The sequence below is a fragment of the Chiloscyllium plagiosum genome, unplaced genomic scaffold (assembly GCF_037043375.1).
Source record: "Chiloscyllium plagiosum isolate Xiang-an unplaced genomic scaffold, Cpla_swu_hap1 HiC_scaffold_1, whole genome shotgun sequence".
Taxonomy (NCBI): domain Eukaryota; kingdom Metazoa; phylum Chordata; class Chondrichthyes; order Orectolobiformes; family Hemiscylliidae; genus Chiloscyllium; species Chiloscyllium plagiosum.
This window is the reverse complement of record NW_028270139.1, coordinates 98,116,088-98,260,266: the sequence shown is the minus strand read 5'-3', so window position 1 is coordinate 98,260,266 and position 144,179 is coordinate 98,116,088. Positions and strand designations below refer to the sequence as shown.

Genomic DNA, 144,179 nt, shown 5'->3' with positions numbered 1-144,179 from the left:
TGGTAAAAATGTACAGAACCTAATTGACACTCATGGAGCAGATATAACAATTAAAGCGAGCACATGAAGCAGTAGATGCAGTGTAACAATGACTTCAATGATGGTACTCTTATTCCAACACAAATGCATGCTAAAGATATTCATCAGCACTTGAATTGAAGCTTTATGCCCCGTCTTTGACTTACTATTGAAGCTGATTCCCAAAATGCAACTATTGTATTCAATAGCCATTATCCAAACACAGTCCAATACAATCACTGATATTCTTTCCACTCTGCAGGTTTTCAATGGACAGGTCACAGACTCCTCCAAATTGCTGAGTTATTATGATGCAGTAATATTCACTTCTAAATCAACCCACTGGAACCCCTCCAAAAAAATGTCCACAATACTTCTGTAAAGTTTGCAAGGACAACAGCAATCCCAACCATCTTCAGCTGCTTCATCAATGGTCTTCCATCCAGTATAAGATCATAACTATATATGTATGGGGTAACTCCCTCCAACAATACAGAATCTAACCTTCGCTGCTTGATATTCAATGGTAATATAATCACTGAATTCCACACTTTCAACATTTTGGGGGTTACCTTTGACCAAAAACTGAACTGGACTAGTCATATTGATTCTGTGGATAAAAGAGTAATTGAGGCTAGGAATTCTGTAGTAACTAACTCACCTCCTGACTTCCCAAAACCTGTTCACCATCTACAAGGCACAAGTCAGGAATGATTTGGAATATTCCTCACTTGTCTGGATGAGTCCAAGTCCAACAGCACTCAAAAAGGTCCACACCATTCAGGACTAAGCAAAATGTTTGATTGGCACTACAGTTACAAACATTTACCCCACATACCCACCAACTGGTCAGCACTGGTGCACAGTGGCAGCAGTGCACACGTAGACAACGCCTTCCAAACCCATGGCATCTGCCATCTAGAAGGACAAGGGCAGCATATACTTGGAAGCATCACTGCCTGCAAGTTTCACTCCAAGTCATTTGCCATCCTAACTTAGAAATGTATCATCATTCTTTCAGTGTCACTGGAGAATAATCCTGGAGCTACTTCCCTAACAGTATTGTGGGTGTCAAATGGAGTGCAGCATTTTGAGTAGGTAGCTCACCAGCACCTCCTTAAGGGCAACCAGAGATTGGCAATAAGTGCTGGCCCAGTCAGTGATACCCACATGACAGGAATGAATCAGAAAGAAAAAATAAGTCTATCACTTCACCTGCAAGTTGAAAAGGTGACCAAGTGACTGGAATTTGTTTGGAGAGTGACAGCTGAATGTGTGTTAAGCTGGGAGTAGCTCCTTGACTTGTGTGGTTCAATTTTTCAGAAAGTGCAGCAACTCAACTTGCTAGGTGGACAGGCAATGGCAAGCCACCAGCAATGCAGCAGAGATGTGAGGACAAATGTCAATATGAGAGAGGACAGTAAGTTCAAGCTGTTTGTAAGTAATACTACTCACCAGGGTTGGTGCCTGAACAATCTGGTCATATTGCAGAACAGATTGCTGCACTGCTGCAACGCCCTCCAAACCCCTTTCAACAATGATGACAGCAGTCTTTACATGGATGACAGAAATGTTGAGTCTCCAGTGCAGTGTCCAAACTCTGGTGCAACAGAAGCTGGCACATTGGTATCAGAGTCTGCACCATAGATGTATTCAAAAGTGAAATAATAGAAATTACCTTGGAAAAGATAGACTCCAGGCTTTGTGCAAACCCTGTTGTAAATTTGCTGTGCTTCTCCTTCATATTCTTTTACACTGATCAGAGGTATTTTGACAGGGCTGCTAATTTTCCAAGCATGTCTATGTTGATACCTACCAGCTCTCTTCAGTAGGCACACCAAGGAAGTAGTCATCTCAATCAATGGTAGCAAAATTCCCATGTGTCCTTGGCATCCAGAAAGTTGATACCTATTCTAGTCTTGATCCCCTGCCCTTTGTGCAGGACATTCATTCCAAAGTCCCATCAAACCTAGATCCAACCTTAACGTTACCTTCTAAATTAGACAGTATCAATAATAGTGTTGGAGTTTACAAATGACTTTGACTTGACTCTGTTATTTTGCTAATCCTCTGCTTCATCGTTGGTTGCATTAACATCACAGACATAATATCCATATTCTGCCAACATTTATCTTAGCCTGAATACAGACCTTCAACATCTGAAAGACAGGCGCAGACACTGCCTTTATTCCCAGATGGAGTATGCAGAGGTGAAGAAATGCTAGCATCCCAAACTCAACCTTTAAAAATGGCCACCCACATTCCCGGTTTTCAGTCTAGGGCAGGGTGCAGCCTAGATTGGGAGGTGGGCAGCACCAAACAACACAGAGACTACCAGTTTGTGAGGCTGACTAGGAGGAAAGCCTACGTGGGGACTCCAAAAACTGTGCTCAAAGGTTACAAATAAATGTTAAAACATAAAATGTCTCTCCAGCTCACTCCTCCTCATACCAACACACAGTGTATTGTCCATCCATGCTGCTGTATGCTTGTCTACCCAACCCCATTGCCTATCATATACTTATGCCACCTTATGTCCATTTACACATGCCCCATGGCTCTTTATAGTTCCTGTACTACCCAGGCCCTTCTATCTCCCACAGTCCTTTGTAGTATATGTGGCACTCTATATCAACAGTCATCCCCATCTTACTTAGGATCCGTCATGGACAAATCACAGCTGGCATGCTAGCAGTGTTTCTTAATGGTGCCATCATTGCAAATCAACACTCTAATTGATAACAAAAATAACAACACATTAAAATTTCTTCAATTAATCCCTTATGAATACAAACGTTCCAATTAATTGCTTAAGATATTTTCTAATCAACCTATTCAGAGATATTATTGCACAGCATTGGAGCAGGAGGGACTTCGAACCTAGGCCTCCTGGCTTAGAGGGAGGGATACTATCACTGCACCCCAAGGGTCCCCACTTAATTGGTTAATGCCCGAAACGTCGATTCTCCTGTTTCCTGGATGCTGTCTGACCTGCTGCGCTTTTCCAGCAACACATTTTCAGCTCTGATCTCCAGCATCTGCAGACCTCACTTTCTCCTTAATTGGTTAATCCCTTATATCAATAGATACTTCCATTAGCAATTCAAACTATCCATCAAAATATTCACTTGTGGGCAACATATCATGAAAATGATTCTGAAATGAATCATGCAGTGCAGATCTTACAATAGTTTCATCTGAAACAGGCAGTCAGGAAAAAAAAGCATTCTTTTTTAAACTCCATGCATTTTTGAACAGTTCCTTGGCATCTTTGCCAATCCCACTGTTTTTACATATTTTTACTCACATTCATGACTTTCTATAATCCAAAATGGCAATTTAGCTCTACCTAAAAGTGTCTTACTTCCATCAAGGGTGACCCAAGGATAAATCCAAATATGTTTGACTATATCTACAAGGATTCCTTAACTTTCCAAAGCACTACCCTAACAACCCAAATGAAATCCAGGGACGGATCTGCTTTCACTTGGTCTAATCGCCACACTCTAGTTTCTACACAACAGGAACTCAAAATTCCCACTTCAACAAATGGAGCTGACCAGCAATGCCATCATTTGCTGCCAACCCTAACTGCCCTTGACCTGATTGGCTCAATCGGCCATTTTAGAGGGTAGTTAAGAGGCAAACATGTTTCTGTGGATCTGGAATCTCCAGTAGGGCAGAATGGGAGAGTTCCTTCCCTAAAAGGTATTATTACACCCAATGATTTCTTTCAATAATCAATTGTAATTATGTTGAGATTGGCTTTATGTTCCAGACGTATTAATTGAATTTAAATTCCACCAGTTGTTATAGTAGGATTTGAACCCACGTCCTCCATAAAATTTTGGATCAAAAATCCAATGATACAATGACTATGCCATCATTTCCCTCCTAGTAACATTGCAGTTGATGAGATTTTAAGCTGCATTAATTGATCTTGATCATGCATTTAAGGGTGTACATCTCTCCACCCCCTGGCTCCTGTAGAGTTATACAGATAAATATCAGAAAACCTTAAAATCTGTCAAGTTCTGCCAGTATTGAATGTGTTTAGTATTTTAAAAAAATCACTTAAAAACTCCTACTCGCCTTTGCTGAACCCTTATTAGCCCTCCCGTTTAAGATGATGCAATACATAGGGTAGTGTTGGGTGTCTTTAACTCATTCTATCCTCGACTGATATAGTCCACTGTAAGCAAGCACCTTGCTTAGTTGCTTCACTTGAGCTTTCAAAACAAAAAATGGGATTGAGGTAACTGCAGGAATAGGACGTCAGACAAACAAAAGCTTGGTCAAACTGAAGAGAGACTCAAAGGTGAAAAGTGAGAGAGTGAGGCAGGAAGGTGCATGGAAGGAATTCCAGAGCCTGAGGTCCATGAAAGTGAAGGCACAGCCACCAATGGTGGGGCAATTACAGTCAGGAATATTCAAAATGTCAGAAGAGCAATAAGTGCACACATACAGGAGAGATATAGGAGTGTGCTGCCTATATAAACATTAGGCGAATCCCAGATTGTGACCCTCATGCCCGTCCTGGTCTAATTTTGCCCTAATTTATTCTGAGGTGTCAGCTCCATAAATAGTGTTAAAGCTACAGATCTAGTGTGTCGAGAGAAATGGAGAAAAACATTGAGCTAAGCCTCCTGGAATCACTCTGGGAGAGCAAGTGTCAACATGATCACAGGTTTTTGTTACTAAATTAAACCTACGTCATTTGAAAGCTTATCTGTTCTGCATTCTTTTAAATACGCATGATTGCAGAAAGAGTGATTTCTTTTGTTTAGTTGTATGTTAAAGTTAACTTTACTATCTATATCCTCAGTCAAGTTTGATAACATTATCAGAATAAAAGGTCCCTCCTGCCTGCTGCATGATTATGTTTTCCTTGTTTTCATTCAGTGTTTCCTGAAACCCTTTTGTCAACTAAAGAAATAACATTACATGCTATCCCGGATTTTGAAACTCTTATCGCGTTTGTCAACAGATCATTAGCGATGTTAATAAACTAATTAGCTGGGTTTTGCCACACACTGATTAAAGTCACATTTTCATTATATCCTACAAAACAAAAAACTGGAGAAGTGAAGACTTCCAATCATTATTCCCAGCCAAAGCACTGATTTCCTATTCCTGCATTTGCACCAGAAGCTACTCTTTGAAGTAAAACACCAGATATGCATGGCCATTCTGAAAGCTGCAGGATTATTTCTTTTAGTTTCTATATGTGCAGCGCACTCTTGCTCAATATGGCTCATAACGGCAACTCATACATATACCGGATTTGACAATCAGCATAATCATACGTGCGTGTTGGCTAACAAAATCAGCAGCACTTTTCCCTGAACACTATTGAGACAAACTGAACTGGGCAGTGTGGTTTTAGTTTAGAAAACAAATGTTTGCAAAGGTAAAGTACTAAAACCCTTGATAAAAATTGAAGCTAACATTAAAATTTGAGAGCTAACTAGAACAAAATGAAAACAACAGCACCAAATGAACGGAATTAAAATCCACAGTAGCTTTGTGTGTGGAGTGGAGTGTATGCTGTAATATGCTATCATCAGTCTTAAGGCGGGGTTCCCCAATTTGTTACTGTTCCAAACAGGTTAACCCAAATTGTTAAACTACCAACTGAGGAGGAATGAACTGGTCCTTCCTCTTCATTCCCCCACCCCCTTGGTTGGTCACAAATAGGTTAATTCAAACAGGATTGCTTCCCTTGTGGATACCTTCCTCCCATATCAAATGAATTTACCTTTCTCCCAGATCAACAAAAAAGGGGCAAATTTTACCAGTCTTTTTGTTAGCAAAGGACTGAGTTTATTTGTCATTAAGTGCAAGAAAAAATAATGCAGTACAAACACACACAGATTAGGAGCAAGAAATGAAACAAAAGTGAATTAACATTTAAAAACAGATCAGCCTCTGCAACAATCATGAAGAGGAAACAAGAAACTGTTACAGCCGTTATGTTGGATAGCCCCTCATGGTATTAACATGGCAGACAATTTTCAGATTCAAGGTTTAGCAGATTGAATGAGATTCCTTAGTCCTGGCACCTTTTGTTGGTAGTTGGCTGGCAGCACTGTCACTGACAGGGTTCGTTTTCTATTTTCTTACCTTTGGTGTCAGGCTGTTTAATAGCTGCTCTTCAACTGTGATCTTAATAGCACACTCATTCACACATCAAGCCACTAGCACACCCAGACCAGTGGATTGCAATTTGTTATTCATCGCATTCTTTTGTACATCTCTAGATGGATAAGCCCATTTTCTTGCTAAAAGGGGGTGGTGGGGTAGGGTAGGGTGGGGAGTTGACCATTCACCATTTCTTCCTTATTAGTCATTCTGTTTAATGTTTTGTTGACTTTGCATGTATGCCATTGCATGGGTCCTCACAGGACTCTGCCAGTTAGCTACTGAACTTGTATCTGCAGTCATTTTTTGATTGTAGCAGCCCTCTGAAAAAAATCACGTAGTGGAATTACATGTTTGATATGTTCCATAAGTACTTTAGGGTTCTGATCTATCGTCATGATAAATACCAATAGAAACTATGTTAACATGGAAATAGCAAATTTGTGGGAGTTTGACTGAAGGCACATAGGCCCAAAACACATCATGCTAGGATTATGTTGCACACACTGTCTAGACAGAACTGCAAATCCCTCAGACTGGATCCAGCAGTGGACCCTAATCTTCAGTAGACATATCGCCGCTCCACAATGGGCTTTATCAAAGAATGGCCTGGACTTCATCTTGGCACCACCTCAGTCAGGGGGTTGTGTAATAGAGTCACCAGCCATTGTCACAGAGTCTTGCACTTGTCTTCCAGTAACCATCCTTAACTGCACCTGGTGTTTGATGTTTCTCAAGGATGTAGGCATCATGGCAGCTCACAGGACATCTGGAGCAGACTTCTTAGAAATGGTAGCAATGATTGCAAGTGACTTTTATATTGATGGAGTCCCTTTCTATTGAAGAACCCAGTTACATTAAGATATGGCGTGTACAGTTTGTCACATTATACACTTACGTTGGTGAAGCCTACTGCTCTACAGGCTGAAGCACTGACCTCGTCACAGAGAAACGAGAAAAAAACCTTGATTTTGGAACAAATGAAATAAAAAACAGCCTTTGTACGTTTGTGGGTGGAGATTGACAATCCCATACAGGCTACATAAATGTTCAATTCACTGTCAGCTTGATGCCACAGTGTTAGGATGGCCATCCACTCCTTCAGATCACAGGTCCCACTCCAGCAGTTGGCCTAGTTCTGTGCCAGCGTCCCAGGACATCCACTGCCTGGGCTAAACACTGTGTCTCGCTCATCTGGAGGAAATGTTGTTGAGGATGAAGCAGTTTGGTCTGCCTGTATTTGCATCTCCTCCTACAAATCTCTAAATGCAAGCTGTTAGGCATCCCCTAAGCAATGTTGCTTTGTCTGTGATGACTTTGTCTTAGTTCATTTTCCAGTTCTTTGTGCCTTTGTTGCATTGCAGCAAGAATGATAATAACCCTTCCTGTTACTGGATCCATCAGTCATCTTTGCAATGATGAGTCAAGATTAGAGTGGTGCTGGAAAAGCACAGCAGGTCAGGCAGCATCCAAAGAGCAGAAAAATCAATGTTTCGGGCAAAAGCCCTTCATCAGGAATGAGGCAGGGGCCCTCTGGGGTGGAGAGATAAATGAGAGGGGTGGGAGGGGAGCAGGTGGGGATGAAGGTGATAGGTCAGAGAGGCAATGAATACAACTAAAGCCATGATGCAAAGAGACACTGGGAGATTGTAAGTACTGCATGGTTATTGAAACCTTGCCCTCCCAACCCCACAACACCCACAAGAAGCATCATCGCTGTTCAAGTTGAGAGGGACTCAGTTCTATGTCTCTATGCAGGTTATGATGTCTTGCAATAGTCTTGTGTTTTGTGGCCCAATGTGTCTTTTTTAACATCACATTTAATTACTTCAACTTGACTGAAATATCTGCTTGCAATCTGTAAGGCCAAATATTATTATCTTGTTACCGATCAGAATTTGCATCTTACATAATTTGACATAATATACAATTCAGGTACATAATAATGTGTTTGCATTTGACATAAACCTGTACCCAGCAAGTGCATGAATGATCATGAGTGATGCTGTGGCTCCTTGAAGGGCCTCCCATTGCTCAGAATGGAGCCCATATTTTTACTGAGCCAAGAGATGTTGAATTTAGCTACTCTGGTTGTGGTCGCCGTGATTTTCCATTCCTGAGTTGCATTTTATATTCGAGAGATCAGGGAAGACAACATAGGTTGCATTGGACACCATGAGTCCCAGGCTGGTCATCGGATCCTCTCCCAACCTAAAACTCGTTATTCCTTTCTTAATAGCATTTCCTGGACAGCCCATCTCTACTGAACCCCAACAAACCCAAGCTGTTTGGTATGCTTGTTTTTATTGGTCAGTGCATTGAGTGTCGGAGTTGGGATGTCATCTTGCGGCTGTACAGGACATTGGTAAGGCCACTTTTGAAATGTTATGTTAACTTCTGGTCTCCCTGCTATCAGAAGGATGTTGTGAAACTTGAAAGAGTTCAGAAAAGACTTACAAAGATTTACAAGCCAAGGTTGGAGGATTTGAGCTATAGGGAGAGGCAGAAAATGCTGGACTATTTTCCCTGTTGCATAGGAAGCTAAGGGGTGACCTTATAGAAGTTTACAAAATCACAAGGGGCATGGATAGGGTGAATAACCAAGGTATTTTCCCCATGGTAGGGAAATCCAAAACTGGAGGGCATAGGTTTAAAGTGAGAGGGGAAAGATTTAAAAGGGACCTAAGAGACAACTTTTTCACACGGAGGGTGGTACTTATATGGAATGAGCCACCAGAGGAAGTGGTGGAGGCTGGTACAATTACAACATTTAAAAAGCATCTGGATGGGTATATAAATAGGAAGGGTTCAGAAGGATATGAGCCAAATACTGCAAATAGGATTATTTTAATGTAGAATCTGGTAGGCATGGACAGGTTAGACCAGAGAGTCTGTTTCATGCTGTACATCTCTATAACTCTATGACCCCCAGAGTCAATTCAACCACATTGCCTCATACTCTGCTTCCTGCAAATATTCCATTCAAATTTCTGTGTTTCTCCATCTCTATCACCTTCAGTTATACCACCTTCCCTGGGGTGTCTCTGACATGTCCTTTTATCCTCAACCAAGGATTCTCTTTCACTGTGCTTGAGAGGCCTTCAGCCAAGTCTGATGCTGCTCCTCCACTTTTGCCCTCACATATTCCCCTCCTTCCCAGAGCATTAATAGCATTACCTATGTCTTCACCTTCTACCATGTCACCTCTGCATTCAGCGGATCATGCTTGACCATTTGGGCGGCACTGTGGCACAGTGGTTAGCACTGCTGCCTCACAGCTCCAGAGACCCGGGTTCAATTCCCGCCTCAGGCGACTCTCTGTATGGAGTTTGCACGTTCTCCCCGTGTCTGCGTGGGTTTCCTCCGGGTGCTCCGGTTTCCTCCCACAGTCCAAAAATGTGCAGGTTAGGTGAATTGGCCAAGGTGTTAGGTGAAGGGATAAGTGTAGGGGAATGGGTCTGGGTGGGTTGCGCTTCGGCGGGTTGGTGTGGACTTGTTGGGCCAAAGGGCCTGTTTTCAGGCTGTAAGTAATCTAAAGTAATCTAATTTCCATCACCTCCAGAGGATGCTACCACCAAATACAGCTTCTCCTCTCCTCCACCATCAGCATGGGGCTGTTCCCTCCATGACACTCTGGTCAGTCTGTCTCGGCACTCTCCCATACATTTGCAGAAGATGCATACTCTCTCCAATTCACCTTTTCCCTCCTCACTCCCTCCAAGGCCTCAAACACACCTTCCAATGAAGCACCATTTTACTTGTAAATCTTTAAATCTATTCTGCTGCTTTTACTGCTCAAATTGCGGTGTCCTTTATACTATAAAATATAGGAGCAGAATTAAGCCATTTGGTCCATTGAGTCTTCTCCGCCAGTCGATCATGTAACCTTTGATTCTCTTACTGATCAAGGACTATCCATCCTTGCCTTAAGTACAGTCAAAGTATTGGCCTCCATATCCTTCTGTGGCAATGAGTTCCATTGATTCACCACCCTATGGCTAAAAGAACATCCACCACATCTCTGTTCTAAATGCCACCCCTTCACTTTGAGGCTGTGCCCCAGTATCTCCTATCCCAGGCCTCTCATTATTCTGTAAATTTCAATGTGATCCCCCCACATCCTTTGAAATTCCATTAAGTACAGACCAGAAACATGAACCGTCCTCATATGACAAGCCCTTCATCGCCAGGATCATTCTTGTAAAACTCCTTCGAACCGCCTCCAAGGCCAGCAAGGCATTCCTTGGATAAGGGCACAAAATTGCTCACAATATTCCATATGCAGTCTCACTAGAGCCTTATACTGTCTCAGCAGTACGTCCCCGTTCTTGTATTCTATCCTTCTCAAAATGAATGTTAACATTGCATTTGCCTTCCTAACCACCAACTGAACCTGAATGTTAACATTAAGAGGATCCTGAACTAAGACTCCCTTTTGTATTTCAGATATCTCAAGCCTTTCTCATTTAGAAATCTAAATGGCATCTCCATGGCCTGATCTGTGTCTCCATTCCTACTACATAAGTGTATAACCTCATACTTTGCCACATTGTATTCCCCTCCATATTTACTTGGTGAGATTATGAATGGACTGTGTGATCGCTATGGGGTATACCTTCACTCTGTCCGCAAGAGTAACCCCAATCTTGCAGTTGCTTGTCATTTCAAAGCACCACTTTATTCCCATGCTAACATTTCCAGACTCAGACTGCTATGCAAGCCACAGTAACAACACCACATTTTCCACTTTGGCACTTTGCAGCCACATGGACACAGTATTGAGTTCTACTACTTCAGAGTAGGCTATCTCTACTCCATGTTCTTACATACCCTATCATCCTCCAGCTGTGTCTTCTTTGTGTCTTGGTGGCTTTGTTCACTGCAGAGTGGACTCTTTCTCTCGTTTTCAGAGCTAACATTTACATCTACTTAATATCTCTATCACTCCTTCACTACCATTATCACTGCCTTTGTCTTTTGCACTGGGCACTCTCACAATCCTTTCTACATGTTCCTCTTTACCTTCTGTTTGCAGCAATAAAAACACCATTTTCCAAATCCTTTATATTCCAAGCAAGAACCATTCTGGACTCAAATGTTAACTCTGCTTCTCCCCAATACTGCCAGATTGGCTGAGTTTCTCCAGCACATTTTGTTTATAAAAAAGTAAATGAGAGACCATCAGGGTCTACACATGCAAATAAACATGTACAGAATGAAAAGCAGGGAAATCCAATGGTAAGGGTTCTGAAAAAGTTAAGAAATCCTTGACTTGATTCAAGAAATGTTTGAACCTTGTTGACTGGTTTTCTGCCTGATGTCCCAGTTCTGGTGTAAAAATTGCCAGAGGGCAAGATTCCTACATAATCACAAAATTGCTTGCAAATTTCTAGCTTTGCTTGTTTCTTTAATATCTGATAATCTTTTATTGTATACAGAATGCATCTCTTCTTTCATTACTATGTATTAGATGATGTCATTAGCACCAGAGAGAGTTCCAACCTATCACAAAAAAAAATCATGGCACCAACAGTAATTGCAGAGGGCAAGCATAAGAAACATTCATCATTGCTGTCAAGACATTTCCACTTTCAACTTAGCTGAAGACTCTAATGACTAACTGTGGATGCATCTGACTGCTTTATGGTAACGCTTCACTGGGGCAGCACAGTGGCTCCTTGGTTAGCACTACTGCCTCACTGTGTCAGAGGCCTGGGTTTGATTCTAGCCTTTGGTGGCTGTCTGTGTAGAGTTTGCATATTCTCCCTGTGTTTGTGTGTGTTTCCACTGGGTGCTCTGGTTTCCTCCTATAGTCTAAAGATGTACAAGTTAGGTGGATTGGCTATGCTAAATTACCCATAGTATTCAGGGATGTGTAGGTTAGTTGTGTTAGCCATGGGAAATGAAAGATATGGGGTAGAGGGTTGGGTTTGGGGGGGGGACACTCTTTGGAGGATTGGTGTGGATTTGTTAGGCTGACTGGCCTGTTTCCAGACCATGGGGTTCTCTACAAATAGATGTCAGACCCTATGTTATCCTATTAATCCCATGCAGGTATATCCTACATGCTGATATTTATTATAGCTACAATATTACAGAACAAGTACCACATATTCACTATTTGCACACCTCTATATGTTGTAAGGTGGTCATCACAAATGTTATGGACAACAGTAATTATTTCAAGACGTAAAGGACTGCATAATGACTTCCTTAGTTTTGGCATTGGCATATTTGAATACTTCTGTGTCTTGCTGGTTGTCATGACAAGCTGCTTCATAACCAAGGTTGAAGAGAACATTAAATATCCGCAGGATTCAGCTTGTCTCCACTGTGGTCTGCCAAATCTATAACAACTGGACAATTATTGTAATGTTGATTGTTTCAGTTTGGTATCTTGAGAGATATGGCATTTATTTGTTGCTTCATAATGCAGTTTGAAATCTCAGAACAACACTTAAATTCCACATTGATTAAACTAATTGCTGTATATACATCAATGACTGCCAACTGGACGTCAATGGAAATTTAATTGGGAAAATTGTAAAACGGACTGCCAATTTGCTGTTACCAATTTTATACTATTGCACAAAATCAAAATCAAACCTGCCTGGATGGTAGATCAACAAGATAGGTTGCCTACTATTAAGAGAACCCATCAGATTTTAATTCTGTTGAATCCAATGGGATCATTCTTTTATCATTTACACATATCTGTCTTGATTGCAAGGACTAAAATTTCATTATTCTTCAGGACTGACTGTTCTGGAAGAATTACTAGAACAACACAAAGTAAATGTATTCAAACATAAAGGTGGAACCATGTGCTAGGATCTGTTAGGTAATACATTCCACTTTATAATGAGCACACCATCATCCAACCTCTCAATAATATTTCTATCACTTTTGGACATTGTCTCAAGAATTGGATTAATAGAAGCACATGACTATCAGGAGTCATACCCACTCTTCATAAAACACCACTCGTTAGACCACACGTGTAGTATAAATACCCATCAACTGTAGGGTTTGATCTTTTCTGGAAGCTATATAACTCATTTTTAGTATCTTTGATCTTTGTAAAAGGATGCCCTCTCTGGCTGTAACTTAACTTTTATTGATTTGTTCTCATGCAAAGCAAATGAAGTTTTACTTTTATGGCCAGATTGTCAAACAGATACTACAATTGCCTCTGAGGCAGTCTTTTAGGTCTGTACCAGCAGAGTGAAAGCAGAAGATAAGGTTTGTTTATATCTTTCAAATCCTGTACCTTAATTTCCATAAATTCAATCATATGTTTCAAAATGCTTCTATTTGTACTCTTCATAAATGTCTTTAAATATTTGAATTTATATAAAAGCTGTTTTTGAAAGTAAACGTATACATTTGTCAGTTTTAAATGTAGATTAATAATTTGGCAGAATAACTGCAAATGAAGGAGTGCTTTATGCTTTAGAAATACATTTATTGTATATGCTCATTTGGTACAGAGGCATTTTAAATCAGGTAATTTAAAATATTTTTGCAAAGAGAATACTAAGTTTTGTCTGTGCTTTAAGAATCTGGAAATGTGGACAAGTCACCAAACAGCTATGCTCAGCAAGCAAACTTAACCACAATGTCATTCTTTTATTGCAGCCATGTTTGTATTGGCTATGCTCCTGCTCAAGGTTGTAAGATCATGGAAAGGTCACAAAATAAGTCATAAAACTATGAGTGACTCCTTTCAGAGGAAGACTCCTTGTAAAAGCCAATACTAAAATTACAGAGGCTAAAGATACTGGCATTCTCATGAAAATACAATCCTTTTTGTTGCATTTTAATTGCTACACATATTTGTTGGAGTAACCAATGATGTTTCACACAGCATAGTAAAAACATATTGTTCCAATCTATTTGTCCAAGAAAATGAATCATCCCATTTCAGGTATTCTGGCAGTTTATAAGACTACATTAGTAACTACCACACATATATATTGAAGAATAACAATTTTGTCTTAACTACATGTGTGACATCTCTATAAAGCATTGCACACTCTGATCTTTTGTTGTATTGAGGTCTACTAGAGTTTTATTGGCTATAGAGTCATAAAGAAGTCTCAGCTTATAATTGCCAGATGAAGATCTATGCCAGTATTTGAAGCTAAAATTCCTTTAGTAGTTTTGCTTGTGAAATTTAGCCTTTCGTGTATTAGACTTGTTAAGAAATGTTCAAATGCAACAATTGATACATTTATGTTTATTTGGTGGTGAGTTAAGCATGTATGGAACGAAAGCAATTCCACGTTTCATGATACTAAATTGATCCATCCAAGTTACTTGTGTAATATTTAAAAAAAGCAAATAAAAGACACACATTACCAAAAGAACAAAAGAAAAAAATTAAAATTAAATTTAGTTTTGAATATTCTTTTACCAACTTAATAGCAGCCTTTTTGCTCTCACACACATATACATATAAAGCATAAATAAATTACCAGCCAGAAGTTATTCCTGCCAATATTTTCACTGGGCAAAAACATAATCTGTTCTGTCATTTTTCTATCTGTTCTTTTAACACAAATGTAAACCTGATTTTTAAGGGAATTAGAGGATCTGCAGAAATAGTGGACAGAAGAATTATGCTATCAGCTTTAGCATGCTGATACTGACAAAAATTATCCCAGACAAAAACTTCTAAATTCTGATATAAGGCTGAAATTGTTATCCTGAAATTCTTTTATAGTTATTCCTTTTTTCTGGAGTATTGTGACATTTCAGATGTAGGAGTAGTTACAGAATAATAACAATGTTTTATGTTCTGGACAACATTCTTGCTGTCTCCTGTTAAATCTTACTGGTAGTCTTTGTTAGCAAATAATGCTGGCTCTGTTACAAAATACTGTATAGAAATTAAGTCATCATTTTGTCACTGGTTAACCACATCAAACCGTGCAGGAAGTAATTTGCCTCCTTCAAGATAAAGCTGTTTTTGTTTAGTCCCAATATCTGATTTACTCTGGAACGTTAAAAATATAATGAACCCAGAAACTGGAACTTATATAAGGCAAAACATTTTATGGCAAACATTTTATATAACACGGAGTGCAGTTTCCTTTCCAGTAAGTTAGATGTATTATCACAACTGCAATAGCAGCTCACTTATAGAGTTTAGAGTCAGTAGCTATAGCTTGCAATTTATACTCACTATATCTTAAAAGGAACTGTTTCATTTCTGATAATAGGGCAAGTTATTCGGTAGACCAATGTCTGTTTGAAGAATCAGAGATGCAAATAAAGAGATGTTAGTTCAAACATGGTCTATTTATACTGCTAGAACAATGGTACTGAAAGTTGAGAAATGCTAGATTGGTCCTTCTTTTGTCTGCTTTGTTGTCTAATCAGATGTTGGCCTTCAATTAAACAAGCAGGCATTTGTGGTGAAGAGCAAGTTGAGCATTCAAACTAAATTCAAAGATTTGTCTTGCTTATTGAAGTGGATTGTAGTCCTGGCTGTTATCCTTTCCAATCTTATCAAGTGCTGCTCCTCCCCAGTGGCACAACTCACTCTTTCACTGCAAGCCTGTCAAGCAACTTGTTCTGGGACTGTTAGCTGTGCAAATTGAAACCTATAAAAGAATATACTATAGATCTTAGTGCAACCTTATCTGGCTATTGAATAAACATTCAAAAGAATATAATGCTGAAAGACTATCATGTACAAAGGAGAGACTCAGAGTAACAGAACTTAATTTGAGGAAAACGTTGCCCACAATCATTACTACTGATCTTGCTAGGGTTGTTGCTTTTAGTCATTTATATGTGGTTATACTAAATTGGCAGTGTTTCCAAATATTTATATTATTGATAACCAACATGGTTGATTGATGGTTAATGAAAATGCTTCTTTGCTAATAATGCAATTTCTTTGGATTATATTTCTAAAACATAAATATTATAATCAGGGTGTCAAAATACTCTTGCAATATGACTTCTGGCTAGAATCATACTATTGTGAGATGACACCAATCAGAGCACAGTCAACTCTCCAGAGTAAAGGGGAATTCTGAATGCTTCTGACTCTAGACACTTTCACATAATTCCCAGTAGCCACCTATTGAACAGTGACAGAATAAAACTTTACTTATTGCCAGCCAAGTTCTTGGCTAATCAAGGCAGCTGACAGGGGATATTTTCAGAAGCACAGAAATCAAGCAAATGTTTACAACATGAATAATATAATACACATCATAAATATTAATTAAAACTCCTGAGATTGATTATCATATATACAATCCAAGAAGCTTTCTTTTTTCAGTTGTATTGGCATATTAATCAGAATATTAAAGAGCAAAGGTTCTGAGAATGTTGTACACAAACATTAATCTATAAACTTTTAATGTGCTTTTATGTAACTCCTGTTATGACTATTTTACCTGTTAAACCTCAATTAATGCTTTGGCTAAAGTAAGAGGAAAATGCATTGTTCAAGAAAATTTAAGCAGAAAGGTGCTTATTAGTTCATTTGGCAAGATGATGAGTTCTTGGTTTAGATCAACACCAGTACTGTGTGTTTTATTCCTGTTGTGACCGAGGAAGACTTGTGCTGACCTTGAGAGGAGAAGACAAGACAAACAATCACTGACAAAAACTTTGCCAAGATAAACAACTCCGGATGAAACCTCAGCACATAGTAAGCCAAGGACTTAAATTTGGGCAGAGCTCAGAATAAAAAAGAAAATCAAGCATCCATGTCTCAGCATTAAAATTGCCGTTTATAGTTATCTTTTACTTTGCATATGTTCATATATAAATTTGTGCATAATACGTATAGATAATAACATGTTAATTTATGCTGTACTTTTCTTCGTTGTTAAATTGATAAGACACTTGTAATGTGGAATGGAGAAACATCACAGAGATACATACAATGTCTGAGCTTCCTTTAAAAAGTACTTGTTGTCTGATTTGAATTTTTTAACTTAAACACTTGTGAGCACTGTCTATGTAAATACCAATGGCATTGGGGAATATGGAGATACTGAGGGAAAAAGTGGATGATCTTCCATGATCAAATTGAATGGTGGAACAGCCTCAGTGGGCTAGCTGGTCAACTCCAGCTCCTAGGTTTGTAAGCATTGTTTCAATATGGGGGCTTATATGTTGTGTCAGCACTGAAGTGCTATCAGCTATATATCAAAATGCCCCTCAGAAGGTAAGAATAGTAGGAGATAATGCCCGTTCTGAGGAAAGGGTGCAGGTCTTCAGTATGCCAGATTAGACAGCAACATAATCAAAGCTGGGAACTAAAGGTTCAGGGATATGAAACTTTTCAAAAGACATGGCAGGAAGGAAATGGTGTGGCGTAGTATTGTTGGTACATGATGGAATAAGTACAATATCAAGAAATGATCCTGAATTGGAAGATTTAGAATTCCTGTTAGTGGAGGTAAAACAATAGAAAAAAGATATGGATAGGAATAACCTACAGCCTCCTTAATGGTTACTACATGATGGGACAGAAAAAAAATCAGGAGCTTTGAGGGCATCTTTAACAATAATGCAATTTCTTTGGATTATATTTCTAAAACATAAATATTATAATCAGGGTGTCACAATACTCTCACAACTATGACTTCTGGTCACAATCATACTATTGTGAGCTGACACCAGTCAGAGCACAGCCAACTGACCAGAGTGTGTGAGAATTCTGAGTGCTACTGACTCTGGACAGTCTCACATAACAAAGACAGTGCATTAATCATGGGTGACTTTAATCTTCATCTAGGGTGAGCTAATAAGATAGGCAGAGACAGCCATGATGAAGAATTCAGGCCAGTTTCCTATAAAATTATAGTGTGGATCGGAACAAGAATCATGCTCTTTTGGATTTAGTCTGTATAATGGTACAATTTTAATATATGTTGTAAGAGTAAAAGGTCCCCTAAGAGATAATAATGATAAAATGAAAGAATTTAGCATTCAATTTGAGAGGGAGGAACTTGGGTTGGAATCAATTGTGTTAAGCTTAAATAAAGGTAATTACAAATGAATGAAGGTAGAACTAGCTGAAGTCAAAGGGTTTAGCAGCAAAGACAGTTGAGGAACAATGGCAGCTGTCAAAGAAAATAGTTCATGGCTCACAGCAAAAATATATTGAAGCAAGGAAGATGGTTTCTCAGAAGGGGAAAAGCCAACCATGGTTAACCAGTGTGCTTAAGTACTATGGTATCAGTTGCATGACACTGTGATCTTTTGCTATAAATTCTGTGTCTTATGATCCTGCTCCACTGCTACCTGATGAAGGAGCAGTGCTCCAAAAGATAGTACTTCCAAATAAACCTGTTGGACTATAACCTGGGGTTGCGTGATTTTTAATAGTGTGGTTAAGGATAGCATCAATTTGAAAGAAATTAAAAAAGTGGTGAAGTTAAGTGGCAAGTCAGAGATTAGGAAAAGTTTTAAAAAACAACAAAAGTTTACCAAAATTGTAAAGATGGACAAAATATGCAAATTGTATCAAGATAGAGAGGAAGACCCTCTTAGATGTTTAAAAAGGAAGAGAGAAAATTTTGAAAAAAGACCCTTAGGGAAAGACGCTAGAGAAAAAAAAATGGGAAATCAGAAAATGATGGAAGATTTAAATAAACACTCGGTATTAGTTTTCATTACAGAAGGCAATAATATATTCCAAAAATATTAAATAATCAAGCATCAAAAGGAGGAGAGGAAATAAATATAATAACTATCACTAAAGAAAAGATGCTAGGGAAGCAAATAAAGACAATAAGTCCCCTTGACCTGTTGGGATGTATCCTAGGATATTAAAGGAAGTAACAGCAGAGATAGTGGATGCAGTGGGAGTAATTTTCTCTTTAAGATTCTGGAAAAGTCCTAAAGGATTGGAAAACTGCCAATGTAAGAATTTTATTTGCAACGGAAGAAGACCAAAAACATGTAATTATAGGCCAGTTAATTTAACATCTGTATTTGGGAAAACATTTGAGCCCATTGTAAAGAAAGTTATAGCAGAACATTTAGAAATATGAAATATGATGAAGCTGAGTCAGTTTAGCTACATGAAAGGGAAATCATACCTGACAATTTTACTAGAATTCTTTGAGAAGGTACAAAGCAGGATTGATAAAGGGAAAATAATGCTTGTAGCATATTTAGAGTTTCATAATATGGCCATTTAATGAGATAAGATGCAGTGGTGTTGGAGACAGTACATTAGCATGGATAAGAAGAATGTGGGTATTGGATCATTTCCTAAGAGCTTAAGAATACAAGAAATAAGAGCTGGTATGAGCTATTCAGCCCTTTGAGCATCTCCATCATTCAACAAGATCTTAGATTTAGAAAAACGTAAGGCTCTCTTTTTTTTTTAACTCTTTTAAGGATTGTGGATATTTATTGCCTTCTTGCAAAAATCACAATTTTAAACATTGTAAACAAAGAGATTGAGTGCTTGGTGGCATGCTGTACGCATCAACAAAATGAAGGAGCTGGTCATAGACTTCATGAGGTGGAGTGGAGAGCATGTACCGTCTATATCAATGGTGCTGAGGTGGAGATAGTCGATAAAATCAAGTTCCTTGGACTGATGATCACCAACAATCTGTCTTGGTCCAGCCGTGATGACGTGATGGTCAAGAAAGCACAACATCTCTACATCCTCACGCAGCTAAGGAAATTTGGCGTGTCCACAAGGATTCTTACCAATTTCTTTTGATGCATCATAGAAAACAACATATCAGGATGCATCACAGTGTGGTATGGAAAGTGCTCTTCCTAAAATCACAAGAAATTAGAGTTGTGAATACAGCCCAGTCCAGTTTTCCATCTATAGACCCCCATCTATACTTCCTGCTGCCGAGGGAAAGTAACCAACATAATAAAAGACCCCTACCACCCTGGTCATACACTCTTCAACACTATTCTGATTATACATACAAAACTTGATTACACATACAAACAGATGCAAGATCAGCTTCTTCCCTGCTGAAGGGGCCTCTCAAATGTTAATTCTGATCTCTCTCACAGCACCTTCTCTGCAGCTTCAACACTGTATTCTGCACTCTGTTCTGTTACCCTGATGCACTTTGTATTATATGATCTGTCTGTACAGCACGTAAAACAAGTGCATCTCAGTACATGTGACAACAATACATCAATCAATAAATCCTGAAGATTATCATTTTGTATTAATTTCTCAATTGAACTGTACTGCTCAAATCAGCATGTACACAGGCCAAATGATCAAAACAATAGTAAAGAATATCATTCATTATTTACGAACCCACATATCTCATACACCTCCACATCACAACAAACTCCCATCTCAGATGATGTATTTTTCAAATCATTGTTCATTATCTTTGTATGGAAGACTGTACAACTCCAAATCAAAATCAATTTGCTGCACACAATCAGAGATTTAAAAAAGTCCATTTTACTTATCTCAATCACGCCTAAACACAGGGCTATAGCTGGAAGAAACCCACATGAGGAACAGGACCCCAACTACCGTTCCATCCATTACATTTTTTTAAGTGAACTTTAATTCTTGTCATGATTTGGAGATGCCGGTGTTGAACTGGGGTGTACAAAGTTAAAAATCACACAACACCAGGTTATAGTCCAACAGGTTTAATTGGAAGCACACTAGCTTTCGGAGCGACGCTCCTTCATCAGGTGATTGTGGAGGGCTCGATCGTAACACAGAATTTATAGCAAAAATTTGCAGTGTGATGTAACTGAAATTATACATTGAAAAATTGATTGTCTGTTAAGCTTTTCATCTGTTAGAATACAGTGATAGTTTCACTTCTTTCATGTGTAGACAGTTTGGAAGAGTGGTCCAAGAAATGGCCGATGGAATTCAATGTGAGCAAATGCAAGGTCTTGCACTTTGGAAAAAAGAATACGAGCATGGACTACTTTCTAAACGGTGAGAAAATTCGTAAAGCCGAAGTGCAAAGGGATCTGGGAGTGCTAGTTGAGGATTCTCTAAAGGTAAACATGCAGGTTGAGTCCGTGATTAAGAAAGCGAATGCAATGTTGTCATTTATCTCAAGAGGGTTGGAATATAAAAGCACCGTTGTGCTACTGAGTCTTTAGAAAGCTCTGGTTAGGCCCCATTTGGAGTACTGTGTCCAGTTTTGGTCCCCACACCTCAGGAAGGACATACTGGCACTGGAGCGTGTCCAGCGGATAATGACAACATTGCATTCGCTTTCTTAATCACAGACTCAACCTGCATGTTTACCTTTAGAGAATCCTCAACTAGCACTCCCAGATCCCTTTGTACTTCGGTTTTACGAATTTTCTCACCGTTTAGAAAGTATTCCATGCTTGTATTCTTTTTTCCAAAGTGCAAGACCTCGCATTTGCTCACATTGAATTCCATCAGCCATTTCCTGGACCACTCTTCCAAACTGTCTACACATGAAAGAAGTGAAACTAACAGATGAAAGGCTTAACAGACAATCAATTTTTCAATGTATAATTTCAGTTTCATCACACTGTAAATGTTTGCTATAAATTCTGTGTTACGATCAAGCCCTCCACAATCACCTGATGAAGGAGCGTCGCTCCGAAAGCTAGTGTGCTTCCAATTAAACCTGTTGGACTATAACCTGGTGTTGTGTGATTTTTAAATTTAATTCTTGTGACTTTTATCTATGTCCAAAGAGAGTTTACCGGCCCTGAATGACATAACTGCATTTTTCTGGAACAGTACATAAGAAGGTTTGATTATCGAGTGATAAATTTTTGTTGCCTCCTGCTCAAGGTCTACTAACCAGTACTGTTGGCCTGTTGCACCCCTGAACATCTTTGTTGCAGGCACATTTCAGGCTACAAAAGCAGATATTAGTAACATCAGTTCATGGTTGCATTGAATACTGACTGATGTAATGTTTGATAAAGAAAACAAAAGTTCTTGAAATACTGATGATATGAGGGATTCAGGCTAAGACCCTATAAATTCAAGTTTTGGTGCCATCCTATTCCGACATCATCATGGCCTAATTCCTCATCCTCACATCCAGTAACTGTTCTTAGAGTAAAAGTATAGAGTAAAGGTAAAGGTATAGGTTAATCCTGCTTGTGGATTTTTTAGTGCCATTTTATTTTCCATTTCTATAAATTCCTCTAATCTGAAGTTAACTAGCACTTATTGTTCATCTGAGTGATTCTGCAACTTGCAGCATTCCCTGCTTAGGGCTTTGATTTGTTCTCTTTCCTGCCCTGAATAGTCTGTGGATTGATCGGGAACTTATTACACTGTTACAGAGCTTTACAAAATCCTTCATTGTCTGGTCAATTGGACCTTATATTCTGTTATAGTGTGAGACATTTTCATGCACTCAATATAGACTAACTGAGTTTGGAGTCAGTCAGTTTAGGCTTTTCTTGCAAAGGTTCTTGACTACTGACTGATGGCTGTGATGCTTTCCCACCTTCCAGGTCAAGAGTCCAACCGGAAGGTTTATTTTTCCAGGCAGGGAGTCCGACTGAAAATTTTGGAACCCGTTGCCATCATGTTCTAAGATCAGGTCTGTGTTCAGTTCAGTGAATGTTAACAAGCTTTATTAAGTTAAAACAAATCACACAACACCAGGTTATAGTTCAACAGGTTTATTTGGAAGCACTAGCTTTCGGAGCGCTGCTCCTTCATCAGGTGGTTGACAACTACATGATGAAGGAGCAGCGCTCCGAATGCTAGTGCTTCCAAATAAACCTGTTGGACTATAACCTGGTGTTGTGTGATTTTTAACTTTGTACACCCCAGTCCAACACCAGCGTCTCCAAATCAAACTTTATTAAACAGCTCTATAGTAACATGTAAAAAAGAAGGGTAGAAAGACCTTGTCTTGCACCCTACACACTCAGCTTCAGGTTCTTAAAGGTTACTGCATAATACAGGAGTTCACAGCATTAGTATGCATTGAGGATTGGTTAACACACAGAAGACAGTTAGGATTAATGGTCTTTCCCATTGCAGACGTAATTAATGGAGTGCTATAAGGATCAATCTTAGAGCTTCAATTAGTTACTAGCTAAATCAAAGGTTTGGAAGACTGGTAGATCCACTCTTATATCCAAATTAATCCAAATTTGCGAATGGTATAAAAATAGGCAGGAATACATTTTTCAATGAGGAAAACTAATATGCAAAGGAATTTCCTTTCCCTGAGGGCAGTGAATTCTCTACCCAGAGAGATCTGGAGGCTAGATCACTGAAAGTATTCAAAGACGAGGTAGATGGATGTTTTGAAATATCAGGGAATTGAGTGCTATAATGAGCTGGTACAAAAAAGTCATAATCTTGTTGGTTAATGGGGCCAACTTGAAGGGCTGAATGGTCATGCTTCTATTTCTTTTGTTTTATGCTAATTGTATTCTGTAAAAGTCAGTTTCATTTCAGATCCCATGAATGTAGTTAAATGGCTTTGCTTCGAAGTCAAGGGCATTACGATGGTATGGTGGTCAACACTGCCACCTCGCAGCACCAGGGACCTGGGTTCGATTCCACACTTGGGTGACAGTCTATGTGGAATTTGCACATTCTCCCCATGTCTGTGTGGGGTTCCTCCAGGTGCTTTGGTTTCCTCTCACAAAGATGCGCAGGTTAGGTGGATTGGCTGCGCTAAATTGCTCATGGTGTCAAGGGATGTGCAAGCGAGATGGATTAACCATGGAAAATGTCAGATAACAGGGATGGGATGGGGCTGAGTGGGATGCTCTTTGGAGGGTTGTGTGGATTTGATTGGCTGAATGGCCTGCTTCAACACTGTAGGGATTCTATGATAAAGCTATTCTAGCGAGGGAAATAGTTTCAGTCCAACTGAACTATAAATTACATTGCCTCAATTATCCGTTACTTTTAATTTTAGACAGTTAATGACTTGCTTTTGAAATAATTTTCATTTGTGGGAACAAAACTTACATTTCAATTATCATACAACCAGGATTTTGAATACTGCATAAACAAGGTCTTGATTTGCAATTCAATCAGATAAATGTGACCTAAATTCTATTTGATTTACAAAGTGTGTCAAAAGTATAAACAAGCATTGTTTAGCAGACAGTATTTAAGAGACTTTTGCAAATATGACCTTGAATATATTTTCTGTTTTGATGGTAGTTAAATAATCATAAAAACATACTTTATAATATGACCTGTTTCAGTATGCACAGAATAGGATCACATATGTTAACTGAAACCACTCATTAACAGTACTTTGGAAAATTTCAACAGCATTTGTTACCTAATCCTACTAATGGCAAACAACTAATGAATGTGTGGGTGTGGTTTTTTTTACATGAATGAAACCATAATGAATAAAAATCTAATAAACTGATATACACACACATACATATAAGGGCCACGTAACATTGTTTTATTTTCTAATCATGCCACTGTTGTGAAACAAACCTCATTGGCTATTTGCTTAGCAACCAGTAGATATCTTGACAATGATGAGCTTCCAGTGCAAGAGCTAACTATGCTTAAGGTATCGGTATGTGTAGATAAAATGAAGAGATTTCACTTTTATTATCAACAATTACGGTGTGTTGAAATTTATAACTAACTTTGATATATTTTTCTTTGCATGATTCAACCTAGAACTACTGAATTTGCAATTAATTTTAGTAGTAAATTTCTCATTAAATTGTCCATCAAACTGCATTTTCTGTTTCTTTGGGCTGCATGCAGAAACACATAGGTTTGAGACTGGAATAGAAGCCAGTCCAAAGAGCCCCCTGTATGTAATCCCTACAGAGAGATGTGTTGTCACTTAGCATAGATTGATCACTCAATTAGTGCAGATTTCTTTAGGTTCATGGGCTTCCTGAGTTTCTTCAAAGTAGCCAGTGAAAGCAAGGTGAAAATAGTAGCAACTGAGAGGTCTCAAGCAATCACACAGCACACAGATTATGGCATACTCGGAGTTCTTATCAACAATTCGGTGGTTTGGAGGTTTGAACTGTGAAGCTCTGATTTGGAGCACTTATGCTGTCTTATTCTGGACATCAGACAAGATGACAAACAGGGAGGAACAGCATCAAGGTGCAGAATGCAGGGGTCCATCCTGGCACAGGGAGAGGTTATCTGTTCTTGACATGTCTGCCTCATGTTCGAATGCCATCTGCCACTATTTTCAGCTTTCTGCAGTAGGAACTGCTGACAGCTGGATCTGGTGGGCAAGCTTTAGCATCAGCTGTTAAAGTCACCAGGACCCTCAAAGATTTTCCATTTGGATCTTTCCAGGGTCTGTCAGAAACACTGACAGGATTATCCTGTTGGTGCATGTGCAGGGCTTCATTGAATGTACACATGTAACAATTAAATGGCCACAGATCACAATAGATCATCCAGGATCATCGATGCTGACTCCATCAACATGCATTTGGTGGGATTCATATATTGGTGTGTGCAAGAGTTTAAGGTAGAATCTGTGTTTCTCATTATGTTATTGGCACTAATTTTTAAAATGTGTTCATTCACGGGATATGAGACTTTCTGGCTGGCCAGCATTAACTGCCCTTCCCTAATGCTCATTTGAATGTGTTGGTGAACTGCCTCCTTGTACCTCTGCAGTCCATGCGCAATAGGTAGACCCGCAATGCAGTTAGTCCATATTTTTCCAAATGTGAATAATTCCTGTCCCAAAGAATCTTCTCCATTGACAGAAAGCTCAGCAATCTGTAATTTTCCAGATTATCCATTTTGCCCTTCTTAAATAAAGGAACAACATAGGGAGGCCCCAGAGGATTGGAGAACAGCCTATGACTAAACAGAATACAGATATTTTATACAAGCCCCCATCAATTACTTCCCTTGCCTCCCTCAGCATTCTGGAATAGATCCCATCAGTTCCTGCGTGCCTGTACACGCAGCCAACACAGCCAACACCTCCTCTTTGTTATGTTGACATGCCCGAGAATATCAACATAGCCCTCTCACCATTCACCGTATCCTTCACTTTTGTGAATATTGAAGCATAATATTTGTTAATCCATATTCTCAGGCTCCACGCAAAAATTTCCTCTTTTGTCCTTGAGTCGACCTAACTTTTCTCAACCAAGTTCCAGCATTTTGACCAAGTGAGGCTAAAGAAATGGCAATATATTTCTAAGCCAGGATGGTTTGGAGAGGAACTTGCAAGTCGTTCTTCATTAAAGAATAACAGGATTTCAAGAGAAATCTTCATTACTTGTCTAATCAATGTAATCAGTGTAAACTAGTTTTGCAGGTTGGTCAGAATCAGAGCAGTAGGTCAGCAACTGAAATGCCTGAGGAGGAGTTACAGACTAAGGCCAGTAAGACTAAGAGGAAGAACAGATAAGAGAGGTCACTGAACATGGTGTTGCTGTGGTCTGAAATGTATTTGTTTTAACACGAGGAATATAAGAGGCAAGGCAGATGAACTTAGAGCTTGGATTAGTGCATTTAACTATGGTGTTATAGCTATCACAGAGACTTGCTTGTGAGAAGGGCACGACATGCAGCTTAATGTTACATGAGTTAGATGTTTCTGGCAAGATAGAGAAGGATGTAAAAGAGGTGATGGAGGTGTGTTTCTTAATCAGGGAATATCACAGCTGTACTGAAGGAAGACCTCTTATAGAACATAGAATAATACAGCGCAGAACAAGGCCTTCGGCCCTCAGTATTGCGCCGACCTGTGAACTATTCTCAACTCGTCCCCCTACACTATCTTGGGTGGGCTCATCTGGAAAGCCATATGGATAGAGTTCAGGCATAGCAAGGGGCTCCTGTACATTGGAGGATGCAGACTGGACGAGTGCTTTGCATCTATGTTCTTTCACACCAATGACCCTGAGAGTCCAGTTGCCTGCCACTTCAACACGTCACTGCACTGTTCCCTGACCAACACCTCTATCTCAAGCTCACTGCACTGTTCCAGCAAAGCTCAGTGCAAGCTCAAAGAACAGCACTTTATTTTCCACATGGGGACCCTGAAGCCTTTGGGACTCAATGTCAAATCCGATAATATTAGGGCCAGAACGCATTCCCCCATTGTCTTACCCAAACCCCACACACCAGATCTTGCCACCTAGGCTGCTACCAGTACCGTCTCATTGTCAGCCACTAACGGTCCCCATTAGCAGCTATTCATTCTCCCAGGCTGACTTTTACCTATTCCTTTACATGTCTAACTGTTTTTCTCTCACTCTCAGCTTCATCTCCACCTATCCTGAACCCCTCCACAACCCCCCATCCACCCATCCCCTCCCCCCCATCTTCAGCATTTATACAACATTTCTCTAGCTACAATCAGTTCCGAAGAGGTGTCAGTGGACCTGAAACATTAAATTTGCTTTCTCTCCACAGATGCTGTCAGACCTGCTGATTCTTTTCCAGCAATTTCTGTTTTTGTTTCTAATTTCCAGCATTCATAGCTTCTTGCTTTTTTTAAGCTTTTCCTTGTACCAGGGCTCTGTTATTAACACAATGTCAGACCTCTGAATGATAAATTGTATCTGTGATTCTGAACTCAGTTAATTGTGGAATTACTTCACCCTGATTAATACCTGCTACTTGTGTCCTTTGATGTATAAGTTGTCCTTTTTTGTACATTCATCAGGTTGACTCCTGGCATGCCCCCTTGCATGCATCACTGAATTAGGGTTGATCACTGGCTTGATGGTTATGTTAGAATGCGAGATAAGCAGGGCCATGAGGTTTGCAGATTGCGTTAGAATACATTTCTGCTGCTGTTTCTAGCCCAGAGACTCATGGACACCTAGTCTTGAGTTACAATATCTGTTCAAAGTCTGTCCCATTTAACACAGTGGGAGTGCCAAACAACATGAGGACAGATAACTTCAATGTGAAAGTGGAACTTTGTTACCGCAAAGACTATGCCATGGTCACTCTGACTGACACTGTCAATGACAGATGCATTTGGCAGCTGGCAGATTGATGAGGATGAGGTCAAATATGTTTTTCACTCTTGTTGGTTCACTCACCACCTGACGCACACCCAGTCTAGCAGCTACATTCTTTGGGACCCAACCAGCTCAATCAGTACTGGTGCTGCCAAACCAGGCTTGGTGATACACATTGAAGTTCCCAACCCAGAGTACATTCTGCACTTTATCAACCCCAGTGCTTCCTTCAAATGGTGTTCAACATGGAGGAGTACTGACTTATCAGCTGAGGGGATGTGTGATATCTTGTATCAGGGAGAGATATCCTTGCTCGTATTTGACCTGACACCATGAGGCTTCATGGGGTCTGAAGTTATGGGTGAGGATTTACAGCACAATTCCCTCCTGATTGTGTACACTGTGCCTCCACATCTGCATCGGGGCAGTGATGGTGTTGTCTGGGACTCTGTCTGTAAGGTATGATTACATGAATATAACGATGTAGGTTTGTTGCTTGACTAGTCTCTGAACTAGCTCTCCAATGTTCGCACTCGCTCACAGATGTTAATAAGGAGGACTTTGTAGGAATGAAAAGATGTGTTTGCCATTGTTGCTTCTGGTGCCTCTGTTGATCAGGTGGTCTGTCCTGTTTCATTCATTTTCTGGCCCTTTCTAGTGCTTAATGCAATTGAGTGGCTTGCTTAGCCATTTCAAAAAGTGGCAAAGAGTCAACCATATTGCTATGGGTCTGAAGTCACATGTAAGTTAAGGACTATTGTTTTCCCATCTGTAAAGGACATGAGAAAAACGAAATAGATTTTTCAGACAATTAATAATGGTTTCATAATTGTTCTTAGACTTTAACCTTCAGACTTTTGTTTATTGAATCCAGATTCCACTTTTTGCCATGGTGCGTTTGGAACCCCAGTCCCCAAAATAATACCTGGATCTCTGGATTATTGATCCAGCAATAATACCGGTATTGCTAAATGCAAATCAAGTCTGATTAACTTGAATAAATGGATAAAATAACAGACTGCACCACTGTAGATCTACAGTAAATATATATGTGGACATTGGAAAAAAAAGATAAAGCAGCATACAATATATCTATTGGGGAAATAGAAGCACATACAATTCAAGGAACACTGGCAGCATTCCCTCCAATTTTATTTTTGGGATGTGTGCAAATAATTTAAGTCGATGGTCCATTTAAGATTGTTTTAAGCTCAGTGACTGAAGTGTACATTATCCACAAGATGCACAGCAACAATTCATTAAGAATCCTTTGAACAAGTATCCACCACCAACTCAAGGGACAAGGGCTCCAGACATGTGGGAGCATTACCATTTTCAAATTCTGTTCTGAGTCACATTCCATCTTGATTTGAAACTATCATCATTGTTTCACTGTTGCTGAAAATTCTTCCCTACCACTGTACCTACCTTTTACAGAATGCAATGATTCAAGATAGATTCGAGAAGATGTCTCACCAGCATCTTCTTCAGGGTAATTACAGATGAACAATAAAAACTGGCCTTACTGGCAGCAACCAAATACCATGAGAGATTTTTAAAAAATGATTCAGTATGGGTTAGTAACACAGAGAAACAGTATAACCTAAATCCTATTATTTTAAGGCTGGTTTAGAGTTGAGAGGCTATATATTTGCAAAGGTGGCAGAGCAATTTGGAAAAAGTGGCTACATATATTTGATTTGATTTGATTTGATTTATTATTATCACATGTACAGAGATACAGTGAAGAATATTGTTTTACGTTCTAACCAGACAAATCATATCTGACATAAGTACATCAGGATAATACAACAGAATACAGAATAGAGTGTGACAACAACAGAGAAGGTGTAGAGAAGGATAATCTCTGAGATATCAGAAGTCCGTTCATAGATCAGTGAACAGCTGGAAAGAAGCTGTTCTTAAATCTGTTGGTATGTGTTTTCAAAATATTTCATTTTCTGCTGGATGGAAGAGAGTGGAAGAGAGTATACCCAGGACTTTGATGATGTTGGCTGCTTTCCCGAGACAGCGGGAAATATAGTTGGAGTTAATGGAAGGAAGGCTGGTTTTTGTGATGCACTGGGCTGCATTCATAACTCTCATGTGGTCTTGGGCAGAGCAACTGCCATACCAAGCTGTGAAGATCTGGATAAGATGCTTTCTATGGTTCATCTATAAAAACTGGTAAGAGTGAACATGACAAATTTTCAAAGCCTCCTGAGGCAGTAAAGGCATTAGTGTGTTTCTTGACTGTAGTGTCAACATGGATGGACCAGGATAGATCATTGGTGTTATTAATTCAAAGAACTTGAAGCTCATGACCACTTCCACCTCAACTCCATTGATACAGACAAGTGGGTGCTCTTCCTGAAATCCTTGACCAGCTCCTTTGTTTTGCCGACATTGAGGGAGAGATAGTTGTCTTTACACCATTCCATGAAGTATGCAATCTTTCTCCCATATTTTGTGTCATCATTGTTTGAGATCCAACCCACTACAGTGGTATCGTCAGCAAATTTGTAAGTGGAATTAATGTTGAGTTTGGCCACACAATTGTGAGTGTATAAGGAGTAAGGGGCAGACTGCACAGCCTTGCTGGGCACCAGTTTTGAGGATTATTGTGGAAAAGATGTTGTCATCTATACTTAATGATTGCAGTCTATGGGTTGGTAAGTCGAGGACCCAGTTGCAGAGAGGGGAGCAACGTCCTTGCTCTCAGAGTCTGGAGATGAATTAGATTGGAATTATGGTGTTGAAGGCAGAGCTAAAGTCAATAAATAAGAGTCTGATGTAGATGTCTTAGTTATCCAGATGTTCCAGAGTGTATGGCCAGGGAGATGACGTCTGCCATGGACCTGTTATAAGAGGAAGTGAATTGTAGCAGATCTGGGAGTTGATATGTGCTATTACTAACCTCTCAAAGCATTTCATAATTTGGGATACTTGGCTTTGTTAAGAGGGATGTATGCATGAAGGAGTGATCCACCAGACAACATAAAGGCCAAAGCGGTTGGCATTGCTGCCTCACAGCACGAGGGACCTAGGTTCGATTCCACCCTTGGGTGGCTGCCTGTGTGGAGTTTGCACATTCTCCCTGTGTCTGCATGGGTTTCCTCTGGGTGCTCTGGTTTTCTCTCAAAGGTATGCGGGTTAGGTAGATTGGACATGCTAAATTGTCCATAGTGTCGAAGGATGTGAGGGTGAGGTAGGTTTAGCCAGAGGAAGTGCAAGATGGATCTGGTTGGGATGCTCTTCAGAGAGACCCTGTGGACTCAATGGGCTGAATGGCTTGTTTCTACACTGTAGAGATTCCATGAAACCTTTACAAATCACTGACTAGGTAACTGCTGGACATTTGCAAAAAACTGTTTAGCTCGAGAAAGTAGCGAAAAACTATTTCCTCTGCAAAGTGGGTTGGTAAGCAAAGATCGTGGATTTAAAATAATTGAATGAGAATGTGTAGAATGTAGATTCTTTTTCACACAAAGGATTATTGCAATTTGGAATGCTTACCTGCAAGGGTGCTGGGAAGAGATTCCATAGAAGACGATTGAACATATCTGCAAAGACGAAAGCTTATGAGAAAAACCTGAGACATAGACAAAATTAGAGAATTTGTAAAAAACACATTGGTCCATGCAAAATGTAACAAATGGCCTCCTTCTCTGTTGTAAGGTTCTATGATAAGGGTTTTAATTTCAAGGATTCTATTTCAAGGATCATATTTTGCGTCTATCAAAGAATAATAAGTCACTATAAGAATGGATGCATCTGATTTATATTCATCCTATTCAATGCTGAGATGGGTTTAATGAGTTTGTAAATGAGCCTCAGAGGTAATCAGTGATATTACTGTGAGTTCAGGAGTTATGTGCTTGTATTCGGCTCAGAAGGTGGACCCTGCACAGCTTGTTGCTCCAGAACCTTTCTATCAAATATATAAGATTAGATTAGTTACAGTGTGGAAACAGGCCCTTCGGCCCAACAAGTCCACACCGCCCCGCCGAAGCGCAACCCACCCATACCCCTACATTTACCCCTTACCTAACACTACGGGCAATTTGGCATGGCCAATTCACCTGACCTGCACATCTTTGGACTGTGGGAGGAAACCGGAGCACCCGGAGGAAACCCACGCAGACACGGGGAGAATGTGCAAACTCCACACAGTCAGTCGCCTGAGTCGGGAATTGAACCCGCGTCTCTGGCGCTGTGAGGCAGCAGTGCTAACCACTGTGCCACCGTGCCGCCCACAATGAACACTGTTTAACAAGAACCTAACATAACGAATAAAAAATGCCTCTACTTCCTCCTTATTTATTGTGACAATACTTCTATCCTCTTCTTTTGTGAAATATAATGATTAGATCAGCCAGGAAAGCAACTTAATAGAAATAAACATTAGAGACAAATTATCACTGATTAGAAGCACTAAAAAGAAAATTGAAACATTAGTAACATAACGAACTTTGGAATCTACTTTATTTCACTGGATTCCCAAAATTGGCAGAACTAACACATTGCACAATATCATAGAAAATGTGAAAATGAATACATACTTCTTCAGTGGCATTATAAAACATAATGGTTTAAAAATAAGAAAGACAAGTCCAAACTAAAATAACTTCAATCACATCAAATTTTCAATTTATTTTTCAGTTGATGAAGTGATGGCATAATTTGCACATGCTCAACATACTGTAGCTCAGGATAAAAATATAGCCTATTCCCATCTTATCCCTTACCTAATTTTCCATCCTTTCTGAAGGTCTTTCCTTTCTATTCCCAATTTTAAGCTTCTGTACTCTCTACATTTTTCCTCTCTACTTTCTTATCATGTCTTCTTGATTACATTACCTTATTTTGCATCCTGAACTCAGCATTCTGGTTTATCTTTTAGTAGACTTGTACTTTCTTCCAGTTTGCCAAAGTGGAACTTGGGCCTGAAGTATCAATGGGCTGAAGAAGTGGAATGGGAAACAACTATGGCACCAAATTTTGCATTACCAGCTAGCATTAAGATGGTTGAAAGAAGAGAATTGGCTGACATTTACTTGCCTGTTAAAGTTAGGCAGTCAATTAAGCAAATCAAAAACACTCTTGGATGTTTTGATCATTTGTTAGAATGGGCTCCCCTCCCTTACAACTGTGGCATTTATTTTAACTTTTATACTTAATAATGTGTTCAGAAGTGGATCCATCTTGAGGAACACTTTTCTCAACTACATCAACAGTGCCTCCCTCTCTTGCTAGGGCCATCTGGAACTTTAGGCATTCTGTCTGGCCCTCACTCCTGGTCCTGTCATATTCATTTCCAGTTTACTAACATGGGTTTCATTGCTGTAGTGGGATTGGGACTCAGGAATGAAAATTCAGTACTTAGTGTTGAGGAACATGAAGAAAAGGAATTAAAAAATGAGTGAAAGTATAAGGAAAAATAAGGAAGTATAAGTGTAAAATTCAGCTTGGTGATCCATCTTGCTAAATAGTTGGTATTATATGTACTAAAAGGTTCAATTCTTTGCCTATTGATTGTTCATATAGTAACCTACTTTGCCGTGATCGCCTGTTCAACCAACTCCCAGCTATTATAAAGCGCATTTCCCTCATGGAAAGCAACAACATTCAATAGAACACTCAACACATGACATATTACATGGGAGAGTATAAAAAAAAGTTGAGATAGGTTACCTACTGCTATTGTGAAGATGAAGGAAGGACAAATATGAAGGGTTACTGTAAGATTTAGATGGAAGAGGGCAATAAGGTGAGTGTGAATGGAGGCTGCTCAGATGGAAGTGTGAAGTGCCTTGAGGGAGAATAAAAAAAGGATAAAGCTACAAGGTATGCTGTCTTAAGGTGTGCTTTGTGGGAGAATGCTGTACAAATTGGTTTGTGGGATTTGCCCATTTCATGCTATGCCATTTATCTGTCCTTCATGAAAGTGAGTACTGCAGATGCTGGAGATTAGAGTCAAGAGTGTGGTGCTGGAAAAGTACAGCAGGTACTTTTCCAGCATCCGAGGAGCAGAAAAATCACATTTACCTGAAATGCTGGCTCACCTGATGTGCTTTTCCAGCACCACACTCTTGGCACTTATCTGTCCTGCCCTCCCAAGGTTCCATGTCCTCTTGGTGCACTCTCTCCATGTTGGAGTCTGAGGGGGGACATGATTGAGATGTATAAAATTGTGAAGGGCATAGGCAGAGTTGACAGGAAGGAGCTTTACTCTTCAAGGGGGGGATCACTAACAAGGTGGGGTATAGATTTAAGCTGAGGGGCAGCAGGTTCTAGAACACTAACCTGCAGCTCCTGGCCAAGGGGTAGGAACACCACCATTTTTGTATTCATTCATGCGATGTGGGCATCACTAGATGGGCCAGCATTTATTGCTCAACTCTCATTGTCCTTGAGAAGGTGGCAGTGAGCTGTCTTCATGAACTGTTACCATCCACCATTGCACCAGAAGAACTCCCATAAATAAAGTAGCACTGACATTTTTAAACCAATCTCCTGAGCAAGATTTTTTTCAGGTATGCTATTTTATTTGCCCATTGACCTATTTTCCCTTAATTCACTATCACTCTATTCTGTACATCATGTTGCTGTTAGCTGACCTGTCTGAAGTCTCCGCCAGAATTGAACAATTAAGGATCACTGAGAGCTATGTGTGAGCAAACACAGAGAAATTCTCTTCCCCTGATTTCATTCTGTCCTAGTTGGAAGCACTTGGCCTCTACTCAGGATGGCACAGTTGAGTCGGACTAGCCTTTTCATGTCACAAACATGAAGTGTACCTCCTTATAGAACAATGTATTCTCTCTACTTCATTAAGTAATTCCATAATTATATTCAATGTAAAGCATTTTGACTGTACTAGGGAATAATCTTATTACACTTTCTCAATCAGAAGTTAATCAAGTAAAAATAAATTAATTTAAGTTGATTGTTCCCTTTTATTGCACACATTGAACTATAATCGCTGTCTATTATTGATTCAGCCTGGTGCCTACAACAATGATTGCAGTTTGTAAGTAAAAATGCATCTTTTTGAATTAAGAACATATCTAGTACATCTGGTAAATTCCTAGTGATGTTAATTTTTCAGCAAATAATCTGTTGTATATTCAACAGCAGTCCTGAGATAAACAAGGCAACAGGGCGATTCTCATCCCAAGTATTTGCATTCTAAATTAAATCTATTGCATAAATGAAACATTAGTAAACTATTCCTGTACATTTAGAACTTTGAGGCCTAGGCATTTGATCATGTTGTGCTTGTTTAACAAGTGAATAATGAGTAGAAAAAACATCTTATATGGTGGAGAGCTTGCTTTTAATCAAACACTGCACCAACTGATCATAATCTGGTGCATCATTGAGTCTCCTATTCAAAATTTGTTTACACGACTACTTACTTCCAGGTAAGTCTTCACATTGGAAGTACCCTCTCAGCTTGGTCCCTACCAGAATAGTGGGGTCATTTTTGGTCCCTGAACCCTTTGATCTTTAGCAAAGCAAACCAATTATCAGTCTGCCTCCGAGTTCCCTCATCAATTAGGGCAGGCAGATGGGATGTGCATCCATTATAGTTGAAGGAATTCTAGTTAACTGGTGACTGCAGGGATCAAGAAAGTTCACCAACAGGTCTTTAAGGCTGCAACCAAAGGAAAAGAGAGGAAACCTGGGGGAGCTCTGCTGCTCCCTCTCTCACATTCTTTCATGAAGAACCTACTGTGGAAAGCTGAGAAGCAAAAGTGAAATGAGTTCTCCCAAATAAAGAAGGAAGAGGGCAACCTGTCTATAAAGAGATATAAGTGGAAGTTGCCAAGGTCCTGCAGACAATGGAAAATGCATTCATAATGTGGCCAAATGGTTTGGCTGTCAGCCTGGGAATCTTTCCAATATGCCTAATCACAAATGGTAACTGTGAGAGAGTTTCCTGGTAAACCATCCTTCAAAAGGCAATGGCAAATCACTGCAGTAATTTGAATATGGATTAATCCAATGGAAATCCATGGCCCAACCTTTAGTAATCAGGGTGAGAAAAAAGACTATTTTACTCCAACAAAGCATTAAAAGGCAAAAGCCCGACTTTCTGCAACTGGATCTTCAGTTTCCTGACCCACAGGCTACAATCAATGAAGACTGGGGACAATATTTCATCTTCACTAACACTGGAGCCCCCAATGGGTGCGTACTCAGCCCACTACTGTACTCACTATATACCCATGACTGCATCGCCAAATACTAGACCAATGCCATTTACAAGTTCCCTGATGACCACCATATGAATCTCAGATGGCAACGGAACAGACTACAGACGGAAAGTGGAAGACCTGGAAAATGGTGCACTGAGAACAACCTAACTCTCAATGCCGGCAAAATCAAGGAACTCATTATTGACTTTTGGTGGGATGTTACTCATGACCCCCCCCCCCTTAACATTAACAGCATAGAGGTAGAACAAGTGGAGAGTGTGAAGCTCCTGGGAGTGGTCATCCACAATAAGCTTTCTTGGACTTTTCATGTGGACACACTGGTTACAAAGGCCCAATAACATCTCTTCTTCCTCAGGCAGCTGAGGAACTTTGGCAATGACAGCGAAAATCCTTGCTAACTTTTATAGGTGTGTCATTGAGAGCATTCTGTCTGGATGTATCACTACCTGATATGGCAACTGTACCATTCAAGATTGGCGACGGTTACAGAGAGTGGTGAACTCGGTCCGGACAATCACAAAGGCTAACGTCCCATTTATAGAATCCATCTATTAGGCCCACTGTCAAGGAAAGGCTGCCAGCATTCTCAAAGATCCATCCCACCCTGGCAATGTTTTTCTACAACCCCTACCATCGGGGAGAAGGTACAGAAGCCTGAACACATGCACCAGCCGGTTTCGAAACAGTTTCTATTCTACTGTGGTTAGAATACTGAATGGACTCACAAACTCTTAACATTCGCCTGTACCTGTGCTTTTGTTTTTGCTGCTGTTAACCTATTATTTACTTATCTATGCTACTTCAATCTGTGATCTGCCTGTATTGCTCGCAAGACAAAGGTTTTCACTGTGCCTTGGTACACGTGACAATAAATTCAATTCAATTCAAATTCAGCCAACAATTAAACTAAATAGTGACATATTTTATGTGACTTTTTACCTTGTCATATTGTCGACACTGCCGCATTAGACTTTAAAATAATAAGCATCAAGATATTAATTTCTGTCAATGTAAACTAATTTTTACCGGCAATGAACTAACCAGTCAACTGCTGGAGAAGTGTGACTTCCTTAAATGATGTCCTCTGTTAATACTTCCAAATAAATACTGACTCCAGCCTGCTTCCTTTGGGTTTCACTTCCTTAGAAGCAAGCAAGTTAAACGAGTGAAATCTTCAGATAAAGAGTTTTATCAGATAATGTTTTGACTACAATGCATCGAGCACCACTCGTAGGACTAATGAAAAAATATTCTGAAAGTGAGGTGGGAAGAATTCAAAGAATGAATCTTTGCATTTTTGGGAAAACAATTGTTATTGAACAACACGCAATAAAAAAAACACAAGCATCGAAGATTGAAAAGACATTTGGTGATCACTGTAACTGGAATAATTGTCCATTCTCTGTGCTGAAACAGTGACCTGTTGCCAACATTTCAGTATCCAGTTTTGCAGTGGTCAGTTTGAACCAGAAGCAATGATTCAGTAAATGATAAAATAATGAATATCTTACATTGTTTAAATGACTAGACAGCTACAATAACAATTCTATTGTGAAGACAAAGGGGAAGAAATCCATTTTGGACTTTGAATGAGCACCTAACTGAAATTGTTCCTCAGATCTTATGATTATTTGGGCCATTCCCTGATTTGGATGGTACTAAAAACCTTCACATCTGCTGGTATGATTTTAACATTAATGACCCAAAAAAAGGAACTGACTCTTGTAGGTGCCTGGAATATACCAGTTTAATGGAACCCAAGTTCTGTGGTTCATTTTGCTGTTTGATATAATCTCGTGCAAACTGTGGAATTACCGTGAGGGCACAGATACCAGTGAGCACTAATTCTGCTAAACCAGAACTACTTAAGTCATTGTTTGTCAGATAGAACAAGGTAGTACAATGTCTCTCTACATATTCTGCCACCTAAAGTGCACTCAACATCAAGGACCATCTTGCTCCTCTTCCAGGAACCACTATCCAATGGCAACAACCTTGTCCAAATATGTAGGACCTTCAGATTAACTGCAGTACCTTGACCTGTAAAATATGATGACTACTGACAGCTTGATGACTCCTATTTCTCATTTACTTCTTCAGCAGAACTTAATGTCATCAGTTTAACACCACAAGCAGTCTTTCTTTATTGGATGTTCAATGGGGTTCCACATTTCAAACATTATAATTAACCTCCAAACAACTGAAAAACAATACATTATTTATTAATACTTTTTCATGCAAAGGGTGGTAGATATTTGGAACTCTCTTCCACAATCAGTAGTGGATACTGGATCAGTTGTTAATTTTACATCTGAGATAAATAACTTTCTGTTAAGCAAAAATATTCAGAGATATGGTCCAAAGGCAGGTATAGGAGATACAGAGTCAGAGAGTCATAGAGATGGACAACATGGAAACAGACCCTTCAGTCCACCTTGTCCATGCCGACCAGATATCCTAACCTAATCTAGTCCCATTTTCCAGCACTTGGCCCATATCCCTCCAAACCCTTCCTATTCATATACCCATCGAAATGACTTTTAAGTTTTGCAATGGGACCAGCCTCCATCACTTCCTCTGGCAGCTCATTCCATACATGCATCACCCTCTGAGTTAAAACGTTGCCTCTTAGGTCTCTTTTATATCTTTCCCCTCTCACCCTAAACCTACGCCCTCCAGTTCTGGTCTCCCTCACACCTGGGAAAAGACTTTGTCTATTTATCCTATTCATGCCCCTCATGATTTTATAAACCTCAATGAAATCACCCCTCAGTTCTTGATGCTCCAGGGAAAACAGCCCCAGCCTGTTCAGCCTCTCCCTGTAGCTCAAATCCTCCAACCCTGGCAACACCCTTGTAAATCTTTTCTGAACCCTTTCAAGTTTCACAACATCTTTCTGAAAGGAAGGAGACCAGAAATGCACGCAATATTCCAAAAGTCACCTAACCAACGCACTGTACAGCTGCAACATGGCCTCCTAACTCCCATATTCAATGCTCTGACCAATAAAGGAAAGCATACCTTCTTCATTGGATGTAGGTTTGCTTGCTGAGCTGGAAGGTTCATTTTCAACGTTTCATCGCCATACTAGGTAACACTTTCAGTAAGTCTCCAGATGAGTGGCTCGTCCGGAGGCTCACTGAAGATGTTACCTAGTATGGTGACGAAACATATGAAAATGAACCTTCCAGCTCAGTGAGCAAACCTACATCCAAAACCTCAACCTGAGCTACAAATCTTCTCAAAACTCGCCTTCTTCACTATTCTAACTACCTGTGACTCTACTTTCAAGGAGCTACGAACCTGCATTGCAAGGTCTTTTGGTTCAGCAACACTCCCCAGGATCTTACCATTAAGTGTATAATTCCTGCTAAGATTTGTTTTCCCAAATCCAACACCTCACATTTAGAACATAGAACATAGAACATAGAAGAATACAGCGCAGTACAGGCCCTTGGGCCCTCGATGTTGCGCCGATCCAAGCCCACCTAAACTACACTAACCCACTATCCTCCATATACCTATCCAATGCCCTCTTAAATGCCCATAAAGAGGGAGAGTCCACCACTGTTACTGGCAGGGCATTCCATGAACTAACGACTCGCTGAGTGAAGAACCTACCCCTAACATCAGTCCTATATCTACCCCCCCTTAATTTAAAGCTAAGCCCCCTTGTAATACCCGACTCAATACGCGGGAAAAGGTTCATACTGTCGACCCTATCTAACCCCCTAATCATCTTGTACACCTCAATCAAGTCACCCCTAAACCTTCTTTTCTCTAGTGAAAACAGCCCCAAGTGCCTCAGTCTTTCCTCATACGATTTTCCTTCCATACCAGGCAACATCCTGGTAAACCTCCTCTGCACCCGTTCCAATGCCTCCACATCCTTCCTATAGTATGGCGACCAAAACTGCACACAATATTCCAGATGCGGCCGTACCAGAGTCTTATACAACTGCATCATGACCTCAGGACTCCGGAACTCAATTCCTCTACCAATAAAAGCCAGTACGCCATATGCCTTCCTCACCGCACTATTTACCTGGGTGGCAACTTTCAGAGATCTGTGTACATGGACACCAAGATCCCTCTGCTCATCCACACTACCAAGTATCCGACCATTAGCCCAGTACCCCATCTTTTTGTTATTCTTCCCAAAGTGAATCACCTCGCACTTAGCTACATTGAATTCCATCTGCCACCTTTCTGCCCAGCTCTGCAGCTTCTCTATATCCTGCTGTAACCTGCCACATCCTTCCTCACTGTCAACAACTCCTCCGACTTTCGTATCATCCGCAAACTTGCTCACCCAACCTTCTAACCCCTCTTCCAGGTCATTTATAAAAATGACAAACAGCAATGGTCCCAAAACAGATCCTTGCGGAACACCGCTAGTGACGGCACTCCATGAAGAAACTTTGCCATCAACTACTACCCTCTGTCTTCTTCCATCCAGCCAATTCCTAATCCAAACCTCCAACTCACCCTCAATGCCATATCTCCGTATTTTCTGCAGTAGCCTACCATGGGGAACCTTATCAAACGCCTTACTAAAATCCATATATACCACATCTACCGCTTTCCCCTCATCAACCTCCTTCGTCACCTTTTCAAAGAATTCAATAAGGTTTGTGAGGCACGACTTGCCCTTCACAAAACCATGCTGACTATCCTTGATCACATTATTCCTATCTAGATGTGCATAAATCCTATCCCTTACAATTCTCTCTAAGACTTTGCCCACAACAGAAGTGAGACTCACCGGCCTATAGTTACTAGGGCTATCCCTACTCCCCTTTTTGAACAAGGGAACCACATTTGCTATCCTCCAGTCTTCTGGGACTACTCCTGTAGACAAAGAGGACATAAAAATCAAGGCCAATGGCTCTGCAATCTCCTCCCTTGCTTCCCAGAGAATCCTAGGATAAATGCCATCAGGCCCAGGGGACTTATCTATTTTCACCTTTTCCAGGATTTCCAACACCTCTTCTCTACATACCTCAAAGCCATCCATTCTACTTATTTGTGCCTCAGTATTCTCATCGACAACAATGCCCTGTTCCTGAGTGAATACTGAAGAAAAGTATTCATTCAGTGTCTCCCCAATCTCTTCCGCCTCCACACGCAACTTCCCCCTACTATCCTTGACTGGACCTATTCCTACCCTAGTCATTCTTTTATTCCTAACGTACCTATAGAAAGCCTTAGGGTTTTCCCTAATCCTATCTACTAAGGACCTTTCATGTCCCCTCCTTGCTGCTTTTAGCTCTCTCTTCAGGTCCTTCCTGGCTACCCTATAACTCTCAATCGCCCCAATTGAACCTTCACGTCTCATCTTGAGATAGGCCGCCCTCTTCCATTTAACAAGGGATTCCAATTCCTTATTAAACCACGGCTCCCTCGCACGACCCTTTCCTTCCTGCCTGACAGGTACATAATTATCAAGGACACTCAATAGTTGCCCCTTGAACAAGTTCCACATATCATTTACACTCTTGCCTTGGAGTCTACTTTTCCAAGCCACACATCCTAAGTCATGCCTCACCGCATCATAATTTCCCTTACCCCAGCTATAATTCTTGCCCTGTAGTACACACTTATCCCTCTCCATCACGAGTGTAAAAATCACCGAATTATGGTCACTATCCCCAAAGTGCTCACCTACCTCTAATTCTAACACCTGGCCTGGTTCGTTACCCAGAACCAAATCCAGTATGGCCTCACCTCTTGTTGGCCTGTCTACATATTGTGTCAGGAAACTCTCCTGCACACATTGAACAAACACTGACCCATCTAACGAACTTGAGCTATAGCTTTCCCAATCAATATCAGGAAAGTTAAAGTTAATTTGTCTAAATTAAACTCCATCTGCCACTCCTCAGCCCATTGGCCCATCTGGTCAAGATCCTGTTGTAATCTGACGTAACCTTCTTCACTGTCCACTACATCTCCAATTTTGGTGTCATATGCGCACTTACTAACTATACCTCCTATGTAATCCAAATCATTTACATAAATGACAAAAAGTAGTGGACCCAGCACCGATCCTTATGTCACTCCACTAGTCATAGGTCTCCAGATGAAAAACAACCTTCTACCACCACCCTCTGTCTTCTACCTTCGAGCCAATTCTGTATCCAAATGACTAGTTCTCCCTGTATTTCATGAGATCCAACCTTGCTAACTAATCTCCCATGGGGAACTTTGTCGAAAGCCTTACCGAAGTCCAAATAGATCACATCCACCACTCTGCCCTTATCAATCCAGTTAGCCCATAGTGGAACAGGTTCAAAGGGCTGAGTGGTCTACTCTTATGTTCCTACGTTCCTAAACACAATGGGCTGAACTTTACCAGAAATTGGTTAAATGTCAATGTTGTTGACAGTTTCTTTCTGCAGGTTTTCTCATGCTATCCTCCTAAACTTGCCTTATTATCTATGTAGTACACCTCAATGGCACCTTCATTACTGTGGCCTTTCACTTGATACAAGCAGAACTACTGGACACTACCAGGATTTCCTGGTATTCTTGCTGCTCGCACCATCTTTCACTCTTATTTGTGCATGCAGTTAAGCACTTGTAGTCTGCAGCATCTCTGGTTGGTTCCTGTTAATTGTTCTTGTCAGTGCTAAATTTGGGGAAGGCTAATTACAATAGTATTAGACAGGAATCAGAGAAATTAGATTGATGTTGACTGTCTGAGGGCAAATCTACATCTGACATGAGGGAGTCTGTTCAAGGCCAGTTAGTCAGGGTTCAGAACCAGCATGTAATTGTGAAGATGAAAGATAAGGATGGCAAGATTTGGGATGCCTGAATGACAGGACATAATGAATGTTTAATCAAAAAGAAAAAAGGAAGCAGATATAAGGCTTAGGAAATTGAAATCAGACAAGATTCTTGAGGAATATAAAGGAAGGATAAAAGAACTTAAGCAAAGGATTAACAAAGCTAAAAATGGTCTTCAAATGTCCTTGTCAAGTGAGATTAAGGAGAATCCCAAGGCATTTTATAGGTATATTAGGATCAAGAATGTAAAGATGGAAAATGCTGCTTTATTCAAGAACAAAGGAGGGAATTCATGTATGGAGCCAGGGGAAGTGGTTGAAGTCCTTAATGAGGACGTTTTATTGGAATACATCAAAGAGAAGGACATAGACAATGGTAAGATTGGGAAGGGGAATGTTGATATTCTAGGGTATGTCAACATTAAGAAGGAGGAGCCTTTGAATATCTTGGTTGAATGGAGAATAGCTAATATTGTTTATTTGTTTGAGAAGGGCAACAGGGGTAATCCAGAAAATTATAGGCCAGAAAGCCGATCAGTAGTAGGGAAATTATTTGAGAAGGTTCTCATGTACAGAATTTAGCATTTGGAAAACAATGGAATTATGTGGGATGGTCAGTATGGATTTTTGTGATAGAGGTCCTGTCTCACAAATTGTTTTTTGAGTGTAAGGAAGTGGATGTTGTCTGCATGGACTTTACCAAGCTGTTTGACAAAGTACCTGTGGTAGGCTGATCCAGAAGATTAAGGCATATGGGATCCACAGTGAGTTGGTATGTTGGACACAAAATTGGCTTGGCCGTAGAAGGCAGAAGGTAGTTGTGGATGGGTGTTCTTCTTACTGGATGTCTGTGACAGCACAAAAATTGGTGGACTTGTGGATAGTGAAGTAGGATAGAGCAGGATATAGATCAGTTAGAAAGATTAAAAGCTAAGAATCCCTACAATGTGGGAAAAGGCCCTTCGGCCCAACAAGTCCGCACCGACTCTTTGAACAGTAACCCACCCAGACCCATTCCCCTGTATTTACCCCTGACTAATGCAGGTAACCTGTACATCCCTGAACACTATGGGCAATTTAGCATGGCCAATTCACCTAACCTGCACATCTTTGGATTGTGGGAGGAAACCGGAGCACCCGGAGGAAACCCACGTAGACATGGGGAGAATGTGCGAACTCCACGCAAACAATCACCCAAGGCTGGAATCAAACCTGGGTCCTTGGTGCTGTGAGGCAGCAGTGCTAACCACTGAGTCACCAAGCTGCCTGAAAGTTGGGTGGAGAAATGGTAGATGGAGTTTAATCCAGAAAAGTGTGAAATGATGCATTTTGCTCTATGTTCTCATTGTCCCAGATATGTTGTACACAGGGAAACTGACACTTGCTGACAGGGACCTGGTGATCTGGTTGAACAGTGGTACACGCGTGGTCACTACTCATAGAGCATGTCCTGACATTTTGGTGCCAAGTGTCCAAGTTGGAGGATCAGACCAACAAGCTACAACTGGAGTAGCCAGATTATTGGTCTGACTTCTATGCCATGAATTGTTGCCATCTTGTTTCTGTGAGCCAGGTGGAAAAATGGGAAACTGCATATCACTGAGGTGAGATAAATGTAATAATGCCAATGTTCATACATGCCAATGCATGCAAACAGTCTTCACATTGCTCATGAGAGAGAACTCAGTCTCCCCATTCAACACTTGGTTTGGAAATGGGACCTTTTGCTCTGACCACAGGAATCCCCTGACTGTCGATCTCCCAATCTTGTCACTGATGCCCACATTGTTCATGGGCTATGAAGATTCCACCCATTGGGTATAAAAAGTAAGAAGCAACAATGAACCTTCACATTATATTGGTTTGGCCTCAATGGAGTATTATATCCAATTCTGAGCACTGCACTTTCAAAAAGACATGAAAGCTTTAGAGACGGAGCAGAAAAGATGTAAGAATGTATCTGCAGTTTAGAAACTTTCATTACATGGATATCTTAGATAAACTTTTCTGACTGAAATGAAGTTTCATGTAGTTCAGATGGCCTCCTTCTGTCCTGTAAGTATTCTATAATTCTATATTATTTCTATGCAATTGCCGAATAGTCTTCAGTTACTAATATTAGCAACAAAAAGGGGTTGGAGGCGAGACTCAAGGAAATGCACTCAATATTCTGGGAGTTCCCAGGTTCGATTGTTACACAGTGGTGGATGTTTTTATATTAAGTGCCAACCTACCTGATGAAACAATGTATCCATCTCACCTCACTACCCCAGGCCACCGCCCACACCCTGACCTCCACCTATCCTCCATCGCCATGGTTGGGTGTATGCCCAGGGAAGTGAATCATTGGGAAATTTTGAGTATGAGCCTGGCATAAGCTTATGAATCACATCTAAAGAATTCAGAGAGTAAAATACATTGTTATTTAGGAAGAGGCAAATAAGAATGGCTGAAAGGTCACACTGTAAATGATAGACATAATGTACTAATAAGTCAGCAGAACATCATTATAAATGTAAGTGATTCTATTCTTTTCCACCAAACAGAATCTATTTTATAAATGAGGGACTATAGCTTGGTATATGGACCTTGTAAGTTACAAATCCTCACTGAAGAAGCAATCACAACCTCAGCTGGTTCATAGTTATTCCACCTTTGAACCATAACAACTGTTACTATCTGAGAAGTTGTCTTGATCAGCTACAACTGCCCTTTTCCTTCCTTTAATTGTAACAAAGGATCTCATTTAAAATGTGATCATTTCCCTTCTTTTGACCTAAGTCACAGCACAAGATAATCAGGAAAACATGACAAATCTCTCACAATGCAAAATAATTATTACAGTCTAAGATAAGGCCAAGGGTTTGCTTCCTGTGTTCAGTGATGTTGTAAATGCATGTAAGAGGGATAGGGGTCAGGATGATGTGGGGGTTAGGAGGTTGGAGGCCTCTTGGTCAATGTTGGAGTGGAGTTCTAAGATCTGAATAGCATTGTGATGGATGCCCAATCAGGAAGTTGTCTGAGGTAGGCATGCTGAATAGACCAAACCGCTGGCGTAAAACCTCTTCACCCACCCATCGCAACCCACCAATCCAGAAGCCCTTTCCTGAATGCACCTGCTAGGTTTTCTGAGCCTCAGGGAGCCTGGACTTTCAGTGTTAACCTTGACAATTAGAATAACTGTGAGGTTAACAGCCTCAATATGATTTATAAAGTGCCAATCACCTAACTGGAGTGGGTTAGTCAGGGCTTCTTGTAATGCTTCTTGTAATGTACTCCTTACTCTGGACTAGGGAGGCCTGGGGTCAAGCCCAGAGGTATGTAATAACATTGCTGAACAGATTTACTAGGAAACTGGAATGGGTTGGTCTCCCGACCATTTTCCCACCTTCATTAAAGCCAGAAGCAGCTTTGGGCCTGGATTCTTATTTTTAAGGATTTCTTTCCCTCCATTCAATCCAAACCTGACCATTCTTTGTGGCTGATATTCACAAAGTCTGTAAAGTGACATAGATAGGTTAAGTGGGTTGTCACGAAGCTAGAGAGAGAGATTTAATATTGACAGACCACAGGACTGCTGTCTCATTAGAGAGCAATGACTGGTAATGATTTAATGTGAGAGTCACCATGCCTCAGGTGACAGGAAAGGTTGAGTAGGAGAATCATTCATGGCAACCTCAACCAGTGTGGGACTTGAACCCACAATATAGGTGTCACTCTGCGTCACTGACAAGTCATCCAGCCTACTGAGCTAACTGGCCTCGCTGCATAGAAATGCACAAGTAGACACAGGAGCGACTGGCAGCTTTATGGGGCACTAGACAACATGACACAAGGTTGCAGGACTGCAATAATACCATCGGAACCCTGCTGCTTCAGGCATTCAAGTATCTGGTTACTTGTAGGTACAGATTGGCACTGCTTTGGAAAACCAGAATCAGCAGTCTCAGTGTTGGCTGGATAAGCACAGAAAACTGCAAGCCATCGTTCTAACCATTAGAGTTCAGCACCAATGGAAAAATTACAGCGGACAAGGAAGTTTGACTTAACTCAAGGTATTATTATTTCCAAGGATACAGGGTAGTGCCAGTAGAACCCCAGCCAGAGGAGGAGCCACAGGAACTGTAAGTGGATTGGAGATGTGCCCTGATCATTCAGAGAGGCATTATGTGTTGGATTCTGGATTAGTGGTGCTGGAAGAGCACAGCAGTTCAGGCAGCATCCAAGGAGCTTCGAAATCGACGTTTTGGGCAAAAGCCCTTCATCAAGCTTTATTCCTGATGAAGGGCTTTTGCCCGAAACGTTGATTTCGAAGCTACTTGGATGCTGCCTGAACTGTTGTGCTCTTCCAGCACCACTAATCCAGAATCTGGTTTCCAGCATCTGCAGTCATTGTTTTTACTACCATTATGTGTTGGATGCCAATCAAGGCATTCAAAAAGGTTCTTTATGGGAGGCTGATTAAAAAGGTTAGATCTCATGGAATACAGAGAGAACTAGTCATTTGGATACAGAACTGGCTTGAAGGTAGAAGACAAAGGGTGGTGGTGAAGGGTTGCCAGTCTGACTGAATGCCTGTGACCAGTGGTGTACCACAAGGATCAGTGCTGAGTCCACAGCTTTTCCTCATTTATATAAATAATTTGGATGTGAACATATGAGGTATAGTTAGTAAGTTTGCAGGTGACACCAAAATTGAAGGTGTAATGGACAGCGAAGAAGGTTACCTCAGAGTACAATGGGATCTTGATCAGATGGGCCAAAGAGCTGAGGAGTGGCAGATGGAGTTTAATTTAGATAAATGTGAGTTGCTGCATTTTGGAAAACCAAATCAGAACAGGACTTATTCACTTAATGGTAAGGTTCTGGGGCGTGTTGCTGAACAAAGAGACCTTGGAGTGCAGGTTCATAGTTCCTTGAAAGTGGAATCACAGGTAGATAGGATAGTGAAAAAGGTATTTGGTATGCTTTCCTTTATTGGTCAGAGTATTGAGTATCGGAGTTGGGAGGTCATGTTGTGGATGTAGAGAACATTGGTGAGGCCACTTTTGGCGTATTGCATGCAATTCTAGTTTCCTTCCTATCAGAAGGATGTTGTGAATCTTGAAAGGATTCAGACAAGATTTACGAGGATGTTGCCAAGGTTGGAGACTTTGAGCTATAGGGAGAGACTGGGGCTGTTTTCCCTGGAGCGTCAGACACTGAGGGGTGACCTTATAGAGGTTTATAAAATCATGAGGGGCATGGATAGGATAAATAGACAAACTTTTTTCCATGTGGTGGGGCAGTCCAGAACTAGGGAACATAGAACATAGAACATATCCCTCAATTCTGTGCTAACCTGTAAACCAATCTGAAGCCTATCTATCCTACTCTATTTTCATCCATGTATTTATCCAATGACCATTTAAATGCCCTTAAGATTGGCAAGTCTACTACAGCTTTGGGTGAGAGGGGAAAGAAAAGGGAACCTAAGGGGCAACAGAGGGTAGTGCGTGTATGGAATGAACTGCCCGAGGAAGTAATGGATGCTGATACAATTACAGCATTTAAAAGGCATCTGGGTGGTTATATGAATAGGAAGGGTTTAGAGGGATATGGGCCAAGTGCTGGCAAATGGGTCTAGATCAGGTCAGGATATCTGGTCGGCATGGATGAGTTGGACCAAAGGGTCTGTTTCCGTGCTGTACATCTCTATGACTCTATGCACGATGTGTTATGCATATATCCACTGCTCATGGAATGTGCCCTGTGATCTTAGTATTGAGTGTCCAAAATGGAGGTCTGGAAGCAAACAATGAGCTGGATTCGCTGTTACACACTCTGACTTTCATGCCAGGAATTCTCAGCATCTAGATACTAATGGTGGGTGGGTAGAATATTAGTGAGGCAAGATTAACAAATAATAGGGGTGATAGTGGGCAACAATTTCCATTGTTAGGCCTCTCATGGCTCACGAGTGAAAATCTTGTCTCAATATCTGGAACCTTGGTGCAATATGTGACTCGTTGCTCCCGACTTTGACAAAAACCTCACTCAGATTCTCACAATATTCTCCCAAATATGTCATGATGGTCCACAGCATTTAGAACCTGGGAAGTATACCTCCAAAGGCTTTGTTAAGAAAGAATGCACCATCTACTCAGCTTGAATTTTGAAAAACAAAAACACCTAGAAATAATTGAAAAGAGGCCAAAATAAACTAATTTATTCAGAGTGGCCAGATTGTGGAAATAACTAACATGGAGTGGTTGAGGTAAATGATCATGGATACAGTTAAGGGGAAGCTTGACAAGTACATGAAGGAAAATAGAATAGAAGAATAACAATTGGCTGAAATGAAGTAAACAGTAAGAAAGGACTCTTGTGGAGCATTATCCAATTGAGCTCAATGATTTGTTTAGAATCATAGGGCTGGGATTTGTTTACCGAGATTGGGCACTCTGCTCTCCTGCGTGGACAGAAAATTCTGCGTGAGCGATCACACCAGTCTCCCAAATTTTGGACATGTAGTGCTGGAAAAGCACAGCAGGTCAGGCTGCATCCGTGGAGCAGGAGAATCTGTGTTTCAGGCATAAGCCCTTCATCAGGAATGAGGCTCTTGCCCAAAACATCGATTCTCCTGCTCCTCGGATGTTTCCTGACCTGCTGTGGTTTTCCAGCAGCACACTCTCGACTCTGATCTCCAGCATCTGCAGTCCTTACTTTCTCCAAACTTTGGAAGAGTCTGAATGCAGCAAATGTTGCCTACCCACCATTTTGAATTACAAACTAACAAGCTATTAATCTGTTAGAAACTCAATTGCCAATGTCTACTGCACTTTTGGGTTTCACACAAGAACAGGTTTTGGAGTCTTTCACAAAAACTATAATGTGGTGGCACAAAGGTGATAGCAAACCCCCCCCCCCCCCCCCCCCCCACTGGGGCATTGACTGAATGTGTCAGGAGATGCTGGGCAGGAAGACAGCAGCAACCAAATTTGATTAATTGTTCTTAAAAAATCTTTTCTGAGTGGAAAATGTCTTTTTTCCAAATTGCCATTGTTACTTCTTTTGCCCCATACCTTAAATCTGTGATCTCTGCTTCTCAATCCTTTCAACAATATGGACAGCTTCTCCCAATTCACTCCGTCCAGACTCTTTATGGTTTGAACACCCTTATCAAATCTCTTCTCAGCCTTTACTACTCCAAAGACAGCAGTCCACCTTCACCATTTATTTTTCACATCACTGCAGTTCCACAGCCTTGGAACCATTCTTCTGAATCCTTTCTGCACTTTCTTCCATACTATCATATCCTTTTTAAAGTTGAAGCTGGACCAGTACTTATTTTTGACAGATTTAAAATAACTTTCTCATTTTTGTACTCTGCATCCCTATTGATAATGCCCAGAATACCATCTGCTTTATTAACTTGGCTCTTTTCTTAGCCTACCAACTTCAATGTTTTATGCACATGTACAGTACAGGTCCGTCTGCTCCTGCACCACCTTTAAAATGGTATCCTGATTTAATATTGTCTAAATCTCAGTGTTATGGTGAGGGCTTCAGAAAGAAAATGGTTGGCAGAATTCATGGTCTGACATTGTTGAACTCACTGTTGAGTCCCGAAAGCTGTAAAGAATAGGGATTGCTGATCCTCCACCTTTTGTGGGGCTTCACTGAAACATTGCAGCAGACTAGGCCAGCAATGTAAGATTGAGAGCAAGATATTGGAGTGTGATGTTATGGGGTCAGAATATCGGCATCAGGTTTGTGGGATAGAAGTATTTTCCAAATTTGTCACCCCGTTTATATTTCACCTCTTCAATGTAGAGAAGATTTAATAGTTCTCAGCATTTAAAGAATGTGTAGTGTATGATTTTTCTACTCTTCCTACCATACTAAATAGCCTCACAGTTACAGTTCACCTTTTAGGAGGTCGGTTAGGTCAGTTGGCTGGATGACTGGTTTATGATTCTAGAGTCACACTAACAGCATGGGTTCAACATGAAGGACTCTCCTTGTCAAGCTCTCTGCTCACCTCAGGTGAAACTGCTACTGGCCATCTATATCTAATGAGAAAGCAGCCCTATGGTCTGGTAAGTCTATGGTGACTTTAGCTTTCTCTGTAGTCCCTGATAGTCAACACCATTAGGTTTTCTCCTAGCTGGGGCAGAGAAAGTGGCAGTTCTCTGAATGCCTGTGACCTGAAATATTTCTTCCTTGCAGTAGTATTGTGCTCAGCAACAAGTGATCATCACATTAATTGAGATAACACAGTCATCAAAGTGTCAGTATCTGAGCCTGTGGGGCATTGAAAGGAGGCAGCCTTGCCTGTGCTTTTGAAGTTGTCTTCCTCAGAAATGGGAGGAGGTTTTGTCTAGTGGTCCACGTTCTTGATTGTAGAGTCTATGGAAATCCCACAGCGGCCTCTTTAAGACAAAAAAAGCAAATGTTGCGACCAATGGGTCGAAGTTGTGTCATGTTAATATTAAGTGCACAGTGGTGATAGTAGAACAGTAGCTCAACGGTAAACAATGCTTTTTAGTTGTTGCCAGAACATGAAGGATTTGCATTTCCACAGGCGGGGGCCCAGTCTTTATTGGCTGAGCCAAGTTCCTCTCCTCATAGGGAAGGGACAAATATCCATAGAACATCAAACTGTATAGCATAGGAATGGACTGTTTGGTTTACGATATTGTACTGACCATGACACCAAATTAAAGTAACCCCTATGCCTGCCTTTGGTCGATATCCCTCCATTCCTTGCATATTCATGTGCTTATCTAAAAGTCCCTTAAATGCCCCTATTGCATCTGCCTCTACAAATATCCCTGGCAGTGTGTTTCAGACTCCTGCCGTTCTCTGAATAAAAAAAACTTGCCCCTCACATCTCCTTTGAACTTGCCCCCTCTCACCTTAAATGCATATACCTAATATTATCCAGTATCCCATCAGCTGTTCTAGCCCTTTCAACACTGTTATGGGCCATTCTCTCCTGAAATGAGAGAACAGGGTAGATTGATGAGGTGGCACAGCTAATAGTGCAGGTGAAAATGGGTTAGGCTTAGAGTAATGGAAAGGGTGCTGAGGTGATGCATGTGAATGAGCAAGCTGAACAGAGGGCATGCATGGTTAGTAGAATGATCATGTTAGTGTAATGATACTGATTAGTAAGAGAAGGCCATGACTAGGTACTTATTGTAAAGTTATGAAAATAGGTTCAGTTGCTATTGCATGTGTATTTTACTAATTTGATTTATTTTGTTCCCATTTTATTCACTATTCATTATTCCATTGTATTTTTTATCATTTTACGTGATCCACAAGGGAGTCAAGAGTTATGAAAGCAGACAGGCATGAAAGTGGAGTTCAGTAAAACACAACAAGTTTCAAAGTGTAGAGTTCACACAGATGGTACAGAGCAATGAGATAAATGGAGGTCTTTGACTAAATAATGCTATGATTCTGATGCGTCCATGATAACACTCATGAATTTGAATAATTTTTCAATCTCCTTCACTTGAGGTTCTCATGATTTCATCATAAGAAGTTGAGTCCAAATATTGCACACTTGAGTCGCAGATCTCATTTGATTTGAAATGTATTTTGATCTTAAAGCCATTTGTACTCTACACTAAAACCTAGATTGGTTTTACTTCCCCCAACTAACCCTAACCAAATAACAAACAAAGCTCAAATGTCATAAAATACTGAAAATTATCATTTAAAAAAAAAACAAATTTACAGAATGGAACTATTGATATCAAACTAATGTAGTGAATTACAGTCAATATACCTAATGGTTCACCTTCAATCACATATGCAACCTCCGTTATTAGAATCTCATGACCTTCCTTTCCACGCCAGATAAATATCAATTAAATAGAATGATTCAGACTTGATAGGAACCTAGATATTTCAGCCATGTGCACTGGGGCCAGGGCCACAAGAAGTCCTAATACAGCCACCTTTGTGAGAAGTTGCAACTTCAGTGGGCAATTATCTGACATCAAGAACCCAACGCTGAGTTAGAGTCAGAGACTTTGCAGAGCTCCTGCTCGCTTACTTGAATAGATACCCAGAAAAAGTTAGAGGAATTTACCTCCTGGTTAATGATAAAACTGACACACCTGAATCACCATTGACCTAACTACACCCCCAGATTATCCCCACATAACTCCTACTTCACAGTCACCTAATTTCACCAAATACACCCCAAGTTCCTCACTCGCAGAGCCCTGACTCTTAACTCTTTACCTGACTCAATGTGGTCTCCACAGTCCAGAAAACTATTCTGCAGTGCTGGAAGAAAAGGTTATTCAACTTCAACTCTGCCAGGGTAGATGTCAGCATCATCTCTCTGCTACCTCACACTATCTCTGCTACAGGCAGTACGGTGGATCAGTGGTTAGCACTGCTGCCTCACAATGATACGGACCCGGGCTCAATTCCAGTCTTGGGTCACTATCTGTGTGGAGTTTGTGCATTCTTCCTGTGTCTCATGGGTTTCCTCTGTGTGCGCTGGTTTCCTCTCACAGTCCAGAGATGTGCGGGTTAGGTGAATTGCCTGTAATGTTCAGGGATATGTCGATTAGTTGCATTAGTCATGGGAAATATGGAGTAATAGGGTACAGGAAATGTGAACTTGTTGGGCTGAATAGCCTGTTTCCACACTGTAGGGAATCTATGTTTCTAACTCATATTAGTGCATGCAAAATCTTCCTTCACTTGTTCTTGCAAATCATGGAAAAAATTTCAATTAAGTCCAGTATTATACTAATATATAATCCAAATGAACAATAGTTAAATATATTACAGAACCCATCAGCCAGTGTTCACTGACTCATATCAACTGAAACACTAAAGGCTTTGCTTGTTGAATATCTTTCATGTTAAGTGGATGCTGCCTAATATATTATTTATTATCAGTATGGCTGTTCTGAATGCAGGTGATTAAGTGTTTGTTAGCCATATCTTCCAGATGTTGCTTATAGATTCTTAAACCATTTTCACCAACATTGTCAACAGAGCCAATATTGGATAGCTATAATCAAGACATTAAGTGGCAATATATTGGCCCAGACTGCAATTAGCAGGCTGCCTTAACATCAGTTTGAGGCTGGCTACAAATCAGTGACAGGACAAGTTTATATTCAATATTGCCTAGTAGCTCTCAAAGAGTCTTTTCTTTGGTACTCTTGGGTATCATTAGCAGAACTGAAATGTTCTCAAGAAACAAAAACACTCTGTGATATCAGTCACTCAGACCTATTGCCCTCCAATGTCACAGGCCAAATGTATTCACCTGATGCCGTGGTTATAGCAACTGGCCGGGTTTCACAGGCAGCAATTGTTCCAGCTGCACAAAAGAACTGACATCTATTTAAGTGACAGAGGATGAAACAAACTGCTCACCTTCTCCTGATAAAGCCTTCCAAAATTGGAAACAACATTATTTGTTCAAGTTTTGGAATTATCATCAATAATTGCACGTGTTGCACATCCAGGCATATGTCATTCTTGAAGCAGAAACAAACCTTAATTTAAATAATTAGCAATTGCATATAAGTTACAAACATCCCATGTTTAATTGTTGTGATGTTTGATATCAGCATATCGAATTAAAATTTGATAGTAAGACCTGTAACCTGATGGATATTATTACTGGGGCAATGTGCAAATCAAGCCTTTTTACTGTCAGGGTCATTACAAATATTAAACATTTTACCAAAGTACATAAGGTGCCCATTTTACCTGCCTGATCGACATAGGTTAAGTGAAAGAACCCCACTCGTCCTCACCTACCACCCCACCAACCTCCATGTACAGCGTATCATCCGTCGTCATTTCCGCCACCTCCAAACGGACCCCACCACCAGGGATATATTTCCCTCTCCTCCCCTATCAGCATTCTAAAAAGACCACTCCCTCCGTGACTCCCTCGTCAGGTCCACACCCCCCACCAACCCAACCTCCACTCCCGGACCACTCCCTCCGTGACTCCCTCGTCAGGTCCACACCCCCCACCAACCCAACCTCCACTCCCGGCACCTTCCCCTGCAACCGCATGAAATGCAAAACTTGCGCCCACACCTCCCCCCTTACTTCTCTCCAAGGCCCCAAGGGATACTTCCATATCCGCCACAAATTCACCTGCACCTCCACTCACATCATCTATTGCATCCGCTGCACCCAATGTGGCCTCCTCTATATTGGGGAGACAGGCCGCCTACTTGCGGAATGTTTCAGAGAACACCTCTGGGATACCTGGACCAACCAACCCAACCACCCCATGGCTCAAAACTTCAACTCCCCCTCCCACTCCACCAAAGACATCCAGGTCCTCGGACTCCTCCATCGCCAGACCATAGCAACACGACGGTTGAAGGAAGAGCACCTCATCTTCCGCCTAGGAACCCTCCAACCACAAGGGATGAACTCAGATTTCTCCAGTTTCCTCATTTCCCCTCCCCCCACCTTGTCTCAGTCAAATCCCTCGAACTCAGCACCACCTTCCTAACCTGCAATCTTCTTCCTGACCTCTCCGCCCCCACCCCACTCCAGCCTATCACCGTCACCTTGACCTCCTTCCACCTATCGCATTTCCCCCAAGTCCCTCCTCCCTACCTTTTATCTTAGCCTGCTGGACACACTTTCCTCATTCCTGAAGAAGGGCTCATGCCCGAAACGTCTATTCTCCTGCTCCTTGGATGCTGCCTGACCTGCTGTGCTTTTCCAGCAACACATTTTCAGCTCTGATCTCCAGCATCTGCAGTCCTCACTTTTTCCCTATAAACCTCCCCTATATATGCCTACAGAGAGACCCAGATAAAAAAAATAGTATATTCATGGAGGGAATAAACAATGGGAAAGCAACTCAATAGTCCCAGTCCACAGGATTTGCTGAAGTGTTCCTTTTGCTTGCTAGGAGTTTCTGTTCTTCAATCTCTTTTTCAGATCCCTTTCTTCACAGGAGGCACAGATGATTATTGCACTAACTGTAAAGTCTCTTACTCATTGTTTAAAATTCACAGCTTACAAATGGTGAGAGAAAATAAGTTGGATTCCTTTGGGTTTTAGATATTTTAATGGAGGGGAAGGCACATGATCTGCCCCTTGTAGCAACCAAAGGCTCTTGCCTGTAATCGTGCACCCCCAATAGACTGTTCAACCACCCAAGAGCCAATCAGATACTTATTGACTGGCAGGTGACAGGCCTTTATGGTCACCAATCCACAAAGCAATCTGAAAATCTTCCGTAGGCCAAATCACACTTTATACACACCCTCTCATCACAGCCCATCTGCAAATCACATTCCCCTCTGCTTGAATAAAGCTGCAACTTAAAAACCTATACCTCACTTTCAGTTACTTGCAGCAAAACTGCAGCAATTCCTTCCACAAACTATGGTTTTAGAAGAGTACCTTTCCCAATTCAGTCTGCAATCAAAAATACCAAAAAAAGTTATAATTTTAAAACAAAAATATGTTATCAAAACTTTGTTCTTAAAGAGACTTTTCCATATCCTAATTATTGACACAGGAACAAAGGAACATAGGAGCAGGAGTAGACTCTTCAGCCCCTCAAGCCTGTCTGTCACTCAGTAAGATTACTGCTGATTTATTGCCGAACTCCCTATGCCTGCCTTGAGCACGAGTCCCCGATATCCTTGCTTAATAAAAAAAGTCCATTTTCAGATTTAAATTTAACAACTGAATTATCTACTCTGTCTTTCCCTGTTAATACCCTGAAGACCTTGTTTACATTATCCTTAACCTTCAAAATTCTAATTTGTCTAACCTCTCCTCATAACTTAACCCCGAAGTCTCGGTATCATCCTTGTTAACATGCATTGAACTCCCAACAGCGCCAAAACATCCGTCCTAAAGTGTTTTTTCCCAAATCTGATCATAGTACTCAAAATGGGGTATAAATAGGGTTTATGCAGCATGATGATTGTCTCCCTATACTCCAGCCCTTTAAATATGAAAGCCAACATTCCTTTAACCTTCTTGGCTATTTTCTGCACCTGTTTGTGGTGTTTTAAAAAGCTCCTGAAGTCCCACACCTCATTGAAAATCCATTGTATTTAACATTGGCCTTCTAAAAAATATCATGATTTATCCTTTATCAGTCTGAAATGAATAACATCAAACTTGTTTGTCTGAAAATCCATCTGCCACAACTTTGCCCATTCACCTCATCACCAATATCCTGTTGTAAATTTATGCTTCATCCACAGTACTGTCCACTTTTGTCATCAGCAAATTTGAATATTTGACTCTTTATATTATTATCCAAGTCATTACTGAATCTTGTGAATAATTGAGGCTCCAATACAGATCTCTGTAGGACACCACTAGTTCTGCCAATTTGAGTACTTACTGATTATTCCAACTTTGTTTCCTGCCAGTCAACCAATTTCCTGTCCATGTCAATGATTTGTCCCAAATTCCATGGGCTTCATCTTAACGAAAAGTTTCTTTTTAGGACTTTATCAAAAACCTCTGAAAGTCCATATAAACAGATTTCATAAACTAACTTCTGTCCACCTGGTTCACCTCTTCAACAGCCTCTGAGGTTTGTCATGAATCCACACTGACTTTATCCAATTAACCAAAATTTTTTGAAGTAATCAGTTACCCTATCCTTGATTATAGTCTCCAACAGTCTATTTCCCCACCACAGATGTTAGGCTAACTGATCTGTAATTCCCTGGTTTTCTTCTGTCACCCTTCTTAAAGAGCTGTGTGACATGAGCAAATTTCCAATCTTGAATTCAGGGAACTCTGAAAGATTATGGTTAGGACATCGGCACTGTACCCTCCTGCACAGATGGAAACCATCAGGTCCTGGGGATCGATCAGTTTTCAGTTCCATTAATTTGCCCATTATTAATGATTTATTTAAGCTAATTTTATTCAGACTCTGTTCCTGATCCTTGGTTAAATTCTTTGCAATATCTGACAAGCGCTCTTCCTTTGCTGCTGTGAATACTGAAGCAAAATAATTGTTCAGTGTGTTCATCAGCTCCATGTGGTCATTGACAATGTTCTCACTCCCAGCCTCCAATGGATCAATAATACTCTTTATCAGTGGCTCTCCCTTTATATAACATCTCCTCTTACTATCTTTTATGTCCCTTGCAAGTCTCTTTTCACAATTCTTTTTAGCCACTCTTAAAAGCCATTTTGTGACCCTTTGTTGGTATTTATCCCATTATGTGGGATCTGCAGCATTCTTTACATTTTTATAAGCCCTTTCTTTTAATTTTATGCTGCTTTTTACTTCCTTAAGTGTTCATAGCTTTTTTTTATTGTGAGGTGGAGTTTTCATTCTCATGGGTAAAAACTGCTTCTGAATAGCATTAACTACTTCACTAATACTGGCGGTGGTGGAGAAAGCAGCATCTGGACTCTTGAGACTGGAGCTTGTCCATTCCATCCATTTTTCCTGCTATTCCTCCTATCTTCATCTTTCCTTTCTTTTTGTTTTGAAAGATTTTTTTTTTACTTACCTTCTGTAGAGAGGTCAGTTATGAAGGCAGCAGCGACGATGGCATCAGAGTCTGGAGGATGGAAAGTGGCAGAGGCTGGGGCCAGCAGACTTTCACAGTCGGCGGTGATGCAGCTGGAGAGTCTGGATGGCGATCAGCGGTGAGAGACAGCCTAGCGCAGGGGAAAGCGTGTCCTCGTGGTGAGTGTGGGGAGAGCGAGCCCTCATTGGAAAAGTCCAGCGTGGAGTGACTGCAGGCCTATGGCTATAAAAGTACTGTAACATTTATTGGGAGGTAGTGGCCTAGTGGTATTATCACTGGATGTCAATCCAAAGACCCAGAGATTGATCTGGAGATACAGATTCAAATCCTGCCATGGTGGATGGTGGAATTTAAATTCAATCAAAAAAAAATCTGGAATTAAGAGCCTAATGATGACCATGAACCCATTACCGATAGTTAGATTAGATTACTTACAGTGTGGAAACAGGCCCTTCAGCCCAACAAGTCCACACCGACCCGCAACCCACCCAAACCATTCTCCTACAATTACCCCTTCACCTAACACTACGGGCAATTTAGTATGGCCAATTCACCTAACCTGCACATTTTTGGATTGTGGGAGGAAACTGGAGCACCCGGAGGAAACCCACGCAGACACGGGGAGAATGTACAAACTCCACACAGAGAGTCACCTGAGGCGGGAATTGAACCCGGGTTTCTGATGCTGTGAGGCAGCAGTGCTAACCACTGTGCCACCGTGCTGCCAGTTGGAAAAACCCATCTGGTTCACTAATTCCCTTTAGGGAAGGAAACTGCTACCCTTACCCAGTCTGGCCTACATGTGACTCCAGACCAACAGCAATATGGTTGACTCTTAACTGCTCTCTGAGCACTTATGAGTGGGCAATAAATATTGGCTTAGCCAGTGATGCCCTCATCCAATGAATCAATAAAGAAAATCTTCTAACTTACTTCTTTATTTTTCTATTTTGTACCTAAGATTTTGTACTTAAGATGGCACCGGGAATGGTGACTTGTACACATTTCACTTTACTCCTGTACTTCTACACGTGAGTACACATGATGTGGAAGAGCCAGTGCTGGACTGGGGTGGACAAAGTTAAAAATCAACCTACAGCAGGTTATAATCCAACAGGTTTATTTGGAGGCACTAGCTTTTGGAGCGCTGCTATCTGATGAAGGAGCAGCACTCCGAAAGCTGTTGCTTCCAAATAAACCTGGTGGACTATAACCTGGTGATGTATGATTTTTAACTGAGTACACATGAGAGTAAAACTAATTCTAATTCTAATGAGCAAGGACCAGTTGAGTGATATGCTAATATCACCAGATTAGTAAAACTCCAATGTATTAATACATTATACCTTCATCATAGTGTGAGGTCAGAGCTACATGAACATAAACATTGCAGCAACTTACTAAGACTCATTCAATGACATCATCTAAACCCCTGGTCTCTTAAGGTACATCTCCATTCACTGATTCAAAATTCCTAATGTCCTAAAAATGTACTGAAGGAACAGCTCACATTTCTGACATTAGGCACAATTTTATCTTTGTGCAAAATTGATGAGTTTGAATAAAATAAAATCTTGCATGAGTGACAGGTTTTATTTAAAATAGACAAACATCTTTAAAATGAATCTGTCACATCAAACTGAATGTGATAAGTTTGTAATCACCCTCACTTTTGGAAAGTTCTCACCGCAGGCAATGATTACAGTTGGCAGAATTTTCCCAAGATCCTGAATGACATAAGCAATGGTGAGGCAGTTGGAAAATATGGTGAGATTGGCAGAAATACGATTTTTGATGTTGAGAAATAAAAGTCAGATTCTCCAACTAAGTTTTGAATGGCAAGATGAGTGTCTGACTACTGACAGGTGAGAGGTCTACCTGCATGCATTTGGATGTCATAGATATCTAGTCTTATCTCATTGATAAGAAAGTGAGGTCTGCAGATGCTGGAGATCAGAGCTGAAAATGTGTTGCTGGAAAAGCGCAGCAGGTCAGGCAGCATCCAGGGAACAGGAGAATCGACATTTCGGGCATAAGCCCTTCTTCAGGAAATTCCTGAAGAAGGGCTTATGCCCGAAACGTCGATTCTCCTGTTCCCTGAATGCTGCCTGACCTGCTACGCTTTTCCAGCAACACATTTTCAGCTCTTATCTCATTGATATGCATTTCTCTTTCCTTCTACGTACTAGACGGCAACAGCTCCCGGAATGAAAGTCAGACAGGGTGATAAAGAAGGTGTGTAGCATGCTTGCCTTTATTGGTTGGGGGATTGAGTAGAAGAGTCAGGATGTCATGTTTCAGATTTGTAAGACTTTAGTTAGGCCACACTTAGAATAATGTGTTCAGTTCTGGTTGCCACACTATAGGAAGGTCATGGAGGCTTTGGGAGAGTGCAGAAGAGGTTTACCAGGATGCTGACTGGATTAGAAGGCATGAGCTATACGGAGAGGGTAGAAAAGCTTGGGTTGTTTTCTCTGGAGCAGCAGAGGCTGAGGGGAAACTTGATAGGAGTCTATAAAATTATGAGATGTATTGATTGGGTTGATGTCAGAATGTTTTTCCCAGAGTTGAAATATCCAATACTAGGGGGCATGAATTTAAGGTGGGAGGGGGAAAGTTCAAAAGAGATGCGAGGAGTATGTTTTTTTACACAAGGAGTGGTAGGAACATGCTGCCAAGGGTGGTGGCGAAGATAAATACAATAGGGGCATTTAAGGGACTTTTAGCCAAGTACATGGAATGGAAGGATAGGGACCAAGGGCCGGCAGAGGGGGTTAGATTAATTTGGTGTCATGTTCATCACAACATCATGGGCTGAAGGGCCCATTCCTGTGCTGTACAGTTCTATGTTCTATGACACATGGAATGGTGGAAAAAGTATTTTTTGAATTGAATTGAATTGAATTTATTGTCACGAGTACTGAGGCACAGTGAAAAGCTTTGTCTTGCCTGCAATACAGGCAGATCACACTTTTGTCTGAACATGTGGGCCTCACTTCACCACAGCTCCAACTGAGTCAGTGTTGTGTGGCATTCTAAAGGTACATTGCAGCAACTTACTAAGGCTCAGTCAATAACATCATCTGAACCAATGGTGTCTGGAAACATATCACTATTCACTGATTCAAAATCATATGACTCTTTATCTAATAACATGGAATGATTAAAAACTGTCCTTGTCAGTGATGGTCACATCTGATGCGTTAACTGTATAAATTTAGGGAAAAACAAATGGGTGGAGGATAGTCATTATTTGATCATTCAAAAAGAGACACTTAATAACACTGGAGTGGAAAGTAATCGTTAGGAACTATACTCTTGTAATGTTTCATTTGTGAATAAATCTAAAGTGATGATTAGTCCATTATTCACTGAAGGATCTTAAATCTCTTGAATTTCATTCACAAAGGAATTCTTTTCTTCAGGATGACTTCAGGATGAATCTAATGATGGTAGTTTTAAAAGTCACTGCAGCATTATGCTTCTTCCAAGGCTCCACAGGAGCACCTCACATACAGCCACAACATGAAAATGGTAACATAGAACATAGAATAGTACTGTGCCATCCTGGGTCCTGTCATTTACTGTATACCTTCCTCTCTTATTTGACCTCCCACAATGCATCAGCTGTCCTGATTAAATTCCATCTGCCATTTCTCCATTCAATTTTCCAATTGATCTATATACTGCTGTATCTGTTGACAACTTCCTCACTATCCACAACTTCACCAATATTTGTGTTGTCTGCAAACTTACCAATCAGATCACCAACATTTTCATCCAATGTCTTTATATATACATCACAAACAACAAAGGTCCCAGCACTAATCCTTGTGAAAAACCACTGGTTATAGACATCCAGACAGAAAAATATCACTCCACAACTGTGACCAAACAATTTTGTACGCAACTTACCAATTCACCATTAATCCCATGTAACGTAATCTTGTTGACCAGTGTACCAGCCTTGTCAAATGCTTTCGTAAAGCTCATGCAAACTACATACATTGCCTTACCCTCATCAATAATCTTTGTCACTTCGTCAAAAACCTCAATCAAATTTGTGAGACAAGACTTCCCCTACACAAAGTCAATTATCCCAAATTAGTCCATTTTTTTCCCAAATGTGAGTAAATCCTGTCCCTAAGAAACCTCTCCAATAATTTGCATAACTCTGGATGTAAGGCTCACTGGACTATTATGTCCTGGGTTATCTCTGTTGCCCTGCCTCAACGAAAGAACAACATTGGCTATTCTCCAGTATTTTGGACATCACCTGTGGCTAATGAGGACAAAAGGATCTCCTTCAAGGCCCCAGCAATCTCCTCACTTACTTCTTTAGGTTTCATGAATTGGATCTTATCAGGCCCTGGGCACTTCATGTTTTTCAAGACAGCCATCACGTCCCCATTTTTAATATCAATATGCTCAAGAATACCAACATACCTCTTGCTAATCTTACCGTCATCCATATCCTTCTCCTTGATGATTCATCCCCTCTTTAATTGAGCCAGAGAGTTGGTGCACTGCAGATCTAATGCAGAGAGTGAATCTGATGAATTTGTGTGTTGTACAGGCATTGCAAGCTTCCCACAAGTTCAAGGGGTTATTGACTGCTTGCATGTAGCAATTGAAGTTTCCTGGGCCGAGCCTGCAACCTTCAGCAATTGTAAAACTACATGTCAATTCCAAAAGATGTGCAGGAACAGGGCACAGTTTCAGCAATAGCAGGAAGGCAAATGCCTACCCATTCAAAGAAGTTAACGTGATACAACTATCAGGATTAGAAAAGATACCTAATGCATTCCTTGATGAAAGTGGTGTTCTACCCAACACTGTGATATAAAGAGTGTAGGAGAGTTGGGAATGTATTCATGATTTACAACCAAGTGCTTCTCACTTTTGAACCTTCATGCATACCTTGATGATAGTGAGGACTGCAGATTTTGGAAAATGTGGAGCTGGAAAAAGCACAGGAGGTCAGGCAGCATCGGAAGAGCAGAAGAATCGACATTTCGAGCAGGACCCTTCATCAGGACTCAGGGGGGAAGGGGGCTGAGAGATAAATAGGGGGAGCAGGGTGGACTGGGAGAAAGGTAGGTTGGATGGCGGTAGGTGGATGCATGTAGGAGGTGATTGTGATTGGTAAGTGAGAAGGGTGGAGTGGATAGGTGGGAAGGAAGATAGACAGGTTAGGTCAGGTCAAGAAAATGGGACGGAGAGGGAGGTCTTGGCCTGGGATGAGGTGGGGGTGTGGAGATTTGGAAGCTGTTGAATTCTATGGTGAAGCCTTAAGGCTGTAAGCTTCTGAGGTGAAAACTTCCTCCAGTTTGCATGTGGCCTTATTTTGATGGTGGAGGAGTCTTGGGATGGACATGTCATTAGAGGAGTGGGAGGGAGAGTTGAAGTGGTTGGCAACTGGAAGGTGGGGTTGCTTTGAGTTGATGTTTCCTGAACCAGTCTCCGAGTTTGTGCTCGGTCTCCCCGATGTAGAGGACACCACACCGGGAGCAACAGATGCAATTAATCAGGATAGAGGAAATGCAGGTAAATCTCTGCCGGACTTGGAAAGATTCTTTGGGGCCTTGGACGCAGGTAAGAGGGGAATATTGGGGATAGGTGTAGCACCTCCTGCAGCCTTAGGGAAAGGTACTAGGTGTGGAGGAGAGGTTGGTAGGGAGTGTGGACCTAACGAGGGAGTCGTGGAGAGAATAGCCCCAACAGAAAGCAGATGGGGTTGGGGAAGGAAATATCTTTTTGGTGGTGGGGTCAGACTGCAGGTGACAAAATGGCAGAGGACGATGCATTGAATTTGGAGATTGGTGGACCACGGGGCCTCTGTTCTTGTTGTGCTTGGAGGGGGGTGAGGTTCAAGGGCAGATGTGTGGGAGATAGAAGAGATGTGATTGAGGGCAGATCATGAACATCTTTGAAGTAGCGGAAGGTTCAATTAGTTCCAACAGAAATGAACGGGTAAAGAGAAAAACAAGCTATACCAGTCTACTCAAAGAAAAGCCAGTTAGAGGTATTATTCAACTAGGAGAAAGTGAGGACTGCAGATGCTGGAGATCAGAGCTGAAAATGTGTTGCTGGAAAAGCGCAGCAGGTCGGGCAGCATCCAAGGAGCAGGAGAATCGACGTTTTGGGCATGAGCCCTTCTTCAAGAATGAGGAAAGTGTGCCAAGCAGGCTAAGATAAAAGGTAGGGAGGAGGGATTTGGGGGAGGGGCATTGGAAATACAATAGGTGGAAGAAGGTTAAGGTGAGGGTGATAGGCCGGAGTGGGGGTGGGGACAGAGAGGTCAGGAAGAAGATTGCAGGTTAGGAAGGTGGTGCTGAGTTTGAGGGTTGGGACTGAGACAAGGTGGGGGGAGGGGAAATGAGGAAACTGGAGAAATCTGAGACTGGCGCACCGATCTTTACACCGCTGAGGTTATAGTCCAACAGGTTTAATTGGAAGCACATTACCTTTCGGTGCGCCGCTCCTTCATCAGGTGATAGTGGAGGGCTCGATCATAACACAGAATTTATACCGAAAATTTGCAGTGTAGTGTAACTGAGATTATACATTGAAAAATTGATTGTCTGTTAAGCCTTTCATCTGTTAGAATACAGTGATAGTTTCATTTCTTTCATGTGTAAATCACAAAACCTTTTTTTAAAAGTTGCATTCTCGGGTTATCTGTTAACAATGGTGATAGCTAGACAATATGTTGAAGGTGTTAGCCCCCTGTGTTCTCTGTCTATGACCTGATGTTTAGATTGATTCTAATCTAAAAAGTGAGATAACAGAGTTTTACATAAATTCATGCAGTTTTTGAGCTCAGAGTTCTTCATGAATGTATGCAGTTATAGAGGAGACCACATCGGGTGCAGCTGATGCAGTAGATGATGTGTGTGGAGGTGCAGGTGAATTTGTGACGGATATGGAAGGATCCCTTGGGGCCTTGGAGGGAAGTAAGGGGGGGAGGTGTGGGCGCAAGTTTTGCATTTCTTGCGGTTGCAGGGGAAGGTGCCAGGAGTGGAGGTTGGGTTGGTGGGGGGTGTGGACCTGACAAGAGAGACACGGAGGGAGTGGTCTTTTCGGAACGCTGATAGGGGAGGGGAGGGAGTGGTCTTTTCGGAACGCTGATAGGGGAGGGGTGGTGGGGTCCATTTGGAGGTGGCGGAAATGACAACGGATGATATGATGTATATGGAGGTTGGTGGGGTGGTAGGTGAGGACCAGTGGGGTTCTGTCCTGGTGGCGATTGGAGGGGTGGGGCTCAAGGGCAGAGGAGCAGGAAGTGGAGGAGATGCGGTGGAGAGCATCGTCAATTACGTCTGGGAGGAAATTGCGGTCTTTGAAGAAGGAGGCCATCTGGGTTGTTCGGTATTGGAACTAGTCCTCCTGGGAGCAGATGTGGCGGAGACGAAGGAATTGGGAATATGGGATGGCGTTTTTACACGGGGCAGGGTGGGAGGAGGTGTAGTCTAAGTAGCTGTGGGAGTCGGTTGGTTTATTGTAAATGTCCGTGTTGATTCGGTCGCCCGAGATAGAAATGGAGAGGTCTAGGAAGGTGAGGGAGGTGTCTGAGACGGTCCAGGTAAATTTGAGGTCGGAGTGGAAGGTGTTGGTAAAGTGGATGAACTGTTCAACCTCCTCGTGGGAGCACGAGGCAGCGCCGATACAGTCATCGATATAGCGGAGGAAATGGTGGGGTGTGGTGCCAGTGTAGCTGTGGAAGATGGACTGTTCCACATATCCTATGAAGAGGCAGGCATAGCTGGGGCCCATGCGGGTGCCCATGGCTATTCCTTTGGTTTGGAGGAAGTGGGAGGATTGGAAAGAGAAGTTGTTCAGAGTGAGGACCAGTTCAGTCAGTCGAAGGAGGGTGTCAGTGGAAGGGTACTGGTTGGTACGGCGGGAAAGGAAGAAGCGGAGGGCTTTGAGTCCTTCGTGATGGGGGATGGAGGTGTACAAGGACTGGATGTCCATGGTGAAGATAAGGCATTGGGGACTGGAGAAGCGAAAATCATGGAGGAGGTGGAGGGCGTGGGTGGTGTCCCGAATGTAGGTGGGGAGTTCTTGGACTAAGGGGGACAGGACCGTGTCAAGGTATGCAGAGATGAGTTCGGTGGGGCAGGAGCAGGCTGAGACAATGGGTCGGTCAGGGCATTCAGGTTTGTGGATTTTGGGCAGGAGGTAGAAACGGGCGGTGCGGGGTTGTGGGACTATGAGGTTGGAGGCGGTGGATGGGAGATCCCCTGAGGTGATGAGGTTATGGATGGTCTGGGAGATGATGGTTTGGTGGTGGGAGGTGGAGTCATGGTCAAGGGGGCAGTAGGAGGAGGTGTCCGCGAGCTGACGTTTAGCCTCAGCGGTGTAAAGATCGGTGCGCCAGTCTCAGATTTCTCCAGTTTCCTCATTTCCCCTCCCCCCACCTTGTCTCAGTCCCAACCCTCAAACTCAGCACCACTTTCCTAACCTGCAATCTTCTTCCTGACCTCTCCGTCCCCACCCCCACTCCGGCCTATCACCCTCACCTTAACCTCCTTCCACCTATTGCATTCCCAACGCCCCTCCCCCAAGTCCCTCCTCCCTACCTTTTATCTTAGCCTGCTGGACATATTTTCCTCATTCCTGAAGAAGGGCTCATGCCCAAAACGTCGATTCTCCTGCTCCTTGGATTCTGCCTGACCTGCGGCGCTTTTCCAGCAACACATTTTCAGCTTCTTATTCAACTAGTCAAGAAGCAACCTTTAGAACATTTAATTAGGCTTCCTAGACTCAAGATGGAACCCAAGAGAAGAAAAAATCTACGGAGATTACTTATGTAGGCTCAACAGAATTGTTTCATATGGTCAACAGGGAGAGGCAGCTGTGCAAATCCACAAGAGACTCAGGAAGTATTGTAAACTTCAGGGGCTGAATAGGATTAGAGATAGTATTGTTTTGTGGTAAACGTTATTGTAGTTTGTTTCCCGGTAGAGTTGGTATTGTTTTGCATTGGTACTGGCTTGTGTTCCCAGTGGTTTTACTGCTTCGATCTAGTAGGACACCTGGGAACATTCATTCATATCATTCTGGCCGGAGTTGTCTAACTTGTTAAGGAGGAACTAGGCAACACTCTCATCATTAGAAATCTTCAGGTGTCAAAAATCAGCAAAGTTGTAAGCAAAGACAAATACTGATAAGAATGAGCAAAACAATTTGATCATCATTCAGACAACAAAACTACTTGCAGCGCAAATTGTTACAGCAGATTTGAATCTGATACCAGGTGATGAGATGAGTTCAAGAGTAATATTTCAAGTATTCATCTTCCAAAGCAAGGTTATCCATATCAGTGATAGACATAATGTTAAGTAAATAGTTGATTGAGATGGGAAAATGATACAAAGACCATGGTGAGTGAAAGAGAACATGCAACCCAATCAACAAGCTGAATTTCAGAGCTTACATTCTTCAACATCAATCTAACAGCAGATTGACACAAAGATTTCCTGCACTGAATGAAAATAAGATGCATACCATTCCATAACAGCCAGATCAATGCCTACAGGCTCTGAAAACAGTGAAAAGGAAGGACTTATTTGTCTCAGCCATTCAGGATACTGCAAAGAAAGTATTTGTTCCAACAGGCAGTTATCTTCCATGATGGAAATTCATGAATTTAAAAGATCCCTGACATAATTGTATGGAACAACTACCAGAATTAACAGAGAAGAGTTCTGCTATGAAGGAAATTCAAGAGATTTAGGGCCCTCCTGATAATGTACTGGAACAACCATCTAAGTTATCAGAAATGATGAATGACTCAATAGGCAAAAGTTCTTCCAGCAGAGAGACAGTTTGCTGACCATATGAGGTCAAGATCAGAAACAGTGCAACCAGTCTTAAATCCACAGATTTACTGATATTTCAGACCAAAGAGAAGAAAATTGTAGGAAAATTGTGAGACCTCCAGATTATCTAAATTTGTGAAGTTAGAGACTTGAGAGGAGATGGGCAATTCTAAGTACAATTGCAATACACAAATATACAAATGTTAACTATGAGGAAGAATACTTGAGAGAAAATGGTATATATAATAAGGTTCTGAAAGAGTTATTGTATGAAACTGTATTAAACTCTGAGAAAGTGAGTACTGCAGATGCTGGAGATTAGAGTTGAGAGTGTAGTGCTGAAAAAGCACAGCAGGTCAGGCAGCATCCGAGAAGCAGGGGAGTCGATGTTTCGGGCATAAGCCCTTCATTAGGAACATTTTTGGACTTGGAGTTTGGTGGGGTGCCATGTTTTTTCCCGATGAAGGGCTTATGCTGGAAATGTTCATTCTCCTGCTCCTCGGATGCTGCATGACTGGCTGTGCTTTTCCAGCACTACAGTCTTTAACTCTGTATTAAACTCCACCCAATCAGCTAGGGATAAGGCAAAGGATCTTACTGTCTCATGATCTGTGGAGCTATGTTCACAGTTCTCCTTTTAGTACTGGTTACAATGTCTAACAAACTAATGTAACTTGTACTTAATTGTTATCATGTAATAAACTAATTATCATGTTAAAACAAGACCGTCTTCTTGTAATGACAAAATAGTGATTGATTCTCAATCAACATAAACCAAGAAAGCCCTCAGATCTACTTAACCATGACAGATTGGTGGTAGCATCTTTTGACCAACAAATACAACACACAGCAGGCACAGCCTCTTGGTAAATGCTTGGTTTGTGGGGAGCTCTCCTGATTAACAATTTCTGTGCCATGTCTAGGTACCATAGCTCTTCAATGCCCCTTCAGATTCAACATAACAGGGGTTGTTAACTCAAAAACATTTTGTTCGCACCAGTCAGAACACTTGGAACTCCCGTTTGGCAGCTCAACAATGAAGCAGATGATTTCACAAGGGGCATTATAAAGCAAAACACCATGCTGCTGAAAAGGAAATTTTACTGTCTGGACTGCTCCATCAGAGTGCTCCAATATGTGCCTCAAATACTCTCAAAACCCAAGGTGTCCACTCCCTTTCCAAGTTCCATTTCTGTTATTTGTTTTAAAGATCTGCAATGGAAACTACTCAAGGGCTTTGCTTGTTTGGCTGTCTCAGGAACTGGTACAATGTCGTTATGCTCTTTGTACTAACTTTAACAATTGACTGTTATTACTTGCTGCCGTCAGTGACTCTATCTTTGTATAAATTTGTTTTGGAGTTTAATCTGCTGTGAGAAAGGTTCTTATGTGACTGATATTAATTTTCTCTTGAAAGGCCCTTGATCTGGTATATGATAGGGGTAGCAAATCTAATCTGATTTCAGAATTTAATCATTATGATAACATAAATGGATTCTTAAGGACATTTGAATTGCTGTTAGCATAAACATAAGTGGTACTGTAGGTCATTGGGAAAAAGATTAGTTCCGATGTTCAGTAGAAAGCCTTGATTGCATCCTTATACATGCATCCAGATACCAGTATTGCTAATATTGCTGAACAATTTGCATTCCTTTACAGGTCTAACTTCATACCAAAAATTTAAAGGTGTAATTTGAGGATGGTACAAAGAATGGGCTTTGAAATTGCAGAATTCATCAAGAGAGATTAGAAAGGAAAGATGTCAAATTGAATGCAGAGGTAAATGATCTTCTAAGTAAAGACCTGTTTTTAATAGATGTTCCAGATAACTTTTGTATATAGTAGCTAAATAGCTCAAATGGACCCTATTTGGAATGGCAGAGAATATGTACATTCTGTGACTATATGTGCCTTTAGGAGTTCTGGCCTGTTTCTCTTGAAGAGGGGATTTGTCAACATGGTGCCGAGGTGTCTGCTCCTTGGAAAGCAGAGTAAATAGCTTTGGGTATTTTTAACTTAGATAAAAGAATGCATGAATGGTGGAGTCAGGCTCACACAGATCCTGGGTTTTAGGTTTGGTTTTAGCTCTTGACTTTAGGGTTTTGGAGTGAAGCTGCTAGATAAAGCTCTCTCTCTTCTCTTGTAAAAGCTGGAGTTCTCTCTCTGCTGCTAGATTCATTTTATCGATTTTCTGTTCTCCTGGATTGGAGGAGATAACAAGCGAGGGAAATCTGCTTTGCTGAATTTGCCTTTGTCAAGGGTTTGTTTATGGGATGCTGCTATCTTGAAACAGTGGATGAATAGTAGTCAAAACATATATTATTTTGTTAAGTATTTCAACAGAGTTAAAGTATGCTAAAGTTCTTTTTTTTTGTTTGTGTTTTAACTGTGGTGTAAGAATAAAGTGTGTTTTGCTTAAAGCTTAGTAGTTTGACCAATCAAATCAAATCTGGAACACAGCGCCTTACACTTGCCTTTGAATAAGATAGTGTTAGGATCCTTGATATATTTCCAGGGAGGTTTGGTCTTGTCCATAACATTTCTAAAAAGTATTATAGATTGCAAAATCTGTAGGTAATGAGAAGACAAATGAGTGTATTTTCATTAATGGTGATGTGATTAGGTTGACACTTGAGGTCTGATCCAATGTCTGCAAAAGCGTCCATAACTGAACACATGCTGCTCTATAGCATGGACAAGATCCTCACATAAGCAGATTTTGGGAGGGAAAGGAGATCTCCTTTAACAGCACTATTGAAACCATGGCTTTATCACCTGCTGCAGCAAGATGTATGGCAGCACTACTAACTGAACTGAATTGCGTTAGCTTTTTGGTCACATGTACTCAAATGAGCGAAAAGTTTACAAGTAACTAAATTATGATGCCATATCAGGTGCAAAGGTACAGATTTTTAAGAACAAATTCTTTGGAAAAATAATTTGAAAAATAAAGAAATAAAAAATTCAGAATATGTCTTTCCAACCCAGCTGTCCTCCAGTAACTGTAACAGAGACCCCAATCACCTCGCCACCTCCTCCAACCTTGACCCAGCAACTTTGGGAATTGTCACACTTCAGGTGCAATCTCTTTGCCGCTAGGCCCATCTCACTAATGTCATTGAACCCACACTCACCCTGCAACCAGAAGTCTCCAACTCTGCTGCTGCTTCACCAATAACCCGAAGTGCCTGCTCTGGACCTACTCAGACAGCCCAGTTCTACTGCTGCTTCAACAAACCAGGAGTTCCTGCACTGAGCATAACATGCTGCCACTATTGCCATGGCAGTATCAGGAGTCCTTGCTCTAGGTCCACTGTAACCAGGAGTCCTCAATCTGGGCCAACTGTAACCAGGATTCCTCAATCTGGGCCAGCTGTAACCAGGATTCCTCGCTCTAGGCCAACTGTAACTAGAAGTCCTCGCTCTGGGACAATTGTAACCAGGAGTCCTCACTCTGGGACCACTGTAACTAGGAGTCCTCACTCTGGGACCATTGTAACCTGGAGTCTTCACTCTGGGACCATTGTAACAAGGGGTCATCTCTCTGGGCCCACTGTAACCAGGAGTCCACGCTCTGGGACCATTGTAACCAGGACTCCTCACTCTGGGATCACTGTAACCAGGACTCCTCACTCTGGGATCACTGTAACCAGGAGTCCTGGCTCTGGGACCATTGTAACCAGGAGTCCTCACTCTGGGACTATTGTAACCTGGAGTCCTCACTCTGGGACCACTGTAACTAGGAGTCCTCACTCTAGGACTATTGTAACCTGGAGTCCTCACTCTGGGACCACTGTAACCAGGAGTCCTCACTCTGGGACTATTGTAACCTGGAGTCCTCACTCTGGGACCATTGTAACCAGGAGTCCTCACTCTAAGACCACTGTAGCCAGGAGTCCATGCTCTAGGCCCACTGTGACCAGGAATCCTCACTCTGGGACAATTGTAGCCAGAAGTCCTCACTCTGGGCCCACTGTAAGCAGGAGTCCTTGCTCTGGGACCATTGGAACCAGGAGTCCTCACTCTGGGACCACTGTAACTAGGAGTCCTCACTCTGGGACCATTGTAACCTGGAGTCTTCACTCTGGGACCACTGTAACCTGGAGTCCTCACTCTGGGACCATTGGGACCAGGAGTCCTCGGTCTGGGACCATTGTTATCACCCTCACCTTGACCTTTTTCCACCTATCACATTTCCGACGCCCCTCCCCCAAGTCCCTCCTCCCTATCTTTTATCTTAGCCTGCTGGACAAACTTTCCTCATTCCTGAAGAAGGGCTAATGCCCGAAACGTCGATTCTCCTGTTCCCTAGATGCTGCCTGACCTGCTGCGCTTCTCCAGCAACACATTTCCATCTCAGTCCTCACTCTAGGCCCATTGTAATCTGGAGTCCTCATTCTGGGCCCACTGTAACCTGGAGTCCTCACTCTGGGACCATTGGGACCAGGAGTCCTCGGTCTGGGACCATTGTAACAAGGAGTCCTCACACTGTGCCCACTGTAACCAGGACTCCTCACTCTGGGACCATTGGAACCAGGAGTCCTCGCTCTGGGCCCACTGTAACCCGAAGTCCTCTCTCTGGGCCCACTGTAACCAGGAGTCCTCTCTCTGGGCCCACTGTAACCAGGAGTCCTCACTCTGGGACCACTGTAACCAGGAGTCCTCACTCTGGGACCATTGTAACAAGGGGTCCTCACACTGTGCCCACTGTAACCAGGACTCCTCACTCTGGGACCATTGTAACAAGGAGTCCTCACTCTGGGACCATTGGAATCAGGAGTCCTCACTCTAGGCCCATTGTAACCTGGAGTCCTCACTCTCTGCTTAATGCCACCAGGAATTCCTGGTTCACTGCCAGACCAGGCTGCTGCTGCACCAAGAGTCCCACTTCAGCTGCAGATGTCACCTTGCTGGCCCTCCCATCTTGAAGAGTCTGCTGCCGCTGGTGCAGCCACCCACTCTGATCTCTGAGAGAGCAATGTTGCTGCCGCTGCTGCCACCTCCAATTGCCGGGAGAAGCTGAATTGACCACTCTGCATGCAGCACACTCTCGTTGATGCTGCTGAGGAACCTACCACAGAAAAAGAATATTTTTAAAATGAAAGAAAAACAGCAGAAGCAAAACAACAAAAAAAGAAAAAAGAATGAGAGTAAATGAGCCCCAGGCAACAGCCTGCATGCAGCCCTGCTACTCTACTGCCACCTTGGATAGTGTCCTGCTTGTTCTTTTTCAAGCTGGCATCATTCGATATATATCACCATTTCTTCCCTGTTACTGGGTCAACTCCTCCCTGAATAGCATTATAGGTGTCCCTTCAGCCCAAGGATTGGGACAGTTTTGGAAGGCAGCTCACCATCACCGAGTGCAATTAGGGAGGGAAATAAATATTGGCTCAGCCAGTGAAACCCACATCCCTTGAACAGAAAAAAGCTTTACTAGTTCTGTACTACTGCCACTTTTTGTCTTCTGTTTTCAATAGAACTGTACTAAGTTTCTGTATACCTTATCCCTTTGCCCTTCTTGGTTAAAATTCCCCACTGACAGTGAGTTCTCACTCTTTTTCTTGAAGTTCTACATCCGCGATGGCTGCAGAGTCAATTGTATACCATTTCAACTTGTGTAAGTGACTGCTCCAGACCAATGAGTCATCTTTCCTGCTGCAAGGGATGATTAATCCAGGCTTTCAGACTAGGTTCATGTTCAGGCATTGAGCTTTTCTAATGCCATTGACATCAATGTAATTGTAGTGTTGAGATAGAAAGCTCAGTTTTGCACAGCAGTGACTGTGATGAGGTCAGCCAGGTGGATCTCATAAGATAGGAGTTTCCTAATTGGGGCTGTTCACTTGGTCCTATCAGGGAGCCCTGGCTGACAGATAAGATCATGAGTGTCACTGGCCACTTGGGTGTCTCTTTCTGGTGGTGGAAATTGAAGGACTTCCAACGTGTAAATAAAGGGTGACTTGGTGATGGGATTCCAGCCTCTGTGGAGTTATATCATGCGCTTTCCAAGAAATCAATGTATTGCTGATGGCTAGGTGCATTTTAAAAGTTTATGCCTTTGTAATTTGAGACCAAGATATAGGTGTTGAAACTGTCCATTACAATAGCCATGGACTGCTGTGGTTTCCATCTTGAAGAGACCTCTTTTGAAACTTAATTTCCATTGCATTGACTTTTAAAGCAGAAACATTCTTTTATCATAAAATAAAGCAAAGAACTGCAAGTGTTGAAAGTCTGAAACAAAAACTGAAATTGCTGGAGAAACTCAGCAGGTCTTACAGCATTCCTGGAAACAAAGCAGAGTTCACATTTCAGATGTAGTGACCCTTTTCCAGAACCCTTCTGAAGAAGGGTCACTGGATCTAAGATGTGAACCCTGCTCTCTTTCCACAGATGTTGTGATATCTGCTGAGTTTCTCCAGCAATTTCTGTTTTTTGGTAGGGTGTTTTCTTGCCCTGTTCCCTTCTGATTGGCTTAGTGGCTAGTTAGTTTCCAGGACTGTATCCTTTGACATATTTTTCTTAAAAATAAAAATCAAATGACATTTTCAAGACAATTGACTTAACAAATAGCTGTAGCACCATCAATGCATGAAATATAGTGCCATTCTGTACTCAATCATGGTTAACTTATGAGAGACACAAGGCCTTTACATTATAGAACATAGTCTGACATTAATGCAACTACATTTCGTATTCAGCAATTATCTAATATTCTCAATCTCTTCAATAGTTGTTAAAAGTTCCAGCCAACATTAAATATATTGGTAAAGGTTATTATAAAATTTCCAACATTCAATTGGAAAGCAATGGATTTCCAATTCCTCCAACAATGGGTTGAGCTGGTGTGTTTTCTTGACCAGACAAATGAGTTATTTGAATTCAATCTGTTGTAGGCAATGAAAGCTTCCATAGGTGGAACCTAAGTCTGAACAATGACCATCTTTCCAAGTTCTTGTATGGGATGTCGGCATTGCTGGAAAGGCCAGCATTTGTAGCCTCTCCCTAGCTCGAACGGATTGGCTGTAGGGAATTTCAGACGTGTGTCAATGACGTGTGCATCCATCCATATTGTATACCGACGAGGAAGAGTCAACCAAATTTATATACATCCCGGATATCATTGCAGGTGCAAACATCTCTCCACTTCATACACCATAATGTATGGACACACAGAAGTGACAAGTGATGAGAAGCAATGGCAAACTCACTGTATATAATGACCATGTTTCCATTGCTTAGATTAATCACACTCAAATATTGTAGCAAGAACTGACTGTAATCTCTCCAAATATTCTATTTTGTGGACACCATAGATATCGTGATTGCAGACCTCCTGGTATGCAAGGACTTGTCCTGGGTCACCATCCATGATACCATCAAGACTATGATAATAACTACAGACCTCAAGGAGCATCATCAGGAGCATTTTACAATGGGTGAACTCTGCAATGTACATCATCAGCTAATAGGCTATACAACTTTAATTAACTTAATACATGCTGTTGTTTCCAAAATTACTGATAGTAGATCTAATATTTGACAGACATGTATGTACAAACCTCTCCAGTCATCAGTTATTGTCAATACTACATAATACTCAGCTGAAAAACTGGGAGAAGTGAAAGGTACCCATGACTAGCATGCGAATAATGAATTATCGACACAAAGTTCAAATACAATATTCAGTTAGTGGCACTTTGAATCTGGCAAAAAAATAATCAGCATGTGCTCAGAGCCAAGGTATTATCAAATACCAACAGTCTGTAGTACAGTGCAAGAAAACAAATACCAAATCAGGACAATACCGCAACCAAAAAACAGGGTAATCCTATTGTCAACAAAACAAGGTCTAATCAGTAAAACAAACAAAGCATTCTGAAAACAAAGCAGCCTCTAGCAAAGATCGACATAACAAAAGCTAGACAGATAAGCAAATTGTCAATACTTATAAACTTGTAGGTTTATTGCTTTCTGTAAAAACAAAAGTGCAAAATCTTATTGGGAACTATATTGGGGGCATCATGTTTCATCTTTTCAGCTTTTTGCAATTGGCATGGAGAGTAGGCAGTAGTGAGTTTTGCATTATGGGGAACGTAGCTTCTTAAAATGCCCTGTTAGCAGCCTAACTTGCCTCCAGGATATTCAGCTTCCCATCTTAATGAATGTGCCCAACAAGCTAAACATTGAGAAAACTCACATGGAAATCAGTGTGGGTACCTGGTGGATTCAGATCACCACTTGATCCAAAGAACCTCCATGTTCCATTCAAACAAATAACATCTGCATTCAGTTTTGGTCTCTCTGCTATAGGAAATACATTGTGAAACTTGAAAGGGTTCAGAAAAGATTTACAAGGAAGTTGCCAGGGTTGAAGGGTTTGAGCTACAGGGAGACACTCAATAGGCTTCGGCTATTTTCCCAGAGCATTGGAAGCTGAGGTGTGACCTTATAGAGGTTTATAAAAGCATGAGGGGCATGGACAGGGTGAGTAGCCAATGCCTTTTACCCAGAGAGGGGGAGCACAAAACTAGAGGGCATAGGTTTAATGTAAGAGGGAAAAGGTTTAAAAGGGTCCGAAGGTGCAACCTTCGTATATGGTGGTGTGTATATGGAATGTGCTGCCAGAGGAAGTGGAGGAGGTTGGTACAATTACAGCATTTAAAAGACATCTGGATGGATACATGAACAGGAAGAGTTTAGAAGAATATGGGCCAAGTGCTGGCAAATGGGGCTAGATTAATTTATGATTTCTGCTTGGCTTGGATGAGTTAGACTGAAGGGTCTGTTCCTGTGCTGTACCTCTCTATGACACTATCTCAGGGCATGACCCTTGGGCACCAGCACACATGCCTCATCTATAGATATTGAAATCGTTGCCAACATCTTGGCATCTCTCTAATACCCTGGCAGGCCAATTAAGAAGCACAGACTCGCATTTGCATGGTACGCCAGCAGTTAGTATTTTAAAGTTACAGCGAGGGCACTTGGCTAATAGGGGCGAATACGCAGGTGAAAGACTGGACTAGGCTGCATGCTTTGTACTATGCCATGCAATGCCTGATTATTTGTTGGCTCTTCAGCCAGATCCAAAGGCTGTCAATGCTGCCATATTGAGATGCTTATTTATACTGATAAACAGACAAGCTGCTTGTCTTGCTTGTCAGTTAGGATCTGTCTGGGAATGGGAAGAACAAGGTCTCAAAATAACACCTACACAATGTGCCAGTTGCTTACACAGTAAATGTATTGCATGTTCATTCATCAAAAGGGCCATGTTGGAAATTAGAAGGAATTAGTTCACAATTCAGTCCAGGAAGAGAGACTGCTATCCTTACCTGGTCTAGCCTATATGTGACTCCTGAGCCAGCGGATCCCAGACTCAACTATTCTCTGCCTAAATAGGGATGAGCAATAAATGCTGGCCTAGACAGCAACGCGACAACCCACGAATGAATTTAAAAAAGGGATGAGATCAGGAGTTAATTGAGCAAATTTGTTAAGAAATGTGAAAAAAACCTCACAGCCTCATGGTGGAAACATTGGATAAATTAGACTTCGCCAAAAGTAAGATTCAGTCAAAGGTTATTTTGCTGCACTTTCTGAAAATAGTTTGATTCTCTAAGGCAAAACATTTGTTTAGTAAAAGGGATGTTGTGATAAAATGTGCAACTTTTAAGGGTGTTTGTTAAAATACTGTCAATCATGATGCACAAGAGGTGTGATCTATTACTTCCAGCAAAATACGGCAGAACAGTATGCTTCACCTGGAGATCCTCCTCTCTGCCTGTTCTTTTTCTTTCTTTTCTTCTTTTATCTCTCATTTTAGTAGTCAGTCCTGGACCAACGTGCAGGGAGGTAGTCCCCAGAGAAGTGTGTGGCAGGAAGCGTGTCCAGGAGCAGTGCAAGAGGAAACGAGTCCAGGAGCAGTGCAAGGGGAAGGATGTCCCGGAGCAGTATGGGGGGAATGAGTCCTTGAGATCTGCGAGAGGAAAAGCAAGTCCAAGAGCAGCACAATTTACCTTAGTGCAGGTGATGGAGCGAACTGGAGGCTCGGAGTGGAGTGGGATTATTATTGGACTCAGGCCTGGTGCAGGCAGTTTGACCGTGTGCTAAGCTGCTTCAGTGTAATAGTGACCTGAAATTCTTTACCAGACTGTAATGTCAATCCTTTATATTATAACTATCTTACTTCTAACTTCGTTTCAGACACTGTAAGTAATGCTACTACTTTTCCTTTTTTTCTTCTTTTGTATCCAAGTTTTGTAGCTAGGTACTTGTACCTAATTTAGCACCATTAGAGGCAGCCATTGCAAAACCTTTTCACTCTACAGAAGTACATGTGACAATAAAGGATATTCCATATTCTTCGTCACAATGACTTGCAGTCCATGAGCAGTAAAGATGGGAGTTAGATGCTTTGCTCCCAGTGAACATCATTTGTACAGAATCTTACCTTCAAAAAACCCATATTATTGTTTCACTTTTTATGTAATTAAGAGGTTTACATTCAAAAGAAGAATGTATCTTTCACTCTAGCCTCTCCCTGCCTGGAGGATTGACCATTCTGTTGATCAGGACATTCTCTGGACTATCTATTATTGTTCAAGTCTCACATCAGCATGAACGCATGAACTGAACAGCCCAAGCACAAACATCATATCTTTTGAGCATAAATAAAGCTTTCTCCCCACTGCCCCAGTAACTTTCATTGGATTGTCTTTGTCATGATGTCACTGCTGACCTTCACTCTTATCATGCCTATCCAGTTTCAAGCTAACTGACTCCATTGTGTTATAACTGAATAAATAGTTCTGGGAATTATGTGTCTCTTCTGTTCAATACACTCCTAAATTATCCTTTCTATTCCCTCCTACTCTTTTGCGGTTGCATAGATATGCTAACGGCATAACGTGCCCATATTATAAAACTCTTCTGCAATAAATGTTCATTTGTGCATTTTGGTGGTGCTACAAAGATTGGCTTTTATTCAAGTGACTATTATTAGTTGTTGATTAGAATATGTTCTACCTTTAAGGACATTGTGCACTGTATAATATTGGGTTAGCGCTGTCTTGATGAGACATGGTGTGGTCAGTTAATTGTTATTGACATTGAACTAATAATCTAGATAATGTGAATTGCAATCCCAACATGACAATTTGAAAAGAAAAATGTTGTAATAGAGCATAGTGCATAGATGCAGGCCATTCAGCCTATCTTGATCGTTCCCCCTGAAGAAGAGTGATCTGAGTTAATACTATTTTTCTAGTTCTTTGTCTGTAGTCCGATAAGTTACAACACTTCAAATATGTATCAACGTGCTCCTTAAATGCATTAAGGTGTTTTTCCTTCATCATTTTTGCAAGGCCTACCACAAGGGAAAACAATTCTTCTCAACTCACATTTAATCTTTATGTTCTTTCTTCCTCACCATTGGCCACGTAGCCAATTCTATCATCTGTAAACTTATTAACATGCTTTCGGCATCTAATTCTAAATCCATAGATATATTACTGAGAAAAAAAAGCTATTACTGAGCAGTGGACCCTGACTAAAAAAAAAGCTGACAGTCACAAAATCAACAAAAAAGACCTTTACTTCTGTCACTGAGCCCAATTTTGGGTCCAAAAGATCACTTTCATGTGGATCCCATTGGTTTTTACTTTAATGTACTACTCAACAGATCTGGGAGCATCTATGGAGAGCAAAACAGAGTTAACCATTTGAATCAAATATGATTCTTCATGCTTATTGTCCATGATTAATTTGTGCCTTTCTATCAAGCACTTATTGCTGTATCTCAGAACTTTCTCAATACTTTTCTAACCACTGAGGTTACTTCGATTTGTATATATTTACTCAGTCAATAATTTTCTCCCTCTTTTAAACACCAACCAATGCTTGATACGATTAAACCTTAGGTTACTTAATGAGTTAATAATTCATGTTGTTGAAGATAGTATATTAACATGGACAGATTTCAGCAAATTGGGATAAGGAGGGCATTTTCAGGATGGTAACCTGAAACTAATAGATAAGGTTCATTGCTGAGGCCACAATTATCTAGAATATTTATTAATGACTTGAATGAGGAAAATGAATACACTATGGGCACATTTACAGTTAATATAAAAATAGATGGGAAGGTAAGTGGTGAGAATGACACAATGAGTTTGCAGAAGGACACAGGCAGGTTAAGCAAGTGGGCAAAAATTTGGCAGATGGAATATAATATGGAAATATATATAATATGCATTTTGGTGGTGCTACAAAGATTGGCTTTTATTCAAGGAAGAAAGAAGAGCTGAATATTATTTAAATGGAGAAAACCTGAGGAAAGTGACAGAACAGAGGGATTTGGAAGTCGTAGAACATAAATCACAAAAAGTTGACATAGAAGTTCAGCTGTTAATTGGGAAAGCAAATAGAATGTTGACCTTTATTTCAAAGAGAATACAGTACAGATTAAACAAAACACTACTTAGCCTATATCTAGAACACTGTGAATAGTTTTGGTCCTCTTATCTAAGCAGAGATACATTGGCTTTTGAGGTCTGAGTACATTCACTAAGCTGAACCCAGATATGGAGAGACTCTCTTATGGGAGGTTGAGTAGGTTCAGCATGTACTCATTGGAGATAAAAAATCTGCAAGTTAACTTTCCAGAAATATATACATAGATTCTTAGAGGACTTGATGCAGAGGTTGTTTCCCTTGTGAAAAGATCGTGTTGTGAGGAATATATAAAATGGCTTTAAGAGGATTTGAACAGACTTAATGATTGGTCAAAAACATGTCAAATAGAATATAACATGGACAAATGTGAAGTTATCCACTTTGTAGCATAAACAGATGTGCAGAGTATTTATAAAATGGTAGGAGGTTAGAAGCTGAGTCTACTGTTGTCTGTCATGTATGAAAATGATTTCAATGAGAATTTGGGAGACATGGTTCATAAGTTTGTGGATGACATTAAAATTGGTGGTATTATAGTTGACAGTGAAGAAGGCTATCTAAGATTACAATAGGATCTTGATCAATTAGACCAATGAGTTGAGGAGTAGCAGGTGGAGTTTAATTTGGATAAATGCGAGGTATTGCATTTTGGTAAAACAAACAAGGGTAAGGCTTATACAGTTAGTGATAAAGCCCTGGGTAGTATTGTCAAACAGAGAGACCTAGGGTTCAGGTACATAGTTCTTTGAAAGTTGTGTCACAGTTAGGCAGGGTTGTTAAGGTGTTTAGTATGCTTGCCTTCATTGCTCAGACTTTTGAGAATGTTGGGACATCATGCTAAGGTTGTATAGGATGTTGGTGATGTCTTTTCTGTTCTGGTCAGTGTACAGTTCTGGTTGCCCTGCTATAGGAAGGATATTTTAAATTGGAGAAGGTTCAGGAAAAATGTACCATAATGTTGCTGGGAGAGTTTGAGTTATAAAGGGAGCCTCGATAGGCTGGGACTTGTTTCACTGGCGTGTAGGAGGCTGAGCGTGATCTTATTATGGTTTATAAAATCCTGAGGGGCATGGATAAGCTGAATAGCAAAGGTCTTTTCCCAAGGGTAAAGGAGTTCAAAAATAGGAGGCATATTTTTATGATGAGGGCAGAAAGATTGTTAAAGGACCTGAAGGGCAACTTTTTCCACACAGAGAGTGGTTTGTATGTGTAATGAACTGCCAGAAGAAGTGGTCGAGACAATTACAACATTTAAAAGACATTTGGATTGGTACATGAATAGGAAACGTTTAGAGGATCTGAGCCAAATGCAGGGCAATGAAACTAGTTTAGTTTGGGAAAGTTGGTCAGCATGGATGAGTTAGACTGAAGGGTCTGTTTCCTTGCTGCACGACTCTATGCATATATGTACAAGGAGACCTAAGTGTCCTTGTTGATAAGTCCTTGAAGACTAATATTTAGGCTTATCTAGCTATTTGGAAGACTAAAATAATGTTAGCCTTTATTGCAAGAGGATTTGAGTATAGGAGTAATTATCACACTAGGACTTTGCTTCTCGGACTTTGGTTGGACTACATCTGGAGTACTGTATGCAGTTTTGATTTTCTTATAATAGGAAAGATATTATTGTCAAGGAGGAGTGGAGTGAAGCTTCATCAATATTGTTCCGAGGATGATAAACTGTCTTATGAGGACAAATTGGGCAGAATGGTTTGTATTCTCTGGGGTTTTGACATATAAGAAGTGGTCTCATTGGAACGTTAAAAATACTTAAAGTGACAGACAGCATAGATGCAGTTAAGATGTTTCACCTGTCAATTTAAATGTAAGGGCAATACCACACATTTCTGAGATGAGGATAAATTTATTCTATTCAGAAGGTTATGAACTTTTGAAATTCTTAACCACAGAGAGCTGTGGAAGTTCAGTCTTGACTATTTTTAAGGTTGAGATTCATATATTTATGACTACCAGTGACATACAGACTTATGAGGATAGCTGGATAAAATGCATTGAAGTGTTCGACCAGCCATGATCATATTGAATGGTAACGCAAGCTCAATGTGCTGAATGGAGTATCTCTGTTTGTATGGTCCCAATGACATGAGTTTGTTCAGATACAATGAGAGAATTTGCTCGACCTCACCATGAAAAACCCTACACAAGATATGTAGAAACTTAACCAAAGATTGTAAGATTCAGCCCATTGGCATAGATTTACTGCCTCAGTGAGAATTAATATTGCACATCCACCGCCCATTATAGAAATTTTAAATCAAGTTGTTTCTATAATAGGCATCCATTTACTACTTAGCAAAAACAGGCCAGAATGGAAACAAAATGAAGATAAGCCATTCAGTCGGTGTTCCAGGAGATTCTTATTGAACAGTGATGTGGATAGCAGTCCAGTTCCTGTTACTCACAAAGAAAGTAAAGCAACTAACCTTCGACAGTTGTCCTTCTGGGACCACGTCCTTACAAATTTCATTTGCTGGGAGCGCCACAATGGCTTTCCAGCGATTCGGCAACAGTGTATTTAAAGAAGCAGCCAATTAGTTTCAGTCTGGTGTTTTTGCTACCTAACGCAGAAATTGGGTTCAAATTGAAGACAACAAGATTCAAGTAGGACACGGTCAGTAAATCACCCAGCCAACTGCCGTCCAAACTGGTTTCTTCCTGGCAACCTCCTTTTCAGAGTAAAATCCAAAAACAGGAGCTATTCCAAGTGTTCAGAGTTAGTAACTGATTCCAAAGAGTAAGATTGAAGATTTCAGTCTCTGCCTCAACATGTACACAACACCAGGTTATAGTCTAACAGGTTTAATTGGAAGCACTAGCTTTCAGAGTGCTGCTCAGGCAGTTGTGGTTGATCAGTAATTGTTTAAGTGACTTAATTTTTAAGTTTCTGCAACATTGAAAAATCTTTCTATGTTTAGTCCAACATCACTCAGTTGCAGTTAGTAAAGCCTTTCACAAATAAGCAAAATTAAAAAGCACACAACACCAGGTTATAGTCCAACATAACCTGATGTTGTGTGATTTTTAACTTTGCAGAATTGGGTACTGTAGATGCTGGAGATTAGAGTCAAGGTTAAAGCACAGCAGGTCAGGCAGCATCTGAGGAACAGGAAAAATAGGCAGGTGGGTACTGCAGATGCTGGAGATTAAAGCCAAGAAGCCATTCCTGATGAAGGGTTGTTGCCAGAAACGTTGATTTTTCCTGCTCCTCAGATGCTGCCTGACCTGCTGTGCTTTTCCAGCACCACACTAACCTTGAGTCTGATTTTTAACTTTGTCCACCCCAGTCCAAAACCGGCTTCTTCAGAATCACAAATAAGCAAATTATTCTTCTAAATCCTGGAGTATACTGTTGATCAAAAATACATAAAGAGTTATAAGTAATCCTAATTTCTAATTATTTCATTGATAAATCCAGATAGTTCTCCTACAACACAGTAGCTGCATTCCATTGTTATAGAAAATCATAAAACACAAATCATGGGGGCTATGGGAAATACAGGCTTAAGGGCAAACCGCCAAAAATACCAGAAAAAACCAAAACAAAAATTGTAGTTAGCCTAACACAAACGGTAGCAGTCTAAGAAAATCTTTAAATCTATATTTTAATGAAAAAATACAGTATGTTTAACACTTTAACACTAAAATCACTGACTACAGCATGTATGTTTTACAGATCTCTTCACCAGAAAGTGCGCGAGCCATCTGACCATGTGATGCCGATGTGGAAGTCCAGTCCTCCACAAGCTCCCCCCGGTTTGAAATAAACTTCCTTCTAAATGTAGTCTCAGTTTCAAGGCTTGCAGAGCTGATATCATTCCTGTTTTAGCTGAATTTGCATTTTGCAGACAGAGGATCCTGAGGCTGGTGCCAGAGATGGGAATCACCTATCAGCAAATAGGAGTTCGCTTTATTAAAAAAAATCCACAATTCACAAATCGCATTACAATCAAAACACGTTTAATAAACATGCATTACAAGAGAACTACCTATAGTCAAAACATTTTAATCTCTGGTAAAAATACGAATTGACTGTTAAACAGTGTGGGGCGGCACAATGGCTCAGTGAGTTAGCACTGCTGCCTCACAGTGCCAGGCACCCAAGTTTGATTCTTGCCCCGGGTGACTGTCTGTGTAGAGTTTGCACATTCTCCCTTTTTATGTGTGGGTTTCCTCCCACAATCCAAAAAAGATGTGCAGGTTAGGTGAATTGGCTATGCTAAATTGCCCGTAGTGGTATGTAGAGGCATTAGTCAGGTGTAAATATAGGGTAGGAGAATGGGTCTGGGTGGGTTATTTTTCGGAGGGTCAGTGTGGACTTGTTGGGCCATTTCCACACTGTAGGGAATCTAATCTAAACCAAGCATATCATTATACTACTTAATTAATCTGAAGGAAGGTGAGTATACTCTTTAGTATGCAATATTTCAACTCATATTATGTTTTGTGGCTGAGCTCGAAAACATACATATGCAAAGCAATAAAAATATGGCACAGTATTTAAAACAAATATGATCTGTCAATGTTATGAAATGTGTTATCATTAGAGATGGTTATATAATACTTATGGTATCATTACTTGAAAGGTATAGATTAAATCCTGTTGACTCATCCACAAAACTGCTACTAAAACATGAACTTCAATGTGTCTCTGACAAGTGTGAATGAAAAATCTCTCCTCCTGTTATTTAATGCAAACTCTCTTTTATAAATGCCGAAAACAATGTCTTCCTCAAGACATCATTGAATTGTTTCTGTTCTCTTTCAAACCCGGTGAGACTGCTTGTACAGTTTTAGAATAACTAGGTTGAATGAAAACAACTGTGTGCTTTTTTAATACAGACATGGCACTCAGCAGTTGTGGTGTTCCTGGGAGCCTTTTGAATCATTTCTGGATGTCGAGAGCTTCATAGCCTGAAGGTGACACTGGGAAAATAAAGCCGAAATTCAAGCTGTAGGATTGGCAAAACCTTTGTTGGAGTGAACAATGGACAAAAAACAACATTGCCTGGAAGGGGAAATTTGAGTCTGCAATCTGTTAGACCTTAGCCTCTGATAAGAGATGGGATCCTGCCTGGCTTTTTGAAGGAAGTACAGTAAACACGAAGTGAGCTGTAGCAGACTATTTGACGTTCCCCTGCCTCAGGCTTAACACAATACTTAAGTGCAGTTACAAATAGGGGCAAAAATACTCTCAATTCGATCACATTATGAGCCATTTTTCTCCAGCTTTAGGGCAGTAATATCAGAGAGGTCCAGCAGGCAAATAAATCCATGGTGATTTGTCACATTTTCATTAGAACTAAAGTTATGAATACTGAGAAGTAATTACAAGTCTTCACAGAAAGACAAGCAAGTGTTTCAAAGTTGTAATTCAATCCACAATCAAGGTTGTAAGGTGGAGATTGGTCCCAGGCAGATCTCTGAGAGAAAATGTTTGACCCAGTACATATGTAAATTAGAGTCCAAATGCTTGTGAGGGCCCCTTTAGTAATTCAACCCTAACACGTACGCAATAATAGATGGACACAGTGTTATGATTCTTGTGTACGACAGGCCTCATGGAACTATCAAACTTCCATGATTGTCTCCAACTGCTGCAAATAGCCAAGGAGAAACATTCTAGTGATGAAAATAAACCCTCCAGAGGTGAGACCCCTGCCCAGAGACCTGGCAAGCTCCTTTACATTTGATTGTCAGGGATCCCAGTGACTGTTAAGCAAAGAGAGGCAGTGATCCACTTTTTCCGGCCAGTTTTAGTGTATTGCGCCCATAGGTGTCAGCAAGCTTTGAGAAGATTTGTAGCTCAGTTTGAGGTTCTGGATGTAGGTTTGCTCACTGAGCTGGAAGGTTCATGTTCAGACTTTTCATCACCATACAAGGTAACATCTTCAGTGAGTTTCCAGACGAAGTATTGCTGATGATTCCTGCTTTCTATTTATATGATTGAGTTTCTTTAAGTTTGGTAACATACATGAACATCAACTAGCCACAAAATGACATGACCCTCTCCTACTAATATCCAAGGACACCACTTTAACTGGGCCAACTCATCCATCCTAGGATACGCCAGACAGAGACACGCATGGCATTCCAACCGGAACTCTGCCAACAAAGACATTGACTTGGATCCCATTTACTACTCCATGAGAAAAAGAACAGGAAATGACATCACTAGAGGAAATGACATTACCAACCCAAAGAAACCCAAACATATAAATAGAAAGCAGGAATCATCAGCAATGCTTCGTCTGGAGGTTCACGAAAGATGTTACCTAGTATGGTGACAAAATGTCTGAACATGAACCTTCCAGCTCAGTGAGCAAACCCACAACCAGTGAACCACATTTTATTTTTTTTAAACTTCCTGGACAGGGCCAGCATGGTGTTAAATACACAGTAAATCTGTCTCTACGTTGTTTCCATCAAACACTCCCAAGACAGGGACAGCATGGGTTAAATACAGAGTAAAGGTCCCTGTACTCTTTTGAACTGAGTGATCACACTCTATCTGCATTAACAAACTTCAGTCAAAATCTTTCGAGACACTATCTTAAACCTATGGGCAAATGTTGGTCCTCCAAGTATCTTCTTTCTCAATTGTAGAGACCATGCTCTTGAAGGATTATTGTTGAATTGCTGATGTATTTCTTATAGATGGCAAATCTTGTTTCCAGTGTGGTCAGTTTGTGGAAGAGTGAATGATTGACATAGTGGATGAGGTGCCAACCCAAATAGGCTGCTTTTTGCTGGATGGTACATCGGAACATACAAATGAGGAGCAGAATAAGGCCACTTGGTCACTTGAGTCTGCTCTGCCATTTCAATAAGGTCATGGCTGATCTGATTATTCTTCATTCCCCATACCCATGATAGGCTTTTATCCCTTGCTTCTCAAAATACTTTCTACTTCTGTCTTGCAGAGATGCAAACATTCTGTTTCCATTGACTTTCAAGGAAGAGTATTTCACAGACTTGTGACCTGCTGTCAGAATAAAAATTCTCTACATCTCTGTCTTAAATGGGCACTGCCCTATCTTTAAATAATAATCGCTAGTTCTTGAATCTTCCACAAGAGGAAATATCTGTCAGGCATGCATTGTATTAAGACCTCCTCAGGATCTTGTATGTGTTGCCAAACCTCTTAAGTGTTGCTGGAGCTGCAACCATCTCAGCAAGTGGACAGTATTCCATCACATTCTTGACTTGTATCACATGGACAGGTTTTGAAGAGTTACTCACTGCAGGATTCCTAGCCTCTGGCCTTGTTCCCACAGCATTTGTGTGACTGGCCAAGTTTAGTTTCAATTCAAATAATCAAATTTTAACAATAATATTTCATTCAATGGCTCACTACTAAATCCCTGAACAAGTGCGAAAACACTACAGACCATAATATTTGGTTGCCTTATTAATGGACATCACCAAGATGGCAGCGGGGCAGCAGCATAGTGTTTGGGATGCTGACCTTCAGGCTTGTCTGCTTCCTCCGCTTTTCTATTTTTCCTTTTACTTTTGCTCTTTTTCTTCAAAGCATTTTGTGAATTCAGAGGGGCATTGGCTGCATTAGAATAGCAGCAACAAGGCGGGGATCGAGGACTGAGTTCCAGGGGCTGGTGGCCTCAGGGCTTCGGAGATGCAGACTCTCCTACTTTGTAGAAATAAGGCTTTAAGATACAGATGTTTTCCTTTCTTCTTGACTCTGTTTCTTGTATTTCTTCTTTTGTTTTGTTTTTAATTCTATTTTTATTCTCTTGGGAATGATTGTTCTGGTTTTGTATCTAAGATGGATCTTTCTGTTAATTCTGGTTTTATTGTACCTAAGATGGCACAGGAGAATTACAACACTGTACACCTTTCCCTGCACTCCAGTATCCCTGTACTTGAGTACACATGACAATAAAATCTAATTCTATCCCTCTCTGTCTTAATTACACTCAATCACTTGGCCTCTACAGCCTTTAGTGGCAATGAGTTCTACAGATTCACCACCCTCTGGTTGAAGAAATTCCTCATCTCAGTCCTAAACAGTCATCCCTTCACTCTGAGGCTGTGCCTTTGGGTCATAGTCTCTCCTACTAGTGGAAACATCTCCATGTCTACTTTATCCAGGCGTCTCAGTATTCTGTAAGTTTCAATGAGATTTCCTCTCATCCTTCTAAGCTGCATTGATTACAGACACAGGGTTCTCAAATGCTCCTCATATGACAAGACTGACATCCCCAGGATAATTTTTGTAAACTTCCTCTGCACCCCCTCCAAGACAGGTACATCCTTCCTTAGATACCGGGCACAAAACTGCTCACAATATTCCAAATACAGTCTGACCAGAGCCTTATGCAGCCTCAGCAGTACATCTCTGCTCTTTTATTCTAGCCCTCTTGACGTGAATGGTAATATTGCATTTGTCTTCCCAAATATCAACTGAACCTGCATGTTAACCTTAAGAGAATCCTGAATTAGGAATCCCAAGTCCCATTGTGTTTCAGATTTCCAAAGCCTTTCCCCATTTAGAAAATAGTCTACACCACTATTCTTCCTACCAAAGTGCCATAATCTCACACTTTCCCAGTGCCATTCCATCAGCCACTTCTTTGCCCATTCTCCTAGCCTTTCCATGTCCTTCTGCATCCTCCCCACTTCCTCAACACCACCTGTCCAACAGCCTATTTTTGTGTCATCTACAAACTTAGCAACAATGCCCTCAGTTCCTTCATACAGATCATTAATGTATAACATGAATATTTGTGGTGCCAACACTGACTCCTGTGGATATCCTTTAGTCACCCCTTTATCACCCCTCTCTGCCTTCTGCCAGTCAGCCAATCCTCCATCCATGTCAGAACCTAGCCCCTAAAATCATAGGCTCTTGTCTTATTTGGCAACCTCCTGTGCAGCTCCTTTTCAAAGGCCTTCTGGAAATCTGAACAGTCCACATCCACTGGCTCTCCTTCACCTAACTTGCTTATGACCTCCTAAAAGAATTCTGACAGGTGTGTCAGGCATGACCTTCACTTATAGGAGCTGTGCTGGCTCCACCTATTTTGGCATGTAGTTCTACAATCTCTCTCTTAATAATGTACTCTACAATCTCACCAGCAACCAAGGTCAGGCTAACTAGCCGATAATTTCCTATCTTCTGTCTTGCTCCCTTCTTAAACAGGAATGTTACATGAGCAAAAAAATGAAAGAACTGTGGATGCTGTAGGTCAGAAACAAAGACATAAATTCCTAGAAAAGCTCAGCAGGTCTGGCAGCATCTGCGAAGAGAAATCAGAGTTAATGTTTTGGGTCTGGTGACGCTTCCTCAGTACTGGGGAAAGGTTAACTCTGACTTCTCTTCACAGATGCTGCCAGACATGCTGAGCATGTTACATTAGCTATTTTCCAGTCCTCTGGCACCATCCCTGACTCATATTTCCCAAACGATCACCACCAAAACCTCTACAATCTCCTCAGCTATCTCCTTCAGAATTCTGGGGTATAGTCCATCTGGTCCATGTGACTTATTCAGCTTCAGGTCTTCCAACTTACCCACCACCTTCTCCTTGGTGATGGCCATAACACTTACCTCCACCCATCCCCCACCACCCACTCTACATCTCCCTGCTACCCCCCACCACCGCTGCCACCATCCCACCACCCCCACCCACCCCAACTCTCTTCAAGATCAGGTAAGATTCCATGGTGAATACTGATGTAAAGTAACTATTCAGTTCCTCCATCATTTATTTGTTCCCCATTGCTACCTCTTTAGCCTCATTTTCCAGCAGTCCAATATTCCAAGCTCATAATACAAAATTTTCTGATTCAAGTAAATAAATAATGTTTTTCCAACTCTCACAGCCAAAAGGTGCTGACATACTGTAGAATTACAATTTACTTTTACCCACTGTCACTCATCATGTAATGTACCTGTTGGTTGTAAACTTCTCAGTACAGAAGCATTAGAGTATAACTCATGGGATAGCTCTTTCTAGAATCTATTACTGTAAGGGTACGATTGTAATTAATGATATTTCTAATTTACTTCAGAAAAAACAATTAAAGGAATACTGGTTAAGCTTTGTCTCCTTGACTCTTCTCTATTCCTATTAATATCCCAATCAATGTAGAAATGTAGTTTCAGTATCTTTTTGTAATTTCATTTTTAATGACTTAAAACGAATTTACTTTGAGTCATACATTCCCTGCAGTGATAAAGGAGGCTATTCTGCCCATCAAATCCACACCAACCCTTTGGAGAGCATCCCACTCAGATCCAACCTCCTACCCTATCGAGGAGAAAGTGAGGACTGCAGATGCTGGAGATCAGAGCTGAAAATGTGTTGCTGGAAAAGCGCAGCAGGTCAGGCAGCATCCAAGGAACAGGAGAATCGACTTTTCGGGCATAAGCCCTTCTTCAGGAACGAGGAAAATGTGTCCAGCAGGCTAAGATAAAAGGTAGGGAGGAGGGACTTGGGTGAGGGGCCCTCCCCCAAGTCCCTCCTCCCTACCTTTTATCTTAGCCTGCTGGACACACTTTCCTCATTCCTGAAGAAGGGCTTATGCCCGAAACGTCAATTCTCCTGTTCCTTGGATGCTGCCTGACCTGCTGCGCTTTTCCAGCAACACATTTTTCAGCTCTGATCTCCAGCATCTGCAGTCCTCACTTTCTCCCACTATAGGAGGAAACCAGAAAACCCACTGGATACCAACACAAATACAGGGAGAACAAGAACAGTCACCCAAGGCTGGAATCGAACCCACGTCCCTGGCATTAGAGATAACAGTGCAAACCACTGAGCCTTCTTGCCACCTTGACTTCTAGCTAATAGATTAGATCACTTACAGTGTGGAAACAGGCCCTTCGTCCCAACAAGCCCACTCCGACCCTCCGAAAAGCAACCCACCCAGACCCAATCCCCTACATTTACCCCTTCACCTAACACTACGGGCAATTTAGCATGGCCAATTCACCTAACCTGCACATTTTTGGACTGTGGGAGAAAACTGGAGCACTCGGAGGAAACCCACACAGACACGGGGAGAATGTGCAAACTCCACACAGACAGTTGCCTGAGGCGGGAATTGAACCTGGGTTTCTGGCGCTGAGAGGCTGCAGTGCTAACCACTGTGCCACACTAAAAGCTTAATATTTGTATGATTATTCCATTTTTCACGTTAATGCTAAAACTGCTCCAGATTTTACTTTTAAATACATCAACAGACAGAAAAACAGCAGAATTGCATTCTAGCATGCTGTCTTATTATGTTGGTTCTTGGAAGTTTTTATATCAGTTTGTTATAAATTTGAATTTGGAACAGAAACTTGCACCAAAACTTCAGTACAAAACAAGGTATATTTTATTCAAGTATATTTTATTCAAAACTTACAGTTGTACCCAAAACTCTACTCAACTTATTTTATCAGTATTTGCTGTCAAAAAATAAAAAGCCTGGATATTGGCTGGAGTTGTTGAAGTTAATATTAAAGCTTTATTCCAAAGATCAAAAGTAGCTGGTGGAAAGATGATTGGCAGTTCATCGAGCTAATTTTGAGTTAGAATATTATAAAGCAGAAGGCCAAGGACAGAGATGTCAGAGTGGGAGTGAGATAAGGATTTAAACTGGCCATCTACTTGATATTGAGGGGGTTTCATGATGAACAGTAAATTCAATGTAGTAAATTGGAGGAAGTACAAGTAAACCACCCCCAAGAATCCTGCACATTGGTGAAGGGGGACAGGCTGAGACATGATGGGCCAAATAGCTCTGTTCTGGACTGGGAACTTCTCAACAAACTTGCTGTTTCATACCCTGCTTCTAAAATGGTGAAATTCATAAAGAAGGCAGAATTCACAAATTAATAAGAATTCAGCCAGGAAAATACTGCTGTGATCAGACAACACCTAAGACAGTAAATTCAAAAAGTAGATAGAGATGGTGAATAACATTAGAAGCCACCTTTCAGAATGTCATTGGCTGACTGGGAAAAGAACTAGAATTGGAAGACTTCCTTCCCATTGTTGGACACTCCCGCCCAGTTTATGCTCAATGTTTAATGCAAATATCTCCTGGTGATTTTAAATGTGAAACACATTACACATAATGAATATCTAATAACAGGAGAGAATATTTTTTCCAATCAGTCTCCACTAGTTTCACTTAGTGTATTTCTTGTTCTATATTTCTGGCAGTATAAAATCTAACTGGAAGGAAAGAGTGAACTTTTTCCTACTTCAATGAGCAGTATTTAGCAAAATGGTGCTGGGCTGTCAGTATTCCTCACAGTACGACTCCTCTCAAAAATTTTCATAACTGATTAACAGAAGTGACCATTCTACACAATTTGGTGTTAATTTGTTCAAATTTGAATTAAGTCATTGGCTCAATTTGTTTGAACTACTGTTTCAGTTCTTGCTGTGTCAAAAGGGATATTAATGTGTTCAGAAATATGATCAGCCTGTTTATTCATACCACTTTATTCTTACCAACCAGTTGGCATAATTAGTTATTTTTGACAAATTCCTGAAAATACCATGACATTGAGTTTGTTGCATTGTTTCATTTTGTCATAATTTACTCACACAAAATTGGGGAAATAAGATTACAGAATATTAAAAACAAATTACACTCTGCACTCATTGAGATTCTGTAGTTTTTTACATCAGTTTAATGAAACCCATGATAATAATCAGCTACACCTATTACAATACACAAACCTTCACTACTATCACTACCCATGATATGGTGTGACTGGCCTATTTGGAATGCCTTAGGTAGATTCACAGTGACTTAACACTTATTGACATTAATCTCAGCTACTGATACTAAATGAGGAATGATGTCCCCACAACACTATTGACCATAGGTAAGCCATCTCTTGATAAGTAATTGAGGTTTATTAAATGGACACATAATCTTTGATGTGGAGGTGCCGGTGTTGGACTGAGGTGGACAAAGTTAAAAATCACACAACAGCAGTGAGCTACCTGATGAAGGAGCAGTCCTCTGAAAGTTTGTACTTCCAAATAAACCTGTGGGACTATAACCTGGTGTTACGTGATTTTTAACTGAAAATCTAGTTATATTGGATTCATGATGCAATGTTGTCTCTTTTTTTGTATTCACTCATAGGACACGGGCATCACAGGCTGGGCCACATTTACTGTCCATCCCTAATTGCCCTTGAGAAGGCGGTGGTGGTGAGAGATCAGGAGCAACTTAAGAGTAAGTACACATTACTGCGACTAAACCTCTGTTACGCACACCTATCTACACCGGACACACTGAGAAATGATCAGGGCATTGATTAGTTTTTCCCAGAAACAGTCCTTCTTAATCTATGGAGTGGAGAATATCTCATAATGTTAGTTAATTTCAGCTACTAATGCCTCATACAGTACACCTACAATATTATCATAGAATCACTACACTGTGGAAAAAAGGCCCATTAGCCCAACAAGTCCACATCGACCCTCCAAAGAATATGCAACCCAAACCCATTCCCCTACATTTACCCCGAACTAACACATCCCTGAACACTATGGACAATTTAGGATAGCCAATTCACCTAACCTGCACATCCTTGGATTGTGGGAGGAAACCCATACAGACACGGTGAGAATGTGCAAACTCCACAAAGACAGTGCTTGAGGCTGGAATCGAACCTAGGTCCCTGGTGCAGTGAGGCACAGTGCTAACCACTGAGCCACTGTGTCGCCCCCAGTGGGGCATGTCCCCGGTGTGTAAGAATCATCATAGCATATTTCCACTAATTGCATCCACTTCTTGGGAGGGGGCTGCTCTCGAGAACTGTGCAAAAATGCAACATTTTTTTAAGTACAAGAAGACATGACCTTAAATTAACAAAGGCAAGATGGCACTGAATTACCAGAATTCTTCATAGTATGACTCCTCTCAATAATTTTCACAGCTAATTAACAGAAATGACTGTATTAATATTCTGGTGTTAATTTGCTCAAATTTGAATTAAACCATTGGCTAGGTTTACAACTATTTTTCAGGGTCAAAGAATATAGTGCTGGAAAAGCACAACTGGTCAGGCACCATCTAGGAGTAAGAGAATCAATGTTTCGAGCATATGTTTTTCATGAGCCAATTCCTGATGAAGACCATATGCTCAAAATGTTTTGAATACTGCCTGACCAGCTCTGCTTTTCCAACATCACACACTTCGACTCTGGTCTCCAGCATCTGCTGTCCTCACTTTCTCCAACTATTTTTCAGGCTCAGACAGTGATATACTAGAGTTTCAATTCACTCAAAAGTAGTGCTAATGTGTTCAGATGTATGAACCACAGAGCCTGTTTGTTCATATCACATTCCTGGCACCTGAGAAGCATTGAAGATCAGAGGTATGCATACATTCCAAACCCTTAAAACAGTAGAACAGGTAGATAAAGTGGTTAAGAAGGCATTTGGGATACTTACCTTTATCATCTGAAGCACAGAGTTTAAGAGTAGAGAGGTTATGCTGGAATTGTATAGAGGTGGGTTAGGCCACAGGAAGAGTATTGTGTGCAGTTCTGGAATCCACATCATAGGAGGAAAGTGACAAAACTGAAGAGAGTACAGAAGTGATTAAGAGTGCAGAGGAGAGGATGTTGTCTGATCTGGAGAGTTTCTGAAGAGAGATTGAGTAGACTGGGTTGGTTTTCTTGGGACAGAGGATCCTAAGGGGGATATAAATGAGATGTATAAAATCATGAGGAACATAGATAGGATAGACAGGAAAGAACTTTTCCCCTTTGCAGAGGGATCAATGACAAGGGGCTAGGATTTAAGGAAAGGATTAGGAAGTTGTGAGGAGATGTGTGGATTTTTTCACTTTCAGTTAGAGAGTGGTGGCAATCTGGATAGAGGCAGAAACCTTCATAACATTTAAGAAGTACTTAGTTATGCACTTATGATGCCAAAGAACACAAAACTTTGGGCCAAGTGCTGGAAAATGCGTTTAGAATTTGTGATTGGTTTTGACCAGCACAGACTCGATGGGCCGAAGGGCCTATGTCTGAGCTGTAGACCTCAATGACTCTTTGACCTGGTCACTGTTGAAAATTCTTCTGTATGATATAAACCTGTTCTTAACTGCATTAATAAAGTTGCACTAATATATCATTCAAAAACATATCAAAAGATATTTTTAAGGCAAGTTTTTTAAAAATATGCATCCTAAAATTCTACCCAGATGTATAGGTTCATGCAAAACTTTTCATTAATTGGTATATGATTGAACTTGAGAGGAAACCTGAAGGAAAAACAGTCAAAAATGAATGCAGTTTTGGGCATATTTTGCAGTTGGGTTCACTTACAGTCAAAGTAGAAAATTCACTTTATCAGTTTAACTTTATCATTAAATTAACTTCCATCATTACATTTATGAAGATTAAAATAAGTAATCTTTGCAGTTAAATCTGCTCCAGGGTCTTTATTCAGGGTCTTTATTCCAGGGTTTGGATATGAATGTAGGAGTGATAGTTAGTAAGTTTGCAAATGACACTAAAATTGGTGGCACGGTGGACAGTGAAGAAAGTAATCTTGATCAGATGGACTGATGGGCTGAGGAGTGCCAGATAGAATTTAATTCAGGTAAATGTAAGGTGTTGCATTTTGCTCAGATAATTCAGGGCAGGACTTATACTTACAATGGTAAGGGTCTGGGGAGTGTTGCCTAACAGAGAGACCTTGGGGTGAAGGTTCACAGTTGCTAGAAAGTGGAGTCACAGGTAGGCAAGGTAGTGAAGGCAGCATTTGGTGAACTTAAATTTTTGGTCAGTGCAGTGTAGGAATTGGGAGGTCATGTTACAGCTGTACAGGATATTGGTTAGGTCACTTTTGGAACACTGCATTCAATTCTGGTCTCTCTGCTATAGAAAAGATGATGTGAAACTTGAAAAGGTTCAGAAAAGATTTCCAGAGGTCGTGCCAGGGCTGGACGGATTGAGCTATAGGGAGAGGCTGAATGGGCTGGGGCTATTTTCCCTGGAACATCAGAGGCTAAGGGGTGTCCTTGTAGATGTTTATAAAATCATGAGGGGCATGAATAAGATAAATAGACAAGGTCTTTTCTTCAGGATAGGTGAATCCAAAACTAAAGGGAATAGTTTGAGGTGAGAGGGGAAAGATTTAAAAGGTAACTAAAGGGCAATCTTTTTCATACAGAGGATGGTGTATGTATGTATGGAATGAGCTGCCAGAGGAAGTGGTGGAGGCTGGTACAATTGCAACATTTAAAAGGCATCTGGATAAGTATATGAATAGGAAGAGTTTGGAGGGATATGGGCCAAATGCTGGCAAATAGGACGAGATTAATTTAGGATACCTAGTCGGCATGATTGAGTTGGAACAGAGGGTCTGCTTCTGTGCTATACATCTCTATGACTCTATGAGCCAAATACATTTGGTGGCAAGACTACTTTGCTTCATTAGCCTCATGGGTTAAGTTTTGGCAGTTCCAGGCATTACTTTTGATTCCTCAGCAATTAAATTTAAGTATATTTCAGACTGAGATAGATAAATTCTTGAGGATCAAGGGGATCAAGGGTTACGGGAGAAAGTGGGAAAATGGGGTTGGCAAACTTATCAGCCATGATTGAATGGGAGAGCAAACTTGATGGGCTGAATGGCTTAATTTCTGTTCCTGTGTCTTATGGTCTTATTGTATTTCATGGTAGTGAGAGTGAAAGATACTTTGCAGAGTTCAGAAGGGAATGAGGGTGATAATTCAAAAGGGAAGATCAGGTAATGACAGCTTGTTGATTAGTAGAGAAACGTGAGGACATAGTTTCACAAATAGTTCCTCCAGCACCTTGAACCTGGTCCGTCATTCATTCAATCAGTCAAGTTAATCAAGCAAGCCAATTCCACTTGCCCCACTTAATCCCTGTTTAGCTCTGCAAATTTATTACCTTCAAATGTCCATAGAATTTTTCATTGAAATCATTGACTGTTTCTACTTCCATCATGCCTTTGGGCAACAAGTTCTGGTTTCTTACCATTTATTGCATATAATTTGTTTCGCTACAATTCCCTTTCCATGTCTTTCCGAAAAGTTAAATGTGTCCCCCAGTCCTTGTATCAGCAGCTAACAATAATTTTTGCTTGTGTACATTAGCAAAGCTTGTCATAATTCTGTAGGCATCGAACAAATCTCCCTCAGTCTTCTTTGCCCCAAACAGAAAATCCCAACCTTTCCAACCTTAGTTTGGAACTTATAGCTCACAGCCCTGAAAGAGTTGTCCTATGCAATTTCTCAACGATCTTGAGATCTTCCGCAAGTGTGATGAAGGGAACTGAATAAAAATGTTCAGTGCACATTATCTACTTTTTTACTCACTGCCTCTATTTATGATGTTTATGCTTCTATATGCTTTTCTAAATACTATCTCAAAATGCATACTCAGAAATCCCTGCTTCTGAACATCCTTTAGAACAAAACAAAAAGAACCACAAATGTTGGAAATCAGAAAAAAATAAGAAATTGCTGGAAAAGCTCAGCAGGTCTGGCAGTATCTGTGCAGAGAAATTAGAGGTAATGTTTTGGATCCAGTGACCTTTGTGCAGAATAATATTACATCATACTATTGCTTTCACCAAAATGCATCATCTCACATTTCTCTTTCTTAAATTCCACTGGGAATTTGTTTGCCTGCTGCAACACCAACTCACTCATCCTGAGGAAATGCTTTGAGGTTAAAAAGACTCTTGCCCACCCAATGTATCCTGAGGGGCATTGCAATCTCTTCCTTTGCCCATCGTGCCAGCTTGTTGCTGCTCCTGGGCTGGCTATCACACATACTGATCCTCCATCTACCTTCACTCTTTTAGCAAGGCAACTACTGTGACAGGCTTACCACCTGTGGCTCAATCCATTATTCTTCTTGTCCATGACTTGTGTTGGGATATAAGGAATAGAAGAAATTCTTAGTTCTGAGATGAATCAGTGCCGGTATACCCTGCAGCTGATGTCTCACATTCTGCTCCATACAATGAGACATGCAGCACTCTGACAAAAAGGGTGATGTATCAAGCCATCATAGCTCTTTGAGATAGACACTTCCTTGCTGGAGGAGCTCCACTGGTTGAGTGACAAGCATATAACAGTATAATGTAGTTCTGATTGTGTTCTGAACCCTTCCCATTTCAGCTTCATACCAAAATGAATGTTATTATTGTCGACAATGGTGTGTATCATAATATTTACAGATTAGTTGGAATGGAATTCAGTTGCAATGTGATACAACATCCTTTGAAGTTGCCCAAGAACTTTGTTGGTTGTGGCCCACAGCCACCTATTTTAAAGTGGGTTGTGATAACTTCTGCTTTATTGAGATGTCTGTGTGCAAATAGCAAAGATTATGGGTAATCCAAGATGGAGGACAGGAAAAATTTCTGGCTGTAACAGGCTATTCCTTTCTTGAGTATTTTAGGTGTTGGAGGTGATTTCCTTGAATTCCAGGAACAGCAATTGCTGTTTTAGAGTAACTGCATTGTTGCATTGTTTTGGAACTTTGGAGAAAAATAAGTTAAAACAATGACACTTTTAAACAGGAGAGGAACAGACAAAGGCAGCACATGGTCTGTGCAGGAGAGAGAAAGAGAGAAAAAGAAACCCACACTGCTAAGTAACATAGCTGTGAATCTGTGCAGTTACTGCCTTTGCTGTTGAAATTCATGTATTGCCAGATATCAGAGTGAGTCTGGGAAAATTAGCAAATAGTGAAATTTACAACTGATCTTGGAGTAACCTGTTTGGGAGAGGTCACAGCACAGAAACAGATAACTGAATATTTTTAAGTGTGGCCTTGCTGTAAGTCTGCAGTATTGAGTAGAGTGGGTGCTTTTGTGATTATATATTTTATTGAAATCTGTTTCTTGATTAAACTTAAAAAGTAAGCTGTAAGTATTAAGTTACCCTGGAGCAGTGTTTTGTAGAGGAATAAGAAGGTGCTATTTTCTGGGTCTGCAGTTTGGAAGAAGCAAAAATGGCCCTTAGTAGAGTGATATACTCTTCTTGTTGGATGTGAGAGTTGAGGGAGAGTTTACGTGTTACTGAGGATTATATCTGCAACAAATGCTGTTGGTTGCGAATCCTATCAGATCAAATGGATCAATTAGAGTAACACTTAGAGGCAATGAGGAATTTACAAGAGCTAGGGGGTGTGATGGATAGCAGTTAATGGAAGGGAAGGAAGTCACAAATAGAGTCACATAGATGGGTTAACTCCAGGAAAGGTAAGAGAAGTAGGCAGGTAGTGCAGGGGTCTTCTGTGGCTTTCCCCATTTCAAACAAGTATGTTGATTTGGAAAATGTAGAGGGTGATGACTTCCCAGGGGAATGTAGCACAAACAGCTAAATTTCTGATATTGAGACTGGCTCTAATGCAACTTCAGGTTCCAAGAGATTGATTGTGTTAGGGGACTGAGGCATAGACAGATGTTTCTGTGGCCAGCAGTGAAAAATCAGAATGGTGTCAGGATCAACCTCAGAGAGGCTGCAGAATGTTCTCAAGGGGGAGAGGGTTCAGCAGGACGTCATTGTACACATTGAAACCAATGACATAGGAAGGGAAAAGGGTGAGATTCTGAAGAGAGAATATAGAGAGTTAGATAGGAATTTAAAAAGGATGTCCTCAAGAGTTGTACTATCTGGATTACTCTCAGTGCTATAAGATAGTGAGGGTAGGAATAGAAAGATAGAGCAGATGAATGCTTGGCTGAGGAGCTGGTGTATGGGAGAGGGATTCACATTTTTGGATCGTTGGAATCTTTTCTGGAGTAGAAGTGACCTGTACAAGAAGGGTGGATTGCACCTGAATTGGAAGGGAACTCATATACTTGCAGGGAGATTTGCCAGAGCTGCTCTGGAGGATTTAAAACAGTAAGGTGGAGGGGTGGGACACAGGGAGATAGTGAGGAAAGAGATCAATCTGAGACTGGTACAGTTGAGAAAAGAAGTAAGTCAAACAGTCAGGACAGGCAGGAACAAAACAGAGAACAAGGAAGGACTGATAAATTAAACTGCATTTATTTCAAAGCAAGGGGCCTAACAGGAAAAGCAGATGAACTCAGGGCATGGTTAATAATATGGGACTAGGATATCACAGCAATTACAGAAACAAGGCTCAGGGATGGACAGGACTGGCAGCTTAATGTTCAAGGATAGAAATGCTACAGGAGGGACAGAAATGGAGGCAAGAGAGGAGGGGGTGTGGTGTTTTGATAAGGGATAGCATTACAGCTGTACTGAGGGAGGATATTCCCGGAAATGCATTCAGGGAAATTATTTGGGTAGAATTAGGAAATAAGAAATGAATGTACAAAGTTAAAAATCACACAACACCAGGTTATAGTCCAACAGGTTTAATTGGAAGCACTAGCTTTCGGAGCGACACTCCTTCATCAGGTGGTTGTGGAGTACACAATTGTAAGACACAGAATTTATAGCAAAAGTTTACAGTGTGATGTAACTGAAATTATACATTGAAAAATACCTTGATTGTCTGTTAAGTCTCTCATCTGTTAGAATGACCATGTTAGTTTCACTTCTTTCATATGTAAATCACAAAACTTTTTTTAAAAGTTACATTCTCAGGTTAACTGTAACAACTGGTGTGAGCCCAGATAAGATGTAAAGTTTTTGAAGGTATTAGCCCCTTGTGTTCTGTTATCTGTACCATAATGTTTAGACTGATTCTAATCTAAAAAGTGAGTTAACAGAGTTTTACATGGATTCATGCAGTTTTTGAGCAAAGTGCAATGTAACTCTGCAAGTACAAATTCACCCCACAAACGTATATGTCTATGTGTGCATGTGGGTTTGTATGTGTGTGTGTCTGGGGTGAGGGGTTGTGAGTGTTTGTGAGAGAGAATGTATATGTGCGTATGTGTGTGAGTGTAAAGTGGTCTAAGTCTGTGAGAGGGTGCATATGTGAGTGTGGGAGTGTGTGTGTATGTGTCTGGAGTGGGGGCTTATGAGTGTCTATGAGAGAGAGTGTATATTTGTGTATGTGTGTGAGTGTAAAGTGGTCTAAGTCTGTGAGAGGGTGCATGTGTGAGTGTGGGAGTGTGTGTGTCTGTAAGGGTGTGTGGGTGTCTGTGTATATGTGTGTCCGTGTGTATGTGTGTATAGGAGTGCCTGTGTGTGTGAGTGTGTGTGTGTTTGTGTAGGAGTGTCTGTGTGTGTATATAGTGCAATGGTGGTTATCTGTAATGTGACATGAACCCAAGGTCCCGGTTGAGGCTCTCCCAATGGGTACCGAACGTAGCTATCAGCCTCTGCTCGGCCACTTTTCGCTACTGCCTGTCCCGAAGTCCACCTTGGAGGATGGTCACCCAAAGGTCTGAAGTCGAATATCCTGGACTGCTGAAGTGTTCTCCAACTGGGAGGGAACACTCCTCTCTGTTGATTGTTGTGCGGTGTCCATTCATCCGTTGCCGTAGCCTCTGCTCGGTTTCACCAATGTACTATGCCTCAGGGCACCCTTGCCTGCCATGTACATGGCAGGTACTCATGTGACCCAGCCAACGTCGTCTATCTCATTGGCTGAGAGATCACGTTGCAGCTGTACAGGACATTGGTTCAGCCACGTTTGGAATATTGCATGCAATTCTGGTCTCCTTCCTATCGGAAGATTGTTGTGAAACTTGAAAGGGTTTAGAAAAGATTAACAAGGATGTTTCCAGGGTTGGAGGATTTGAGCTATAGGGAGAGGTTGAATGGCTGAAGCTGTTTTCCCTGGAGCATCGGAGGCTGAGGGGAGACCTGATAGATACAGTAAATAGACAAAGCCTTTTCCCTGAGGTGGGGGAGTCCAGAACTAGAGGGTAATAGGTTAAGGGAAAGATGTAAAAGAGACCTAAGGGGCAACCATTTCTCGCAGAGGGTGGTGCATGTGTGGAATGAGCTGCCAGAGGAAGTGATGGAGGCTGGTACAATTGCAACATTTACAAGGCATCTGGATGGGTATAAGAACAGGAAGGGTTTGGAGGGATACGGGCCAGGTGCTGGCAGGTGGGACCATATTGGGTTGGGATATTTCGTCGGAATGGACGAGTTTGACTAAAGGGTCTTTTTCCGTGCTGCACATCTCTATAACTGTATGACTCTTTGACCAATGTCAGGGTGGACATTGCTTGAGAGCAGCATTTGCAGCACAAATACTATTACACTGCATGCATTTTGTATGCACGGTGATCTGATTGCAAATGACATGAAGCTGGAATTTACATGTGTACAACTGATGCCATTGTCTATTCAATGACTTCCTGCCAAACAGAAATGAATGTTGTGCTTTTTTCCAGCCAACTGACAGTGAGTCTGCTCATTTTGGGCATTTTCCGTACCTTCTATAACCTTCCATTCTCTATCATCTTCCCGACTTTTCTTTCGAATTTCCTTGGTGATCATCTCCTCCCTATTCAAACCATGCCTTTTCCGCTCTGCCCAATCCAGCATTGATCCCCCCATTTCCTGCCTCTTTGCCAGTCCAGCTGACCTCACCCTCTCAATACATGAACCCTGAAGATGGACTGCTATCCAAGTCCTGACTGACTATCAACGGGTGATATCTGAACAGACACTGACCACTCTCCTTGTAAATCCTGACTGACATTACATGATTGCCCTAACTGCTTGCAATGGTCCTGTAGGACTGACAGTTGCCTACTCTATGAACTGTAGTCAGATGGAGCCATTGACTGGGATTGCTCCAAGCAGCCAACTGATTTTGGCCAAACCCCTGGATCATATGCATGCACTGTCCTTGACTAACTATGCCAGGGACACCTGTCAGGCAGCATCTTCTCCTCATCTCAACTGAGGTCTACTCCCCACAGACATTTAGACAGAACTATTCAGTAGAAATATTATGCAATGTGTTTACTGTGCAGGCAACTGGCATATGCTGTTGGTGTGAAATTGGATTATGACTGTCATCCAGCAAGATGTTCACCCTCTGGATAGTTCATAATGACAAGCATGGCTCTGTTGCTGAGTCAAAATCCTGGAATTCCCTCACTATTGGCATTGTAAGTCTTCCTACAACAAAAAGACTGCATCGGTTCAAGAACTCAGCTCAGCTCCACTTGCTATTAGGCATGGGCAATCAAAACTGGCCCAGCCAGTGACACCTACATCCAGTGAATGAAACAAAAACTGCAAGACCAAATGGCAGTGCTGTGAATTGTTATGTTCTGACTGAGGCACCAACGCACTAAAGTTATTGCAAGGCAAAGCAAGACAGGGATGCAGTGAGCATGCAGGTAGTGAGCAAGCGCTAAGTGAGCAAGTGACCAGCCCTGAGATCCTGTCAGGTGTCGTCTGTGAGCTGGGTGCCTGTCCTCAAAGTACTCAAAGTGTCTATGTAGTTGCATTCCAATTCTAGTTCCCAGTGCATCCCTAAGTACAGCTTTAAAGTGCAGAAGCATACTGCAAATGTATTAGATATTTGCTACAATGTTCTTCAAGGCTGGCAAGTCTTGGATGCCAGCATCACAGAGTACATGCAACTGCTGCCTTTCAAGTGTAGCCTAAAATATTGGTGCCAGATTTCCAAGATGAAGGTCTGGAGGAGCATATGGAAAGCTGGATTTGCTAGGGAATTCTTAACTCCTAGTTTCCTCATGGCAGATGATAGGATAAAAAGCTACGTATTAATAAGGTGAGACTTGCAGTACATGAAGGCAACAACAAGCAACAAATCCTATCCATTGACATCTTACTGCTGCATAATGAGAGTCCCATCTTGTTCCTATTGGAAAGTAAAATTAGTGGCTCTGGATGTTGAGAAGTTTCTCATCACATGATTCTATCACATGATTCTCCCATAGCTCATGTCATTCAGTCCCCTATAAAATTCCAAACTCAGAAATTATCCAAAATCATGTCACAATTAGAATAGAAATAATGTGCAGGTATACAGGGAAAGCCAGGCAACTGGCATTGTCAAAGTGTACAGACAGCTCGCATAGACACACTGGACAGAATGGCCTCTTTCCGCACTATAATAATTCTGTAATTCAATGATTCTGACATATAAATCCCTCCCCCCCACTTAAAATATCAATCCCATTACTGACATTCATAAAGAGTTATTCAAGCACATCACTGGTACTATTCATGTCTAGTCATTAAAGCTTCATTCTTTCATAATGACATGGGAAACAACATGGCAACAAGTCAAAAAATCAAAGTACGAAAGATGAGAAACAAATCAGTTGGCACAGGAGAAACAATACAAAAACAAAAGAGATGGAGAAAGTTATAAGACAAACAGATAGACAGAATAGGGATCAGTTTCTAAGATGGTATTAACATTTTTACTAGCCTGAAGACATCCGGAATAAGTAGCAAACCACAATACAACTTCTCATTCTCCAGTTCCCAGTTAACAATGGTGGCAATCATTTGACAAAACAGAGCTTGCCTCATATTTACAGAAACATAGGCACAGGAGTTGGCCATTGAGCTCTTTTAGCATGCTTCACTGTGCAATTAGATCCTGGCTGATCTGAACATTAACTCCAGTTACCTGGCCTTGTGCCATACCCCTTGATACCCTTGATACGGTTACCAGAGTAAAAAGATTATTGATCTTTGTCTTGAAATTTAAATTCACCCACTATTCATTGTCTTTTGGGAAGACAGATTCAAATTTCCACAAGCCCCTATATTGCCTGTGATGTCTGCATCCCAAAGAAAGAATATAAAACAAGGATGGTGTAACTCCCCTGCTTCTCTTCAAATAGTGACATTTGATCTTTTATACCAAATTGCAGAGGCAGATGCTTCTCGATGTTCCTTTAAAAAAGGACATTTGCTATACTACCCTGAAGTGTTAATGTAGATGATGCTCTCAAGTCATATAATGCAACTTCTATTCATTGGCTTCTAACACAGGTAATAGTGTCACTTCAAGTTGGGACCTCTGAACCTTTAATTGTTAGCCTCTCCCTCCTTTTGTAAAGACTGTTCCCGTGAGTGAATGTTACATTTTTCAGCAGGGTGAGGAAAGTAGAATCAAATTTAAGTCGTTAATTTGCTCCCACCCTCACCTTTTCAACTCGTCCAATCAGGCATCAGATGGGTAATTTGTGCCCATGCTATAAGAAGGAAGCCAATTAGAGGACAAAAGTGGACTCTGTGCCCGATCGGGAGTTAAGGTAGACATGTCACGGGCAGAGGGATAATGTTGTCAGTCATGGATGCCAGTCAAGGCTACAAGATTAAACAGCCCTTGCTCTCCAAATGTCTCTGTTGATGACGCAGAAAAGTTAAAAAAATCAGCTTTATTAAAATCATTGAGACGCTATCATTAACACCAACAGAAACTGCAGGTACATTCCGTGATTATCTCGGTAATAAACTTCTTCTTCTGCCTTTGTATTGGTTTGTTGAGAGCCCAGTCATGTGAAACTAAATTTAGAATGATGTATTGGCTTCCACTTTCATTGCCCAGTCAACTTTAGGAAACTCAGAGTTTGCTGGCCCAACAAATCCTGAAGAAGGGCTCATGCCCGAAATGTCGATTCTCCTGCTCCTTGGATGCTGCCTGACCTGCTGCGCTTTTCCAGCAACACATTTTCAGCAACAAATACAATGGCAAGTATTTAATTAATTAATGTTTGGTTCTTTTTTTTAAAAAAGTACATTCTGTTAGGGCAAAAATACCCAACAGGAAAAGCACAAAATACCATGGTTAACTTGGTAAGTTAAAAATAGCATTAGTTTTTAAAGTATCTAATCAAGTTTTCAAGTCTATGGACTAGGGGAACCTTAGAATCCAGCAAAGGAGGTTCAAGAAAGTGATGAAGAAATAAAGAACAGAAAATAAATGTAAAATAGCAAGAAATCTAAAAACAGAATATGAAAGTTTCTATAAGATAAGGAAAAGATTAACAAAGATGAATGTCGGTCTGTTTCAACAGTGGGAGAGTTTATAATAGAAAATTGAGAAATAGCATCAAAGCTAAATAAATACTTTGCATTTGTTTTCACACTGGAATACACAAGAAGTCTCTCCCAAAGAATTAAGAAACAAAGATCTGGAGAAAGTATACAACTGAAAGAAATGAGAATTAAGATATTAATAGTACTTGGACAAATTAATGAGTCTGACAAAAAATCCATAGGACTTTATGAACTACCCATGAGCGTTGAAAGAGATAGTTACATAGATAATGGATGAATTGGTGATCATCTTTCAAAGTTCAATTAATTCTGCACACATTGATAATGAGTCAGAAATGACATCAGTTAGCAAAGCCATCTATCAAATTAACTTAAAAGAATAAAAGAAGATGTTCATTCATGGAGGTTAGACATCGTCACCTGGGACAGCACTGATTTTTCATCTCTAGCCGTTCTTGAGAAAATGGTGCATTCTCGAACTGTTGCAGTCCATTTGGTTTATATTTGGTCCCTCCACAACAATGACACTGGGAAATAAGTTTCAGGATATTGACCCAGTGATATGATTCCAAGTCAGGAAGGGAACATGTTGATGATTGTATTCCCATGTGTCTCCTGCTCTTGCCTTCTTGACGGTGGTGGTCATGGGTTTGGAAAGTGAATCTTGCAAATGTTAAACACAGCTGCTACTGTGGTGGAGGGAGTGAATATTTGGAATGCAGTGCCGATCAAGTGAGCCACTTTGTCCTGAATGTGTCAAGCTTCTTGAGTGTTGTTGGACCTGCACTCACCTTTGCAAATGGTGGTGGTATTCCATCACACTCTTGACTTGTGCCTTATAGACAGTGTTCAGACTTTTTGAGATGTGGACTTGGGGTGTAAGGGTGGGAACATGGGGTTTCTTGCTGCAGCATTCCTAGCTTCTGACCTGCTCTTATAGCCATAGCATTTATATGGATGTTCCAGTTCAGTTTTTGGGTAAAAACAATGACTGCAGATGCTGGAAACCAGATTCTGGAGTAGAGTGATGCTGGAAAAGCACAGCAGTTCAGGCAGCATCCAAGGAGCAGGAAAATTGACGTTTCGGGCAAAAGCCCTTCATCAGGAATACAGTTCAGTTTTTGGTTGATGCTAAACCCAAGGATTGTAGATAGCGATGATAGTACCATTGAATTTCAAATAGGGATGGTTAAATTCCCTGTTGTTGGAAATAGCCATTTCCTGCACTTTTGGCACAAATTTCTCTTGGCAAAACCTGGATATCATCCAGATCTTGAGGTAATTGGCTGGACTGCTTATTATCTGAGCAGTCACGAATAGTGCTGAATGTTGTACAATCGCCAGTAATCATTTTCACTTCTTACCTTATGATGAAGGGAAGATCATTGATGAAACAACTGAATACTTTTGGGCTTAGGACAATACTCCTGCAGTGATATCCTGAACTTGAAGTGACTGACTTCCAAAAACCATATTTATCTTACTTTGCGCCGATAGTGATTCCAATTAGCGAAACATTTCCCCCAACTCCAGCACGGCTATTAAATATCAAAATCTGAAGTTATTTTAAGTTCCTAGCCCTTTAAACACAAAATCAAACTGTCAGAGTAAAAATTCAAATACCCAATGCTAATCTGCATTTATTGACAGGGCACATGGTCTTACTCATTACCATTTAATCCAGCAGTTGCAATTGACTTCATTGTGAAGATTTCCTGAGGTCTGTTATTACAAATGAGTCTATTATGGAAGTTTGCCTGAGTTTAAGAGGCTATGAAAAATGAACCATCTTTGATGCATTTACTGGATAGAAATTGATTTGTTTTATAACAGATTGTCCATTCAGTGAAATTAAAATCTTGAATGGTTTTCACAAATGAGAGGTTTTTTTTCCCCTGTATCAAGTGTGAATGAATATAAGCTTGACTAAAATGTTTGAAGATTTTTTTTCACATGGCTCCTGAAGTCTGCCCAAAGTGGACCCTGCATGTCTGACTATGTAAATGTCATGGGGAGGTGGATGGCGGCATTGAGTAGGTATTGGAACATGAGCTGGGCTAGGAGTGGTAATACAGGTGGCAAAGCCATTGGAAGTGGCATGGATGTGTGTGGTGGTGTATGAGGATGAATGAGGGTGGGTGGGGTAGGCTGATTTATGAGGCATAGTCAGCCTAACAGCATTTTATAAAACCAATACAAAGTCTTAGTAAATCAAGGCAGGCCTTCTAATCAGTTTCCCACTTCTGTGGCTACCTTCAAATTGCTTCTTGAGGTGAGAGGCTGAGGACATCGCCATTCCCTTACCACCTGATGCCTAGAGGAAGAACGCCTCATCTTCTGCCTTGGAACCTTTCAAGCCAATGGCATCAATGTGGACTTCACCAGTTTTCTCATTTCCACTCCCCCCACCTTACCCCAGTTCCAATCTTCCAGCCCAGCACCATCCTCATGACCTGTCCTACCTGTCAATTTTCCTTCCCACCTATCCGCTCCACCCTCCTCTCCGATCTATCACCTTCACCCCCACCTCCATCCACCTATTGCACTCTCAGCTACCTTGCCCCGAGTCCCACCCCACTCCCATTTATCTCTCCCAGCCTCATTCTTGATGAAGGGCTTTTGCCTGAAACGTCGATTTTCCTGCTCCTCGGATGCTGCCTGACCTGCTCTGCTTTTCCAACACCATTCTAATCTTGACTCTGACTCAATCATGGCCTCGTCCTACACTGGAGTGAGAATAGTCCCCGTGATGTCAGTTCCATCAAAACATCTCTGTTGAGTTGAAAGAATTTCACAACTAGAGATTTCTATTTCCATGATGAAAAGTTAGCTCTGATATGTAGTGTCAACTGGGACTGTGCAGGCAGGATCATTGGATTCTCTTCTAAAAGACCATTCCCATATGGCATGTCCCTTGCTACATGGTATCACCCTGTCACGTTTAGTGAACATTGGCTCAAGTACCTAGGAGTAGTGCTAACAAATAAACAGCTAGAGGGATCAACATTTTGCAAGTATATAGATATATTCCCAGGATATCAGTAATCCTGATAGTACAACATTTAATCTTCATCCACATATAACCCGAGATGGCAATGGTGAGCCTTCTCATAATGAGCTTTTGCTCGAAACATCGACTCTCCTGCTCCTCAGATGCTGACTCACCGGCTGTGCTTTTCCAGTGCCACACTTTTTGAATCTGATCTCCAGCATGTGCAGTCCTCGCTTTCTCTTTCTTTCAACTGTGTGCCTTGTGGTATTGATGCTAAAAAGAGGAGGGAGCCTGGATTGCTACCTCCTGGATGATATGATTTTGTGTTTGAACTTTGGCTTTTGATGGCTGTGCACGAGCCAGGCAGAACATTAGAAAATAATTTTGGTAAGGCCCAAACACACCTAAAATGTTGTTCGAGCAGGAATTGTAATTCAACAAGCTGAACTAGCTGAGAAAATACCAACATAGTGATGATACCTGCAGTGCAATGTCACTTCTGAAAACATAATGAGCATTGAGCTTCTTTAGTCATATTGGACTTGAAACATTAACCCTGTTTCTCTTCCCACAGGTGCTGCCAGACCTGCTGAATTTCTCTAGTACTTCCTGTTTTTTTTTTATCACAGAAATGTGTGCTTGTTGTTAGCTCAGTAACAGAATCTGCAGATTATAATACACAACATTACAGATAGTGCATAAACTGGCTACAAGGGCATGTGACCATAAAATAGATACCAAGGAGCTAGAACATGAGAACTACTTTAATTCATCCATCCAGAAAAATCCTGAAGATTCCCCTTTCATGTTTGAGCACCTGCAGTTTTGGGAACTGGTCACTTTGCTGCATAGTTCCACATGAGTAGAAGGTGACTTTCATAACTGCCTGTTGTGAGCAAATATTACCATAGCTACAGCGTGATTATTGATATTCATTGTAAGTAATATGCTCATGGCATCAGTTCCTAATGGTCATGAGCATATAACTCAGCTTCTGGCATTCTTTACACACGAGACAACAAATTGCAGACACTTTGCTAAATCTCCTTACCTACATATTTGAAACTGAAAATGTGTTGCTGGAAAAGCGCAGCAGGTCAGGCAGCATCCAAGGAACAGGAGAATTGACGTGTCAGGCATAAGCCCTTCTTCAGGAATGAGGAAAGTGTGTCCAGCAGGTTAAGATAAAAGGTAGGGAGGAGGGACTTGGGGGAGGGGGGTTGGAAATGTGATAGGTGGAAGGAGGTCAAGGTGAGGGTGAGGCTGGAGTGGGGTGGGGGCGGAGAGGTCAGGAAGAAGATTGCAGGTTAGGAAGGCGGTGCTGAGTTCGAGGGATTTGACTGAGACAAGGTGGGGGGAGGGGAAATGAGGAAACTGGAGAAATCTGAGTTCATCCCTTGTGGTTGGAGGGTTCCTAGGCGGAAGATGAGGTGCACTTCCTCCAACCGTCATGTTGCTATGGTCTGGCAATGGAGGAGTCCAAGGACCTGCATGTCCTTGATGGAGTGGGAGGGAGAGTTGAAGTGTTGAGCCACGGGATGGTTGGGTTGGTTGGTCCGGGTGTCCCAGAGGTGTTCTCTGAAACGTTCCGCAAGTAGGCGGCCTGTCTCCCCAATATAGAGGAGGCCACATCGGGTGCAGCGGATGCAATAAATGATGTGTGTGGAGGTGCAGGTGAATTTGTGGCGGATATGGAAGTATCCCTTGGGGCCTTGGAGGGAAGTAAAGGGGGAGGTGTGGGCGCAATTTTTGCATTTCTTGCAGTTGCAGGGGAAGGTGCCGGGAGTGGAGGTTGGGTTGGTGGGGGGTGTGGACCTGACGAGGGAGTCACGGAGGGAGTGGTCTTTTCGGAACGCTGATAGGGGAGCGGAGGGAAATATATCCCTGGTGGTGGGGTCTGTTTGGAGGTGGCGGAAATGACGGCGGATGATACACTGTATATGGAGGTTGGTGGGGTGGTAGGTGAGGGCTAGTGGGGTTCTGTCCTGGTGGCGGTTGGAGGGGCGGGGCTCGAGGGCGGAGGAGCGGGAAGTGGAGGAGATGCGGTGGACGGCATCGTCGACCACGTCTGGGGGGAAATTGCGGTCTTTGAAGAAGGAGGCCATCTGGGTTGTACGGTATTGGAACTGGTCCTCCAGGGAGCAGATGCGGCGGAGACAAAGGATTTGGGAATATGGGATGGCATTTTTACAGGGGGCAGGGTGGGAGGAGGTGTAGTCTAGGTAGCTGTGGGAGTCGGTCGGTTTATAGTAACTGTCCGTGTTGATTCGGTCGCCCGAGATAGAAATGGAAATGTCTAGGAAGGGGAGGGAGGAGTCTGAGACAGTCCAGGTGAATTTGAGGTCGGGGAGGAAGGTGTTGGTAAAGTGGATGAACTGTTCAACCTCCTCGTGGGAGCACGAGGCAGCGCCGATACAGTCATCGATGTAGCGGAGGAAAAGGTGGGGGGTGGTGCCAGTGTAGCTGCGGAAGATGGACTGTTCCACATATCCTACGAAGAGGCAGTCATAGCTGGGGCCCATGGCTACTCCTTTGATTTGGAGGAAGTGGGAGGATTGGAAAGAGAAGTTGTTCAGGGTAAAGACCAGTTCAGTCAGTTGAAGGAGGGTGTCAGTGGAAGGGTACTGGTTGGTACGGCGGGAAAGAAAGAAGCGGAGGGCTTTGAGTCCTTCGTGATGGGGGATGGAGGTGTACAGGGACTGGATGTACATGGTGAAGATAAGGCATTGGGGACCGGGGAAGCGAAAATCATGGAGGAGGTGGAGGGCATGGGTGGTGTCCCGAACGTAGGTGGGGAGTTCTTGGACTAAGGGGGACAGGACCGTGTCGAGTATGCAGAGAGGTTTGCCCCACCGAACTCCTCAGCCTGCTCCTGCCCCACCGAACTCTCCTGCCCAAAATCCACAAACCTGACTGCCCCGGCCGACCCATTGTCTCAGCCTGCTCCTGCCCCACCAAACTCGCCCAACCCCGCCCCCACTCCCAGCTCCAGCCCCACACCAGGTCCTAGCTCCCAGCCCTGCCATGTTTTCACATCCCTCCAGACCTACCCCTCTCTGAGGATGAAAGATCAGTCCTCAGCAGAGGCCTCACCTTCATTCCCCTACGCTCTCGGATCAACGAGTTCAACATGCGGCGTGACATCGAACAATTCTTCCGCCGCCTTCGCCTCCGCGCCTACTTCTTCAACCAAGATTCTCGCCCACCCTCTGACGACACCTTCTCTCGCCTCCAACACACCCCATCCACCTGGCCACCCTGTGCTGGCCTCTTACCGGCCCTCGATCTCTTCATAGCCAACTGCTGCCACGACATTAACCGCCTCAACTTCTCCACCCCTCTCACCCACTCCAACCTCTCACTCTCGGAATGTGCAGCTCTCAACTCCCTCCGTTCCAACCCCAACCTCACTATCAAACCGGCAGACAAGGGAGGCGCGTTAGTAGTTTGGCGTACCGATCTTTACACCTCTGAGGCTAAACGTCAGCTCGCGGACACAACCTCCTACTGCCCCCTTGGCCATGACCCCACCTCCCACCAAACCATCAAATCCCAGACCATCCATAACCTCATCACCTTAGGGGATCTCCCATCCACCGCCTCCAACCTCATAGTCCCACAACCCCGCACCGCCCGTTTCTACCTCCTGCCCAAAATCCACAAACCTGACTGCCCCGGCCGAACCATTGTCTCAACCTGCTCCTGACCCACCGAACTCATCTCTGTATACCTCGACACGGTCCTGTCCCCCTTAGTCCAAGAACTCCCCAACTACGTACTGGACACCACCCACGCCCTCCACCTCCTCCATGATTTTCACTTCCCCGGTCCCCTACGCCTTATCTTCACCATGGACATTCAGTCCCTGTACACCTCCATCCCCCATCACGAAGGACTCAAAGCCCTCCGCTTCTTCCTTTCCCGCCATACCAACCAGTACCCTTCCACAGACACCCTCCTTCGACTGACTGAACTGGTCCTCACCCTGAACAACTTCTCTTTCCAATCCTCCCACTTCCTCCAAACCAAAGGAGTAGCCATGGGCACAAGCATGGGCCCCAGCTATGCCTGCCTCTTCGTAGGATATGTGGAACAGTCCATCTTCCACAGCTACACTGGCACCACCCCCACCTTTTCCTCCGCTACATCGATGACTGTATCGGCGCTGCCTCGTGCTCCCACGAGGAGGTTGAACAGTTCATCCACTTTACCAACACCTTCCACCCTGACCTCAAATTCACCTGGACTGTCTCAGACTCCTCCCTCCCCTTCCTAGACATTTCCATTTCTATCTCGGGAGACCGAATCAACACGGACATTTACTATAAACCGACCGACTCCCACAGCTACCTGGACTACACCTCCTCCCACCCTGCCCCCTGTAAAAATGCCATCCCATATTCCCAATTCCTTTGTCTCCGCCGCATCTGCTCCCTGGAGGACCAGTTCCAATACCGTACAACCCAGATGGCCTCCTTCTTCAAAGACCGCAATTTCCCCCCAGACATGGTCAACGATGCCCTCCACCGCATCTCCTCCACTTCCTGCTTCTCTGCCCTCGAGCCCCGAACCTCCAACCGCCACCAGGTCAGAACCCCACTAGTCCTCACCTACCACCCCACCAACCTCCATATACAGCGTATCATCCGCCGTCATTTCCGCCACCTCCAAACAGACCCCACCACCAGGGATATATTTCCCTCCCCTCCCCTATCAGCGTTCCAAAAAGACCACTCCCTCCGTGACTCCCTCGTCAGGTCCACACCCCCCACCAACCCAACCTCCACTCCCGGCACCTTCCCCTGCAACCGCAAGAAATGCAAAACTTGCGCCCACACCTCCCCCCTTACTTCCCTCCAAGGCCCCAAGGGATACTTCCATATCCACCACAAATTTACCTGCACCTCCACACACATCATTTATTGCATCCGCTGCACCCGATGTGGCCTCCTCTATATTGGGGAGACAGGCCGCCTACTTGCGGAACGTTTCAGAGAACACCTCTGGGACACCCGGACCAACCAACGCAACCACCCCGTGGCTCAACACTTCAATTCCCCCTCCCATTCCACCAAGGACATGCAGGTCCTTGGACTCCTCCATTGCCAGACCATAGCAACACGACGGTTGGAGGAAGAGCACCTCATCTTCCGCCCAGGAACCCTCCAACCACAAGGGATGAACTCAGATTTCTCCAGTTTCCTCATTTCCCCTCCCCCCACCTTGTCTCATTCAAATCCCTCGAACTGAGCACTGCCTTCCTAACCTGCAATCTTCTTCCTGACCTCTCCGCCCCCACCCCACTCCGGCCTGTCACCCTCACCTTGACCTCCTTCCACCTATCGCATTTCCAACCCACCTCCACCAAATCCCTCCTCCCTACCTTTTACCTTAACCTGCTGGACACACTTTCCTCATTCCTGAAGAAGGGCTTATGCCCGAAACGTCGATTCTCCTGTTCCTTGGATGCTGCCTGACCTGCTGCGCTTTTCCAGCTCTGATCTCCAGCATCTGCAATCCTCACATCTCCAACATATTTGAAACACCTTGCAACATGAATGATATTTGTAATTTTCAGACCTTGCTTCACAATATTTTCCATGCAGTTAAATATAATGAGCAGGCTACTCAATGTATAGTAGACTCTTCTCATTTTCTCCCCCAGGCATGTTAGGAACAGTAGGAAAATAGTAGTAGAATACCTCTCAGCATCTCTCATTTTTCCCTGGTGCTAGTCCCTCAACAGTGGTGTTTTTAATCTTCATTAAATGAATACTGTTCCACTACTAAGCTGTGAAGTGGGTGACTTCATGTCTGCCATTTCTGTAGAGCAGGGAAATATTTCCTGCTCCAGCTGCTCTTTCTTCTCCAGGGACATATTAGCTAGCACAAGAGAGCACCCTTTAACTCTAAAGGGAGCACATTAAACAAACAATATGAATAATAGAAAAGGCTCTGAGCTGGCTGGTCAGAGTCTATGTATTGTGCACATGTAAATAAAGGAAACATTATTTCACAGCCAATGGCAACATATGCTTCATGGATGACTTTCTATATTATCTGGCAACTGTGATACCTGAGACAGGAGAACTGTGCTGAACATAAAGCCTTAAAAAGGGGGCATGGGGCATTATTGGCGCAGTGGGGGCTGTTCTGTGGTGCAGTGGCAATTTCCCTATTCCTGAGCTCCAAGACCTGTGTTCAAGTGTTAGAACATGTCTGAGCAGGTTGCTTAAAAATATTTGTTGTCTGAAAAGAATTAAACAATTATATAGAGCACAAGAGGAGGCAATTGCTACCAAAGACCATTCTTTCAATTTCATTCCCCTGTGATGTTTTATTTTTTGTTCTTTCTTTCGGTTAATAATCCAATTCCTTTTAACAAATTATATATTTTATTTCTACTGCTGTTTCTGATTGGACATTCTACATCCCAACAGAACTCTGTGTGGATTAGCAGAAATTTTCTTCAGTTAAGTATTAGGTTGTGTTTCGTCCGTAAGACAATTTTTCCCTCTCTATCCATTGATCCCATCCCTCTCCATGGTAACTGTCTAAGGTTGAACTGGAGTATTCCCAAACATCAGGTCAGACTTGACCGTAAGATCAGCTTCCATCCACATACCAAAAACTGTTTATGTCCTTCTATGAAAATTTCTCTGCTCTACCATTGCATCTGCTCACCTGCTGCTGAAACTTTTATATATGTTCTTGTAGCTCCTACATTGGACTAGTCCAATGCTCTCCTGTGTGGCTTTGTGTTTTCACCCTTCACAATCTTGAATTCATCCAAAACTCTGCAGTCTTCATCTTAACTCACACCAAGTTCAGTTCACCCATTAAGCCTGAGCTCACTGATTTATATCTGACAGTTCTCCAATTGTAGCATTCTTATCTTTGTTTTAAACTAGCCCATGCATCACTCATGTATCTATGTAACCTTCTCCAGCCCTACAGCCCAGAGAGATATTTGTATTCTCTTGCACGTTGTCAGTTTGAATCACTCTACCAATGGCAGACATAGGCAAAAGTGAGGACTTCAGATGATGGAGATTAGAGTTGAGAGTGTGGTGCTGGAAGAGCACAGCAGATCAGGCAGCATCTGAGGAGCAGGAGAATAGAGGTTTCGGGCAAAAGCCCTTCATCAGGAATGGCAGACACACTTCAGTTTTTGAGTCCCTAAGTTTTGGAATTCCACTTTCAAACTTCTTCATCCCTCTATGTTTCACTCCTCATTTAAGAGGCTTCTTAGTACTTACTTCTTTAACCAATGGTTTAGTCAGCTGTCTTCATTATCTCATTTTGTTGCTTGCTGTCGAATTTTGTTTGACAAAGCTCCAATGAAGCATCTTAAACTACATTACTACATGAAAGCCATTAAAGGTACAAGTCACTTCTCGTAGTTTTTGCACACAATTTTCTTTTCAATTTTCTTTTCAATTTTCCCTCAGCCTTGAGTCAGCTACTGAAGTCTTTCTGTACACCTTTAATGCTCTGCATTCTTCTGAGGAAAGTGAACCCAAACTCTGGTTATTAATCAAAGCACACCTGAATAATTTGTACATTATTGAACATTGCCATTTTTAAATTTAACCCATTTACGTATTTCTAAAATGTAACAGTTTTAATTTACTGTTAAATCTGCATGTTTTCCCCACCAGTTTCCAGGAGATGACAAGATAAATCTTTGGGCTAAGTTTGCATTTTTGAGATTTAAGTCAGGGCAGGTGACTGAGGTGTTAGTTGGGGAGCACTTTGGGGCCAGCGATCATAATTTTAAAATAGTGATGGAAAAAGGATAGACCAGATCTAAAAGCGGAAGTTCTAAATTGGAGGAAGGCTAATTTTGATGGTATTAGGCAAGAACTTTCAAAAGCTGATAGGTGGCAGATATTCGTAGGTTAAAGGGATGGTTGGAAAACAGGAAGCCTACAGAAATGAGATAATGAGAGTCCAGTGACAGTATATTCTTGTTTGGGTGAAAGGAAAGGCTGGGAGGTGTAGGGAATGCTGGCTGATCAAAGAAATCGAAGGTTTGGTTAAGAAAAAGAAGGAAGTGCATGTCAGGTAAAGACAGGATAGATCGAGCGAATCCTAAGAAGCATATAAAGGCTAGAGGAGTATACTTAAGAGGGAAATCAGGAGGGCAAAAAGGGGACATGAGATAGCTTTGACAAGTAGAGTTAAGGAGGATCCAAAGGGTTTTTACAAATACATTAAGGACAAAAGTATAACTAGGAAGCGAATAGGGCCCCTCAAAGATCAGCAAGGCAGCCTTTGTGTGGAGCTGCAGGAGATGGGGAAGATACTAAACGAGTATTTTGCATCCATGTTTACTGTGGAAAAGGACATGGAAGGTACAGAATGTAGGGAAATAGATGGTGGCATCTTGAAAAATGTCCATATTACAGAGAAGGAAGTCCTGGATGTCTTGAAACACATACATGTGGATAAATCCCCAGGACCTGATCAGGTGTACCCTAAAACTCTGTGGGAAGCTAGGGAAGTGATTGCTGGGCCCCTTGCTGAGATATTTGTATCATCAATGGTCACAGGTGAAGTGCTAGAAGACGGGAATTTGGCTAATGTAGTGCCACTATTTAAGAAGGGCGGTAAGGACAAGCCAGGGAATATAGACCGGTGAGCCTGACCTCGGTGGTGGGCAAGTTGTTGGAGGGAGTCCTGAGGAACAGGATGTACATGTATTTGGAAAGGCAAGGACTGATTAGGGATAATCAACATGGCTTTGTGCGTGGGAAATCATGTCTCACAAACTTGATTGAGTTTTTTGAAGAAGCAATGAAGAGGATTGATTAGGGCTGAGTGGTAGATGTGATCTATATGGATTTCAGTAAGGCATTCAACAAGGTTTCCCATAGGAGAGTGATTAACAAGATTAGATCTCATGGAATACAGGAAGAACTAGCCATTTGGATCGAGAACTGGCTCAAAGGTAGAAGACAGAGGATAGTGCTGGAGGGTTGTTTCTCAGACTGGAGGACTGTGACCAGTAGAGTGCCACAAGGATCGGTGTTGGGTCCTCTACTTTTCGTCATTTACGTAAATGATTTGGATGCGAGCATAAGAGGTACAGTTAGTAAGTTTGCAGATGAGACTAAAATTGGAGGTGAAGTGGACAGCAAAGAAGGTTACCTCAGATTACAATGGGATCTTGACCAGATGGGCCAATGGGCTGAGGAGTGGCAGGTGGAGTTTAATTTAGATAAATGTAAGGTGCTGCATTTTGGGAAAGCAAATCTTAGCAGGACTTAAACACTTAATGGTAAGGTCCTAGGGAGTGTTGCTGAACAAAGAGATCTTGGAGTGCAGGTTCATAGCTCCTTGAAAGTGGAGTCGCAGGTAGATAGGATAGTGAAGATGGTGTTTGGTATGCTTTCCTTTATTGGTCAGAGTATTGAGTATAGGAGTTGGGAAGTTATGTTGCGGCTGTACAGGACATTGACTAGGCCACTTTTGGAATATTGCATGCAAATCTGGTCTCCTTCCTATCGGAAAGATGTTGTTAAACTTGAAAGGGTTCAGAAAAGTTTTACAAGGATGTTGCCAGGGTTGGAGGATTTGAGCTATAGGGAGAGGTTGAATAGGTTGTTTTCCCTGGAGTGTTGGAGGCTGTGGGGTGACCTGATTGAGGTTTATAAAATCATGAGGGCTATGGATAGAATAAATAGACAAAGTCTTTTCTCTGGGATGGGGGAGTCTAGAACTAGGGTGCACAGATTTAGGGTGAGAAGGGAAAGATATAAAAGATACCTAAGGGATAACTTTTTTATGCAGAGGTTGGTACGTGTATGGAATGAGCTGCCAGATGAAGTGTTGGAGGCTGGTACAATTGCAACATTTAAAATGCATCTGGATGCATACATGAATAGGAAGGGTTTGGAGGGATATGGGCCGGGTGCTGGCAGGTGGGACTAGATTGGGTTGGGATATCTGGTCGACATGGACGGGTTAGACCGAAGGGTCCGTTTCTGTGATGTACATCTCTATGACTCTAAGTCAGGCCGTTCCCTAACATTACTCAGTATTATGTACACTATCCATCAGCTCCTACACATCCCATCCAACCTATTGCATCCTCTGCACCCATAATCTAAAATCTGTAATAGATGGAAGAGTAGAGTCATATAGTCACATGGGGAAGTTTCTGAAATGCTCATAGAAACCTTCAAAATAAACAACTGTCCATACAAACTCCACTTAAAAATAATACTTACACATCTTATGTTTTCAAAAGTCTGTCAAAATGAACAGTCATTCAAAACAACATCATCCTATTAAATGGTTAAAAAAGACTGCCAATCAAATAACCAAAATGAACGATTGAAAGCTACATCAGCAATCCTTGCTAAAGTTAATGCATTTGTGTGGTTTGGAACTCATTTCAGCATTTGCAATTCAATTCCATTGAGCAGCTATGTAAACAGACCATGCAGAACTGAATACAATAGAACATTTAAAGTGGACTGAACAGATAGCTAGCCATTTAATCAAATATTTTTGAAATATGTTCACATATATTTTGGCGGCACAGTGGCTCATTGGTTAGCACTGCTGCCTCACAGCGCCTCCGGGACCTCCAGTTTCCTCCCACAATCCAATCCAAAGATGTGCAGGTTAGGTGAATTGACCATGCTAAATTGCCCATAATGTTCAGAGATGTGTAGGTTAGGTATATTATTCAGGGGTAAATATAGGATAATAGTGTAGGGGAATGGGTCTGGGTGAGTTACTCTTCAGAAGGTCAGAGTGGGCTTATTGGGCTGAAGGGCCTGCTTCCATACTGTAGGATTTTATAAAGGCTTAGCAGCTGGAGTTTCACTCAAGAAGCTGATGTCTATAAATCAAAGTACAGAGTCCTTCATCCACTAGAGAAAGTACTGTAATGCATCTGAACCTTTTCACAATGCTGTTCGATTTAATGCATTAACATAAAGGACCGAGCTCAATGATCAATCACAGTGTTAAAAACTTCTTAACTTCTCAGACAGTATTCAAATATAACATCTGAAGGTGAAAATACATTAGGTTTTCCCGCAAAATTAAAGAAACAGAGAAAGTGCTGAAAAATCTGAGCAAGATAAATTTTTGTTAAGCATCCATTGTCGTTTGTGGAAGAGAGTTCCAAGCTTCTATATCTTTGGGCGTAGAAGTGTTTCCTAACATCTCTTCTGAACATTCTGACTCTAATTCTCATTCTTTGCCCCCAGGTCCTCGGTTCCCCAACCAGTGGAAACAATTAATCAACTTCCACCCTGGTTCCTTTCTGTTATTATCTTGAATCAGATCAGATCACCCTTCAACCTTCTAATTTCAAGAAAAAAAAAGGACTGTTTTGTATACTTTCTCCTCCTAACGTAACTCCTGGAGTCCAAGAATCATTCTTGCAACCTGTATTGTACAGACCCTCCAAGGCCAAAGTATTCTTCCTAAAGTGTGGTGTCCAGATCTACTCACAGTATTCCAAATGCAGCATAATTTCTGCATCATAAATTCTGGTCCGCTAAATATAAAGGGCAATATTTTGTTAGTTTTCTTGATTATTTTCTGCATGCGTTTGTGACATTTTGAAGATCTACACACCTAAACCCCCAAGACTCTTTGGACAGCCACTGTATTTAACCTTAGCTCTAACTCCCTTTAAAAATTTGCTGATGACACCAATGTGGTGGGTTGGATCTCAAATAATAATTAAACAGAGTTCAGGAAAGAGAAAGGCAGCTTCATGGCATGCTGTAAAGCCAACAATATCTCCTTTGATGCTATTGACTTCAGGAAGCTGAGTGGAGGACATGCCCCTGTCTGTATCAATGGTACTGAGGTGGAGGTGATCGAGAGCTTCCTGGGAGTCAATATCACCAACTGTCCTTGCCCACCCATGTTGACACAACAGTCAAGAAAGCATAACAGTGTCTCTACTTCCTCAGAAGGCAGAGGAAATGCGGCACAGCAACAATGACTCTTACAAATTTTTATAGATATACCATAAGAAGTATCCTATCCGGATTCAGCACAGCTTGATATGGCAACTGCTGTGCCCAAGACTGGGCACAGAAATTACAGAGAGTTGTGAGCATAGCCCATTCCATCAAGCAAACCAGTTTTCCATCCACTCTTTCCGTCTACATTTTCTGCTACCTCACAAAAGTAGCCAACATCATCAAAGACCCTTCCCACCCCAGTTGTACCATCTTCTACTCTCTTCTACTGGGCAGAAGATACAAAAGTTTGAAAACATACACGAACAGATTTAAGAACAGCTTCTTCTCTGCTATTATCAGACTTCTAAATGGACATCTCATATCAGGGTTGGTTTTTCTCTGCATCTTCTCTATAGCTGTAATACTATATTCTGCATAGTGTTTGTTAACTCTGATGTACTTATGTAAGGTATGGTTGGCAGGCAAAGCAATATTTTTCATTGTATCTTAGTACATGTGGACAATAATAAACCAGTATCAAAATCTAGAAAGCGCCCTGGTCTATCCATTGTTTGTCCAAATGGACAGCCTCACATTTGCTTACATTGAACTTTATCTGCCACAGTCTCATCCATTTACCTGGTCTATCAATATTCCTTTGAAATTTTTTTGCTCCTATTATACTGTCTTCAATGTTGTCTAACTTTGTGTCATCAGCGAATTTTGATATATGAATTTCTATGCCATTATCCAAGTTGCTAATCCAAATAACTGAGACCCTAACACAGATCCTTGTGAGACATCACCAGTTACATCCTGCCACTTTGAGTATCTATCCATTATCCTTGCTCACTGTCACCTGCCACTCAACAAATCACCCAGCCAAGACAGTAAGTTGTCCGCAAGTCCACAGGCTTTTACCTTAGTTAACAATTTCTTTTATCAGATACCTTCTGGAAGTCTGTATAAATGACATCCATAGACATTGCTCTGTCTACTCCTTAGTAGTTTCACCCTTTTCTCTTGGCTTATTTTTTGTATTTCTGCTTTTGCTTTTTCTTTAGTTCTGGTTTTTGTATCTTCTATATTTGGTTTTTGTTAAATTCAGGTTTTTATCCTTAAGGTGGCAGTGGAGCATAGCAACTTTGTACAATTTTCACTGTACCCCTGTGCTTCTGTGCTTGAGTACACATGACAATAAAACCTAATTCTAATCCTAGTCACCTTTCAAAATTCCATGAAATTTGTCAGGCATGACCTACTTGTCATGAATTCACACTGCCTCTCCATTATTAAGGTGTTTATGTCCTGTAGACCCATAGAAAACAAAAAAAATCAAAATCATACATGTGATTTCGGTGCTTGGAGCCCCCAGATACAAAATTAAGGTGTTCAGGATAAAAGAATATATAGTTTGAAGTCCTTTGGATGTTGTTGAGGTGTAAGGTTCTAACCTGAGACCATGATTGATAAGTTGTTTTCTTAGACTGTCAGAAGTAGCAAATATGACAAGAAGAATGCTGGAAGAACACAACAAGCCAGGCAGCATCAGGCAGTGTGGAAGTTGCTGTTTTGGGTGTAACCCCTCTTCAGGACAGCAAATATTGCAGTTAGTTATTTTAAGTTCTTTGTTTCTTGATATTTCTTTCAGTCAGAACTGTAACCAGGTGCTTTATTTGTTGAGAGACTTAAAGTGAGACTTTTCCAGCCTGGACCAGTTCTACAATCTAAAATCTATCTCCATCTGCCAAAGACTCAGCGTTTGAAATGGCAGCTTGTTTTTTTCTCTATCCTGTCTGCTTTGTTCATTGTACCAGGCTTGATCATTGTAAGCAATGTTTAATTTCCAATATGTGAAGATTTTCACAAGGGCACAAATCAAAATAGGACATGAGGACTATTCTATGTCTCTCACTGAGCCTGGCTGATTTTATTGCCCTGGGTAAAATGTTAAGTTCAGTTCAGGAAATCCTTTGTTTAATCCACATTGGTTTCACAAAACTTTGCCAACCCACGTGAGTCGTGATGCTGGCAGCCAGTTTTAGTGTGGATTTGGATTTAAATTTTAAAAATATTCCAGTACATGAACTAAAATAGGTTTCTCAGGTCAAAAGATAAATAGTTAATATTTGATATCATCTTGACACTATGAAGGCTTTAGAAAGTTTTAAAATAAATCAGGTGCCAGGCCATCGTGGTACAGGAAGAATCTCAATACAAGTTGGCCTGCAGGTACAGTTAGTGGCCCTCTGCAATCACTGGGTGGGGTGGTGGTGGAATGAAATAAGGTATTTATGGATGCCAACTCGCTCCTGGATAGCTGATTCATCTCATCCTTTAGCCTTAGGAAGATCTGGAAATGTCCAAGTGAAAAATCGATGACTCTCCTCAAAAGGCACTTTAATTGATCTTTAGAATTACTCATCACTGGTGTGCAGGTACCCATTGCTGCCCCCAACCTTCAACTCTCCAAAGGAGTAACCCTGTAAACAGACTGAAGGTGAGCAGAGCTGGTCAGTAACCACTTCCCACTTCCAAACCTGTCATCTTCAGAGAATGAAAATTCAAACATTACCTTTTTGTCATCAGCAGATACAGAGATTCAGTTTTCAGATTATTCACATTTATGTTCACAACCACACCGTATTAAGGCATTTTCTGAGGAACACCACTTATGTGTTTTATGGCTCAATATTATTCCCTTTCATATTTATTAAATTATTCAAAGTCTTTTAAAAAAATCTACATTTTCTTTCCCAAAAATGTCGATTAAAATAGAGGAATGGTTTCAGCATAGAACACAGATATTCAGCTCATCCTGTCTTAGATGGCTGTCCGAAGGAGCAATTCATCTTGTGCCATTCCCCCTCCTTTACCCTATATTCCTGCACATTTTCTTTTTCTAGATGTCTTTCAAAGAATATTGACACATGTCTTGCATTTTATCCCTCAGGCTGTTTATTTCAATATTGATGTTCAGCTGAAGGGTCAATTGTTACCTAACTTTTTCTTAAATTTTGAAACAAGAATTTTAATTTCAGGAACCCCTCTAACCTCAGCACGGTGGCTCAGTGGTTAGTACTGCTGCCTCACAGCACTGGGGACCTGGATTCGATTCCAGCATTGGGTGACTGTCTGTGTGGGTTTGCTCCAGGTTCCTCCCACAATCCAAAAATGGGCAGGTCAGGTGAATTGGCCATGCTAAATTGCCCTAGTGTTTGTTCAGGGATGTGTAGGTGAGGTGCATCAGTCAGGGGTAAATATAGGCAGGTGGGTTACTCTTCGGAGGGACTGTGTGGACCTGTTGGGCCGAGGGCCTATTTCGACACTATAGGGATTCTATGGTTCTCTGACTTGTATTCAAATCTACTGGAAATATTGTGAACAGAACCATTACTGCTTCCTCTGTCATTCTTTTACACTTTTTCATTACATGTCATCAGGTTCTAATGCCCTATCTGTTGCAGGTTCCACTGATTTTACCAGCATGTCTTTTTAACCTTATTTTAACCATCCACTTGCAGTCTCTCAACCCCATTAGCAAACTCTTCTGTGAACATTGAGGCAAAGTATTCATTTGGGCAAAAGTGAGGACCATAGATGCTGCTGGAGATTAAAGTCGAGACTGTGATGCTGGAAAATCACAGCAGGTCAGGCAACATCCAAGAGGCAGACGTTTCAGGCAAAAACCCTTCATCAGGAATGATGCTGGGAGTCTAGGAGATAGAGAAATAAATGGGAGGAGGGACTGGGGGCAAGGTAGCTGAGAGTGCAATAGGTGGATGGAAGTTGGGGGTAATGATGATAGGTCAGAGGGGAGCGTGGAGTGGATAGGTGAGAAGGATGATGGAGCGATGGGACAGGTCATGAGGGTGGTGCTGAGTTGGAAGTTTGAAACTGGGATAAGGTGGAGGAGGGGAAATGACGAAACTGGTGAAATCCACATTGATGCCATGCAGTTGGAGGGTCCTGAAGCAGAAGATGAGGCATTCTTCCTCCAAGCATCAGATTATAAGGGAGTGGCAATGGAGGAAGCCCTGAACCTGCATGTCTTTGGCCGAGTGGGAGGGGGAGTTGAAGTGTTCGGCCACTGGGTGGTGGGGTTGGTTGATATAAGTGTCCCAGAGATGTTTTCTGAAGTGCTCTGCGAGTAAGTGTCCTGTATCCCCAGTGTAGAGGAGAAACGGATACCGTAAGTGGCATGTGTAGAAGTGCAGGTCAAACTTTGATGGATGTGGAAGGCTTCTTTGGGGCCTTGGATGGAAGTGAGGCATGGGCACAGGTTTTGCAATTCCTGAAGGAGGCCATCTGGTGTGTTCTGTGGTGGAACTAGTCCTCCTGGGAGCAGATGCGGCAGAGGCGGAGGAATTGGGAATAAAGGATACCATTTTTGCAGGAGGCAGGTTGGGAGGAGATGAAGTCCAGGTAGTTGTGGGAGCTGGTGGGTTTATAGAAGATGTAAGTGTTGAGTCGGTCCCCGTTAATGGAGATGGAGAGGTCCAGGAAGGGGAGGGCGGTGTTTGAGATGGTACAGGTGAATTTAAGATTGGGTGGAATGTGTTGGTGAAGTTGATGAATTGTTCAACCTCCTCGTAGGAGCACGAGGTGGCACTGATGCAGTCATCAATGTAGTGGAGGAAGAGGTGGGTAATGGTGCCTGTGTAACTACGGAAGATAGACTGGTCCACATAGCCAACAAAGGGACATGCATAGCTGGGGCCCAAGCGTGTGCCCATGGCTACCCCTTTCGTGTGGAGAAAGTGGGAGGATTCAAAGGAGAAATTATTGAGGGTGAGGACAAGTTCAGCCAAATGAATTAGAGTGTCAGCGGAAAGGTACTGGTGAGGACGTCGGGAGAGGAAATAATGGAGGGCTTGGAGACCCTGATCATGGCGGGAGGTGAAGTCATTGTCGAAGGGGCAGTAGGAGGAGGTGTCTTTAAGTTGGCGCCTGGTGCACCGAACTACCACTACACCCCTCTTGTCTGCTGGTTTGATGGTGAGGTTGGGGTTAGAGCAGAGGTGGTGGAGGGCTGCGCGTTGAAAGGGTGAAAGGTTGGAGTGGGTGAGGAGGATGGACAGGTATTTGGTCAGGCAGATATTGAGATCTTTCACAAGAAGGAGAGAGTGCTAGCAGGCCAACTGAAAAGGATATTATGACTTACATTTCACTCACTCTGATAATTTCCAAAGACTTATTACTGGGGGGCTGTCAGCTCTTCAACTCTGTAGATCAACATCTTATAATGAAATAGGACCCTAAAAGACCACTCTATGGTTCAATTGTGCAGGCTATGTGCTGTGCAACCAAAGAACAGCCGAATGGGTACTTTTACAATCATTTTTAGTCAGTCATCGAATTCCAGCATCCAGAAGAAAATGAATAGAGTTTCTTGAAGCTCAGAGGGCACCTGAAATTTAGGTGGCTCAGATCTGGTGGACTGTCTGAAAAGACTTGCCCTCCTCCATACATAATTGTACAAGAACATTCCTGTTAAGCAATCCTCATGAGAATATATCACAAATGGAGATTTTGTTTAGTCGATAGATGATTGTGTTAGTCACACCCACATTAGGAGAGATTATCAGATGCCAATGTCAAATCAACCCAAGTATTCTGAGTGATTAGAATTAAGAATGTACTTGAAGGGGAAAGATGGGAAAAGACACAAATGTAGAAACAGAAAATTGCTTTTGTAGTGATGCCAAGCTATTTATATGCAGTTAAATATTAACATTCTACTCACAGGTTTTTGTAGGATCTGCACAAAATAGACTCTTTGTTTCAGAGCTCATTGATAATATAGTTAATTCATGAAGCACCTTTAATGCTGAGGCAGAACGAGGCTTTCTTGTTGTCTTGAATGAATAAAACTCAACAAGGTCATTTGCTACTGCAGCTGAGATTCATGAGAGCTGCTTGAGCCACACAGATAAGGGAGCTTTCAGTATCATAGATTGTAACTTTATTTTATTAATAATACAATTCCTTTAGATCCTTTACTATTGTTTAAAGAACACATATAAAATGAAGCAAAAGCAAAATTATGAATTTCCCACCTGGATAAAAATGGACAAAATTCTAGCCAATTATTTACCATGGCAACTGGCAAAACACAAAGGCCAGAGACAGATGCAAAGAGCACTGTCTCTATAATCATCAGTGTGTAGCCCTCAAATCATGGATACACTCTTCCACTATCCCCATCTCTTCAGGGCCATAAGACTGAACCATAATTACATGCTTTGAACACTCCACTTAAGTGCTGCAATAATACAGTTAGTACATGCGCTCTTCAATTCTGCACATGTAATGTAAAAATAGGATGCAAGATAATAACTATGAGAGCCAGAAATATAAGTCAACTAATTTATTTTTTTTGCAGTCTTTCAGCTGCAGTAGCTGGTTCTTTGCCATAAGATAGATTAATAATGTGAGATGTCCATTAAGATAATAACCCATTAAGACCCACACAGACATTGGAATCAGGAAAAAGAAATTATTTTTGGGTGCAAAGTCCAGTGTGTCCATAAATTTTGATTTGCTGCACTCTTTGACATTAATAACTTACACTAGAATATTAGTACAGTTAATTTACACCAGATCACTTAATTTGCTTACCTCAGTGATCTTAATGATGATATAAGCAATAATAGTCACCTTTCATGGTGGTTACTGTTATGAATAGTGGGAATAAATCATAGAAATAGTTCCTATCTCTTGGTGTCATCTAGTGGCTAGGTTGTCATACTACACAATAAAAAAATCCTTCAACATAACTGAGGATAAATGCAATTTTTTTATGATGGAATGGAATATTGCCCCACAGTTTAAGAAGCAGTTGGTTTTAAACAGGCCAAGAGTTTGTAGGCTGTGTCAGTGACAGACACCCCTCTCCAAGACCTTGAACCTGTTCCTTTGAATGTTTCTGCTTACTAGGTCAAGACATGTCGACGTGAAGCTCAGCTAATATTCACTGGTGTGGTGATGTTGTCTGATGCCCCATTTAGGCTGACTGACTGAGCTTAGAAAAGAACATTTCAGCCCATACAAAGTATTTCCTTCTAGCTGACTGAGCAGCACTTATGATATTCTGACAGATTGATTTGACACACTAACAATCTTGATTGCAGATGTCACTGCAGGGTATTGGAGAGATGAGAAGTGTCCTCTCACCCTAATGTCACCTTCTAACCTGAGCCTAGCATACTGAGGCTGAAACAGAATAAGGTTCCAGTGATAATTGTATATCTCTCTATAAGTAGGATGCTGTATAGTGTAGCCTATACTCAAGGACAATAGTCTCATATTTTCCACATTGAATAAAACTGTCTAAACATATATTGTTATTTTTATGATGCATGAACAACCTTCAGTTGTTGACAATGGATAGCCAATATTGTTTCAGTTCATATTTATTTTGTCAGTTTTTCTGTAAATTATCATGTATGTGTTTCAATGGGTAGTAAGATATATTTCAATCAATTTTTTTAGAATGATGCTTACCTGACAAATAAATGAACACAACTTATAGTCACTAAGATGCAAAAACCGTTTATTTAGATATTCAGAATGTTTTAGAAAAGTTTCCACGATAAAACCCCAACAAATTAATTCATTCAATTATTTAAAATATTTGAAATTGTTTTTGAATAATGTCTTTACTATGACCAAGGTATCCAATATGCATTCTATTGAATTATTTACTTTTGTTTTATTGGTGTAGCAGTGCATTTTCACACACTGAAGTCTGATGAAGTTGTGTTACCATTGGAATTAGTTAATCTAATATAATCGTAATTATAACACCAAGGAGAAATACCCATTTTTCTGAAAAGACACACATGGCCTCATAATTGCATCTCAAATAAAGACAACACTGAAAATGCAGCACTGCAATACATTTTAGATGACGCATACAAATAGTGAGATTGGTCTGAAACCCAAATGAATCAAAGAGTGCTATTAAAACCAGGCTGGCACTTTAGACTACCACTGTGGGTAGGTTCTGAATGGAATCACAAAGGATATTGTTATTTCATTATTTCAGAGTAAGCACATAATTGAGACCCCAGTGCAATAATGACGGAGAGTTGCATTGTCATAGGTACTGTCTATAGGCAAGATATTGCATCAGGTCACCATCTACCTTCTCAGCTAAGAGTCACAATTCCATTTTGAAGCCAAGCTGTTTTCTCTTCATGTCTTGTCTAACAATTAACCCTCAGCCAACATCTTGAGAACTGTCTATCTGGTTGTTAGCGTGTTATTATTTTTGAGCCTTTACCTGTCTAAAGTTGATTGTTCCATTTTTTTTCTGCTTCTTTTGAGGCAATCCTTTGGAATCAACAATGAGTTTCTTCCATTCCAGAGTCGTGAGTCCTGAGGTGATCAAATAGCCAAATATTATGTAATGTAAAACATTCTGCTTCTCAGATAGATACAGGCTGATGATGTGGAAAGGTATCATCAATATCAGCCCTGCCTGAGAGGAGGCTCCCAATATATGAAAATTAATCCACATTGTCTCAGCATTGATCTTGATAGTTGGGAAATAACATTGTAAGTTGGGAGCAGTCTGGTAGAAGACATTAGTTTTGGATATTTAGGTGAAGGTGTATTTTCTCTTACACTTGCATAAGTATGTCAATCATTGTTTGGAACTTGGCCTGAGTGTATGCACACATAGGTGTTACTAACAGACACGAAATGAGGTTCTCCACTTCTGATGGTTCCAGGTGGGAAATCTAGGCCTAGGTGAGAAGAGTGAACTGGGTCTGCTTGGTTAATCATCTGCCTTCTCAATTGATTGCAACATGATTAATTTTAAAAGGCTCCCTTGCCTTGTGAATAAACTTCTTCAAGATACAAATAAACTTATGTTTTAAAAGGAATCAATTTAGCCAGCCTTTCTTAAATTAACAAAGTGAGTGTGTTCATTCACTATGAAATCAGAAGAAATAAAAACATAACACACAAGAACACAAATGGCAAATAAGGTGAGTCCAAGCATATAAAAGTTCTAAAAAGATATGCAGGTCAGTTTTTCAATTATCCATGAAGTGGGTAGTTGAATGCTCTAGCCATTGGAAGTAGTTGAGTCAATTCTGAGATTCTTGGCTTTATAGGTTGATTGAAACTCTTTTGTCCTGATTGCTTCCATCAGGGGCTGACTGGCAGCAATGAAAAGCAGCAAATCCTCCTTTGTTTTGTATCAACTGGCTTACAAACCTATTGGCATTCAGTACTTAAAGCGAGAGAGTATCCATTTTCTTTTCTTCACCTACATTGCAGGGATGTCGGTCAGTGATTCTCAAAGCTGTAACCTTCACAGCACATTAGTTCACAATCTGTGATGTTGGACTCTTCCACAAAGGTTAATATAATTGTTTTGTATAAATGGTGGTTTCTATCTTGGATATACAACTCAAAGTGCTTGATGGTCAGTAATAAATGTTCCTTCTCTATTGTGGGTCATGGTTTCTGATGTTTCTTTAGTTTTTTGGAGAAGTGCCCAGTTAGTTTCTCTATCCTGGATTTGTCTTCCTGCTGAAGGACAGCCAGACTGCACACTTTGAGTACTATTTAAGTACTTGCATGGTTTTGACTGCATTGAAGAATCGATGTACAGCATTGTTCTCAATGACCTGATGGATTTCCTGCACCCTTCCACCTGCCATCTGCTCTTTGTGTCATGTAAATTTTTTGTTGGACCTGACTTTAATTTGTCTCAGAATCTGCTTGCTTTACTTTGAATTTTTTGTCCTTCCAGTTTAGGAACAGCTTGTGCTCCAGATGTATTTGTTCCTGGATTTCCTTGCCATTCTTGTCAAGCCAGTCTTGCTGTTTCTTGGTAAGTACAGTTTCTGATTAATTTAAAGTCAGACCAAATGATGTGAAGATGCTGTTGTTCTTTGACTTTTGCTGGATTGGCTGTGCGGCACTGACTGAGTAGGTCTTCTTTGCAGAATCTTTGATTCCATCGTCAATGAATTTCCTGCAGCAATGCTTCTGATCCCACTTTTCGTTTTGGGTCAGATTGATGGAGATAGTAGTCTGTATTCGGTGATGGTCAGTATAGCATCCACCAATTTCTATCATGGTATGGGTCATGCAAAATAACTCATTGCACACTGTTTGTGATCACTCAAGGCAAAGTCTGGGCCATTGACGTCAGTTCTCTGTACTGTTACCATGACGTTACTACTTCCTTTAAATGAACTTACACCACATTTCCCAATCCCCTGCAATTCTGGTTCTTTTAACCTTATTTATACTAGATATTCTCCACCCTCAAACACTAGGGAGTTTCGATAGAATATCTCTACATCTATTTCCATATTTAAATGAAGATACAGATGAAAGTATCCAAACTACCTCCAACTCCAAACCCTAATCCTAACCCTGAGGGTTACTTGCTGCACAAATTGGGTGATTATGAGTTGCCATTGATCTCTTTCCATTTTTGCAATTTATTACATCTCAGCAATGCCTACTTTCAAAGAATAACAGTAGCCAACATCAGTCCAATTATACACAACAAGCAAAAATAACAGAATAAAGTGTAGCTCAGTAGGATATTGTGCACTGAAATGAGTTTCAAAAGATGCTAACAACTGTCAAATCTGTTGTGCACTTTATAACTGTGGAAGATTAGATTACAGGAGGAAGCTCTTCAGCTCATTAAATCAGGTCTGGCTCTTTCTGAGAAAATCATAAATTAATTCCACTTTACTTCATAGATTATTATCTTCTGTTTCAAACAGTTATCCAATTTTCACCTAAAAGATGCAAATGGTCTCCACTGCACTTTCTGCAACAGAGAAATGCTATCAGAATGCCCTCTGGTTGTATGTCCCCCCTCCAGACCAGTTTTGGTGATGCCAATTAGGTACCAATTTCACACCCGGTACAATGAAGTATTTTGTATCTGGGAATAACATTGCATCACTGATGCTGGAAAGGGACCCCAAAACTATTTGGGCATCAGCTTCCCAACCCCAGTCTGAAAACCTTGTCCAATGTGTCAGAACTTTCCTCTCTCCTCACTGAATTCTAAATCAGTCATGGCAAGTATTGAAAGTCTCCTTGTTATAGGCCTTGAGAAAAGTTTAGACAGTTTCTTACATCTTGTTAATACTGCAAGCATTATCCAATTCTTACTAATTAATAGTCATATTTAAGGAATATAAAATGATGATTTTTGTGGTGTAATGAAGTTCTCCTCTACTGAACATCAGCTGAATCTGACAGCAAATGATAAGTAACATATCGAATTATGATGGTTGCTATCTCAAGTGCACAAGGAAGAAAGAAGGTTGGAGCAAATAAATGAATACCAGCTTGTGGTTTGTGCTTCCATCCCATTCTAAGGGCATTACTGGAAAGGTTGTTATGAAAGTTCAACCTTGGGGTGTAGGTTCTTAGTTCCTTGAAAATGGACTCACAAGTAGACTGGACAGTGAGGAAGCATTTAGTACGCTTACCTTTATTAGTCATTGCATGAGTATAGGAGTTGGGAAGTCATGATATGGCTGTACAGGATATTGGGTTGGCCTTTTTTGGAATATTGTATTCAATTCTGGTCTCTCTGCTATAGAAAGATGTTGTGAAGCTTGAAAGGGTTCAGAAAAGATTTACAAGGATCTTGTCAAGGTTGGAGGATTTGAGCTATAGAAAGAGCTGAATATGCTGAGGCTGTTTTTCCTGGAATGTTAGAGGCTGAGGGGTGACCTTGTAGAGATTTATAAAATCATGAGGGGCATGGATAGGATGAATAGACAAGGAATGGAGGAATCCAGAACTAGAGGGGTTAAGTTTAAGGTGAGAGATTTAAAAGGGATCTAAGGGGCATTTTTTTCACACAGTGGGTGATATGTGTATGGAATGAGCTGCCAGCAAAAGTGGTGGAGGCTAGTACAATTACAACATTTAAAAGGCATCTGGATGGTACATGAATAGGAAGGGTTTAGAGGGAAATGGAGCAAATGTTGGCAAATGGGTATGCATTAATTTAGGATAGCTGGTCAGCCTCCATGCTGTACAACTAAATGACTCTATCTGTTTAATGTCAAATAGAAAGCACATAATATTTCTTTACTAATCTTGGCATAGCTGAATCTCAACTTCATCAGACATCATTCCTCTACACAACAAATTCATACAACTCAAAATCAATATCAATGAACTCATTATCAGTCAAGCCTGTATTGGAACTTGTGTGCCACTTTGTTCATTGTAAAGTGACTAGATGAATGTTGTTCAATCGACTAGTGTGAACATACCCAAGTGCCCACAATAAACATGGTCCAGCTCAGCTCTTTTTTCTGCATGCCCCAGAAAGTGCAGGATCTCGACATGCAGCTTATTTAGCCTAGCACTGAAATTTGAACAGCTTACCCGTCTGGATCATGTCAGGCTGGTTTCACTTTCTCACTGTAAAGTGTGTTAGGGTTGTAGGAAAGGAAATATAAAGACACAAACTCCCAGCACAAAGCTCCACTATCCTCTCAGGTTTCTAACAACAATGTCTGTGAGGCTTATCTTCTGTTCTGCGAGATCTCCAGACAATCAGGGAGGGCTGACATCTCTATACTCAGGTGCAGTAAGGTAATTACTTTGAGATTATAATGCTATTTCAAAATGGGTTTAAGATCGATTTTTATCAACAATCCACAATCTCTAAAAGGTTATGTCAAACACCTTTCAGGAGCAACACGGATGCAACAGAAGAAAGAAACGTGTTTGGTACTGAAGACTGGTTCTTTAAAAATAAGACTGAACAATGCACAACTCATGAACTACAGAATGTAGAAGATATTAAGCCCATAGATTTTTCTTCATAATTTCACTTAGCAGCTGCAAAGTTTGTTGCATGTATGAGCGCAGTTGAATTGAAGTTTCTCATGGCTAGCTCGTCCCATTTTGTCCATTGTGCTGTATGTCGATTAGTCATAGAATCATAAAGTCATACTTATAGAAGAGACCCTTTGTCCCATTGAGTCTGTGCTGACCTATCTACACTAATCCCAGTTTCCAGCAGTTGTTCCATACCCTCAAATGCTCTGACATTTCAAGTGCTCATCCATATACCTTGGAAAGGCTATGAGTTTTCTTGTTTATTTTAATCATCCAAGCAGGGAAATCCAGATTCCTACCACCCTCTGGATGAAAACAAATTCCCCAAATCCCCTTGAAACCTCCCATCTTTCACCTTAAAATGATGCCTCCTTTTTATTGACCATTCAACTGAGGGGGACGGCTGCTTCCCATCTACCCTGCCTATTCCCCTCATAATCTTATGCACGTGAACCAGGCTCCCCAAAAAAAAGAACAATACAGATGAAAAGTCACTGGACTTGAAACATTAACTTTGCTTTCTTCCAGCTGATGTTGCTAGACCTGCTGAGTTTCTCCAACATTTTCTGTTTTTTTTCAATTTCCAGCAGATGCAGTTCTTTGTTTTATTTCAATCAGGTTCCCAACTTTCTTGGCTCTAAAGCAAACAATTTGAGCTCATCCAGACTCTCCTTGTAACCAAAATACTCCAACCAAGGCAACATCCTGATGAATCTCCCCTGCACACCTTACAGTGCAATCACATCCTTCCTGTAGCAAACTGACCAGAACTGAACACATTATTCCCGCTGTGTCTCAGCCACAGTTTCGTACAGTTCCAACATGATCTCCTTGCTTTTATTAGCTATGCCATGATTGGTAAAGGCAGGTATCCTGCATACCTGCTTAACAACCCAAATAATTTGTCCTACCACTTTCAGGGATCAATGGACAAATATCCAAGATTCCTCGTTCCTCTGAGCTTATTAGTGTTCTGCCATTCATTGAATAATACTTTATCTTGTTACCCCTGCTAAAGTGCATCACCTCAAAGTTATCCGCCATTGACCTCCTACCTGACCACTCTGTTTATGTCTTCCTGTAACCTAACACCTTTCTCCTCGGTGTCAACCACCTGGCCAATCTTTGTGCCTAAACCTGCTCTTCTAGCTACATGGGCTAGGGGTAGGGAACCGTGTAATCATCATATAATCCTAGATTTGCAAGAAGGTAAACCATTGCAGAAGAAATTTAGTTTTTGATTTGAAATTCATGCTTTATCTTTTGATGCTTGCTTGTGTTTTCTTGGAACGGCTAAAAGCAGGCAAAACGCCACTGCACAATGTTTTTGACAATTTTGCTATATAACTTTCTTCTCATCACCTTTGCCTCATTCTTTTTGTTGAAACAACAATTTTACAAAAAGCTTATAATTTGATCTATCCAAAATTTGTGACATCTTGAAAAATGTCCACATTACAGAGGAGGTAGTGCTGGATGTCTTAAAACAGGTAAAGATGGATAAAACAGATAAAGACGGATAAATCCCCAGGACCTGATCAGATGTACCCTCAAACTCTGTGGGAAGCTAGGGAACTAATTGCTGGGGCCCTTGCTGAGATATTTGTATCATCAACAGTCACAGGTGAGGTGCCAGGAGACTGGAGGTTGGCTAACGTGGTGCCACTGTTTAAGAAAGGTGGTAAGGAGAGTGGTGGAGAATTTTCTTTCAGATTGGAGGCCTGTGACCAGTGGTGTGCCACAAGGATCGGTGCTGGGTCCACTGCTTTTTTTTAATGTAAATGATTTGGATGTGAACATAGGAAATACAGTTAGTAAGTTTGCAGTTGACACCAAAATTGGAGGTGTAGTGGACAGCAACGAAGGTTATCTCAGAGTACAACAGGATCATGATCAGAAGGGTCAATGGGCTGAGAAGTGACGGATGGAGTTTAATTTAGATAAATGTGAGGTGCTGCACTTTGGAAAGGCAAATTAGAGCAGGACTTATACACTTAATAGTTAGGTCCTGGGGAGTTTTGCTGAACAAAGAGACCTTGGAGTGCAGGTTCATAGCTCCTTGAAAGTGGAGTTTCAGGTAGATAGGATAGCGAAGAAGGTGTTTGGTATGCTTTCCTTTATTGGTTAGTGCATTGAGTACAGGAGTTGGGAGGCCATGTTGCAGTCGTACAGAACATTGGTTATGCCACTTTTGGAATATTGTGCAATTCTGCTCTCCCTACTATTGGTAGGATGTTGTGAAACTTGAAAGGGTTCAGAAAAGACTTATAAGGATGCTGCCAGGTTGGAGGGTTTGAGCTAAAGGGAGAGGCTGAATAGGGCTGGGGCTGTTTTACCTGGAACATTGGAAGCTGAGAGGTAACCTTATAGAGGTTTATAAAATCATGAGGGGCATGGACAGGGTAAATAGACAAGGTCTTTGCCCTGCGTTTGGGGAGTTCAGAACTGAGGGCATAGGTATAGGGTGAGAGGGGAAAATTTAAAAGGGACCTAAGGGCAACTTTTTCATACAAAGGGTAGTGCATGTATGGAATGAGTTGCCAGAGGAAGTAGTAGAGGCTGATACAACTACAACATTTAAAATGCATTTGGGATGGGTATATGAATAGGAAGGGGTTGGAGAGATATGTGCCAAGTGCTGGCAGGTGGGACTAGATTAGGTAAGGATATCTGGTCTGCATGGACAAGTTGGACCGAAGGATCTGTTTCTGTGCTGTACATCTCTATGACTCTCTATGCCTCAAAAGCAAGTTTAGTTATCTTTTTTCCCTACTTTATTAGTCTCCCATGTGGAATCTTATTAAAGGCTTTGCAGAAATCCATATAAACTATATCAACTGCCCCACTCACGTCTACACAACTGATCAACTCCATGAAAAATTCAATCACATTTTTTTAGGCATAAACTCCTTCTGCCAAAGCCATGCTGACTATCCCTGGTTAAACCTTGTCTCTCCGAATTGAGATTAATTCACTCCTTCAGAATTGTCTACAGAAGTTTCCTTAGCATTATCAATCCACTTACCCATCACGCACATATTTACTGACCTACATTGTTCTTGGTCTGCCAATGCCTTGACAATGTAAATCTCATTGTTGTACTCAAATACCTTCGTGGTCCTTCCCTGTATCTGCAACATGTTCTGGTTCTGTAACCCTCTGAGATTTATGCACTCAACCAATTCTAGTCTCTCATGTAATCTTTGACTTATTTTGCTTCACCATTAAGCAGCTTGATTTTAATTTCTGGAATTCCCACTATAAACCTCTCTCTCTCTCTCTCTCTCTCTTAGTTTCACTATCTTTCTCCACCCCTTTTAAGGAGAGCTCAAGCCTTAAAGTAAACTTGATATTGAGTCCAGGAAGTTGCAGGATTTTTTCACCATCTGCCCTAAAACCTTCTTCTGTAATAAGGAAATAAGGATTCTTTAGGGAGATGCCACAGAATTGTCTTTTCTCCCTTCTCAGTATCCAAGGTGCCAAACAAAAGCAGTGCTTTTCCTGAACTTCACACAAACTAGTCTACTGTATTTGCTGCTCACAATGTGCTCTCCTCTACACTGGGGAAACGAAACATAGTCTTGATGACTGCTTCACCGAACACTTCTGTTATTTTCGCAAAAAAGACCCTGAGTTGCCTGCCACTTCAATACACCACCCTTTTCCCTGGCTAACATCTCTGGTTCAGGCTTGTTGCAGTGCTCCAGCGAAGCTCAGCACAAACTGGAAAATCAAAACCTCATTTTCAACTTGGGGACCCTGCAACTTCCAGGACTCAATATCGAGTTCAATAACTTTAAGGCTTGAGCTCTCCCATGTTCTTGCCCTGACCCCCACGCATATGAGGGTTGTTATCACATAGTCTGCTATTACACACAACCCATTGTTAACCACGAACAGTCCCTATTAACAGTATTCACACTCCCAGTTTTTTATTTTTCCAACCATTCCTCTCTCTCTCTGGGCTTTATCCCCAACTATTGTTTACTCCTTGACCTTCCCTCCACTCTTTCTTTTGCATATAAACCAACATTTTCTGAGCTACCATCAGTTCTGAGGAAGGGTCACTTGGCCTGAGACATTAACCCTGACATCTCTCTACAGATGCTACTAGACCTGCTGAGATTTTCCAGAAATTTCTCTTTTCGTTTCCTTCTTTAATGTCTGAACTCCTCGGATTATTTAAATAGTCTAAAGGTAATCCATGAATGCATGTTGATGTTGAATTCTGTCACAGAAGTGCAGCTGATTGAAGTTACAATATGGGAGCAGGAATTGCCTGTTATGAAGTTCCAGACAATTTCATATTTTTTTCTGTTTGAAATGGAGTCAGAGGATTCTTGCTGCATCTGGAAGCCAGTGTCACATGCAGCTTTGAATGACGAGACTAACCCCTGGGTGACAAATGTTTGAATTCTTACATATATAAATATACATAGAGATGCCGACTGGGAAACTCCTCGATAATCTGTGCAGGTTGGTAACCTGATCTAAGGAGCAGGCTCAATTAAAAAAAAACTAAAGGTATGTAACTGATCTTGACTGCAGCAAGCAATCTAATGCTTACTGCAGCAGATGGTTGCAGTTTATATTGCAGGAGATGGCGTAATGCTAAGGCAGGCTCTACTAAGAAACATTGCCTTTCAATGACAACTTTACTACTGTACTGATCTACACATTTTGTCTGGTTGGTGATAACTCCTACAAATGCACCTCTTTCTCTTTTATCTCCCTCCAGTTTGTTGCAGTTGTTGATCTTGTGCATGCTTTTGCCAAAAGGGGATTACCAGAAGGATTGCAAATAGCCAACAGTAAATACTAGAAACGATAACATTTCAGAAGGTTTCACAACATCCAAATAATATGAAGAGCACAAAAGTATCCTTTATGACAACTCGTTGGAACTTACTAGCTGTGAGCAAATTTCTTTAAATATGAATGGAAGGAGCCATTTCTTGTCTTGTGTCACTCATGGGGTCTGTGGATGCATTCATGTCAAGTGGTAGAAATAGGAATCAAGAAAACAGTGGCTTTGGGGTAATCAATGTACCATCTGACCCTGATTTATGTAGATTAGTGAGACCCTATTTCTGTTGGAATCTCTAGCTGACAGAATTGACATCTATCCTAAAAATTACAACTGGTGTCCTGCTGTACTTTAGTGGGAGATTCTCTTTGATGATTTCAGCCAAGCTATCAAGCATATTTAGAACTATACGATCATACTATTATTAAGACATTAACTGAAAATCAGCCTCTGTGCCTTTGAAAAAGAAGAAGAAAGAACAGAACCAAGAAAAACTAGAATGATGTTAAAATTTAGGGATGATTTGAGGATTTTAATCTGAAAAACCCGAACAAATGTTAAACCTGTCAATGAAATGCTGAATAGGTTTTGTTTAAATTCTGCATCACTGTTGGGTATTGTTAATCACAGTTTGTGAAAAGGACCCAAAAGCTCCAGCTTTTAAGAAGTGAAACAAAAAAAGACCTTGCAAAGAAGCTTAATTCAGTAACATAAGAGGGGACTAGTTTAATGATATCATCCAGTGATCTCTTCTGTATTTCTAAACCAATTTTTTGACTGCAAAAAATTGTATTGTTTAGTAAAGATTAATAGTTATGAAAAAAAACATGTCTATGGTCTTACTTAGATCTTTTATCATGTATTTAATCCTCTGTAAATGCCACAATTAATCCATGGTAGTGCAACATAAGTATTGCGATAAACAGACAATACAGGGGAATAACTGAACATTGATGCAGAATTGATAGTATAACTGCTAAGTATATTAAGTGATACCCCACAGGAAAAGTAAATTTAAAATACTTAAAATTCTTCATGAGTAAATCTTTGAAGTAATCAACACTGTGAATGTAGCACAGAATTTGCATATATTGGAACCTGCCAAAACCTTTCAACGTCAGAAATGACAGACAAGTATTGCAACGAAATACATTGACACCTGAGTAAGTGGTGCATCTTTCTTCTGAGCAGACTCTTAAGGTTTCATACTAATAAGTCACATTTAGCCATTCGAGACTAGTTTTTAGCAATGCTTTGTAATCTAATTAAACGCAAATTATTGTGCTTTACATCTTCAATACGCTGATTATTACTCAGTGTCGGCATTGTTATTTCAATAAATATTTAATGGAATGATTATAACAGAATGATTTATTTAGAGATGTGCAAAAAACAGCTCTTCTCCAGGTGATCAAGGTTGCAAATTGATGATATTTCTTGATATTTATTTGGACCCCGAACATATGAAATCTTAGTATATCATTACTGTTATTGCACTTATCAGGAGGAACACAGATTTAGCCAACACCTGAAAGAATAACAAACATAAAATATATAATGTTCTTGATTTTTTTAAACAATATTTTCACTTTCCAGATACAGACTTCTGTCAATTTTATAAAGTTTTTTTTGAGGTCAAGTACATTGATTGTTATTTAACTGGTGCTAATGTACTTAGTATTTTCATTGTTAACTATATTGTCTTTAACACTAAGGTATTTCATAGTTTAATGTGTGTTTCTTATTTTTTCTTGGAACCGCAACTTTATATTTATATTGAAATGAAATTTAAAATATGTAACAGTTTATAATCAGATTTTTTTAAAATGATGGCAGCTTTGAGGGTAGCAATAATTTGAATACAGGGTGATATCACTGGCAACACTCACACTGCTCACAGAATGAAAATATTTTGTGTTGAAATTTAGGATGTCATCAGTCAGGGCCCTTAATGCTTAGGAGGATTGAATACCTGAATTTGTTGTCTCTGCTCTGGCTGGTGCATGAGAAAGGAGATGAAAAGTCCATATGGGAAAAAGCATCAGCTTAATTGAAGAGGGTAAATACCATTGAAGTTTTTTTCAGTCTTCACAATCCTCCTGGATTGGGTCATTCAATGAACTTGAGTTCTCCTGATGCTCACCTCCCTCTGGAAATTTCATAATACCAACAGAAGAAAGATTTGGGTTTATTTGCTGCTATACATAATAACCAGACAGTTCAAATGTGTTCCATGGCCAATTAAGTGCGTATTTAAATGGGTTAATTAAATTTAAATTATTTGGCAGCACTAGCTTTCAGAACGCAGCTACTTTATCAGATGGTTGTGGGGTATAAGATCATGTTACAATCTTATACTCCACAGCCACCTAATGAAGGAGCAGCATTCTGAAAGCTAGTGCTTCCAATTAAACCTGTTGGACTATAACCTGGTGTTGTGTGATTTTTAACTTTGTACACCCCAGTCCAACACCGGCACCTCCAAATCAATATTTAAATGGAGTTATGGTTATGATGTAGGAAATGTGGCAGCGATTTTTTAACATATTAGTCTTCCATCAACAGCAATATGATAATGATTGGAGAACAAAAGCAAAATATTGTACTTAATAGAAATCTCATATTAAAAAAAACAGAAGTAAGCAGACACTGGCCAGAGAATCGCTTTTGTGGTGTTAGAGTTTGTTTTATTGTTATCACATGTACTGAAGTACAGTGTAAAGTGTTGTTTTGCATACAGGCAGATTGTATCTTAAAGTGCATCAGGGCAGCAGAACAGAGTGCTGAATACAGTATTACCTCCACAGTGAGTGTGGAGAGAGAGAGAGATCAGAATTAAAATTTTAGAGGTCCGTTCAAAAGTGTGATAACAGTAGGGAAGTGTATTCATACTGTAATCAAACTTCTAGGTCTTTCTGTACGACGGAAGAGGGTGGAAGAAAGTATAACCAGGATGGGAGGGGCCATTGATTTTGTTGGTTGCTTTTCTGAGGCAGTAGGTAGTATAGATGGAATCAGTGGATGGAAGGCTAATTTGCGTGATGGACTGGGCTGTATTTACAACTCTCTGTAGTTTCTTGTAGTCTTGGGAAGAGCATTTTCCATACCACGCAATGATGCACACAGACAGGGTGCTTTCTATGATGCAAGTTTCAAATGGGTAACAGTCCTTGTGGACAAGCTAAATTACCTGAACCTTCTGAAGAAGTAGAGGTTTTGTTGTGCTTTCTTGACTACTGCATCGATGTGGGTGGACCAGGATAGATTATACAGTGTTGAGGATTATCATGGAGGAGCTTTTTTGCCTCTTCTTACCAATTGCGGTCTGTTGGTCAGGAAGGTGAGGATCCCGTTACAGATGGAGGGGCCAAGACCTAGGTCTTGGAGCTGAAAGATGGGTTTGTTTGGAATTATGGTGTTGAAGGCAGAAGTGTAGTCAATAAGTAGCAGCCTGACGTAGGTATCCTTGTTGAGTGTATGGTGCTGGAAAAGCACAGCAGGTCAGGCAGCATTCGAGGAGCAGCAGAATTGACATTTCGGGCAAGCGCCTTTCATCAGGAATTGCACCTCAGATACTGCCTGACCTGTTGTGCTTTTCCAGCACCACACTCTCCACTCTGATCTCTAGCATCTGCAGTCCTCACTTTGTCCTGGTAGGTATCCTTGTTATCCAGATGTTGCAGCAATGAGTGTAGGGTCACGGAGGTGATGTCTGATGTGGATCTGTTGCCCCCTTAGGTGAATTGCATAGGATTATGGCAATTTGGTAAGCTGGAGTTGCTGTGAGCTATGACTAATCTCTCAATGTACTTCATAATTATGGAAGTCAGAGCCACTCAGTGGTAATCATTGAGGCATGCTGCATGATTTATCTTTGGCACAGTGATGACAGTGGTCTTCTTGATCATAGCAAGGAGAGGTAAAGATGTCTGCAAATCCTCCCGAAACTGGTGCACACAGGATCTGAGAGCACAACTGTGGACTCCATCTGGGCCAATCGCTTTCCTCGGGTTGTCTCTGATGTCTGCAGCAGTGACCTTGGGTACAGATGCATTCGAGACTGTTGGGATAGGTGACATCATTTCACTGACATTCTATAGAATGCATTGAACTCATTGGAGAGGGATTTATGGTTGCCCACAATTCTGTTCAACTTCACTTTGTAGCCCATTATGTTGTGTCAACCTTGCCACAAACAAAAGGTGTCAATGTGATTGGTCTGGGTCTCAATCTTGGCTTGGTATTGCCTCTTGGCATTGCTGATAGCCTTACAAAGGTCATACCTGGATTTCCTGCATAGGTCAGGGTTGCCCAACTTATATGCCTCAGACCTGGACTTCAGTAGGGAGTTCATCCTTGGTTTCCAGTTGGGGAACATTCGGATGAACTTCCTTAGCACACCTCTTCCACACATTTACTAATGAAGTCTGTAACAGCAGTGGCTGCTTAGGTTGGTCATTGAGTTCTTGAATATGGGCCAGCTCACTGACTCCAAGCATTTCTGCAGAAGCCCTTCCATTGTCTCAGAATAGCACCTTTTTGTACAGGGTCCTCACGCTTCAGTCTCTACTTGTGATCTGATTTTCCAAAATACGGATGGGGGAAAGGAGTGATAGGAATCTTTGATGGTTGTATAGCAATGGACAAGGATGTTCTGGTGGGATTGGAGATGTGATAATAATATTTTGGCAGCATGTTCTTGAAATCTGGTTGAAGTTACCAGCTACAATCAACAAGGTCTGCAGGGTATTAC

General features: G+C 41.3%; 1 pseudogene; it reads left to right on the top strand.

The window, feature by feature from the left end:
• Positions 1-43,333: 43,333 nt before the first annotated feature.
• On the top strand, positions 43,334-121,121 carry LOC148152173 (uncharacterized; annotated as a pseudogene).
• The last annotated feature ends 23,058 nt before the right edge of the window (positions 121,122-144,179 follow it).